The sequence below is a fragment of the Lepisma saccharinum genome, chromosome 11, assembly GCF_977018435.1.
Source record: "Lepisma saccharinum chromosome 11, izLepSacc3.1, whole genome shotgun sequence".
In the NCBI taxonomy this organism is placed as follows: Eukaryota; Metazoa; Arthropoda; class Insecta; order Zygentoma; family Lepismatidae; genus Lepisma; species Lepisma saccharinum.
The window spans coordinates 81,738,787-81,862,957 of record NC_139239.1 but is presented as its reverse complement, the minus strand read 5'-3'; the positions used below and the strand labels follow the sequence as shown (position 1 = coordinate 81,862,957).

The 124,171-nt window shown below is 37.7% G+C and overlaps 1 protein-coding gene across 1 annotated transcript; it reads right to left on the bottom strand.

Annotated features, from left to right (window-relative positions):
* Positions 1–34,979: 34,979 nt before the first annotated feature.
* Positions 34,980–105,030, bottom strand: LOC145995332 (uncharacterized). Its single transcript, XM_083131940.1, has 10 exons — positions 104,919–105,030; positions 102,601–102,625; positions 99,175–99,266; positions 95,218–95,314; positions 91,228–91,316; positions 89,996–90,031; positions 89,591–89,735; positions 88,475–88,545; positions 69,501–69,531; positions 34,980–35,155 (listed from the first exon to the last, which is right to left on the bottom strand). The coding sequence occupies exons 1-10, from the start codon at positions 104,967–104,969 to the stop codon at positions 35,106–35,108; spliced, it is 687 nt and encodes a 228-aa protein (XP_082988066.1). The 5' UTR covers positions 104,970–105,030; the 3' UTR covers positions 34,980–35,105.
* Between the last annotated feature and the right edge of the window lie 19,141 nt (positions 105,031–124,171).

Sequence of the window (124,171 nt, the reverse complement as noted above, 5' to 3'; positions counted from 1 at the left end):
CCTCTTTTTTAAAAAAAATTTCTGAGTGCTCTGGACTTCACAGCACTGCCTAATTTTCTTTAAATGGCAAGATTAGGACGCTTCTGAACTTCTAGTTCTGCCTTATTCTATTTTGAATCAATTACAGTTTTGGCAATAGCAGCACTGTTACCAGATAAACTCCCCACTGCCCCTAAAGCCGCCAGGATAGCTGGAATGCTGAATATGAATCCACCACTATGTGTTTTTTTTCTTGTATTTTGCAAACGTTTTAATTGTGGTGTACTAAGTAATGATTTCATCCAATTTCCTTTGGCTATACATTGCCTCTTCTTCTCCTGTTGTTTTTTTAGTTAAAATTGCATTAATGTTTAAATTTTTAAGATCATGATATGGAATTTGGTATATAATTCCTTTAAGTTTCATGTTTTTTCTATTATTATTTTTTCAGGGTATTTATATTTATATATTTATATTACAGACCCTATCCTAATTTTTGTTTTGTGTTCATAGCAATGGTTGTACCCAATGCTGTTTTTCGTTCACCCAAAGAAGCATCTCTGCTAGTTAATCTTCCAAATGCAGTCTCTTCCAATTTTTGATCAGCCACATGACGAACATCCAGATCTTTGTGTGTGTTGTATGCAATGTCATTTTCTTTACAAGCTGCATCGAGAGGATTGATCCCCCTGTCCCCTCTTTTTAAACGTTTCTCAAGTTTTCTACCAGGACCACAGTATTGGTAACCAGGTACATGTAGCTCGAATGGGAGCTTATTAGTAATATCATTTACCAAATCTCGACCCTCTTCTTCATTCAGGCATTTAGGGGGTTGAGTATTGATAATTTTAATTAAGTAACCTATACCTTTGGGACCATTTACAATAAAATGAGTTAGTTTATTGCTAATCATGTTTACAATACCCATTTTTTCGTTGTAAAAGTTGTTGTTTCCAGCATTTTCCTCCCCTGCTATAACCAGCAATCTATCTATGAGTTTTCTCACATCATCTACCCACACAAATTCTTTAGGTAAAGTATTGTATTGTTTGAAACCACTACCGGTTTTGAGTTGGTTCCAGATAGGTTTAATAAGATTCTTGTATTTGTCCCCACTGCTCAATTTAACTCTATTCTGACTGTCATCGTTTTTTTGATATAAGGCATCAGATAGTATCAAAATATATGAGTAACTCTGATAATCTTCTTCTGTAAAATTTTTTGGTTGTTTCTTGGTGATGAGCTCCCATAATCCAGGAGTATCAGGATATCTGGACCAGCTGCTTTTCCCCCAAATTGATTTTTATGTTGTCCCCTTCGAATGTTACTCTAGATTTCCCAATTTTCCAAACCATACCCTCGTTTTACTCCATGGTCGAATACAATCCAAACACTTCATCTTTTTCCAAATTTTCCAGTGCTCAGGTAATCTCTTGCCAAGGGACCCAACTCGATTTTCTCTGGTTCTTCTGTAGCTACTTTAGGTGCTTCCTTGAGTATTAAAGGTGTGTGAATGCTGGATAAATAATTAGGTAGAATATCTGCATAGTTTTTAGCAGTAAGAGGAAACAAATCATTTATGAGATTCTTATTTTGTTCTGTGACACCCTTAATCTCTTGACCGAGACCATTGATCACATCGATAATTGGTTGGTCTTAACGTTTGTGTTGTTCATAGAATCCTCGGTTCTCAGATTTCCAGCCTTTGAAACGTTTGGTTAGGTAATCACGTAATTTCAAATTATCTTCAATTTTATGTTTTGACATATTTATTTTTGATTAGAGGTTATTTTATATCGTTTCAACGTTCAAAAATTCCTTGATTTTATTTCTAAATTTTCCATTGTTAGGTTTTCTAGTCATGTCGATGGTAACAAATCCAAAATCATCACTGTTCCAACAGGATGAACAGAATTTTGAAATTGGTTATAATTTAAGTTACCCCCATGTAATCTTCATATACATGTTTCAAATTAGTATGATCTTGACGAAACAAACAAATTAGGTTTGTATTATCTCGAAGTAATTGTTTAGGAATTTTGGAATAGGTTTGTGCTAAATAAAAGCAGTCTATTTCTTTGTGACGACCCTGTGTAAAGAAATTTCGGATTTCATTTTGATTTTCCAGAATGACGTCATCAAAACTACAAACAATCATTGAGAGGTTTTATTTTTGATGCAAATGTAGCTATGTTAAGTCCCTCGTACAACTTCATGAGTTGTTGATATTCCGATTGTTCTAAATAGAGAATACATACAGCTATCTATTTTCCGAATCTAGCCAATTAGGGGCGAGCAGGAAATTATCTACCAGCAGAGTGGTTTTTCCACAACCAGAGGGACCTACAATGAGGCACCTTATATTAACAGGTAACAACTCCCCATTTTTTTTACTAGTTTCCACTAAATCTGGTAAACTCTGTACCACATTCCATGTTGGTGTCACTTGGTTTGCATCTACCCAACTTCTTTCTGGCAATCCTAGTCATTTAACATACAATTTATTATTTTTCTCACGTAATATTTTCTCAATTAAATATGTATCTGGATATTTTGTTTTACTAAGTTTCTCTTCATAGAATCTTCCTTTCAATATTTTATTATAATTGACATTTATGATATATGTATTTCTATCCCTGGTAAATCTTGAAAGTAGAGAGATAAGATCTCTTCAAAGTAATACTTGGTACGAGGCCTATTATTTTTATTAATTTAACCACAATGGTAAACCTATTTTGATTATGTTTTGTCGATTTTATACTATTGCAAATCTGTGATTTTTCATCTCGTACTTCGTACGAGTGTCATAATTTCTTTCGAGTTAAAGTACGTAACATTGTGATGACTCATATTAAGCTCTCTTTTATTGTATATTTTATAAGGGTAAATTATTGCATCATGTTATGCAACAAGTTATTACGCAACATTGCGATGGCTGGTAAGGGTAAATTATAGCATCAGGTTGCGCAACAAGTTATTACGCAATATTATGATACCCGTATCTAACGTGTTGTTTTCTGATTGGTTGGCTATGACGTAATGCGATGATGTGTTGTCTTTTGATTGGCTTACTGTTTCAGATGTTTTCAACGCGGTCCGCGCTTAGGTTACTTAAAGAGCTTTCGCATTAGAGAAAAAATCGTCGCTATCCCTTGATTTATGTCTATGATCAGCCCACGCCACACAATTTTGTTAGTGTGGTGACGGAAAAGCTGCATATCAATCCAAAAATCAGGATAACCAGGGATAGCATCCGCTTCCATTTAAATTCTAAGTCAGAATATGAACGACTCTGCGAACACTTGAAACAACAGCATATAAAACATGCCATTGCTCCAGAGAGAACCAATGACACAATAAAAGTCGTTCTCCGCCTTTTACCGATAGATTTATCTATTTCGGAAATTTGCGCTGCATTACATAAAGAAGGATATCAAGCGTGGACGGTCCAACAAATGACCCAACGAGCTGCAACATCAACACAGAGGAAGAAAATTCCATTATTTTTGGTGACACTTTTGAAATCGCCGGATGTATCCAGCATTTATGAACTGGACTCCATTGGCCGCTATAGCGTACAAGTAGAACCTTACCGTCCACCGTCGATTCTGCAATGTTTTGGATGCCAAAGACTTGGTCACACGCAGCGAAATTGTTTTACAACTCCACGTTGCGTAAAATGTGGGAAGGCCCATTTGGCAAAAGACTGCACCTTGCGTGAAGACCAACCCCCGAAGTGTGTCAACTGCGGGGGTGCTCATCCTGCAAATTATCGTGGATGTCTAGTGTTCACTGCTAGTCAATCTCGTTCAACTAATGCTGTCCAGTCAAGTTCAATTATCAATAGACCAGTGCATTCATCTACTTCAAGAACTGCCAACATTCCTACGTCTTCTGTAGGGTCTGCAAGTGCACCACCTGCTGATCAACTCCCATCAACATCGCAGCCTGCTTCTAGACCTTCAACAGCTTCCCAACCGTTGACGTATGCTAAATATGCAGATCTTCACAACAGACAAAGAAGAAAATCATATGTTCCACTCCCTACAACTACTGGAGATGGTTTTATTGCCCTTTTGGAAATGGCAAAAAATTGGAACCTAACACGAATCTGGCAACATCTTTCCAGAGGGCTTCAACAAATCTCACAGGCTACTACGGGAATGTCAGTCATCAGCATTGTTATTCAAGTATTATTGGACATGCAATCTGATGGCTGCTTTTCGTAAACGAAATCTGCTACGTCAATTACATGTGCTGTTTTACAACGCCAACGGCATAAAACAACAATCGCCTGAGTTATATCAGCAGATAAAAGAAAAGAGAGTGGACATTGCACTTATTAATGAAACCCATTTGAAGCCTAATATACATTGGAGTTTGCCAGACTATCGCTTGATTCGAGAAGACAGAATTGGTCGACCAAAAGGGGGTCTCCTTATTTTAGCTAGAAAAGGAATGAACGTGGCTCAAATAGCTCTCCCACAGCTAAAGTCTATCGAAGCCATAGGAATTCGCGTACATGCAGCTGACAAAGAACTTATAGTTGTTGCAGCCTACAGACCTCCTAGTTCTCCCTTACAAGAACAGGACATTCTTACCTTAAATTCTCTCGGATCTCATGTAGTGGTTGCTGGAGACCTAAATGCGAAACATCCTGAGTGGAATTCAAGAGTTTCCAATACAGCTGGTAATCTTCTTCGTCGGATCTTACCAACTACTTCATTTTCGATCTCTGCACCGAAGGACCCCACCTTCTACCCTACAGGCAGAGGTCTTCCAGACGTATTGGATATTCTCTTATGCAAAGGAATTGGAGTGCACATCGTTCCCTACGTGGTGGATGCCTTAACTTCGGATCACCTGCCAGTTTTTACAGCTCTTGCTCAGGGAGTCTATTGCTACCGTTTCCAGCCGCCGCAGGTGTTCGCAACAAATTGGGAACAATTCCAACGAACTACCCATCAAAAGCTTAACTTACAACTACGAATGGAAACTTCAGAAGAAATCGATACTGCTATTAGTCACTTTACATCAATTGTAGCCAAAACGTACAAACAAGCTACTACTGAACAACAGACTACTAGAAAGATTAATTCATCACCAATACTAACGATTCTTCTACAACTCACTCGTTGGGCCAGACGTAGATGGCAAAGAACACTTGCTTTCCACCACAGATATGAGTGGAAATTTATTGCAAATCAATTACACAAATATCTAGAACGGGACAGGATTACCCAGTGGGACGAACGTCTGCAAAATCTAACCGTCCAAGATCCTTCATTCTGGAAACTGGCAAGGCACCTAAATGCCAGGGATTCCGGAACACCAACTGCCCTCACCGATGATAATCGAACGGTATTGGCTCCAGAAGGCAAAGCCGAACTTCTAGCTCGCCAATTCTATAACAACTTTCAATTAAATGAAGATTTAATAGACCTGGAAACTGAACAAATAACAATGCAGAGCTACTTGCATTTACAGCAATTACCAACTGGATTGGATGCCTCTCACATTTCTCCAAGAGAAATTAGTAATATTACAAAGACATTAAAAGTAACTTCTGCGCCAGGGTCAGATGGCATCCCTACTTCTGCTTTACAAAATCTTACGAGAAAAGGATTTGTATTTCTCTCCAAACTGTTTACCGCTATTTTGAAAAGCAGTTATTTCCCGACCATCTGGAAGACAGCGAAAGTTATTGCCATTCCGAAGCCAGGCAAAAACCCGAAAGAGGCTGCCAATTATAGACCTATCAGTCTACTTTCTCATGTCAGCAAGCTGCTCGAACGAGTACTTAGAAACCGAATGACCAAGATAGTAGAAGACAATCATCTTCTCCCTAACCATCAATTTGGTTTTCGCCAAGGACATGGGACCACGGAACAACTTCTTCGAGTTATAGATTACTCTGCATCCCACCTCAACAGAAAACATCGAGCTTTAGGTCTATATATTGATGTCCATAAAGCTTTCGATCGCGTTTGGCATCGAGGTTTACTACATAAATTGGCACAATTACCAATGCCAACATGCTACAAGAAGTTCTTTCTGTCCTATTTATCGAATCGCCAATTCCGGGTATCGGTACAAGGTTCATCTTCAAATGCTTACGCCATAGCTGCAGGTGTCCCGCAGGGTTCTGCGTTGTCTCCCATGCTGTATGCTCTTTACACGGCTGATATTCCGGAAATACCAAATGGACTTACCGCAACATATGCAGATGATACTGCCTTTTTCGTCCATGGACGAAAACTTTCCACTTGCGAAGACCGAATGAAGAAGTTCTTGCCACTATTAGAAAGATGGGCCAGCAAATGGAAAATTAAATTAAATCCGGAAAAATGCAACAGTATGGTTTTTGGTTATGGAAGTTTCAATCAGAACCAAGCACATCTCTCATTATTTGGCACCGCTATACCAGCCGCAAGAACAGTACGATATTTGGGGGTTCAGATAGACTCTCTTCTCACTTTCGGCCCCCATATCGATGCAGTCTGCACACGAGCGAAGAAACGGATAGGCTACCTAACTCCAATGTTGCGATCTCCAGTTTTGGCCATCTCTTCAAAATTACATTTATATGCAATGATGGTTCGTCCCATTTTAACATATGCAGGTGCCGTATGGATGCAGGCCGCACATACGCACCTGAACAAAATCCAGCGAATTCAAAATGGTGTACTTCGTTCAATAGGGGGTTATCCTCGGTTAACTACTATTGTGCAGTTACATGAAGATCTAGATATGTTATATATCAACGATGTACTTAGTTACCATCGATCTAAATTATGGGACAAATTAGCTACACATCCCAATCCTTTGATTCAACAAATTGGGAATATCAAAACTAAATACAATAGGATCGCACTTCCTTATTTATAATAGCTAATCTGACTGGCTTCTCAGAACCAGTGGTAATAGTTACCACCTTTATGTATGTATTGTCTTGTATTGTTAAAAATTGTATGTATTGGGAAATTTTTGGGGAACAGTTGAAAATGTAACCTCTAGCGACAGATGCAGAGGAATGGTTATTGTTGATTGTTAAATTTTATTGTTGTTGTAATTCAAATAAATAATCGACACCTGTAAATGAATCAAATAAACAAGAAGCAGGTTCCCCACATGTGATGACCCCCCGACCGCTTTTGGTCATAAAAAAAAAAAAAAAAAAAAAAAAGAGATCAGTTAGTATCGTGAGAGTATTTGAAGAGTACGGATGAGTTGTTGCAGTGCTCCTCATAATTATTTTGTTAAAAGTTATTTAATTTATTTTAAAGCTACATACTATTTATTATTTTAAGTTTTAAAAGTGTATCAAGTGATTTTTTTTCATAGTAATTTCGATGAGATTGAGTTTTGATGGGATCAGATGTTACTTGTTGTCTCCGGAAATTCTGTATAAATAACATAGCTGAAAATTTTATCGTAATAGCTACAATTATTTTACTTTGAAGGTGGTTCAAGTCATTTTTCACACAGATTGAATTTGTATGAATTTGTATTTGTATTGAATTTTGTATTTTTTCCTGAGAAAATTTATATATAAATACCAGAGCTGAAAAAAAATATAATTATAACTATTGTTTTTTTTAGTTGCATTCTATAAATTATCGTAAGTTTAAAAGTGTTTTTTTTCTAGTAAATAGAATCTTATTGAATTTTGAGTTGATTGTGCGTCTTATTGTTATTTACTTAAAGCAAATTTTATAAAATGTCATCTACCAATTTCATCGAATGTGTTATTTGTGGGAAATTAATCTCCAAAACTAATATTAGCAAGCATAGGGCAAGATGTAACGAAACAGGTTCGAAAATAAATCGCTTGTTACCTACTAAGCCTTGTACTCAATGTGGAAAAATAATTAGCATTGCTAATTTAAGTAAACACATGAAATTTGCAAGGCATCAACCGGACATGGAACATTGAAAAGAAAAATTGATCATCCTGAAGCTGAAGCTTCTACTTCCAAACAAATTAAGATGTCTAATGACCACAAGCTGGATTTTCTTTTTACTTCGAAACCAGGCTGTGATATTTCTAGTTTTTTGAGTGAAATTAAAACATCTATCATAAATATTTTGAAAAATAAACTGCAAAACAACTCCATAAAAGTATATGTTGATCTAATCTGTAAATATGAGAAAACCAATTTTACAAGAAATATTTTTTTTTCACAAGACGAAGAACCAAGTTCTTTATTTGGCAGACATTAATAATTTGAACGTTTTTTTATTCTAATCTTACCAGTGAATTGATTAGGAAACACGATGAATTCGAGGCTAAGGGATCAGGTTGGTCTTTATGTGGAAGTCCTCACAGATTAATCGCTTATGTAAACAAATTTACACCTTTTTCTGCTTCGAGCTACGTTCCACTTCCGGTAGAAATTCAACATTAGAGAGCCGTGCTGAATATTCATAACACTGACAATAAGTGTTTTATGTGGTGCATTTTAGCGGCGCTTCACCCGGTTCATTGGATAGATAATCCGGGACAGGTTAGTCACTATAAGAAATATATCGATGAGATTGATTATGCTATGACAGGCATCGAATACCCTGTTGCTATTTCTGACATAACAAAATTTGAAAACAGAGCACGAAATGGAGAAGGAAAACGATTAGCTATAAATGTATATTCGTATACTTCAGTTAAGCATTTTGTGCATCCTGTTAGGATAACTAATATTGTTGATGACGAAGACGTGGAAATCAATCTGCTTCTTATTGCTGACGATGATGTTCATCATTACATGCTAATTCGTTCACTCTCCCGCTTGGTCAGAAGCCAAACAACCAAGCTTTGTGCACACATCGAAGTTTGTCCAAGATGTTTAACCGTATTCGACGATCTTGACCAACGTAATTACCAACATTTCAAAAATCAAGAAATTGCCAAACAAAAACTTGCTGAACATAAAGTCTACTGTGAAGTTAACAGACCGGCTCGCATGTTGATGCCCAAAGCAAATGAATTCGAAGAATTTAAAATGTACAAGGCCTTGTTGGAACATCCGGCCATTATCATCGCAGACTTTGAGGCTTTTCTCAAGCCATTGTCCTATTGCGATCCGGATCCCGAATTTTCTTCCACAACACCGTACCAGCTTCATGATCCAAATAGTTTTGGATATGTTGTTGTTTGGAAGGATAGAATAGATATACCATATATATATCGCGGACCGAATGTTATTGAACTCTTTTTTAAAAAGATGGTGGAGGAGGTTAAGAACATTGGCAGCCTCTTATGCCAATCGAAATCAATGCTTCCATTATCTAGTGATGAACTTCAATCTTACAATAACATTGAAACGTGTCCAGTGTGTGATCAACATTTTACGGATGAGAATCGGAAAGTATTTCACCATAACCATTTCACCGGAAACTACTTTAGTGGAATCTGTAACACCTGCAACCTCAAAATCCAGAAGCCTAAATTCGTCCAATATTTTTTCACAATGGATCCAATTACAACTTCCATTTTTTAATTAGGAATCTTGGATACGATACGCAAAGAATAGATATTCTTGCTCAAAACGAAGAACGTTATATTTCTATATGTAAGAAAGTTAAAATTCCAGGAACGAATTAAATCATAGAGATGAGGTTTCTAGATTCGTTTAGATTCCTATCGGCAAGTCTCCATGCTTTAGCGATCGTGAATTTGGTTCATTGAGGTGGACATTGAATTTCCAAATAATTTGCATGATTCTTTTTACGATTTTTACGATTAAATGTCCACCTGATTCTAATCAAAGCAAGCTTTTGTTAACTCTGGAGAGAAAAGAGAGATATGTCGTCCACTACAAGAATCTCCAGTTTTTGATTGGGAAGGGTGTTCAGGTAGTAAATGTGAGAAGAATTCTCAAGTTCAAACACTCTCCATGGTTAAAATCTTATATCGAGACCAACACACAAGACACAGAACAGCTGCGATTTCAGAATTAGATAAAGATTTTTATAAACTAATGAATAATGCCGTTTATGGAAAAACGACGGAGAACGTCAGAAAGCGTATAAACATAAAATTGGTTTCGGATAACAATAAATGTAGAAAATTGGTATCTGATCCTAGATTCAAATCGCGAAAAATTTACAACGGGAATTTAACACTTTTTAATCTAGATATAAAATTAATAAAATTCAGAAAACCTATTTACGTTGGTGCAACAGTTCCCGACTTGTCGAAACTGTACATCTTCGAATTTCATTATAATATTATGAAACCCTTCTATAATGATAAGCTGTCAATTTTGTACATAGACACCGATAGTTTTATTTATGACATACAAACACCTAACCTCTACGAAGATTTTAAACATCCTTCCATGCTTGGTTATTTCGACACTTCTTCCTACCCTCAACCTAACAGATTTGGAATTCCTTCCCGCAACAAGAAGGTTCTCGGTAAGTTCAAAGATGAATGTAACGGTGATATTATTGTTGAGTTCACAGGTTTGCGTTCGAAGATGTATACATTCAGAACAGAGAGCAGCGTCACGGAGAAAGCAAAAGGAGTGTACAAAGATACCGTGGAAAACAAACTAACATTCCAGGATTATATTTATTGCCTTTCTTCACAGTCAAGGATACTTCGAGAGGATAATAGAATACAAAGCTCAAACCATGAGATTACAACAAATAAAATTAAAAAGTATCCCTGGATCCACACGACGACAAGAAGTGTATCCTCGAGTGTGGAATCCATACTTTGCCTTGGGGGCACTTTAGTTTAGAAGTTAATAATAATTGCACTCAACACATGTGAAAAAAAAATAAACCTAACATCAAACCAAAATTTTGAAAATAACAAAAAAAATCTACACGTAGTCTAATTTTTTATATATTATTCTCTCCTATTAAAATTTTTCTATCACACTCTCATTCTTCAAATCATAAACATAAGACTTCTGTACTATTAAAATTGCACTGCATATTGTATTTTCAGGTAGAGTTTCATGAAGTTGACATACCAATTTTATATTAGTTCGATCATTTATAACTACCAATTTTCTTTTTGACGCATTTATTAAAATCATTGATCTGTGAATTATAAACTCATCTGGATTATAATACATATCTATGTTACCTTCAGTTACTCTTTTAAATGCACTATAAGCTTCATATAACTTCAAATAATCTTGTTCTGCAATGTTTAAATTGTAATTTTCGCGAGGAAATACTACATTTCTGCCAATCTTCAGATACACATTTCTAACTTTACAATTATCAAACTGGCTGCTATCCTTTTCCTGATTGTCATCTCTCCCTGTTTGAAACAGCACAGCTACAAACTCTCGCATGTCATATTGCAAAGATTGGAACTGATTAGTAAGGTCAAATTCAAACAATTTACCCTCCACAGGCTTCTGAATGCATTGATAAGTATAAAATTAAATCGGAATTTGAGGATTTTTCAAAATGTTGGCTTTGTATTTGAGAGCATAATTGGACTCATATTCAACTATAGGCATTCGCAACTCCATAGACTGGATCACACATTTCGCAGCTTCGGGTAAACTAGCCTCATTAGCTGTTCCATCTGCATTCAAAGTTTTGTATCTCATGATGGCATTATGATCATTGGGTTCTCTGCGAAATATGACACTCAAACCACCTTTACATATACTTTCTTTATAATCAGAGAAAAATCCAAATAGCAATCTCATGGGGAACAGTACTGTGTGACTTTTTGCTTGAATTTTTGTTCCAGCTTCGAACCCACCAATTTTATAATATGTACTCTATGATTTGGACAGTTTCAATGTCCCTACTGTAGTGGATGTAATTCCAGTACAATCAGTCCTGTCAATCACTGTACCATGCTTTCTGACTTCAATTTTAGAAAATAAGAATGGAACAAAATTATCTACAAGTTTTATATTAGCCCCAGGGAGAGGATATTCTTCACCATTACCTTGTTTTACAATATCAAATTTAATATACAGATCAGATCTATGTGGATGAATAAACCCATCCCCCACCCTAATATCATACTGTATCTCTTTATTGGGCTGATTCAAATTTTCAAATGTCCTCCTGTTTGGAGGGAAGGACTGTAATTCATAACTCTCAATATTTTCCATCTTGGTATTTATTTATATATTTTAAATATTAGTTTCTATTATCGCAGTGCTATTAGCACCAGCAAAATCGATGATTTCATTTTTCTCATTCGTAATTGTTATTTCTATGTAATTAATTTTATCAATAGAAACAGGGATATAGACTGGTGAGATTGGGGAATAGAAGATAGGTTCCATAAATTCCGTAATCGGTTTAAATGTAGCAATAATACCTGTCTCCTTGTGACTGCCAATCGAAATTTCTTCTGCTTTGGCAATGTTACAGTGAATATTCAATGCCTCAATAGCTAAGAATATTGGTATAAATTAGCTAAGAATATTGGTATAAATTTACCTATGTGCCTAATACCTGGTTCTAATTTGCTATTGTTCTCAAATCCTAAAAGTTCTCCCATGGTAGATAAGTCCATTGTTTCATTGGTAGTTACAATCTCTGCTCTGTGTGTTACAGAATTTTGAGAAAGCAAGACAGTGGTTGGAAGTTCAAATTGTAAAGTAGATAAGTTATACTGTCCAGGAGGAATAATTATTTTTTTCATTACTTATTAATATAGTATCGTTGTAGGTAGTTACATTCGGTATCAGATACATACTGTAGAATGCTCTTAGAGCTATGGATTTTGGATAGATAATATCATCGTGAAGATGTAGTTTCAAAACCGAAGTCTCGCTGGAGAGATAAAAAATTCCCATATTTAATATATAATACAGCTTTTTGAAAATCTTTTAATTTGATGTTTGGTATTTTATTTAAAATTCTGAGCATCGTAATGCAAACATGACCACATATAAGTTGATCAAAATCTTGAATACGATCGTCGTTGTAATAAATTTTAACATGTTTCAAGTAACGAATTAATTCTGTAAGGGGTACCCCTCCGAAAGAATCGAAAATAAAAGCATTGTCATTTTGTTTATAATAGCATATCCAGTGAGTACCAACGTTTTCAGACTTATCCAAATTGACTACACCACATTCTCGAGAGTGAGGACTACCTTTAGGGAGAGAATCAGACATGAAAACTCCCCTGAAGTGTTTAATTTTAAATATTTTAATTAAAGATTCAATGTCTTGGTTGGTAAGAGCTTCTTCTTTTTTTTAATTTTCTGAGTACCCTAGACTTCACACCTTTGCCAATTTTTTTCCATGGCAAGATTATGACGCTTTTGCTCTTCTAGTTCTGCCTTATTTTTTTTCGAATCAATTACAGTCTTGGCACTACCCCCAGCTAAACTGCCAACTGCCACCAATGCAGCCAGGATAGCTGGAATGCTGAATATGAATCCTCCACTGTATGTTTTCTTTCTTGTATTTTGCAACCGTTTTAATTGTGGCGTACTGAGTAATAATTTCATTCCATTTCCTTTGGCTATACATTGCCTCTTCTTTTCTTGTTTTTTAGTTAAAATCGAATTAAGTTTTAAATTTTTATGATCATGATATGGTATTTGGTATACAACTCCTTTTGGTTTCATGTTGTTTTATTATTATTATTATTATTTTCAGGGTATTTATATTACAAACCCCACCCTAATTTTTGTTTTGTATTCATAGCAATGGTTGTACCCAACACTGTTATTTTTTCAAGCAATGATGCATCTCTGTTTGTTAATCTTCCAAAAGCTGCCTCTTCCAGTTTTTGATTAGCCACATGACGATCATTCAGATCTTTGTGTGTGTTGTAAGGAATATCATGTTCTTTACAAGCTGCATCCAGAGGATTAATACCCCTGTCCCCTCTTTCTATTCGTTTCTCAAGTTTTGTACCAGGACCACAATATTGGTAACCAGGTACGTGTAACTCGAACGGAAGTTTATTAATAATATCATTTACTAAACCTCGACCCTCTGATATATTCCAGAATTTAGGAGGTAAAGTATTGATAATTTTAATTAAGTAACCTATACCTTTAGGATCGTTTACAATAAAATTAGCTAATTTGTCATTAATCGTGTTTACAATAGCCATTTTCTCATTATGGAAATTATTGTTCCTCCCCTGCTATAACCAGCAACCTATCTATAAGATTTCTCACATCGTTTACCCATACAAATTCCTTAGGTAAAGTATTGTATTGTGTTATACCACTACCGGTTTTAATTTGATTCCAGATAGGTTTAATCAGATTTTTGTATTTTTTCCCGCTGCTCGATTTCACACGCTTTTGACTGGCATCGTTATTTTGGTACAAAGGATCAGAGAGTGTCAAAATTTCAGAGTAACTTTGATAATCATCTTCTGTAAAATGATTTGGTTGTTTTTTTGGCAATAAGCTCTCATAGCCCTACGGTACCAGGATATCTGGAACAGCTGTTTCTCCTACCCAAATTAATTTTTATGTTATCCCCTTCGAATGTAACTTTAGATTTGCCAATTTTCCATACTACACCTTCATTAGCCTCTATAGTTGGATACAAACCAAATACATCATCTTTTTCGAATTTTCCAGTACTCAAATACTAGATAATGGCGCAGGAGGGAAATCTGCATAATTTTTAGCAGTAAGAGGTACCAATTCATTGATGAGGTTTTTATTTTGTTCCGTCACACCCTTAATCTCTTTACCAAGACCACTGATTGCATCGATAATAGGTTGGTGTTGACGCTTGTGTTGTTCGTAAAAACCTCGATTCTCTGATTTCCAACCTTTGAAAAGTTTGGACAAGTACTCTCGTAATTTCGAATTATCTTGAATTTTGTGTTTCGTCATATTTTTTTTTTTTGATTAATGGTTATTTTATATCGTTTGAACGTTTAAAAAGTCGTTGATTTTATTTCTAAACTTACCATTGTTAGGTTTCCGAGTCATGTCGATGGTGACAAACCCAAAATCGTCGCTGTTCCAACAAGATGAACAGAATTTTGAAAATTGATTGTAATTTAAGTCTCCTCCCACATAATCATCGTATGCATGTTTCAAATTAGTATGATCTTGACGAAACAAACAGATTAAGTTTGTATTATCTCGTAGTAATTGTTTGGGAATTTTTGAATAAGTTTGAGCTAAATAAAAGCAGTCTATTTCTTTGTGACGATCCTGTGTAAAAAGAAATTCTAATTTCATTCTGATTTTCCAAAATAACATCATCGAATACCACAACAGAATTTTTCAAACATTGGTCGAGATGTTTTATTATTGATGCAAATGTAGTTATGCCCAGTCCTTCGTACATCTTCATGAGTTGTTGGTATTTCGGTTGTTCTAAACTTTTAGAAAACACATACAGTGTCTATTTTTCCAATGTAGCCAATTGGGGGCAAACAAGAAATTATCAACAAGCAAAGTGGTTTTTCCACAACCTGATGGGCCTGCAATGAGGCATCTTATGTCATCAGGTAACAACTCTCCATTTTTTTTTTAGTTTCCACTACATCTGGTAAACGCTGTACCACATTCCATGTTGGTGTCAAAGAATCACCTGATTTGCTTCTATCCAACTTTTGTCTCGCAGACCTAACCATTTCACACAATTTATTATTTTTCTTCTTCAATATTTTCTTGATTAGATATGTACCTCGATATTTTTTCTTACTAAGTTCCTCTTCATAGAATCTCTCTTTCAATATTTTGTTATGATTATCTTTTATGATATATGTATTTCTATTCCCTGGTAAAACTTGAACCACTGAGAATAACTCCGTACTCCAATTTTTAGTGAATCCCATCTCGAAAAACTGTTTATATTTACTGACTCTTACCTGATCCCCTATTTTAAACTTTGGCTTCTTGCTAGTATATTTCTACTTTTTACAATAAACAGTAGAAATCAATCGTTGCTCATCAGATTTGGTTACCTCAGCAGGTTTCATGTGAATAGTACTGTGTACTGTATTGTTGTAATGATGAACTAGCTCGGGTAAAATTTGCACCCACTTATAATTGCCTTGTAGAGTAAATTGTCTTCACATGCGATTTTTTAATGTTCTGTTGAATCGTTCCACTATACTAGCTTTCAGATCACTGTATGTAGAATAATGTTTAATATTATGTTGTTGCATTAACTTAGCAAATGTAGAATTGTAAAATTCTTTCCCTCTATCTGTCTGTAAATATTTTGGTATCCTTCCCACACTAAATATCGACTTAAAAGCCTCGGTAACACAAGTACCAGTCTTGGATTTTAGGGGAACAGCCCATGCATATTTGCTAAAGGTATCAATAACTGTAAGCATATATTTGTAACCAAAATTTATCTTATCCAAATTTTTTAAAGTCCCCCTTGGAGGGGCCATCTCAATCAGATCACCCTGAAACAAATCATCTACACCTTTTGTAACCTCACTCAATCGTTTGTAGTTGCGACGAGCTGGTCTGTGTAATTCATTAACTATATCTTATCTTACAATCGGGTACTATAAGAAAATATGACATAAAATGAATTTTCAGGGTATAATTGTTTCACTTCAAATAATAATTGGTCACCAGCTTACACATGAAAACTAGATAATTGTTCATCCTCATGTATTTTATATTTCTTTACAGATTCATCCCAATATGCAATAGGTATCTGAAGTGCTCTATACACACCATCTTTTCTCTGTATAGTGAAATTTGATACTTCTATATGTTTTCCCTTAAGAATTATTTACATAGCCAAAGTTTAAAAACCTAATATTACCATCAAGAAAAAATCATGAGACTGAGTGTAGGGATACAATTTGTAAACATTACCTGCATTAACATAAGTTCATTGCCCTCGTACATTTGCTACACTCTCAAGTCTAACTATCTCAACAGTGAAAAATTCACGTAATTCAAGATCGTCTAATCTGCTTAATACTGATTCTTGATATTCGTTTATGGTGCGCACCACTTCATTGTAGCCGGGTTTGATTTTCACATCGACATTCAATTGTTTAAATTGTTCTTTGAGATCATGAAGTTGTGAGGTGAAACTTGATAAAGCAGATTCTTGACTTGTTTCGAGGGTACTAATTTGTAGCTTAATGTTAGAAATAATCTCTTGTAAACTTTCTACAAGTTACAATTTGGTACTTTGGCTTGCAAGATCGTGTACCTGACTTCTGATTTCTTCGTTGACTATCTGGTTGGTAGGCAAAGTAGTGATGGTGTCTTGAACTACAGCAATTTCCGCTTGGATGTTCTTGATGTCCTCTGACTTGAGTATTCGACATACTGCTCTTTTTACAGATCTTAACTCCTGGGAAGTGGGTAAATTAGCTACAGTATTTTGAAGTGTGGTCAAAGCTTGTTTGACAGCATCCAACTCCGTAGCATCTGCAACATTGCTCAAAGCATTTTTAAGTTGTTGTATGTCATCTTGTGTAGGCGTAGATTGTTGCAGTGTTTCTAATTTGTTCTGTATGTCATCTATAAGATGATGAAAGTGGGATAGTTTAGATTCGGTATTCAGATTTTCTAATTTAGTAATTTGTTCTTGAATAATGTTTAAAGATTCGGTTATGCTTGGCAACTTAAATTCCAGAGTTTCCTGTACATTTGTCAATTCATTTCTCATGGTTGTCAAAGTGTCTTCAATATGAGCTTTGGTACCCTGTATCTTCCCGAAATCTTCATAAGTCTCCAACTGTAATTTGGTACTGGCAACATTGCGTGCGATGGCATTTAATTCGGAAGATGAAGGTAAATTATTGATAAAATTTTCCAAGGTTTGTAGTTTGGCTTGAACTTCTGTTATGGCCCTGTGTAACTCGTCAGTTTGCAATTCAATTTTAATATTTTCTAGTGTAGGAGTTTAGAAAGATAGAAATTGCTCACGTAATTCGAGAATAATAGCATTGACCTGTTCGTACTGCTCTTGCGTTTTGATATTTTGTATAATAGAAAGCAGTTCGGTACGAATAGTATTTGCTTGATTGTTTAATTCTTGTTTTAATTGCTCTGAAGTGGTTGTTTGGAGTTGTCGGAATTTATTAAGTTCATTATTCAACTTGGCTATGCTCTCTTCCAAGTATTGAACATTGTCAATTGAGGCTAAGTTGGTATATTTTTTGAGTAGGGATTTCAGTTCTTCATCGATTTTCACTATGGGTTTAATTAATTCAGTTTGGAGATTTTGTAATCTCAGCTTGTATATTTAAATTTAGTGAATTTTGTAAAATTAATAAATCTGATTTAAGTTTCTTAAGACGCTCGTCTAATCTGGCGATGTCGCTGGAATTATCTGGTATCTCTTGTCGCCTTCTATTTCCAAATATATCCATTGTTTTATTTATTTTTTTTTTTTTAAATTTGTTTTATTTTTGTTTGGTATTTTTATATATTCATAAGAGGATAGATTATTCTTATTTCGATGAAGAGAGGAATTAATTTAACATACTCCCAATTATTTCAGCATAGAGGAAATCACCTGCTTCCACATCGTAAGTTGTGTTGGGAATCATAGTATTGTGTTTAATTCTGTACAAATTTCGACCTATGTGTACAACTGCTGCCTTGGATGGAGAGATACTTATTTGAATTTTCCCTGTGAGGGGAATTTTATAAGACGATAAATTATTATTGAATACTAGCAATTGTTTACCTGTATCTTCATCCACTTGATACCAGATATTATTTAGATGGATGATAACCAGACCTCTTATTTTACGATGAATATCCCTAATGATATCCATGTTTACTGGAGTTCTTATTTCTACGGTTGAATATTCTTCTTGAAACCAAACACATTCATGGGCATTATTTCTTTATTCTGGTTATCCCTCTGTAACATTCAAGCATGTGCATGCTTTATGCCTGTTAACATAAAATTCTGAAAACAATTTAATAAATCTTTTTACACGTTGCACGTGTTACACACAGCTGTAAGTGCATCAATATCCACACACACACACACACACACACACACACACGTCTATCTGTGTATGTATATATATGTTTACAGCATTACAGCACATGCTGCGCTCCATGATTTCAAATTCTAGATCGCCTATGGATCTGTACCCCTTCAAAAAAAAATCCTCGTACGGCCTGCCCTGTGTTCATATATACTTAAGAGGAATCTGAAATCTAAGTATGCGAAGTTATTTTAGCCCTACTAGCTTTTACACTACGTAAACAAGTAAGCTATCCCAAGCTTTGTAACGTTCACATTTACGTATAGCACAAACATGAACATGCAAAACTATATTTTCCAACCTACCAAGAACCTGTGTACTTCACATCCACTTATCCCTTCTGCATTCTGTTGCAACCATCACAACTATTTAATTTGGTATGCTGCACCATGTTGCTTTCACTGACACTGGTGCCTGAGTAGTACGAAGAGAAAAAGAATTCCTCATCATGTCTGCTTCGCCAACTTATCTCAACTTCGACTACTTTTTTTTTAAATATTTATTTTCAGTTTACCTTAACCAATTTTAGTAACGAACGCCAGTAGCGGCGATTTGCTGCCAAAACTTAAGGGAGGCGGGCGGTCAAGGACAGTTGATTTTTTCTTCGTATTCAAGGTTTAGCATTAAGAGCTGTAGTATGGGGGGAAGAAAATAGATAAAAAGTGGGAGGGGCAACTGCCCTCCATGCTCCTCCCCCAATCGCAGCCATTGACTATTGGTAATAATTGTAATTTTCTGTTAACTACGTCTTTATACTCAATATTAGTGCAACAATACTAAGAATATGATGAGGTGAAAACAATTTTATTTTATTTTGTTGAGTTTATATTTAATCAATCTAAGAGTACAATACATGCATACAATGTTCATAATAAAATACTACACAAATGAAATCATAATCGAATATATATATAAAATGTGTGTGTGTATGTGTCTGTCTGTGTGTGTGTGTGTGTGTGTGTGTGTGTGTGTGTGTGTGTGTGTGTGTGTGTGTGTGTGTGTGTGTGTGTGTGTATGCGCGTGCAGTTAAGGGATAAATAGACACTAGCAAGGTTACTCCATCGAACTAGAAATTGGTTTGTGCATGATTTTATCTTTAGAAGAACATTTTCAGGCTGTATACTGGCCATTGCCACCATAACAGTCTCATAATCGATGTCAATTATGTAAATGCAAGTATATTACAATTAATCTACAATATTGGATATCTTCAGCTTTTAAAAGTGATTAATTCACAGAAAAGCGATCCCACACATAGCACATAACCACACAACAGCATATAGAATGCACTTTGAATGTGTCTTAATGATACGTCAACCTCTATTTCTAGATCGCAAAATTTTCGACAAGTACTCTTGAAACGTAGATCAAAAATAGAGTCGCTGTACCACTTTCCAGGAAGGCCGCTTTCCACTGCTCGACTGATGAGAACATTAAACCCTGAGGCATATGGACTACCTTTCTGAACTGCAAATCCAACCAATAGTAATCCGTAGGTTTCTTCAACAAAATGGTATGGTTGAATACATCCTGGACAGGAATACAATCTAGTTGCTTGGTATTGTAAATACAACCTTGAGTGCAGAACTGAGAAAGTACCACTTTCTACAGCAATTTTCACGCATTGTTCAAGGTCATTGTTGAGATGAAACTTATTCTGGAGGTTCTGAATCCTCTGTGTAGGACTATTTTCTAGTAATGTATGCATTCCATCGTCGCTTATTATTTTCAAACTGGATTCCACAAGCTCTTCAACACTCTTTATATCTGGGAAGTAATGTGGAATGGTAAGTGCACTAACCAAACGTCCTTGGTACAGTGAAGTTATCACCAGAGTGCACATTACCCAGGAAATTAAAACTAATCTTGTTGGATTTCCAAATGGAAGTTTAACAGATATTTGCAACAGAGCAGCAAATAATGTCAAAAAATCAATAACCTTCTTGCGTTTGAATAAAAATTGCTCAATGTGCTGAACAATAAATGTTCCTAGATATAAAAGTCCTAGCACCCCGAAAACTCCTAACCAACTTTCAATCCGCAAGAGAAAGTACAAAGACAACCAATGTGGTAGACATTTCGCCTTGGGTACTAGGAAAACAAAATCGTCAACGCTGACTATAGTTGTGAATTGTGCAGCTTCAAGCCTTTCAGGATGCATAAGAAGTCCTGGTAGAACAATGTCGACTTTCTCCGTGATGACATCGCCATCAGATGAGACCAAGTGCCGTTCGGTAGTCTCCTGCCACCACCAACAGCCTTATATTCCATGATTCTCCTCTCAGTAAAGTTCATATACTCCTTCAGGCATTCAAACGTTACTCCCTGGGATCCTTCATACCTAACTCTTCCATCTTGATCTTTTGCTAAGGCAAAGAAAGGTTGAAAATTGTCCGTTAGAACAGCGGTTAAAATAGGGTATAGATGTAAATTGGTTAAGTCAACCCGATGAAGCTTCATTAAGTTACAGTTACCGTCTATGTACGTGTCTCCAGTGCAAAGTTGAGTATGTACAATGTCAAAAAATGGATTATATGAGCTGATAGAGAAACCACAAGTATTTGTATCACTTAACGAACCATACATCAAGGAAATGATGAAGTAATTCATAATCTTCAGTTTCCAGAAGCTCCGAACCATGTGTTCTACATCAGCTTCATGAGGAGAAGAAACAACTATGTAGAATATATTTCCAGCAGAATTCTTTGAACGAAAATGGTTTCTTACGAAACTTAAAACACGACTGTTTTGAGTTTTTCTGTCAAGTAAGAAAATAATTGCTTTTACAAATTGCAAATCACAATTGCTATCATCCAAATCATTTTGTACTATAACTGCGTTTAATATCTTCTTATGTACACTGTTCAATAGTGATTCAATCAACCTTCCTTTTGATAAAGAAATTATGCAGATATTTCCATCGCCATGAAAATTCATAAAACTTATTAAAATTTGTGTATAACCGCTTTCCTCTGATGTAATATAATTAATTGGAATTGATAAGCTTTCGGAATCTGGTTGACTTCCAATAGTGAGAATCCATATAAGAAGGGAAAGTGACTCCAAACACAGTTTGATGGCCATGGTAGCTGCCAATGAATCTGCAGAAAATATAAAATAGATATAATTTTTTTGCTTTCTACTATGCACCAATTGAATTATGGCAAAATGAACATTAGGTTCTTGAAGATTATGAGAGAATTTTATAAATAGTTTGTAAAATGAAATTGAATATTGAAATATAATAAATATATTACAACTACTTGCGCATTGTGTATTGATGATATGTTGAAGGTGTTAAGGGGTGTTGGATTGTGTCAATAAAGCATTGATGGTCACACACTCTCATTTTGTATTCTTACAACGATATAAATTTAAGGTATGCAAAACTACAAATTTGGCTTTTTCATATTAAAGTTTGATCTCATTAATACTGTTAGGAATACAAGAGCATTTACTTTCTTATACAAGAGTGAAATACGCGAAACATCATCCTGCCTGTTCATGTAAATACTATGTGTACATTTAACAAGTATTTTTACTGCAACGTTTCTGCCGCCTTTGTGCATGCTTCTTATTTGAAAGATCAAAAACTTTTGGTGAGCATGCTTTGTTGGTCAACTTTAAATCTTAAATTTAACTGTTAGATCACTGAACAATAAAAAATGAAGTGAATAGAAAACATCGGTAAATAATTTACAATAATAATAATAATAATAATAATAATCAGCGGGTGGATTCGATCTCGTGTTATGAAACGAAATACACACCACGCACACTTTACCCACTGCACCCATTTCCCGCAGAAAAGATGAGTATGTGAAGATCGGATACAGGTGTCACTATGTCTCTAGTACGAGCTCGCCTAACGAATTATGCTAATCAAGTTGCTTAATTTCCCTGCTAATATGTACATTTGTTAAGCTAAAATTTCATTTGTTACTATTCTTGGTGTGACTGTCATTTATGCTCTCTTTTTCAGAAGTTTAAATTTATTAATAAATATATTTCTAAACTTGGCACTGTAGGCGCATTTTATTTTCACCTTTTGCACTTGTCTGTACACACCATGTTCTGTTACAGAAACAATATGATTGTTTACATGTAATATTGTTATAGTTTCTTTTCGATACTGTGAACCTGATTCTTCACATACCCTACGGGAAAGACAGGTAAAACACAAACATCTACATGTACACAAAAACATGCATGTTACTATTACACATAAAGTTTTACCCACATATCTGAAAGAAAGTGATATCTATGTTTTGCACCGAAAAAATCTTGACCTTGCAGCATTTAATACACGGACAAAGGAATATTATTCTGAAGCTTCTGTGCAGTTTGTTATTCCATTTAGTCATATTTAAAACCTTATTTTTGCTGTTCTGTTAGGTTAACCAAGGAAGATAAGATTACAAAGGGAGGTAAATATAAGCCAAGGACATGAAATGGGTTCAAGATTCCATCCTTAACGTTCACCTGGAACTACAGTGTTTCAAAAATCGAGCAACCGTAACACTGATTGCATTATAAAACGTCGTCTATTGACGCATTTTTAAATACCTTTGGTTGCCAGTTTACTACATACAAGAAATTCCAAACATTAATGAATTACTGAAGTCAGAGAGATTTTTCCAGAAAGAAATTATCTCAAGTTCACAATTCGAAGTTTTGTGACTGCCTCCATTATAATTTAGTTTTGTCACCAGTATGGGTAACATGTAACACTTCATGGATTTTAAAATAGCCAGAATGCAATTTGTAATTTTATCAGAGTGGATATGGACTTCGTGGGTTAACTATCTTAATAATATTGTAGGTGTTCCCCACAAAACTATTTAATAATAGGTTTCATTAATTTAAAACTTACATTCAGTATCTTCCTTAATATACAATATATTACGTAGGCTTTTAATTAGACGTTAATCGCTTAAAATTACAAATACAAATTAGCACCAATCTAATTTCAATTCTAAAATCGAACTAAAAGAAAATTCAAATTTTGGCTTACATTAAATCAGTACAATAGACGAGCTGAATGAGACTGTTCCTGCAAGTTCGATAGCTTGTCAAGTTACACTGTGTTGCTTAGCAGATACATTTCGTTCAAATTTATCTTCGTCTAAGAGATTAATTTATTGACAGGAAAAGCACGTATGAAAGTAAAATTCAAAACGATTTCTCTGATCAGTTAATGCTAGATTTATGACATTGAACCCGCTTTCACATTCAGCTGTACAATTTCGATTCCATTCACAAAGTTCTTTGAGTCATGTGTATTGGGTTTTTTTCTTTGTAGATGCAAAAATATATAACAAGTGACATGGACATGCTTTCTTCGCTTACATTAAAGTTTACCTTTTTGACACAAACGGGTGATTGACATGTCACCATTAACACACTTTCACACTCATCTGAAAGCCATGTATCTGATGAATATGGCTGCATCACAACAGAAATCAAATGTCTTCAAAACGGTCATAGAGTCACATTGACGGTAGTTAACATTAATATAATGTTTTAACTGACGTTAGTTTAATTTCAATATTGCTTATTTAAACATTACATAACCGACTTAAAATAAAGGTAAAGGTAAATTTTCTCGTGCATGTAGCACCGTGCCATGAAGGCACAATTAGGGAATGTGAGAGAGTAGAGTCCCACACATTCTTGATCTCGGCCGCTTTGGAGGTACTGTGATCAGCACCACGCTCCGGTAGCCTTTACCTCCCCCCCCCCCCCCAGGGTTGCCACAATTGCCCATTGACTTGAGGTTGGGTGATCCCCAGGACCGCTTTATGCGGGGACAAGGCCCCTACCCACTTCTTTTTTTTAACATTCCTCAGCGGTAGTGTCCCCAGTTATTCGCTTCTTTCTCAGTTTTCACTTGTATCAATTTTTACTAGGGCTGAGCCGATACCACTTTGAACCGATACCGATACCGATGCCGATACTCCCACCGATACCCACCGATACCGATACTTGTATAATTCCAAATTCAAAATAACAAAGGTTATATTATATATATACATATACATACGTATATATAAATTATATGTGTGTGCCTGTGTAATTATTATTATTACATTTTATACGTATGCATTTCTGACGAGAGGCTGAATAAATTAACGCACCAAACGATGCATCTCAACTTTACATTGTTTTTTTAAGTGACAATCGATCAGATGTTTAAAATATTAGAGAAATATTAAGTGAAGCTAAGAGCAAGATTAGGATGGGATCAGTGATCGGTTGGTTCGTATGAACTTTCCGGCCTGGTCATTACCAGCGCGTAATTAGAGATCGGTTAGTTCATTGAACTCTCCAGCCTAATTATTGCCTATTTTTGTGGGAGCAGAAAAAGGTTTATTATCCATTTTGCCTTGACTCACCTCACTCAACAGGTCGCTAGCTGCCATGTCTTGCCGCGAGTTGATAGCTTCCTTTAGATGAGGCCTTGCTCGAAGAAAGGTTTATTATTCTGAAGCTAAGAGCAAGGAAATCGTGTGGTCGTCGTCTTCCTCTCCCCCAATGGTGAAAAATGAGATCAAGCCTCTTCAACCTACTCTAAAACTAAAGGATCACTCTTCCCAAATTAACATTAAATCATCCGTGAACTCAAAACGAATTGGCGATTTACCAGCCCCGGACACGACGTCTAAAACTAACAGTCAAGCTGTAATGTGAAACCAATTTTGTCTCTTTTTTTGTCCGTTATTAAAAATAATAAAAAATAGTAAACGAAATTTAAGGAGAGAATGAAAACTTATCAGTCTCTTGCTTATATATCAGGCGATTGACTTCAGTACAGTGACTTTGCTTTCGATATACTTTCGGCAAATGATTTCTAAGAAAAATTAAATGCATAATTCTATCGCTTGGAGTGGAAGGAAATCCAAATCCATCACTACACTTTTCAGAAACTAACTGCTGTCATGTGTCGTTCAAAGAAAATTATTCCCCTGTCGCGTTCCTTGTGCCGTAACAAGCCTGCTGAAACCCAGTCAGGACAAACAAAAGTGTAAAGTTGGAAAGGAAAAGGGGGATTAGCCCAGGTATTTGAATTTCCAGGAAAATGTACTATGTCTGAGACACGTCCACCACTTTCATGGGCAATGACCTTTTTGACTGGGAGAGGTCACTAAAGAGAGAGATGTCCTCAAGCACCAAAGGAAGTGGAAGGATTACCAACAGGTACATCGTTGGATTTCGGGACCTCATTTTGGGGTTATTGTCTTTATCTTACCTTCTTCTTTCTTTCTTCATTCCTCTTCCTTCTTCTCTCCTCTTTCACACTTGTCCTTTCCAGCCTTTCTAAAACCTTTTTGCATTCTTTGTTTAACTTCAGTCCACCATTCCAGTTCATTGTGTCTTCTTCTCCTTTCTTCTCTATTTCCTTGGCCTCCTTCCAAAGACAGGTTGAAACAACATAGGGATGATGTACGACTTAAAAGAGAGAAAAATGCGATATTTAAACACACGAGAGAAACAGGATGGTGGACTGAAGATAAACAAAGAATGGAAGAAGGTGTTAGAAAGAGTGGAAAGGACAAGAGCGAAAGAGGAGAGAAGATGGAAGAGGAATGAAGAAAGAAAGAAGAAAGTGAGATAAAGAGTCCAACCACTTTCCGAATAAAGGAAATGTTTATCCAAATCGCCTGTCAGGTGAAAGTACAGTTGACAAGGGAAGGCCACCTGCTGGAATATTCTAGAGAGAAAACAACTTTCTAATAATCTTGTGTCTGGAGGGGAGTGATTTCTGTGTGTATATATATCCTACTGTTTTGTACCTTGTTTCATTTGTACTGGGTACAAAGTCTGAAGAAGACCTTGCTAGTAGGTTGAAACGTTACGTTTAGTTTATGTTTTAAAATAAAATAAATTTTCTGCCTTGGTCCTCATATTGAGTTGTTCATATTTCCTAATGTAAGAACAAAGTGCTAACAAACTCTTCACGTGTTTCTTATTGTTAGGTATTGGAAAATTCTTGATTGAATTAATGATTTTTGTCAGAAATTTTCATCCCTTTCGCTGAAAGAAGATGTCCCAAAACGATGGTTTCTGAAAATGCGAACCTACATTTCTTTATTCCAACTGTCATGTTTGCTTTCCTAATCCTATTAAATATTTGTTGAATTAGGGAGAAATCCTCTTCAAAAGTGGAAGTTGCTATGCACAAATCATCTAAATAGGTGGCTACTTGATTGTCGGGAAGACCACTAAATACAATGTCCATTAGTCTATTCATAAAACTACTGGATGTCTTCATACCCATAGGTAAACATTGATAACGGAATGAACCACAACCTGGAATTGCGAAGCTGGTAACTGGACGTGATTATTCTGATATTGGAATTTGAAATAAGCTTGAGCCATGTCCAGTATAGTGTAAAAAAAATTACCCGCAAGACGTGCTAAAATGTCATTGTGTATTACTTTATTAATTTCTGAAAAGTCTGAAACTAGCCTGTAGGTTCCATTTGGTTTCTTAACTAAGAATATGCGATCACGAAATGGTGAGTTTTCTCAAGGTTTAATGATCTGTTGTTCTTGAAGTCTTGTTATTTCATTTTTCATTTTTTCCTTTAAATTTAAGGGTATGTTAATTTGCCTAGCAAATGGAGGAACACATTCAGCAACATCTATGTGTGCTTCCATTGCGTTTGTTTTAGAAAAGCACTCAGGATTCCAATACATGATATCTGCATAAGAGTAAATTAAATTTTAAATTTTGAGCTTTTGGTCCTCTGTTACTTCTGGATTTATATCAATTTGTTTAACGTCATAAAATTTTCTATGTTTAGTTAGTCGTTTTAAGGTTTCCTGGTCTAAATTTTCGTCACCTTGTTCGAATGACCAATATTTACATTCGCATTGACGTTTGTGTCATAAATTTCAGAAATTATTTGGTTACTTCCTGCTGAACCAATTGGAGTGTTTTTCTGTATTACTAACGGATGATTTTTTGTGTTTGTTAGCAAAATGTGAGGTTCTTCTTCATTAACTAATGCATAAGGTGCTAACACATCTAATGAGTCCAACAATTCTTTATTCGGTTCAAATGTGTTATATTTAGTCCCAATCTGGATGTTTTCTAGCCGTAGTTTTACATATATTGAGGATTTCGGTTTTAATGTTATTTTATATTTTATTACAAATGTTGAACTTTGATTTAAATCTAACATTTGAAATATTTGATCATGAATGGTGTGTACTTTGATTTCGTCACTAGAAAATTGCCATTTTGGTGAACATCCTAATCTCTGCAATGAGATCGTATTATCTCCTAACGATATGTTGGCTTCATGTTGATTTAAAAAAATCTGTGCCCAAAATTGCATAATGGAATTTTGTATTAGCTGAACGGGTGACAGTAAAATTTCACACCGATTCGAGACAGTATGAAGGCTATTTGTCTGACAGTTATGGAATTTCACTTATTCCTGCTATGGTTGAATTTATGTTTATTCTTTTTGCATTTGTTGGAACCAAGTTGTCATTTATCATACTACAATTTGCACCTATGTCTACAAGTACTTTACAAAGTTTCCTATTTACTGTTGCTTCTAGAAAACTAAGATTATTCTGTTTAATTATGGGAACTGTTTGCGAACTTTTCCCCTAACGACCGTTCCCACGATGAACCAGTGTGATTGTAATATACTTTTTGATTATATTTCTGGGCTGTATTTGGTTCACGTTGAGGGCAACAGTTTTGACAGGGTTACCATCTCGGAGCTTGTTGAGAGGGTTGTCTCTGGAATGACCTATAACCTCCTCTATGGTAATTTGAACGTCCCCTGTTCCCACTTTGGTACCATTGTTTGAATTATTTGATCTATAAAAATTGTTATTTCTTTGTGAATGTGAACTATCCCTACCGTTATATCGTTGGCGTGCAGGAAATCTATTATTAGTTCTAGTAGGCTGTGATCTATTTCTGAACGTTTGTGCACTATTCTGAAAATGATTAATTTGGAGTTCATTCATTTTATTTTCCAAATCTTTTAATTGATCTTGTGTTACAAAGTTTTTTTCTGTTTGCGGTTGACTGTTTATTTCCTTTTGATTATTTGAGCTTGAGGTTCTTTAATGGGAGGTTGGGTTATTATATTTTTCAATCCTATCTGATTAGTTGATGCAACTAGACCTTGGGTATATTTAAGCTCCGCTAATTTCCTATCTTCTCTGTACGCTTGCTCTTTCAAAAGGGTTTGCTTTCTTTGTAAGTTGTTGATGAACCGTAGAAGTTCATCCACCGAATTAAAATTCTTGTCGGAAGCTACTTGAAGGTACTGCGTACGTAGTCCCCTCACAATGTAATAAATTACATGCTCCATTGATGCTTGGGGGAGATATTTCTGAATCAAGGCATGCTTACGCAAGATGTAAGCTTGCGGAGTTTCCGGAATTTATTGTATTTGTTCCTTTAAGAAATCTTCAACCAGGAGAGGTTGACCAATGTCCCTAAAAGTGTTGTTAATTTCCGTTTTTAGCGATTAATACTCCTTCTTTGCATAATCTGGTTGAGATTTTATTCCCGTTATTAAATTGAAAGGGATTCCAGCAGTGGCGGTCCCTCCATGGAACAGAGGGAACAGGCTGTTCCCTCCTACTTACTGCGCTTTTGGGCTATTTAAATTATTTATATTAACATAATAAGAACACTTCTTTCTCCCGAAATCAACGTTTCCAAAAGTAACACTGAAGAAAATCTTTCACCGTGGCTGGACGTTTTTTGACGTCATCAACCCCCAACGCATCATGGTTCTCACCCCATGCTCTACCATGGTCTCTTAGTATCATGCCCTCTACTGTCTGAAGCGCGAAGGTAAACGATTCCCACGGCACCACGGAAGCTGAACACTCTAGCTGTTCCCTCAGAGAGATATTGCGGATTCGCTTTTCTTCCAGTTTTTGCTATGTGCTGAAGTTTAATCGCGTCATAAGTGATACTTTTGAGTGTAGAAAGTCCATAACTTCCTAATCTCGTTGAGAACTTGCGTCTGACATTCATAACGAACTGAAAAAATCTTCTACAGTCTAAACGTCTGCTAAATGCCTTGGCTAAACGCTGCGAAATAGCTTCCGAGGGAACAGCTCACATCCACCTGTTCCACCAACCCCAAGACCAAAGTTCCAAGGCACGCAGCTGCAGGATAAGAAAGCGAATGTTGCGAGTGTTGTATGATCGACCGGCTGAGTACGAAAGCCTGTAGTTCATTGAACTTTGCAGAAAATACAACAAACCAACACACATCCTAACTGAATTAAAAACTAAAACGAAATCATACACAAGGCATTTTCAAACGAGTTACTACAACTCTGTAAAATGATTAACTGGATATTCTTCCAGTGGCAAATTATATTGTTGTCCTTGTTTAATCATGAGAAGGGAGTCTGGAACAGGTCGGGTTTTGTCACATTAACAACTTCTACTAACAGGGTGGCTACTCACCGGGAATTTCTTGAATTCCGGGAATTATGCGTGAATTATTGGCTCCGGGAATTGTGCGTGAATTCTGCTTGAAACTTTCTCTGTAGACATGAAAAATTGCAACTTTTTAAAATCCCAATTCCATTGAATTTATACATATTTATTAATGACCTGAAACAAGTTTTTCACAGTTTAGATTTTACTTTTATCAAGAAAAGAAAGCTGCGTGGAAAATAAAACATTATTCTCTCAATCCGTTTGCTTTGTTAGTGTTCTTTGCGGAACAATCCATCTGATGGACGGAAGATTATTGCAAGATAAAATATCTTGAAGTTGATTAGGTAAATTTAAAATTCTTATAGAATTAACAATTTTTCGTAGATTACTATTTCCCGTAACATTTGTGACTTGTGTTTGTAGATGTATTTATGGTCCCGAATAGCAGTGGCGTGCCCAGGATTTTTGTAAGGGAGGGGTTACCTATACTTTTTCTTGCTAGTCCGCCCTCATTTTGTCATATTTTCCTACCATTGATGTTCTTTTTTTACATATTGGGCCAAAGGGGGGGTATAGCCCCTCCTTGGGCACGCCACTGCCTATTAGCTATGTGAAATGACAAATGTAAACTCCGCGCGTTAAATTATATATATGTACCGTCAAAGTGGATTAGAATTATTGGATTCATTGGAATCGCACAAACCATATATTGTTAATATAAGTATTTGTTGGTGTGTATGTGTGTGGGTGGTGAGAGACGGTAAAACCTTAGTTTGAAATAGATAAAACATCTGCTTGAATTTTTGTAAAGTTCGCCTTGAAAACCGGGAATTATACTTGAATTTTATTTTGGTCCTACAGTAACCACCCTGACTAATCTAGCGAACGTCATGAAAAAAACTCGACCATCTGTGTGCCATTATTGCATTGAGGACGTTTGAATTACAAGAATACTCAACTCTATGAAAAACGTCAACTTAATCTACGAATAAAGAGATGAAACAGGTCACGACAAAATATTACTTTCTTTCTCTGATGACTCATAAATTTATATTATCAATTTTTTCTTTGTTGCGCCTCAACAATTTTATTTTTAATGTTTTCTTTATATTATATCACATTTGCTTTAAAATTATTATTGTCATATAATTTTAACGTGCCTCATGTTTGTCACTTCTGACATTTCAATAAGGGTTGAATTTTACTTGATCTATTGTATTATATTAAGACACCCATGCGAAGGGGAACAAGTGCAGGTGACCTGTTCCCCTGCCTGATTTATCACCGCACGCCACTGGATTCCAGTGAGGAATAAAGGCAAGAAATCTTTTCTTTTTGCAGTGGTCCAAGTTAATGCATCCGCCATATTTTCAAAAGTTGTGAAAAATTTATCAACTTCTAAGGGTTTTGCCCCTGAAAACTTTTCAGGTTGAATAAAATTTGGTATGTGCAATGCCATGACTTCAGTATAGTTGACAACGGTGTAAGGAATAATGGTAACGCAGTGCGTGGAATGTGCAGTGTTAGTGGAAAACTGCTGTATGTATCGCCACCTTGCCCTGGTGGCTGGACGAGACGGCGAAATCGGAACTGTTTGTTCCGCCAGCTGTTGAATCCTCGTTAAAGATACGTCTAATTCGTGTTCATTTTTCTTTAGTATTCCTAACTCTCGTTCTGAAGCACATATTTCCTATAAGGAACTCGCAGGTACAACTAAAAGTTTTTTTTTAAAAAAAAATGTGCCTCTAACCATGTTTCCTCTTTCCCTTATTTGTTATTTTTATTTACCGGGATATATGTGTAAGTATAAAAGGTGAAGAAAAGGGGCTAGCGAGAGGTTGTGTAAATAGGCTCAGACCTTTATAAGTTCGGAGTGACGCCTCCGTCCTCCAGGTACATACCTGCGCCCTTTCTTCCACGATGTTGACTAACTCAAACCAAACCCAAAACTGTTCTCGAAATTTCCTTCCGATCTTCTCAGATCGGTTCAGTTGCTTCGCTATACAAAGTCGATTCAGATCCAGCTGGTACCTTTCCACGGATGAGGCAAGTAATGGAATTTGTAACGTCTGCATTCCAAACCGACGAGAACATCCTGTCTCCGTAATGTTTCGTTTTCCACTACACCTTCTAATTTTTACCTACAAGTAACAATATGGTAAACGGGTGCATAATGTATGCCCGGGTGCGGCCAATCTCAGACTCCGCGGGCTGCAGGCAACTTCCACAGCGTTGCTGCTTCGCTGCACTTCGCCGTCGAGAATCGCGCAAGTGCGTTCCGTCTAGAAGATCAAAAGTATTGTCGCAGCATAAAATAATGAATGAAATATTTCTCATATTGCAAATGGAATACTGCTGTACTGCAGTTTTTTTGGGGAGGGGATTTCTTCTAGCTGTTAACTTCATATGAACATCGTCTCCTTCGATACCCGGTGGAGGTACATAGTGGTTCGGATCCCACTTTAAACTGTAAGTTCAGTCCCGATTAGCCTACTTGTGCATAAAGTGAACTTAAAGAAAGAGAAAACAACTCCACTCAGATTTATATGACCGTAATTTTCCCAGTATTATTTTATGTCGCACATTGAAATAGATACAATAATAACGCACCTGCTGTGTACAGCGATTTCATAAGCAAGGGAAACAGAGTAAGGTGCGTACTAGGGATAGCAACGAATAAAAATTATATTTAAAAAATGCGCATTTAAGGCTCGGCTGAACCTTTGGCATGCGAATGGGCGTTTTTTTCCTTCAAATTTTCATCTCAGTTTTAAAAGCCTCTTGGATATTTCAAAATATGAAAAATTACATACGCTTAGAATTCCTTCTAGACCATTGACTTGAATTTTCGTGTAGTTTTCTTTCACTGTTGTCCAGATATTATCAATAGTTTCGTGATTACGTAAGTCTATTAATCCACCTCTCGCCTAGTGAACATTTCAGAGTGGAAACATTTCTACCAGTGATTGATCAAATCACTCAATCACTCGCAGACAGGATTTTCCCCTATGAAACTGTCGCAAAGAGGTTCAGTATTCTAGATGAACTTGCAGTAGGAACTCCATCACAGCTCGCGAGCATCTACGAGGAGGATCTGGAACCCTCGCTAGAGAATGAGCTGATACAGTTTGCACACCTAGTAAGCAGTAGGAATGTCAAACATCAGGAAGGCATCCCAATGGAACTGTCTATGTATAATATTGTATGTAAGGACCCGTTCCGTAGTACATTTCTCAATGTCGAAATTCTATTTAGAATATATTTGGTCTTAATGGTAACAAACTGCAGCGGAGAAAAATCTTACTCAAAAATGAAATTATAGTGAAAAACAGGTTTCGTGCTGCCATGGGACAGGATCGCTTATCCAATTTTTGTTTATTAAGCATTGAACATGAACTTGTTCGTGAATTGAACTTCGATGATATAGTAGATGAATTCTCGGCGAAAAAGGCAAGAAAAGTGGGTCTACTATAAGTGTTAAGCCTTTGGGAATTTTCTTGAAGAAAGTGTAGTTACTACAATTTCCACAATGAACCTGTCGGTAGTTGTCCAGTAGATAGACCGTGCATATGTAGTGACATATTTACTCTTAATTGTAAATAATATCATTTATAATAAATTATGTACGTAAGTACAGTCTACTGCTCAGTTCTCTGTTTCCGTCTGAACCCCCTTAGTATTTACTATATATTGAAGTTACTGTATTCAATCTTCATTATATACTGTAGACATTTAGACGCAGAATTTTACTGCTGCTATAGCGCTACAATTTTCGTCCTGTAACATTATTTTACTGCGCTATTCTCCCTGCAAACCTATCTGCGATATGTTCGATTGTGAATGACAAATGATTCTAAAATCAGGTCTACCATTTCAACTGCTGAAAATTGATGGTTAACATATTGAGCTAATAAAGCGCCTAGTAAAAGGTAATAAAAAATGGGGACCCCCACAAAACATTTTGCTCAGGGGCCTCCACAAACCTTGATACGGCCCTGCCATGATAACTATGACGTCACTGCTTATGCTGAGAGCTTTGAGTGGCAGGCAAACCAACCTACTGCACTTACCTTGGAGGAGTTGAACTGAGTGCGCCCCTCAGTCGATTATAAACCAGCCGTTCTTTCTTCTTAAATACTGGATGACTTCCTCAGTATGTAGCATGTAAATAAACCCCTGAAGCTGTTTATGAAGCTGCCTAGTTGTTCTGTTTTCTGTTTTCATTCGGAAGACTTCCATCAAAAACCACTGCCCTTAAAGCCAAAAGACATTTTGTAAAACAAAACGATCTTCTGATTTAGGAGTAAAATCATCAATGTAAGTTCAACTTGGAAAAGACACACGCTCGGTAGCAGAAGTGTTCCTCCATCAGGATCAAGGTTAACAGTGCCTTCGTGTTGTAGTAAGTACGACGAATATGTTTTTTTTACCTCCAGTATTTTCTTTGACACTAATTTATTCGGATCAACAGTGTTACTTGAATTCAAAACCCTCAGAGACGAAATTGTGAATTGAACACAAAGTACGCGGTTATCGAAACAACTGTAAGCCTAATTGAATGACAACTTTCTATCATGTATGATTAGTATTTTATTATTATACATTGGTATTAGAAAGAAATATTCTAGAAAGAAAATATAAAGAATGTAACAAACAGAAGGAAAAATTTATTATGGGTCTTTACAATATCTTCTTTTTATAATTTTTAATCTTTACATCATCCTAAAGCCATCCTTTCACATGTAGACCCGTTTCATGGTTAACATTTAAATATTAGACTGTAGTTTTAGTCTGGTAGTCTGCACATCGCGCGTTTTCCTCATCTGAAAAATGAATTGAGTAATAGGTCAAACAACACACTGATAACTTATATTGCTGCAAACTGTCTGAAATATGTAGAACAATTTGTACTATTACATTAGAACAATAATGTTGTTCATCGACATGTGTTGAAGATAATAAGGGCACGTTAGTATTTTATTCGAGAGTGGTTCATGTATTCCATCGTGGTAGCAGCATAGAATCATATCTATTCGATGTACTTCCACTGCAATAAGAGAAATTGTACTTCCTAATTGCTTTTCCTATATTTAATTATTTATTTAAGTATTTGAATTATACTGCTAAAAAACAGCATACACGCCACATACTGAAGTCCAATAAATAACAGAAAAATTACACAATATAATTACTGAATGCTAAAACATACTAAGAATACAAATTACATTGGAATAATAAAACCATATTATTAATAAAATCCATTAAAAATTACAATACCATCAGTTATATTAAGACTCATGTTAAGTTGTAAAATTACGCATGTTACACATTTTGAATTCATATCAGCCAAAAAGATATTTCAATGCTCCAAGCGTATGCAATGACAGGGTGGCAGATGTAGACAGATTCTGAAGCTCTTCTTGGATCTACTGTTCTGTTGCTGCAGTTGTTAATTGTTGAAGAAGGAAAAACTTCAGCACATTTTTTTAAAAAAAATCGATCAGTTCTTCAACGTAAGGTGTCATTTAAACCATTAGAAATTGCAATATTTTCCTTAGTTTACACTGTGATGTTCAAAATATGAGCAAATGAACCAATCCAGTATCAAAATAAAATTGACAGTGTTGAAGGCTGACTTCATGATCTTTGTGTTGTGTCATTTGATCCTGTTTCTATCTTGAATTTGATTGAGATTTGTTTGTAAGGTATGAATAAGAAGGCTAATCGGGATTGGACCTACAGTTTAAAGTGGAATCCGAACCACAAAGTGCCTTCAACCTGTAGTATTGAATACGGGTATTTCTATCTTGAGTATGAAAAGATGATGGACAAATATAACGTCACAGAATTCAGCGTTCTTAAAATTGTAATCAAAATCAAACCATATAGAGAACCTTAGAGAAATTTTTTTTTTCATGGCATTCCTGATTGATTAGATTACTAATGTAATATCGGGAACAAATATTCCCCATTACCAATCAAATTCTGCACATGTTTGGTGGCGATCATTTGCATGTGTCTTCACTTCGTCCATTCTTATAAGGTTATAAGGGCAAGGCAGCCAGCAGGATTTTTCTCTGGGGAGCAGCAGTGCCTCAAAGTGGGAGAAAGTTAATAGAATTCTCATAAATTATGTCTAGGATATGTTTGCATAGGCATTTAATCTGCTGTCTTTCACGGCACCCCTTGTCCATGTTTTCACGTTACAATTTCAAAATGTGAATTATATGAAGTCTTTCCAGAAATCTCAAGGGGAGGGGGGAGGGGGTAAGTACACCCTGCATATTGCAGACTAATGAGACTCTGAGTCCCCTCTGTGTGCTGTCCATATGTATTTGTGATTGTCCCTTCATCAGTTTCATATTACCACCATTCATCCTCAGATTCACAATTAGCCAAAAGTGGTAGAAAAACGAAGTAAAATAGAGCAAATCAATCCATTCATGCACTCATTCGTCGACCTGTCATAAATAAACCCCCTTATACCGCACTAAATGACAAATTTCAAGTGTGATTCGTGTGTCATGTAATTGTACGTACATTTTTTGTTCAGTAAACTTATTGTGCAGGAAAATGAATTGTCAATAGTGATCTTTGCAAAAGTTCTTTGAACTACTGAACAAAGGAGTTCTTTCAAGAATAAATGGTTTGGGTTGATTGATTGACTGATTGAAATTCGAATTACAGGTGCGTCAAGACTAAGGCTATTTTTCATCCGTCACATTATACGGGGATCAGCACGTTATCGTAGTAAGAATCAATCCTCTCTCTGAGGATTAGAATCTTCTTACCAAGTTAAAAGCTAAGGCTGTAAAAGTGCACTCCGTAAATATAATTACCATGCACAGGGCAACACAGCCCTACAGATAATTATACTGGCCTTAGGTCCAGACGCCAGAGCTTCGTTGGCCTTCAAATAGCAGTTATCGAAAGCTACGTGGAAGTGCGTTAAAGATTTTGGTGCCTTTCCAGAAGGTCACCCTTTACAGCAAGAATCAAAGGACATGGTGAAAGAAAGATAAAGAGAGAAAAAGAGGGGATAGAGGGTGATAGAAAGAGACAGAAAGAGATTATAAAACAAGGGAGGATGAAAGATAGAATGGTAGAGAGAGAGGAAGAGAGAAAGAAAAGAAGTAAAGAATATAGAGAAACAGAGAATAGGAGGAAAAGAAAAATAGCGCTATAAAGAAACAAATGTACGGAAAAAAGAGAGAAAGAAATATAGGATAAAAGAGATAGAGAGGGGGAAGAAATAAATAAATAAAAATGTATAGAAAATAAAGAAAAGAAAGAGAAAAGGAATGAGATAAATAAATAAAGAGAATAAGAGAAAGCAAGAGGATTGTATATTCCATGGACACCTATGCAGAGTTCACCTCAAAATGTTTCTTCCTTCAGTTCATCCGAATGAAATTATCTTGTGATGCTAGTGACGCAGTCGCCACTCAATGTTTGCACTCCGTCCTGCCTTTCTGCCCCCTCCCCTACACACACACACACACACACACACAGATTTGTCTACCCTACCATGCGAGGACATGAGCAGATCACATACAATACGAGGACATGGCTCAACTGCAATTAGTAGCGCTCAAGAAAGACGTTTTATTGAGATGAAACACCACGCGCGTCGGCATACTAAATGGCTAAATAATAACGAAGATATGACAACTTTTCTCCTTACAGGCATGTAACAGACATTACGAGGACGGTCCTCTAACTGTTGGTCATCTGTATAACCAAATGTACACCTGTGTTTTGTGTGCACAGGTCCTCGCATCGCACATAATTCTATCAACGATGCGAGGACATTGATGTCCTCGAACTGTAGATTCTGCAACAAACGAAGTGAGGACCTGAGTGTATGTATGTTGCCACAGCTGGTGCACCACAGGGGGCAGGGAGAGGGTCGGATTAGGAGGGATGTGGCTATCGCGAAGGGAACTGTTCTAAATGAAAGCCATATGTTTCCTTCTTTGAAGTAAACCGTCTTGCGGTTAGCAAACTTACAACTTAAAAAGACTCCTGAGGGTCTGGGTTCCATTTTAGAAACAATGCCAGAAATGGAATTTCTGATCCAAGAAAAAAAGTTGTCCAGGTAGTTTCACTGAACCTGGTGAGTTGGTGTTTTAAGTCCACTTTATGCACAGTAAGGCCAATTGGGACTGGACCTACAGTTTAAAGTGTGATCCGACAGGAGAGATAGGAATGATAGCCAAGAGGCTTTTCAACAGGTGACGGACGACATCGATTACTTTTGCAATCTATCAAAATATCGCACTTGTGCAACTACTACGACAGATAAGGAGTCATCGAGCAATGTGGGCATGTTTGGCGGAAAGAAAGAACTGTTGTACAATACTACTGCATATTGCTTTTCAGTTAGCCAACTATTCCTTTTTCTCAGTTTGGAATTAGCTGCAAACATAGTCAGTAGACTTAGTTACGTACTATTTAAACATTTAAAATAAGCGTGAGCCAGGATGGATCGAATTCGAAATCTGGATTCCATTCAAAATCCGGATTCCCTCCGAAATCCGGATTCTCCGTTTTTACTATACGGATACCGGATATATTTTTTTAACAAAAAAAAACGGATTTGGCCATCTGTACTTTCTACATATGTATGACTTTTCCAAAAATATTACATGGAAACTTTCTTAGAAATATTAGCGAAAGTAGAAATCTTCCTTTCTACTTGTATTCCATTCATTTGCACTGTATGGATATTTTATTTCGTACTGACGTGTATGAGACTTTACGATCATCAGAAAATACATTGTAGTGCAAGCCAGAAGAAAAATATATTTATTTCTAATTTATTTTTCTTATTAAACGTCGCCATTCTACCTTTTTGTTTAATCGCGACGATGATGATGAATGATGAAATTGTTATTTGAAAGGGTTTATCAAATTACCGAAATCCGATAAAGTTAAAGATAAAACAACATAAATTTCATGAATAAAATTGTCCTTCATTGACATCTGACAAAATACAATTATGCCAGATATTAGCTCATCAGGTGTTTCGAGTGGATTGATTGATTGATTGTTTGCTTGCTTTATTTTACTTCGCCTTTAGTACCACTTTTGCCTAATTTTCAAAGATGAGGATGAGTGATGATATGATGAAATTGATGAATGGACACTCACAAACATCCACGCCCAGGCCGGGATTTGAATCAGGGACGCCTAGGGTCGTAGCTCAATGTGCTAACCACTCCGCCACGGGGGCCGGCTGTTTCGAGTAGAGAAATGCACGAAGTTTATAATCATAACATTAATAATAATATATAAAAGTAATGGTTTCATTGCAAATGATGTATTTAGGGGGGGCAGGGGGTCTTTTTCCCCAAAGTTCATGGTATTATTTAAAACACCATCCCAGTTGTATTATTAAGACACAGAATGTCAACATGATTCTGATTCCGAAGCTTTTGGATATATTCATACAGTAGTTCCCAACCTTTTTCTACTGACCACAACCTTCACCAAACCCCTGCAATCACGACACACGTTCATTTGAATTTCTAATTATTATTTTTATTATTATTACATACAATTATATGTGGTATCAGATATTTAACTGAAATGAAGTACGCCCTGGTAGCCGAGCGCTTTGAGTATACTGATAAACAAACACTGTAAATTCACCTTACAGGGGTGACTTTGGTTTGTAACAAATAGACGTCCACAAAAGGCAAGTTTCCTCGTTCTAAACAAAGGTGAGTTTTCCTTCATGAACTTGGGAAGCGCATTTACCCGCCCTCGAAATGAGGGGTTTTTATACTCACCCGAGCTTAGGGGGTGCATTTGCACTGTATGCAGATGAAAGGGTGTAAATACACTCCCCCCCTCCATGTAGGACTGCCTTGACGGGGCGAGGGGGCTTAGTAGGGAGGTCAATTTCATCTCATCATTTCACCCATTCTTCATATCCATATCTCACGTTTTTCACCATTCCATCACGTCATTCATCTCCATATCTTTGACCTCCCTATTAAGTAAGGTAGGGAGGTCATTTTCATCTCACCATTTCACTCATTCTTCACATCCATATCTCACGTTTTCACCATTCCATCACGTCATTCATCTCCATATCTTTGACCTCCCTATAACTAAGGGTCCTGCTAGAGGAGACAACCTCGATAAAAAAACCCTATCCCAAGGTGTGAGTTGCACGTGCCGATGGGACAGTGTTGGCTGCAGGGGTAGGTGCAGTCGCGAACGTGGCCTCGGGGATTTCGGTTTGGTCCTCGAGTAGCCTCCATTTTTGGGGGTAGGCCTTCCTCGGCATAGAGGGCATGTCGAGGCGACAATTTATGGACCCTCCACAATAAAACACTTTTGTATATGGGTACAAAAAACAACTCAAACGGGGGGAAACCCCCAAAACGAGCGCGGCCTTCCAGCCCGCTTCAATTAGTGGAAAAGACAAGTAACGTGCCACGTTATCTTGTGATTAGTATAGTGCAGAAGACCGATAGTAACGATGAATCTGGAACAACCAAGAAACATACAGTTGCTACATTAAAGGACTTGTCACCATTCCTGATCAAGAAGCAGCTAGACTACGCCGCTGGTTCAGATGTACCAGAAATAAAAAAGCTGAGAAACGGGAGTCTACTGATCCAGACCAGCACAGATCGCCAGACAAACAACCTTTTAAAGCTAAGATCTTTGGGCGACTTCCCTGTTAATGTTGAACCTCACCGTCAACTTAACAGTAGTAGAGGTGTGATTCGCCACTGGGATCTGCTAAATGCTGAGGAGGAAGAGATTCTTGAAGCACTCTCAGACCAACATGTGACCGCAGTGCAGCGAATAAAGACGCGTAAGTCCGGAGAACTAGTACCAACTGCTTCACTCATAGTGACGTTTCAAACGACCACTCTCCCAGATATTGTACGGGCAGGATATTTGAGACTCAAAGTCCGTCCGTACATTCCTAACCCGATGCGGTGTTTCAAATGCCAGCACTTTGGGCACACTCAGCCTTCCTGCAAGGCCACTACCGCCCTTTGTGGTAAGTGTAGTCTGCCTGATCATGGGACCGAACCTTGTTCTTCAGGTCCCAAATGCATTAACTGCCAAGGCGAGCACCCAGTCTGGCATCGTGACTGCCCCTCTTTCCAGCAAGAGAAGAAAATCCGAGAGTTGGTCGTCACAGAGAAAATCTCTGCGGGTGAAGCCAAACAACGTCTCCGCGAAAGTATACGCACCACTTTACCTGTGCCATTCGCTACAGTTGCTGCAGCTGCTCTTACCCGTCGCAGTGTAGGTGTACAAACCAGCGACGTGTCAACCCAAACGACAACGCTTCCCGTAGTAGCTCGCCCTGCTTCGAGGAAACCAGCAACCACTCCTCGCTCCACTGAAAAGAAGTTCAAGCAGGTACACACAAAAGAATATTTTCTGAAGTCCAGTAGCTCTCCAGTCAGGGCGGCATCGACCACCCTGAGACTTAAAGCGCAGCTGAAAGCTGCCAGGCGGGCGCTAAAAGCACCCGCCCCCACTCCCCCTTCTTCATCCCCTTCGCCCTCTGTGTCCTTACCCGAGGACATGATACAGGACGAAGCCGCGGATGAAGAATTTATCAAGGTGACAGGGCCTAGAAACAAAGTACGCCTCAAAAGGTAACTATAATACCTCCAGCTATGGCTTATTGTCTCCAATGGAACCTTAACGGTTTCCGTACTCATCTCGAGGAACTGCAAATCTTAATATCTGAATTTGACCCTGCCATTATATGTCTCCAAGAGACACATTTTCGTCCAAATGAATCAGTGATTCTAAACGGATACACGCTTTACCGCACCGACAAGCTTCCTGAGGGTCGTCGTGCACACGGTGGTGTTGCAATCGGTGTTCGAGATAACATCCACTCAACACCAATCTTTCTCACCACCCCCCTCCAAGCTGTCGCCGTGCGGGTCCATCTACCACAGCCAATATCTGTGTGCTGTGTCTACATCACAAGGGAAGAGCGATTCTCACTTGAGGACCTCCATTGTATTTTCGAACAACTTCCGTCTCCTGTAGTTCTTTTGGGCGATTTTAATTCCTACCATCGTTTGTGGGGCTCCGTTCGTACAGAGCCCCGGGGTCAAATTATAGATCAATTCCGTGAGGCGTCAGGTTTAACGTTGCTGAATGATGGGACTCCCACATATTTCAGTCCTTCCTCAGGCACACACTCTGCGTTGGACTTGTCCTTCTGCAGTCCCAGCCTTGCTCCTACCACATCTTGGAGCGTTCACCCTGATCTCTGTGGGAGTGATCACTTCCCTCTCATTCTTACCTTCGAACATCTTCAGCACTCACGTGAACAACTCCCTCACTGGCATCTCAGTCGGGCCGACTGGGGTGCCTTCGAGCGTGCAGTGGACATTGAAGTCGATCTAGCGTCGACTTTACCAGCCATCGACGCCTTAGATATATTTGTGTCAAGAGTGCATGATGCTGCACGCACCTCCATTCCACATCCCAGTGGACCTGCGAGGCGACGCCCAGTCCCCTGGTGGACTGCGGAGATCAGTGCAGCCATCAAGGACCGCAATCATGCCCTAGATCGATTCAATAGGAACCACACTGCCGCAAACCTCGAGCAGTTCCGCATTAAGCGTGCCCGTGCCCGTCGGCTTATTCGAGCCAGTAAGAAGGCGTGCTGGGTCCAATACGTGTCTTCTCTGACGAAGCAGGCTTCGTCGAAAGCCGTTTGGACCAAAGTACGTCGCATCCAGGGGGGTGCATCTACTCCTCTGAGCGCTCTGGAGCACGATGGGACGTTGTACACTGATTCTGGAGACATAGCTAATATCTTGGCCACGCAGTTTTCTGATGCGTCTAGCTCTGAAAATTATGAACCACGTTTCCGCCGTGAGAAGGATCGTCAGGAACGACGCCCTCTAATTTTTCGAAGTCATAACACCGAGCCATACAACTCTCCATTCACTGAACGGGAGTTCGATCAGGCGCTTCGAGATTCTAAGAATACAGCTCCTGGAGTGGACAAGATCCACTATGAGATGCTTCGTCATCTGCCCATTGGAGCCAAACATTTCCTTTTGGCGGTATTCAACAGGCTTTGGTTGGAGGACTCTTTCCCCACTTCCTGGAAAGAAGCTATTATTGTTCCCATCCTGAAACCAGGTAAACAACGCACCGCAGCCTCGAGTTATAGGCCTATTGCCTTAACTAGCTGTGTGTGCAAGTTGATGGAACGCATGATCAACAAGCGTCTCACCTGGTTTTTGGAGGAAAACTCATTGATAAGTAATTTTCAATGTGGTTTTCGCTCCAACCGTTCCACACTGGACCATCTGGTTCAGCTGGAAACACATATTCAGGATGCATTCCTCAACAAGGAACATTTAGTTGCAGTTTTCTTTGACCTCCAAAAGGCATATGATACAACGTGGCGCTTTGGCATCCTAAAGCAGCTCCATTCTTGGGGCGTGCGTGGCCATATGGCGTACTTTATTGAAAATTTTTTATCAGATCGCTTTTTCCGCGTACGTGTTGGGAACTCCTTTTCGGATCTTCACGAACAAGAGAACGGTGTCCCGCAGGGCAGCGTACTTAGTGTGACTCTGTTTGCCATAGCAGTAAACAGTGTTATGGCAAACATTCTTTCCCCTGTACATGGCCTCCTCTATGTCGACGACCTCACGATCTTTTGTCGCTCACGGAATCTCGCGTCAGCTTCTCGTCAACTCCAACTGACGATAAACCGTTTGGTTGAGTGGTCCTCCCAAACAGGTTTCACCTTCTCATCCGAGAAATCCGTTTGTGTTCACTTTTGTCGTCAGCGTACATGTCATTTAGATCCTGACCTGTACATGGGAAAGTCTCCCCTGTGCTTCGTGAATGAGGTCCGCTTCCTGGGCCTCATTTTCGATAAGAAATTAACATGGCTACCTCACCTTCGCCAGTTAAAGTTCTCTTGTCTTCGAGTTCTCAACCTTTTACGCGTTTTATCTCATACTTCTTGGGGTGCTGATAGGACGGTATTGCTTCGATTGTATCGTGCGCTCATCAGGTCGAAGCTAGATTATGGATGTGTTGTGTATTCTTCTGCTCGCCCATCTAGACTTCGCATCCTAGACACTGTCCACCATGCTGGTATACGTGTGTGCACTGGTGCCTTTCGGACCAGTCCAGTCATAAGTTTGTACGTAGAGGCATCTGAGCCGTCGCTGTCTCTGCGAAGACAGCGGCTGCTAGTGAACTACTTCCTCCATCTTCGCTCGATGCCTTCACATCCTTCATTCCACACCATCTCAGACGAGGGTAGGCTGGCAAGGTATCGGCTCCACCCTAGTGTCACTAGACCATTTGGTGTTCGTGCAGACGAGATCCTCTCAGCACTTGGTGTTGACAGTGATCTTCCTGGCGTCTCTCCACTCATTTCGCCTCTCCCTACCTGGGAGTTTCCTGCACCTTCTATCGATTTTTCTCTGACTGCTCTTCCAAAGTCAGAGACACCAATGGTTGTATACCAGCAACGGTTTTTAGAACTTCGTGCCAAGTACCCCAATTTTAATGTGTTTTACACGGATGGGTCCAAGACATTCGAATCAGTTGGTTGCGCCTTCGTCCTAGACTCTCAAAGTTCCAGTTACTTGCTACATCCTGCCTGTTCCATCTATACAGCAGAGTTGTACGCCATTCTAAAGGCACTGGACTTTGCAGACGTCAATGGTCTGAAGAAAGTCCTTGTGTGCTGTGATTCGACCAGCGTGTTGCAGTCTCTGGATTCGCCGTATTCCCGGCATCCAGTAGCGCAACGCATATTCAGACGGCTTGTGTCCTTATCTGCCAGCACAGATGTACACTTCTGTTGGGTCCCTAGCCACGTGGGCATCCAGGGGAACGAAGCAGCTGATGCTGCCGCCAAGTCTGCTGATGCAGATGGCGATGTTCTCGTCCACCTTTTGCCAGCTAGCGACCTGCAGAATGTGTTCCGTTCTCGCCTTCTTGACACTTGGCAGACCGAGTGGGATGTGGAAACGGGGAACAAGCTTCACGCTGTTAAGCCCACCATAGGTGTTTGCCGTTCCTCGTCTCGTCCCTCTCGGCGAGAAGACGTTATTCTTACCCGCCTGCGTATAGGACACAGCCGTCTCACGCATGGTCACCTACTACAAGGGCTGGACCCTCCGTTGTGTCGTACTTGTAATGCTATTTTAAGCATCCGACACATTCTCGTTGAATGTGTCGATCTTGCTTACCTCCGGCAGACTTTTAACCTTTCCGGCTGTTTGTCATCCCTCTTGGGTGATGACAGCAGTATTTTATCACATGTTTTTAGTTTTTTGCGAAGAGCTGGACTCTTCCACCGTCTGTAAGGAGGTTTTTAGTTTATTCTGACTTTTTAATGTGTTGTGTTTGTCTCGTGCAGGTCTTTTTACAACCTTGCACTTTTAGTTTTTCCCAAGGGGCTTTCTACACCCCTTTTTTAAAATTAAGTCAGAATTTTAGATAAGGGGACATTTCCCCGTATACATGGAAGGGTGCGAAATGGCCTTAAGTGCCGACGCACCCAGAAATTTTAACTCAATATCAATAAATACACTCCTTTAACCAGGGCAAGCATGTTCACCACATACATTTGCTAGAGGAATAATTACAAAGCCTAGACTAGTGTGAGAAAACTCACCCGTGCTTAGAAATTGGAAACTGGCTCTTTGGGGACTCCTATTTGTGACAAAACTCGCCTCAAAAGTCGTAAACTACTGACTCTTCATGCAGTTCATCAGATGATCATTCATCTTCATCGTCGCGATTAGTTAAAATTGGTAGAAAATCGGCGTAAAAAAAATCAAGTCCAAATTGAAATTAAGCACTTTGGTAAAATAGTTGCACTGCTAGCACACGCATATGCCGAGTATAAACTGACTATTACAATCGCACGATAGCAGCAAGCAGGAAAATTAAACTTATCATTGCTACCGGTGTTGACCGTTCGGTATAGATATTCTCAAAATAAAACGACGTATTATAGGGTAGGTAGCAAATAGTAGAAAAGCAGTATGGAATATGGAACCATTCCAAATGAAATTATATGTATTTCGCCATACACTTACTGGGGTTTCTACACTTTTTTTAATGTCGTGTTGTCAGACCCCTAGCTAGGGATGGGCGAGGGTGGCTTAGCCTAACCTGGACCGATACCCCCTTTCATCGTATTTCACAATGTCCTTCCATGCTTCTTCTTCACATGCATGTCAGAAAGAATTTATAAGTTTATTGATATCTAATAAATTTGCATCTCTTATATCGCAAACGGGAACATTTACTAGGGGCAAGTGAGACGGAACAATGCATTCCCTTCAATTTCAAAATTTTAGCTAATAATTCAATTTAAATTATCGATTTCTTTTCAAAGAAAAAATAGTAATTTGTTCTTGCTCAATACGCTATCACCACGTTGATTTGTATATTAGTCATATCAACTTCATACTTATTACTATGAAAATTAGCCGTCTCACCGGTAAAATTAATATTGTTGTTCATTTTTAAAAAAATAGAAAGAAGAGTAAAAATCTTCTCACTTGCTCTCCTCGCAATGAAAGTGCTCTTGAAACCACCACAACAGCTTTTCTCAAAAGTAATACAATTCTGATAGAAGAATTTAGTTATATGTATGAATTCAAGAAGCACCGAATTCTATTCTAACTTTGAACAAAAAAGAAATAAAAAACATCTCTAGTTGCAGTTCATGTTTCATTTCTGTTTAACTATTGAAACTAAAAGTATCATGTTTTACATGTTTGAAACAAGCTCACCCCCACTCACCAATAACCCTTGAACGTCTCCTCAAGAGATCACTCCAAGCTACAGGCCTGCGTGTTGTCAGAGTTTGGCATCTACTTTACCAGAAACACGACCGAAGACACAATTTCCGTTTGCATATTCATATTGGTCTGAAAGAACTCTTTCACGATAATTTAAAAACGTCAGAAGGAAATATTCTGAACGTGCGAATTGAAAAAAAAAAAGACTAAATAAAAATAGAAATGAAAGCTAAGCAATTTGGAACAAGTAACATATGCACTGGAATATATAAAAACATGAATATTTTCAGTGGTGGTTGTTCAAGAGAATACTCACCCTTCAGTACGTATGATTCTTCCGTCCTCTGAACACTGCAATGTGTGAGCAAATACTGGTCAGTTTAAATAAATTCAGGCAAGAACTTTAGAAACTCAAGTGCAGTTTAGAGTCATGCGATTGGTCAGTGTAGGGACACTGAAGACAGACCTTTCAGCCTTATATTGTTTTTAGTGAAAAGCGTGGAACTACGGGGGAAAAAGGGTGCGACTCAACCGAAATGCGTTAGGGGTCAATCAAGTAATTTTCGAAAACTCACTAAAGATGTGGAAAGCTGTCATAAATTACCGATCTTTCGAACCAGAATGTCCAACCCTTCTGGTAAAATTGATGAGGCTGTGATGGGGATGAAGAAGTTTAAAACATTTAAGAGAGAAGGGTCGGCAGAGAAAGCATGCAGAGGGATGGGGAACAACAGGGGTGTTGCACATAAACTCGCAAAAACACAATAAAAGGAGCCTGCCTTTAAGAATTGGCCTCAATGAGAGAAACATCCCTCAGATGGTTAAGGGGTTACATAACGGCACGTGTGGAGTTAGCAGGCTGGGGCGCAAGAAGAGAAAGTGAAGAGATCTCCCTTTCAGAAAGTGAAAACCGTCACTCTCTTCGCATTTATTGTACTTCCCTTGTTAGTTCTAACACTTTCCCTTCTTGGAGTAAGCACTCTACGAACAAAGGCGGTACCAACTTTACCCTGTGGGTGTATCACTTCGTGGGGCTTCTTTTAAGATATTCAACAATGTTCGAAGGGCCACAAAGATTATAGATTATATTGATATTGACGGTATTTATGTGCAACGTGATTATCTTTAAGGATACAATCTAAATGTTGAATTGCATGATTTATTTATATTTCTGGCTATTTTACATCAACGTTTACAGGTTTCGCTTGACCATGAGAAAGAAAGATGTAGTAATAAATTACGGAAGTGCAATTACCGGAATTTATTTGACGGCACAGAGAACGTCACTGGCATGAAATTTTAAGGGCCTTTGTTGGGTCACTTGCAGCAGAACATATAGTACGAGATTGCGACTATTTTAATCTACTTTATTTACTTGCTTTTCGATCGTTAGGGGTGAAATTTGAAAAGTCAATGAGGCAACGAACGAAATGATGAGTCTGAACCACTGTGCAACGTTCCTCCATCGGGATCAAACTCGATAATCCTTGATTTAAAAGTCACAATGTTAGGTTCTACATTAACATCGAGATCCATCGTGTACCTCCGTGTCAACCATAGCTTCTGAGACACTCATAAGTGAGTATCTCAGAAACTACAACAGCCAGAGAGAGAAAATTTGGGGATTGTTAAATTTAACACACAGCTAAAACACCACCACTAGACCCTGTGAAAGTTCGGCCCCCCAATCCCTGGTATAACTCCGGCCCTCGGGATTACTTCCCTTCCCTTGCATTTTCCTTTCAATCTCTCCTTCCACCTCACCTTGCGTGCCAAGCCAGCAGATTATATTTGCGCCGGAATTACGAAGGGGGGGGGGGTTCACATAACATTTATATTTTTAGTCCCTGGTTCGTTACACATGTACAGAAAGTGAAAAAAATATTTTGTTAAAAATGGACAGTAACTGTAGTTCTTGGAGTTACTTCAGCAAATCATAACATTTCTAGTAGGATTATATGGATTTATTATACGTTGCTATTATTTACATATTTACAAAGCGTTTCCATACTTATGTGCATTTACATAATCAATCAATTTCCTTAATTCAAGCAAAGGTGTATCTATGGCCTAACCATTGGTACTTTCATTAACACAGAGGTAGCCTAACTATCTTTGTAGCCTACACTCGACTTACTTGATATTCCGACTAGTCTTGCGTTTCCTTACGCAGCATCCTCATTCAGCCCGCTAGGCATTATGATGCGACTCGGCAATATCGTACAAATGCAAATCTTTTGTAATTGGGAATCTTGTGGTTTTTCAAACAGGGGTTAGCTTTACCAAATGCTACATATATTTTCCATCATTAGTTTAGCCACCATAAGTGAATTAAACTTTCGAAGTAGGTTCCTTGGCCAAATGATACATTAATTTCAGTCACCAGTCTAGCCACCATAAGTGGACTAAGACTCTCGAAGCTGTTCATTTGCCAAGTATTACATTTTCTTCTCAATCATTCAGTCTAGCCACCCTGAGTGGACAAGACTTTCGAAGGGTCTTCGTCGTTGTGAAGGTAGTGAAGAACTGTTTTTTTTTTCCTAAAGCCCAACTGGCCCTTTTTCATAGTCGGGGTAAACGTCCGTGAACGTGAACCCCGTAGCTTCCCCCAAACCGGGAAGCTAAAAAACAGTGGAATCTAATATCCAGCAAAAATCACAATTCATTAAGCACATACACTTACATGTAATAATATCATAGAAGTACACACATGGAAAACATATTACTTAACACTACACCTTGTAGCTGGCCGGCAATTAATTAATACAATAATACAAAACTAGTAATGGTCAACCCGACCATTACAACTCCTACTTCTTAATTTCTGTCTAGCTTGGGTATTACTTGACCTTTTATTTGAAAGATTGAGGGGCTCCCCGATTTCGCAGTGGTAGTGTCGTCTCCTTGTAATCAAGGGGTCTCGTGTTCGATACCCGATGGAGGCTCATAGTGGTTCGGATCCCACTTTAAATTGTAGGTCCAGTCCCGATTAGCTTTACAGTGCATAAAGTGGACTTAAAACACCAAATCAATCAATCAATCTTCAAGGATATTCGAATTTCGAAGATTGCACCTGACAAGTTGGATTGTGGCACGTAATAATAATAAAATGTAACATTGACGAGTATGAAGCGGAACTCTAGAAGCTGTGAAAAACATCTGAATTTTTCAATCACATGTGATTACAAACGCATTTCAATGAGTGTACGTAACTATTAAAGGCCGTACCAAAGATGTGAAAAATACTATGCGGCAGTAGGACGGACTGGCTATTGGGACAAGCATGCATTTCTTCCCTTGCCCCAACACAATAATCGTCCCTTGTACTTGGCATCAGTCAAAAGAAGAGAAACGTAAACAAGGGGTCTCGTGTTCGATACCCGATGGAGGCACATAGTGGTTCGGATCCCACTATAAAACCAGTCCCAATTAGCCTTACTGTGCATAAAGTGGACTTAAGACACCAACTCAATCAAAACTCAAAAGAAGTGAAACGGAATTACTAAAACAAATGGGTTCTAAATCAAAATCTAATGTCCGTGTGCAAAGGCAACAGTTGTCGCTGAGGTTGTATTAACATGTTGCTAGAAAAATTCTGGATTCCTCCCTACTTACACGTTATTTTTTTCTTTAAAAAAAACTGGTCACCGCACCACAATCCAAAGAAAACGAAGCGCATCTGGAGTACGCCATTATGCTTGCAAGGTAAAGCACCCGAAAATATAAATTTGTGTCTGATATTTTTAAATTCCTTTGAAACAATGGCCATGATTATGACAAAAATAAATTGATTTTTTTGCAGGAACAATATTAAGATGATGGAAATAACCTAAACCTGCTTTCCAAGACCTATTTGAGATTACTTGATACTAGGTTATTTACGTCGCTTTTCTGGCACTTTTGGCTAATCAAGACGGTGAGTATGAGTGATGATTTATGAAATTGATGAAGGGACACTCACAAAGAACAATCAACACCAGGCAGGGATCCGAATTCAGGACCCCTGGCATCGTAGCGTACTCTGAAAACCACTACGCAAGGAAGTCCGCTCCTATGCCTACCTGAATTGATATTGGTTTATTTTGGGAATCTCTCACACAGTATGTTGTTACAAGTACAGACTTTTACAAGAAAGTTCTGTTCTCTTTGGTATAATGATACAGCATCTTTTACAAACATACTGTCATCGCATGAATTCCAAAAAAATATATAGTGGCGTGCAAAAATGGGGGCTGGAGTTATCCCCCTTTGGCCCAGTAAAAAGAATGTCAAAGCAGAAAAAGGTGGCGAAATGATGACTGACTATTGTATAAATGTATAAGTGCCCCCATTTCGTAAATCCTTGTTACGTCACTGTATCTAGAGTTTTGTCTTTAAACCCAGTTTATGCACAAGATGGCTAATCGGGACTGGGGATTTGCAATTTAAAGTGGAATCCGGACCACTTCTACCTCCACCCTGCATAAAACCCGGGGCCCTTTAATTGCAAGGAGGTGACATTACCACTACGTTATCCATCAAAGAAATAAAAGCTAAAACTATCCCACAACTTTTCAAGACATGGAGTGTTCCATTTGGAACAAAGAAATGGAGGAGAAATGGCCGTTCCACTTTCTGATAGGAGAGGAAGCGTGATAATTTACATTGACATTTCTTAACATTTTGAATTTTTTTTTTCTCGAAAATGGGACGAGCCCCAATGATTTTTTATTTCCATGTGTTAGTACATGTATTCAGCTATAAGATGGCATACCACGTTTTTTGCTACCCTTCCGCTGTTTTGAGATAAGCCTAAATCTAAAGTTCCCGATTTCGCAGTTTTTGAGTGTTTAAATCTGCGTCAATATCCAAGTAATGTGCTATATCAGGTAGCTTGGCCTAATAGTGAGTTTCCATGCCCAGTAAAAAAAAATGGGGTAGTGTTACTTAACCAAGATATTAAGGGCCGAAAACAGGCAAAAACTGCATTTTGAACCCTCTTTGTTGCCGCATAACAATGGAAAGCAACAATACCCCATCAAAACAATTGAATGTATACAAGCAGTCTTATACTAACAGTATATCAAAACAAAAGTTCGGGGTGTTGTTGCTTTCCAAAGATACAGCACTCCAAACGTACTCATGTTTCACTTTTCATGAATAGTGGACGGTTTGACCTTGAACTTTGACATTTTCTACAGGGTAGGGAAAATTTTTCCAGCGTCTGAAAATTACACAAAATTCATTTCTCATGACCTACTTCAACATATAAAAAAATCACGGAGAACAAAAAATACAACTATCCAAATATAACTTTTTGGTTCGAATTTCAAAGTAATTGCTCTTAAACACATTAAAAAACGTTATGTTCTTTCCTATTTCCCTTTGACAACAGACACATTGCAGACATAAAAGAACAATAGATAATGCATTTATGCATTCTCACTTTCATTCAGCTATAATTCTCTTAGGTCACCTTTCGTTACACTTTTCATTGTATTTTATCTCCCTTTTAAAAAAAATAAGTTCCCTGAGTAATTTTGCAGCTGACTTGCTAATTAAGAAAGTCATAAAAGTTTTCTTTACTAGTTCGCACTAGAAACGTTTCTCTAAAAATCCCATCCCGACACCCTTCCTTCAAATACACTACTGTCAAGAGGAACTAATAAATCTTGTTTATCTTCCTAGACAGAAATTGAATAGTTTATTTCAGAAACCCCCCATTTCCACAAATATCGTTTGTGAGAAAACAAAAAAAATGCTATTGTCCCATATAATATTTGAGCGCAGTAAAATAAATTGGTCAAAATTAAGTCCCATTGTCCAAAGACATTTACATGGTTTTTGAATGTTTCCGATATTAAGTAGTGGGGGAATAATTATTTTTCCAATTTCACAGTTTTTTTTTTCAGTGAACCACTTCTGTACATTTATTTTGCGCCATTATCAGCGAGATTTTATAATGCTCATTTATTATTATTTTTTGTTTATGGAGGGAGAAAATCGCAACGAATCACAATAAGACTTTATTTGATTCATGAAATAAATGAGCGTGAAGAAAAATGAAAAAGGTTGAAAACACAAATGTATTGTTTTCTTCATAATAATCATTAGCTATTCAAATTATTTGAGCTAAACTTAAGGGGAACAAAAGAAAAAAATCTTCTACGTAATCAGTTAAAAAATTCACATTTTCAGAGAACAAAATAGGTAGTAATCTAACGTACCTAATCTTTCTCCTAGACCAGTGGCGTAGCGCAGTTCTCTGCCCCCCCCCCTGCAAGTAAAATATTGGGGCCCCCTCAGTGGAAAAGAATGAACATCGAGATGATGCCAGAGTGGGACAGACCAAGCCCGTAGCCAGGCAGGGGCCAGGGGGGCTCAGCCCCCCTAACAGGGTCGCCACCCCCCCCCCCTTGGCACTGCCGCCAGTCCCTTGACATTAGGTAAAACTATTTTGTATTCTAATTTGAGGTGAAGAGCGAAAGTTTAGACAGAATATATTATTTTGTTCACAACTTCGTTCGTTCATCTTGTTTATGAGCAGAAGTCTAAGCAGCGGCAAGTGTTTAGAAGATTCTCAAGACTTTAGAATGTTCTTTCATAAGGAGCCTTCTTTATCTGTACCTTCCTTGCCCCTGTTGCAGCCTCTCGTTTAACAGAAATCTGTGACTTTGATGTCATTATCCACATTCCTTCCGCATCTACGTCAAATGTCAACAGATCCCAAGTTTTATTGCTTTGGGTGGGGGTGGAATGTACGGTAGGCACTATGATTGAAGTGAATATTGTACATTTTAACATATGATAAATATATTTGTATCATGAAAAATAGTATGGAGAGTGTGTTAAGGGATGGTGTCAGTGGCAGTCATTAGCACTTCAAGAGATGTTTAGAAGATATATAGAAAAAACTGTAGTATTCGTATGATATTTCTAAATTTTATATTTTAATTTAACTTAATGACCCCAGCACACATAATCTACCTTCATTTAATACTATTGAACTTTTGAAAAATGGACTTGGTTCACAAAGCCCCACCTGATACCCATAAGCCCCCCCTGGAGGTCAGTTCTAGCTACGGGCCTGGGACAGACGCACAATAGTTACCCCCCCCCCCAAAGTTGTAAAATGAATTAACCCTTCCTTCCAATTTTTCGACATCAACTTAGGCTATATATCAGTTTAGTAATTTGTCGAAACTAAATCAGGGTTGTCTGAATCTCTCATAAATAACTGGATGAAGAAATTAGAAATATTTTCTCTTGCTTCAACGCGGTGGCAAGGCCAAGATTCTTTTTTTTAAGGAGGGTGGAGGCTTCACATAGCCAACTATTTTGTTCGTGATCCTTTGTATTTTTTGTTCGAAGCTTTTTTTCTTTAATGTAGGTTACATATAATGCACATATATTTAAAAAAATACTTTTTGGGTAAATTGTTTAAAGGATAGTAAACACTCCTTTTTTGGACTTAGAGGTGGATGCACCTTCAGCCCAAAAAGCCATCCTCTGGCTATGTCAGGCCAAGATTCAACGTAAGAGCCTTCACATTACGCTTCTAATACTAATAGTCAGTTATATACTCAAGCAAACTTATCATTTCAGTTACGGGGATTGAACTGGACCTCTACATTGTCAATGGTGACCTAATATCTTCGGGTCAATTGCAATCTGCTGCTAAGAAATAGAGGCGGACTCAAGTCTTGAGAGATAGAAAATTAAGCAGCGACTGGACTTATTCACTGAAAATTTGTCACTCAATGAAATACCTATTGGAGCGATTGGAGCACTTCGAGTACTGCATACGTTGTATACCCTGCGTGGCGGAATTGGGGCTATTGGACCTAAGGACAAAGGGAAAATTGCCCCTGGGCTCAACATCCCGAGTTTTTGGGCCCCTTTGAAGTAAAATGTAATAGGTGTGGACAATGTAGGAAATTTATCTTATTTCAATCTCATACTGAGGCTTGGGGGGCTTGAAAATATTTGGTGGGAAGTTACATTTTAAATATCACGTAATATTACTGGTAATAAAAATGTCATAAATTATCAAGTTTGCTTGTTTAGGTATTGTGTAACAATAAGACATCAACCGGTTGAGCAACTGAATCTTTCTACTCGATTCACAACTGTACTACACTACACTACGCTACTATTACGAAAACCACGTAGGTATAAAGGTATGAGATGAGATAATATTCCTACCGATTGCCATCTATGAGCAAGTAACTTAATTCTGATTTTCGGAAGAGACCCATAATGTCAAGTTGCCCGAGCCCCTCTGCTTATTATCGCATATGTCGTCATATGATATGTTACTGGGAACCAACTTTCTGTTTCGTAAATCCATTTTTTAAATAAGCGACAGTAACTGCTGAATTTCCGGGATTATATAGTGGGACCCCTATAACTCGCCCCCCCCCCCCCCAGCATTGCGGGGTTTTTGCGGGGGCGGCTGCTACGCCACTGTCCTAGACCAAGTTGAAGCATTCAGCATGTGTTGTTGGCCACAGCAGAATGTTGTAGTAGAAGTTGTCATATTCTCGTGTGTAATCCAGCAACTTGCGAATATCGTCCAGTTTCTTCCTGATTATGGGACCTTTCCTGTTGGCTTTTGGTGAATTTAGCTGAAGATAAACTTTGTCAGGCAACAATTCACGCAGTGGCGTGCTCAGGATTTTCTATATACATTTGTTTAGTTGCCAGCCTTCATTTTGCCATCTTTTCCTGCTTTTGATGTTCTTTTATTCTTGAATGCTGGGCCAAAAGGGGTGGGCATGACCTCCACCAACCCCCCCTTCCCCTTGGGCACGCCACTGAATTCACTACAATGTTAAACACACCACTCCACAGGAGAACACTTGTTCTTGGATACAATGTACGTAGTATTGCCAACTGTACGGAACGTACGATTGAATCAGTTGGTACCAACTGAGTTACATCTTTACTCTAGAAACCCTCTATGTTGCGGCGCCTGAGGGGTTTCTGCAGTAAACGGATATTTCAAGGCCACTTGCCTTCGTTACGGATGCGGTTATATGAGCGGTTTCTACATCAAATGATGCATCTTGGTAAGGGCTAAATGAAACTGTAAAAATGTCGTTTTGGCCAAAAGTGGTCGATAGGCGGTTTCTTAAATAAACGATTCAATTGTGTACTGAATGAGCTTTCAAATTGTTTTTTCTTTATATAATATTATGATATATTGCAAATGCAGGAAATCAGGTTGATGATTGATGACCATGACAGCAAGCGCACGCAGGAAACAGCAAAGGTGTTGTATATAGTATTTCGGCAATGGAAACCTGGGGCTGACGCGACCCTCATAAAACTGTCATCACTAAACTTGTCCCTTTGCCAACCATTCCCCCCGAAAGACATCTCGTCTGTCCTTCCACTGCCTTTGTCGCCCGCTTCAAGCGAAAAAGGACTGGGATAATCGCAAGCTGAGGATGAATGATGAAGCGATGAAAAACATCATTAAATAGACACAAATCCAATACCTCCCCCAGGATTCCAACATGACAGAGAACCTCTGGCGTCGAAGCCTGCTACACTCATGACATCGTAACGGAGGCGGAAAAATAATCAACCTGTTCAAATTTTATATTATAATTTTCAATGTATGTTGTATATTGTTTTGATCATTTAGAAACAATGCAAATTATTTTTTAAAAAATAACACACGGACTTCAGACGTTTGTGAAGCAATGGAACTACAGTACTTTTGTCTTATTCGAAGTTTAGCATGTTGCTTGGAATATAAATTAGTAACAAACTTTGAGACGAAAATGCGTAGTTTAGAAGAGTAGAGAGGTAAACCCCAATTTTGTAACAACGAATGGTTTAAATGTACTGTAAGCACTGGCGTACGCAGGATTTTTTTTTCGGGAGGGGCTGGAAATTAATAACTGGATGCTTTCAGTGGCGCAAACTTGTAGGGATAATTTGTCGTGTTATTACTATTATATTTGTTATTATGTATTTGCGTATTGAAATCAGTAAATAACAGATTGAAAATAGCGAGTATGATGCATTAATATCATAATACATGGAAAGGAGAATTTCAGATATTTTCTTAACTTAGAACCCAATGTTATAAAGAATGGCAACTGCGGGTCATTTTATGGGGCTTGCATAGAAAGTGTGAGGCGTTACCCCCACACCCCCTATACGCCTTCATGGCATAGTGCTATGCACAGGGGAACACTTTACCTTTACCCTTTTTTTTTATGCATTTACCACTCCGGCTTTTTCCGAGTATTTACAGGGTGTCTACCAGTCAACAATGTCAAGAAAAAGTCAAGAAATCAACAAGTAGGTCAAGAAAGTCCAGAAGAAATTATTCTTGTAGTCAAGAATTGTTGTCTATCACTAAGGACGAGAGGGCCTCACAATGGCGCAGTGGTAGCGTCCTCGCCTTGTAATCAAGGGGTCCCGGGTTAGATATCCGGTGGAGGCACGTAGTGGTTTGGATCCTACTTTAAACTGTAGGTCCAGTCCAGATTAGCCTTACTGTGCAAAAAGTGGACTTAAAACACCAAATCAATCCAATCCAAGTAGCCTTATAATCAAGACGTCCCGGGTTCGATACCCACTGGAGGCACATAGTGGTTCGGATCCTACTTTAAACTGTAGGTCCAGTCCCGATTAACCTTACTGTGTATAAAGTGAACTTAAAAAAGACCAACCCAGTCAATCAGTCAACTAAGGTCGAGAAAGGTCTAGTACTAAAGTGTGGAAGAAAAGTTTCAGAGTGAAGAGTAATGTGCCTAATGTGTTGCTGAGAATTATGCTGTGCAGCCTGGTACGACGCTCATCGGAAATGGTGTTACCTCGGGACCGAAGTCCCTTTCTTTTATCTTGTTTCTTCCGAACCAGTGATGGATAATTTTGGATGAAATGCTCTGGTATTTTATTTACTTTTGGAGAAACGTTCCTTGTGCAATTTGTGATGTAAAATTGCACTTCTTAACTGTATTTGCTACTTTGCTGGTGCATGAACGATGCGTAATGATAGCATGTTAAGTATGTGTATTCTCGGTGAGCGATAAGTGTATTTGGGAGGGGTGGCGTAGTGTTCATATCAGCGGCAACGCCAAGGGGTGGCCAGGGTTGGCCACAAACCGCCAGACACACGTCTACCTCCTCTCCCCACCCCCACCCCCACCCCACTTTTCCTGACTCAAAACTCGCAGCGTAGATCAAAGTAACTTTAAGAAAACCGTGGATGTAATTGCTACCATAGATTGGAAGCTCGGTATTTCATGTAGATATGATAGCAGATCAGTAATGTACTCTAAATTCAGCAAATTTGCTTGTGCTTACTCCTCTCGCAATACAAACCTTTGTGAGGGAACCTCCTATTACTTTGAAAGTATTAGTACAGCAATACATTAATATTGTTGTCTCTTTGCTCGCTGCTCTCACAATACAAATGTTTCTGACTCATATCAACTTAATATGCATTACTTGCCCTATTATTGCTGAAACAAAGAATACCGTTATTTATTTATTTGTTCGTGCACGTACAATAATAATGATGGTGATCCTTAACCGGAGTATGTTTTTATGTATTATTTGCCTTGAACTACCTGGAAATCAAAATAGATCGGCTAATATGTCTGATTGCAACGTTTCACTCCCATGAAAAAAATATATTCAGACACCCTTCCCTCCCCTCCCGTCTATCGTTCGCATCAGTAAACTTTCGGTCCACCTAATGGATATGCAGCTCCTCCCAAATGAAGTAAAAGTAGCTAGTTTGAAGTGGATGTCATGTTGTTGTTGCACTAAAAACAGCGGAAGCATATTAAATACAATTGTGAAAATATGGAAAGATTAAATTCAAATAAATAATAAATTCTATGGAGCAAAAATGTCCACTGTGGCAATGGCCGAGAATATGTGGAGCCCTATCCTCTGTCTCATGTGCGTCTGGGGCACGTTTCAATGCACCGGGGATGTATTTACACATATCCCACAGTCCTGCATGAAGGTAGAGAAGCCAAAAAAAATAGACTTTTTACTATATTTTTTGTGCCCCCTCCCCTTCACTTGCCGTTCTGGTCCTCTCTTGGCCGCTCTGGTAATTTATTCCTGACTTAGCCACTGGTTCATGTGGTTTGAAAACTGTTACACCTCTTTACAATTTTAATGTTTAACTACCAAAATTTAATTGAACCTTTCTCTTAGTCACTTTAATTACCTTGGTGGCTTGTTACAATCCAACCATAACATTCATATCGATCACCCTTGGAGTCTCAGATACTCAAACAGGTATCTTCTTTCCTTGTATTATTTGAATTACCCTTAATACAATAAATGGTTACATTGTCTTAGACACCTTACATCATATTATCTTAATATGCTTCCGAATATTTGATTACATGACATTATGCCTTCTGGCATCGATCCTGTTATTGATTTAAGAATTGGGGAGCGAGTGGGGGGAGGACTTCGTAAGCTGATGCAACTAGCATCACAGTGTTTGCAATAGTTACTACAACTTTGGAAAATAGAATTGACATTGTCGTATCATTGGAGATGAATAGCGGACAATCAATGTGTAGAGGCTATAGGTAATAGGAAATTACTTTCTCTTAGCGTAATCCACTTTCAAGAAGACAGAATGAGAGTGTAAAATCTAAAATCAAGTCTTAATTTAAGATCTGTCATTGGTTCTTAGACGAGGGTCCATAAGAAGGGATTTTCTTCTCATCGGACACCTTGAGGAAAAGTAAAAAATAAAAAAATAAAAAAAGTAAAGTGCTCCCCTGTGCTTTGCACCGCGCCATAAAGGCGTATAGGGTGTGTGGAGAACAGAGCTTCAAGGAGAGATCTTTCAAGGAAAAGTAATGGCAGACATTTTTATATTCGGAAAAATACAAGTTCTGAATTCAATGAATTTTCGTGCCATTACAAGTAGATCATGTAAGATATATTATTGTCCCTTATGGACAGACGATGGAAGCTACAAGTCTTTCATATCCCAACGGACTACTAATTTGTTAGTAAATCAGTTTACCGTTGCCTATTTAGTTTTCCTGCTTATGTTGATTAGAGAAACGATTCAAAATCTATACTTGTGCAAGAAGAAGAAAATAGAAAACTTCCCTCGCAACATCCTTTGTAGGTAAAAATAAAATAAAACAAAACCATATCCGCTGGAATTATATTCAGCCATGTTTTTGCCTTCTTCCGACCGTTCATTATGCGTGGTATGGCCGTTGGCATGGGTGACATACTTCTTGAATCAACATGGATGGGTGGTCCACAGACCCTGGAATACTAGGCTCGTTCGGAATACTCTTCTGGTAACCTTGAGCGCAATTGTTGTGGGAAGCCCCCATCGTAAAGCCAGGCCAATGTGTGTTGCTCTTGGGATTTCACCCTTGTCGAGGGTAACACATTGTTTGCTTCGACAGGGATGGAGAGGGTGAGGCCAGAGGCGAATCCACGAACAAAAGAGGAAAGAAACTTTCACTCACATCAACCATGTCAAATTCAGTTTGTAAGTAGGGCCGCATATCTTGGAGGTTGGCCCAGGCGGGAGGATTCTAGTGATTACTGTTCCAGCATCCGTATATTATATAAAATATATAGAGAGCCCCCACCCTCAGGTGCTAAAAATTAGCAACCGGAGGAGGACGCAACAACCAGAAGAAAAAATTCCCCCTTAACCCCTTCACAAATAACCCTGATTAGAACTGAATGACTCCATAATTACGCACGTATGTAATTGTAAAGGAAAATATTTTAATTTTAGTTCTTATATAAAAAGTAAAAAAAGTAAAGTGCTCCCCCATGCTAGGAAGGCGTATAGGAGGTGTGGGGTTATATATTTTATTGAAATAAAATCAAACTGAAGTATATTTTGGCAGTTAGTGAAAGTATTTTTTATGTTTGTTTCAAGCGTACATCGGTTACAATTGCTGAAAACATCAAAAAAATAAAAAATAAAAAAAAGAGATGGACAATTCTAGTTTCATGTCCCACAGATTGGACACTTTGTTTTAGAAACCAGATTCTCAATGTCCCAATGTCCGTACTATTTTTATTTTTTTTTGTGAGTGGAAAATTCTTAATGCATGCAACAAATGTGTATTAGTCATTGTTGATCGTTGGGCTCTTTCATTTATCTTCATAATGGAGAACAGGTGTTCACAAAGGAAAATGCTTCCAACATCACTAAAATTCCAGCATCAAAATGACTTATTCGAGGATGCTGCTCTGGGAGATATAAGAAAAATTAGAAACGCTAACCTTGTAATGATATTTCTCTCTCAATGCGGAGTTGCGTTGTATTTAAAAAAGTTCCATTTCAAGGTCGGAACTTGCACACGCACCATCAAAGGAAAAGGAATTAGCGAATAAGAAAATTCCCCTTTGAAGCCTTGAACCCTGTTTTCAAATTCATCAATGCCGATATCGGTGACAGAGTGGTTAGCACAGCGCGCTACGACGCTGGGAGTCCTGTGTTCGAATCTCGGCCTGGGCATCAATGTTTTTGTGAGAGTCCCTTTCATCATATCATCGCTCATCCCCATCTTCGTGTTTAACCAAAAGCAAAAAGCGAAGTAAAATAAAGAAATCAATAAACAATCAAATTAATCAAGTTTTAAGTTACTTATAACTTGTATGTGTAAATTGTAAAATATATATGTTACTAACTTAGATAAAGGAATACTGTATCTTTGCTAAATGATCTCTACGTCAATGAAAATATTTCTGTTGTGTCACGGAGGGAAATCATGACAAGCAGTTATTCTGTCACACTGAGATGAGACTCGCATCCACGAGTAAATACAGCTAACTGAGCAAGCCCACAGACGTTCATACTTTCATCTATTTGAAGAAAAAAAACAACTTAAAATTATGATTTCAATTTTTCGTTTTGACATAGCTTGTTAAGTGACCAATCCTCTCCTCATCTGTAATTCTGATACTTTAGCCTTTGATTTTATTTCGATTTTTGTTATCTAGCATCGCTTTTGTGTCACTTTTGTCTAACGGCGACGGCGATGATGCGTGACAATATGATGAAATGGAAGAAAGGGCACTCACAAAGAACACACACATATCCAGGCCGGGATTCGAACTTGGGAACCCTCGAGTCGAGTCGCACCGCGACACTGTGATAACATAACCACTCCACCAAGGCGGTCGACAACTTTATTTCGTAACAAAGAAATATTTTTGAGTGAATACACGTTATGAGGAAACAAAATATCAACACTTTTCACAACAAAAATATGCAATCTGCTATTTCGTTTGAAAAATTCTACATTCCTCTTCTATAGTAATTTTCTTACTACCCACAAGTATTACGCAGCGGCAAAGTTGTGTGAAACTTTTCCAGAAACTGAAATTTCTTCAAGGCAAAACCTTCGCAATTGTCTCGTTGGCGACAGAAAGTATCCATGCTCGTCTCCACCAGCCAGCAAGATATTTCTATACTTCAGAACCAACCTGTCAATAAACTTGCTTAATAGGCAGCTTCCTCCCCCTTTTAATGGAATGCAAGAATGTAGGGAAATAGGTTAATCTGGTGAAGTTTCGATGAGTCGACGCTTGCTTTATGAGGAAAAAAAACGGGGTAACTTCAATTGTACCGGTATATATAGTCCTCTATGCATGAAATGTAGGTAGCGCCAAGGCGAGACTCATCAAGAGATGCTGCGGGCCGCGAGCTTGACATGGCTGACTTACATCAGTGCCCGATGCCAGAGCCGTTGTTAGGAAGCACGAGGCCCTTATATTTTGAAAAATGAATATGTATACACCTTCAATTCTTCGTAAAATTATACACTAAAACTCACATAGTTATTAATAGGGTGCGGATATGTAGGCACTAGAAATAGCTCAAATAGGCAGAAAAATAGGCGCCCAAAAGGATCAAAATACACTTAAAAAGCACTGAAATAGGCACTTAAAAGGCATCCTAAAATTAAAAATTAAAAATTGCACTAAAATTGGCTAAAAATTCTGCCATTAAAAAATTGTCACTCTTTGTGAACCGTTATTTCATATGCTTCTTATCTTAAGTTGCTTTCCGCCATTTTACTGAATCGCGACGATGAGGATGGAGGATCATTAAATGAAATTGCTGAAATACCGAGTACAGGAATCGCACGCGGAACCTTGGGCCGCCTAGTCCTTTGGTATTTTGAAACCAAGGATATCTTCACAAATTTGAAGCGTAGCCACCTTATATCCTTTTACAAGCAGAACAAAACAAATGAGTACTGTGACTCCTACAAGCTTCCAGTTGAAATAAAACAGGGTTTTGTCGGAGTACGAGTCAACAACCTATTTCCAGTTTGCTTACCCTGATTAAGCGACATTTGGAATTTTCAAAGATCTGACATTCCCTCAAATCTGTCGAATATCAGATTTCAGTCAGTTCAATTTAAACAAAGGCTTGCCTTCTTCAATGCAGGGTAAGTCAAAGGGGGGGGGGAAGCCGAAGTAAGCAGAAATTGCAGAATAGGCATTTCAGGCACGGTTAAGCAAAATAGGCACTAGCCCAAAAAATAGGCAATTATAGGCAGGATGAAAATGCGTTCTTGAACTAGAAACGCCATGAAACGAACTTAAAACAATGAAGCCTACGTTATGTTATAGAAGAATAGAAAAGGCAAATGGGCAAAAATCTGCACACTAGTTATTAATATTGCGTAATTATTACCCCCTTTCAATTTCCCTTCAACCATCAACGAAATTTGGCTGCGTGTAGAGGATATCAAGACAACAATTTTCCGTAATAACTATTGCTACTTTAGGACCTATTTCAGATCCACCAGCCCTCGAAAAACATAATATTCTTATCTTGTGTATATGTAACCATGCACTGCAGATTCATTCATCTATGCCAACATACTAAAGACATGAAGCGGGATCATAGGCCAGTCAACAAGGGATGATTTTGGGGTCCAATAAGGAAAGAAATCAGGGAAAACTGGAACAAATTTTATTGCTTTCCTGAAAGGGTTCTTAACAACACATTAATTTTGCACGCCTCTACAACCCAAATTTGGCAGCCATCTTGGAAAAATGGCGCCCAAAATAGTTTTTTTTTTTTGCAAATATCTCACTTGGAAAGCATTGCATAGCAAAAGAGGTTATGAGAAAAATTAATCTACATAAAATTCTCTACAAAAAGGTTCTGTGCATTTTTCTTCTAGGATGCGCCTTTTGGGTGCTAAATGAGCGAGAAATTTTACTTTTTTTTTCCTCACTCCACTTTGCAAGAGAGAAAGACAAGGAAACGTTTTTGCACTGTAACTTGCATAGGTACTAAAATACCTATTCTAAATGTTCTAAGGACTTTCTTGAAAATGTATTTTCAAGTGGTAATATATGTATATTAATCACTCGTAAACAATAATTTTATAGTATTTAATACAAAACAAATGAATATAATGTCTGTATTTCTTGCTACTGTTAGAAACCAAACCATCCCTTGTCTTTTACCAGCAAGAATTCTTGTAATAAATATGAAAAATATCATCACAGTTGTCGTGAGCTTTCACATCGAAGCAAAAGTTACAGACCATAATCTACCCAGGGATTTCAAACCGAAGTGATGATGACATGTCTACCGTTAGTCTATAATAAAACATTCCCCGTGCAAGCGCGAACAACAGACGTGCTACGATGCACGGTATTGAGAACACGGCGCAGTTGGAGCGACACGTGCAGCTTGCTTCGAAAAGTTGCATTTATCTCTTAAGATTAGCTTCCGTCTCTTCTATACTCTGTCCCGGGAATCTATGGAGCCAGCGAATGAAAACAAGTCTCTGCGCAAGTAGTAACTCGAGAGGGCTCGACGAATGAACACGTGAGAGGAAACGGGGTTGCGTGGCGTGGGAAAATAACTGAAAGGATTAGCCGTTTACAGGAACGTGTACTGCTTCGCTCCGCCCACTCGCTTTCTTCCCTACTCTACTGTAATACACGACCTTGCTCCAGAGATTCCCAGGACAGAGGATAGAACAGTGTCGGATTTTGAACACATGAATATATTGCAATGTTCACAGATCATTGAACACTTTAGCCCAATTTTCCTACAGCTACAAGGCCCCTTTTAAGGCTTTTACAGAATATAACGGGAAGAAGCTCAGACTGTGCAGTTTCTTGTCTGTTGTGATACTTTCAGAGAGTGCTACACAGAGATCATAAAGATAAGACTTCTTCGTTTTCCACATCCTTACCTCATCAGCTATAAGGGGTACGGGGCAAGTTTGTACTTAAAGTTTTCTCTGAATTGATCTTGATTTTTTAGTAAAATATTATTGAAATTAAAACTGGATACAACGCATCTCTGATTTTTACTTCAGAAGTGATCGCTTCTGTGAATCTCTCTCATTTTGTTCAAACTTGACATTTGCCAAATGCTCAACATTGAAGACATTCCAACATCATGAGCATTGGAAGGATTGGTTTTCTTATTCCCTATTAATCTTGTAACTATTGGCTTTATACAATCAAAAGCAGGGATCCCCGATGGCGTAGTGGTAATGTTGTCGCCTTGTAATCAAGGGGTCCCCGGTTCGATACCCAGTGGAGGCACATACCTGTAGTTGTTCGAATCCCACTTTAATCCAGTCCCGATTAGCCATATTGTGTATAAAGTGGACTTAAAACTCAAATGCAATCAAAACAATCAATCAAAAGCAGGGAATGGTGGCTAAGATGAGAATCACTGACAAAAGAACTGAGAGTCTTGTTTATCTCTTTATGTACGAGACTTTCGTGCATCGACATGCAGCTCATCCATTTTATCTGTGAACTGGTAACTAACTAACTAACTAACTCTCTAGCCTTCTTAAACCCGAAGGTTTATGGCTGCAGCAACACAAGCCTTCTATCTGTCTCTATCCTGGGCAAGATCAATCTTTCCCATCCTTACCGATTTCCTTTAGGTCCATCGCAACGTTATCCCTCCATCTTCGTCTTGGCCTTCCTACTGGTCTCTTACCATCAGGTTTCCCAAACAGTTTCCCAATTGCCTATCTGTGAACTAGTAGACATGCCAAAAATCCACTTAGTTAGTATTGAGTTGATCATTCCTCTGCCATCCCCACAACTGTTCTTGGAGCGCATCACGGACGGCTCCATCGTCATATCTGACAAGATCCCAGACCAAACCTTTTCTGATCGTGTTATTGTGGTTTGAATTGTTGTTTTAAGTTTACTTTATGCACAGATAGACAATCGGGACTGGACCTACAGTTTATAGTGGGCTCCAAACCACTGAGAAATGTGCCTCCACCGGGCATTGAATACAGAACCCCTTGATTACAAGGGCGTTTTATTTTGAAATAACCTTTTCGGACCAAGTCAATATGTTCCTTTGAATTTATCTTCTATTTTTGACAAAATATATTATCTCCTGTACTCAGGGACGCTAAACTATATCCTGTAAGTACTGCATGCAGTGATAAAAGCAATTGAACCCATAAATGACATTCTATGAGAAAGAACAAATGTAAATAATCTAGTATTATAGAAGAGAATTACCACAAAACTTCATGTTAAACATGTTTCCACGAGCTCCGCACTTCCAAATCGGGGCGGAAAAAAATACTTAAAATTTCTAGCTCATCTAGCACCCAAACAGCGCATCCTAGAAGAAAAATGCACAGAACCTTTTTCTAGAGAATTGTATGTAGATTAATTTTTGTTATAACCTCTTTTGCTCTAAATGCTTTCCAAGTTAGATATTTGGAAAAAAAACTTATTTTGAGGGCCAATTTCCAAGATGGCGGCCAAATCTGGGGTGGTACAGGCGTGCAAAATTAATATATTGTTAAGAACAATTTTATGAAGATAATACAATTTCTTCCAGCTTTTCCTGTTTTTTTCCTTATTGGACCCCCTTGTTGACTGTTGGTAGCAGAGAATCTGACAGAACGACATTGCTGATTTTAAATTTCGTTCAATTCACGTACGTTGCTTAACGTGTTTGATACCTTTACGTTACATATTTTATAAGTTTTATTAAGAGATATTCATATCCTGGAGGCTATCCTTCCTTGTCTGTCAGTAGCGTATTAAACATTTTGTCGTTTTACAATAGAAAAAATGTTAGTGGCATCGGCATGTGATTCATGGCTGTAAGCATACAGGATAAAAGTGGTATATTTTGAGGGCTCGTACTGTCAAAATAAGACCTCAACGAACAAAATGTTATCGAAAAATTTCGTTCACATTGATGTCGTTTACATGCTGTGGAAGGATGTCGGTGTTTCACAACGACACCCTGTGTTAGTGTATATCCATATACGTATATAAATATAAATGTGTTTGCTATTATATCTTTACCAATGCTCTAAGTGTATTTGGGGAGTTGTATTCCCCTCCTCAATAGAATATTTTATGCAAAGAATACCCCCAAGGCTAGAACAACTTCTCTCACCTAACAATTTTCCAGTACGAGCGCTGATCTTTACACATGGTATCGAACAAATATGAATATTTCAGTTAGTATGGTATAGTTGCGTATTTGTAGAACACAATGTAGCTTAGCTCTCCTATAACATTTCTCTCTCACCTTTCTCGCTCACCAAGGCCGATGACGCCCCCCCCCCCCCCGAAAATAAACAACTGTTATTTTTAACGTTTGAATATCGCGGAAACTATTAGTTTTCTGATTTTGAAATTTAGAATACTGAAACACCTCCTGAACACGAACATGATGCATTATATATTCGTATATTCTCGATTGACCCTTGATAATCTTCATTAGATAACATGTCCTCGTTGGCACGCCCGATCCTTCTTTCAGGTAAATAACGGAATCAATTACAGATACAGAGATAACATTCTATGAACTAAAAATAGTATCACTTTCTACAATAGGATATAATATATCGACCTGCTCGTCTGTCTATCTGAAATGAGAGTTAAATATTGATATTTCCGATTGATAAAGGCCTGTGGAGTATCGCGTTCACCTTGTAAATGCTGATGCAACTTGTTTAGCATCTACTGTCACAGTAGGGCGTAATTTTTAGAATTACTAAAAATATATGCTTTTGGCTTCCTGATTTGTCGGCAGAATAGTAAGAACAATTAAATCCTAAACACGAAAACGATATAGAACACGAAGAAATGGAAGTGTACAGTGTACGAGTTACAGAGGCTTAACTACAAACTTAGAGACCCCTGCCAATGTTTCAAGATAGGTCCCCAATTGATTTGTACAAATTGTTCGCAAATTGAAAGATCGTTGAATTTTCAACACTTACGTGCAAAAGAGATGTTCTGAATTGATTTCTATGCCACGCATATGAAAAATACATTACTGAAAATATAATATATCCAAAAATAGATTATATTAATTAATTTCAATTTTCCGGAAAACTGGATGTAGGAAAGTGATTTTCCTCTGTAAGATATTAGAACTCATGCGCTATGTATTTAATTGAATGGTTAAAAATGGTTTATTGGAAGGAAGGGAGGGAAGAAAGAAACATAAATAGCGAGAGAAAAGCGGGTTGGCTCACTTCATATCACGACCCCTGACTCTTGTCATTCCATCCATCCTGCAGTTACGCCCCTAATGAGCTACGAATCAAGCGTTGAAACCACTGGTAAGTTATGAATGTTTTTGTCCTCTTTGGTGTGTCATCCAATTGAATAATTCATATGCGTCTGAGTGAAAAGCAAAGAAGGGTATAAAAGGGAAAATGATTTTAAAAATCATGGTACAGATTACAAAGAGAAGTAAAACTGGAAAATTGTCATTCTTAGTGGTTTCGTCGACATGACCAAAAGGCAAGCGTGAAAGGGCATGGACTCGGTGGAAGCTTTCTTTCCAGAAGCGAGGGAAAATTATAGTAAACACATGTCCACGGTGCACCCTGGGAGGTCTTTGTCCCCTGCGTGGAGAGGAGGTGGGGGCGGTAGAGAAGTACTGTGACGAGCACGAGACATTCAGTCCGAGGACTTCACACCCTCTCGCCCCGGACCCTTGGCGGGCTTTCGTGACCTTGAGGAGAGCCGAGTGTGAAATCCGAGATGTGTTACTTATGCCTACAGACCGTTAATATAGGGACATTTGTGTGAGTGTGTATATCGCTACAGGCACCAGACCTACGTTCCGAGCCACGCCTGGGAAAAGGACCACAGACTGAGAAAGCATTGGGATGCTTGAATATATTGTCGAGACGATCCGAGGACGTCCTCGCATCTACGGTCGGCAAAAAATGTCCTCGGACTGCTGATGTGTTAACACATGGAAGTCCTCGTTTACACGGGTAAACCAACGCACACACACACACACACACACACACACTTACAAGAATATTTTGGTGAGGCTACGGTAAAAATTACAACTTTTATAGCATAACCTAAGAAATCATTTTAAAACTTGATACTTTACCATACGCAGTTCGATATTCAGTAGGGCATTCCTGCAAAAACAAAGGTTTATAATATTACATACACGTATATGATTACATATATATTGAATTGAAATGTATTTATTTAAGTGTTGTGAACAGGTTTACACATTTGTAAAACACCGTGTATGGCCTCCCCGATGGCGGAGTGGTAGCCGTCGACTTGTAAGAGGTGGACCCGGTGGAGGCTCATAGTGATTTGGATCCCACTTTAAACTGTAGGTCCAGTCCCGATTAGCCTTAATGTGCATAGAGTGGACTTATAACACCAACTCAATCAATCAACAACACCGTGTATTTAACATACATGTATAAAGCTATTTTTACAGAGTAAGGTTAACTACATAAAAGAGGCTTTTGTATACATTCAATACATCAGTCAGAAATTTACAAAGAAATATAAATAAAAGTTAAAACATAATTGTTCTTAAAGTAGCCTACATTATTGTTAAATTTCATTTCTATACATTGGGACATTTACCCCACCAGCGTTTGCAATTTTCCATCCAAGAGTTAGATTTCAAGACTGTAGTTGCAATTAGATTATGATGTCTCCTGGTGTTATAATGAGACACTTTCACGCATAATTTTTCAAGATCTGTTTTACTATCTATTACACCTGCTAAGATATTTTCTATGAACTGATGATAGAATATATTTCTTCTACATTCAAGGTTACATAATAGTCCAGGGGCATATGTCGATATTTCATAGTCCGTGGGTTCTTGAATGAAGGGAATATATGACTACCGGTGATACGTTGCTAGTGTGGTACACATACCAGATGTTTTTTTTTTCGCAATTGTGGCATATGGCCTCTGTGACGCCATAAATTCAAGATGGCTGCCGCTTCACTCACTAACAAATAAAATCGATCATAACTCTTTAAGGGTATGCGAGACAGTCTCCGCCCGGCTTTTCCCTCCTTGTCAGTGTTGCCAACTTAGCTCCATTGGAGCCAGATCTGGTTCTTTCGTGCACTCGTTTGAACTGGGGCGCTCGCCCCCGTGCCTCACTATGATACCATCATTGGTTGCGGCCCACATAGACCAACTTTTGCACGTGACGTGATATTGTTATATTGGCTGCGTCGCCCAATCCCCTCTTATATCCCCAGCTACTTTTTTATAGCGCAGTGTTGACGTTAAATTGGCATAATATTGTTATTAGGGAATTCTTTATTTTCGATTTCGTACGACCTTGAGATGGGTGATGCCGACGGATCTAGATGGTGAAAACTAAGAATAAATTGTCATAAATTGAGAGTTAACGGTATAACAGCGCTCCACCCCTTTGACAACTAACATTACTCTAGGAAGCACTTCGTAAATCTAGCTATTTGAAAGTCAGTTTAACTCCATTTAAGGTGAAATTTAGCTCTTTTATGGGCACGAAGTTTGGCAACACTGCCAGGGGGCAAGGAGAAATTCATTGGGCATTTGGGAGTATTTTTTGATTCGTTATCTTGAGAATATCAAACTTTCGATGGAATAGAAAATGATATCAACGGGAAGAGGCCAGTTTGAAGAAGTGATTGCCCAGCAGAAAAGTCGAAACTTCCATTTGATTAGCCGTAACTTGATGTTGAAGTTGATGCCCCATAAGGAATACATGGGATACCGAAAATTCTTATTCGACATATTTTTGCAGGTCGTATCTAGCTTAATCATCAACTTGAAAAACGCTTTGACCTGCCACATGTGGAGAAATTCATACTCTCTTGTAACCCCCCCCCCCCTCCGTTTTTCTTCAGTAGCATTGCTCATTCCGACGATATTCAAATAAATGTACACATGGTGCGTAACTGTATCTCCTCGCCTTAAGAGTGGTTTTTGACAATTTTTTATAGACATGTTTTGTTCCGAATTGAGAAAGGAACAACATTGATTCTTATAGTTTTTCATATCTTGCACTGTTATGGAGATATATCTATTGTAACTATTTCGTGCCCTTTTTTGCAAGGATTCAGAGCGTTATTGTAAACTTTACTTGACATTCTGGCATATAAAGCGGAGAAAAATTACTGCCTGTGATATTTTGTTGATGCCTACTATTGTGGCGTATGGCCAGTGTGACGTCATACATCCAAGATGGCTGCCTCTGCAGACATTAACAAAGAAAAACGACCATATATCCTTAACACCTTTAGGAGTAATTTTGACCCTTTGTAAGTTCATTGGTTTTGTTTCACGGAGGGAAGACATGTGTGGAGGATGCTCTCATTTGGAGGCACGCAATCATATATTACTAGGTATTTTGCTGGAAAATGTGTCAGAGAAAATGACGTCCGAAATCCAAGATGGCCGCCATGGAGGTTCTGTACATAAAATACTGTCCATATTCTGATTTAGAGTTCGCTTATCAGATTTTTCCAGAGGCATTTTCTGTTAATAAGTAAAAAGTTAAAAATATTATTACAAGTTTTATAACTACAGTAGTGTCCAAAAGATAAGCACGGCTAAGATATGAGAAAATCTTTTATTAAGTAAGTGTCAGAACTGCATAAAACATAGTGAAAATTAATAGCATCTTTAACTTCAGTCAAGTTAGGTTCTGGAACTAAAGGTTCTGCTGTGTGTACTTCATTTACTTCTGATTTATCTCCTACATGGACATTTAAAAGGTCATTAAAGAGTTTTTTATATTGTGTAGTAGTTGTGGTGTGTGTGTTTATATTGTGTAGTAGTTGTGATGTGTTTGTGTGTGTCTTGTGTAGTAGTTGTGATGTGTTTGTGTTTGTCTTGTGTAGTAGTTCCTCCATTCATATCGGGGGTTAGGCGTAGAGCTGACAACTCTGCACTGTAAAAAGACATGTCAAGAAACAGAAATATAAGGCCATGGATGTTCCCAAGGTAAAATATTCCGGAGGTAAAATAGTCCCCCGTTCGGATCTCCGGGTGGGGACTACTTTGGGAGGTCCCTGGACTAAGGATAAGATCTACGTTAGGAATAAGGATATTAAATTAGGCACCTGGAATGTTCTGAGCCTTTACCGGCCTGGGGCATTTCAGTGTACAGTTAATGAGATAGTCAAGTATAAATTAGATGTAGTAGCTGTCCAGGAAGTTAGGTGGCCAGGAGAAGGGAATTGTAAAACTAAAAATTATACTTTTTTCTATGGTGGTACTGAAAATCATAATTTTGGAACAGGCTTTTTCATAAATAATAGAATTATCTCGGCTCTTAAAACAGTAGAATTTATTAATGATAGGATATCATATGCAGTTTTACAGGGTAGGTGGTGTAAAATTATTTTAATAAACATACATGCACCAACGGAAGATAAAGATGATAATACTAAAGATGATTTTTATACAGAGTTAGAACAGGTCTTTGATAAATTTTCTCAGTATGATATGAAAATTCTGTTAGGTGACTGTAATGCACAGATTGGCAAAGAAGAGACATTTAAACCCACGATTGGTAAAGAAAGTATTCATGAATTAAGTAATGATAATGGTATAAGATTGATTACTTTTGCAACCTCAAAGAATTTAATTGTGAAAAGTACCACTTTTAAACATAAAGATATCCATAAATATACCTGGTCTTCTCCAGATGGTAAAACTCATAATCAGATAGATCATATTCTCATTGATAAGAGAAGGCATACTAGTATAATTGACGTTCGTACACATAGAGGTGCTGACTGTGCCAGTGACCATTATTTAGTAACTGCTAAATTAAGAGAAAGACTCTCAGTGATAAATCATAAGCAACAAAATCTGAAAGTTCTAAAATTTGATACAGGAAAGTTTGCTGATGAAAGAATTAAGAAAGATTACCAAATTAAACTGTCAAATAGATTTGAGGTTTTGCAGGATTTAAATGATGATGAAAATATAAATGAAACAGACGTAAATAAGAATTGGGAGCACATACGTAATGCAATAGAATCAGCAGCTAAAGAAACTATAGGATACCATAAACCAAGAAACAGTAAGCCATGGTTTGATAATGAATGTCATAATCTAATAGAAATAAGAAATCAGGCTAGACTTAGGTGGTTAAATAACTCTGATGATACAAATCTAAGCAATTATAATACAATAAAGCGAGAAGTTAACCGCACGTTTAGAAGTAAAAAAAGAGATTACTTGAAAAGCAAAATTAATGAAATTGAAACAAACAGCAAAAATAAAAATATCAGAGATTTATATAAAGGTGTAAATGAATTTAGAAAGGGGTGGCAACCTAAAGTAAACTTGATAAAAGATAAAGACGGTGATTTTCTAGCTGACCCAAGCGATATTCTCAATAGATGGAAGAACTACTTTAATGACCTTTTAAATGTCCATGTAGGAGATAAATCAGAAGTAAATGAAGTACACACAGCAGAACCTTTAGTTCCAGAACCTAACTTGACTGAAGTTAAAGATGCTATTAAAAGGCTTAAGAATAACAAAGCACCTGGCATTGATTTAATACCAGCTGAGTTAATTAAATATGGTGGAAATTCATTAATATGTCAAATTCATAAATTAATTTGTTTAATATGGAATAAAGAAGAAATCCCTCAACAGTGGAAAGAATCCATAATTGTTCCTGTGTTTAAAAAAGGTGATAAAATGAACTGCAATAATTACCGTGGAATTTCTCTACTCTCAACAACATACAAAATATTGTCTAACATTCTTTTAACAAGACTAACCCCATATGCTAATGAAATTATAGGTGATTATCAATGTGGATTTAAACGTAACAGATCAACTACAGATCAAATTTTTCACATCAGACAGACACTTGAAAAAAAGTGGGAATATAATCAAAATGTCCATCAGCTATTCATTGATTTCAAAAAAGCATATGATTCGGTCAAAAGAGATAAATTATATAATATATTAGTAGAGTTTGGAATACCTAAGAAGCTTGTTAGTATGATAAAAATATGCACCAGTGAAACAGAAAGTAAAATTCGTGTGGGTATTAATATGTCTGACAAATTTATAATTCATGATGGGTTAAAACAAGGAGATGCATTATCTCCATTGCTCTTTAATTTTGCCTTAGAATATGCTGTAAGGAAGGTAAAAGAAACTAAAGAAGGACTAAAATTAAATGGTGTGACTCAGTTGTTAGCATATGCAGATGATGTAGACTTACTGGGGGATGATATAAATACGATTAAGAATAATGCTAAAATATTTTTCAAAACTGCTAAAGAGATAGGTTTGGAAGTTAACAAAGAGAAAACTAAATATATGCTTACAGGCCGAAACCAAGTGTTAGGTAATAATCAAAATCTAATTATTGATAACAACTCGTTTGAACCAGTTTCCAAATTCAAATACTTAGGAGTAATATTAACAAATGAAAATTATATTAAAGAGGAAATAAAAAGTAGGCTTAATTCAGGAAATGCATGTTACTTCTCTCTTCATAAACTTTTGTCTTCTCGTTTAATATCTAAGAAACTAAAAGTTAAAATATACAAAACAGTAATTTTGCCTGTAGTATTATATGGGTGTGAAACTTGGTCCCTTACATTAAAAGAGGAACATAAATTGAGAGTATTTGAAAATAAGATCCTTAGGAAAATCTTTGGACCTAAAAGGGATGAGGAGACAGGTGAGTGGAGAAGGTTACATAATTTAGAACTACATAATTTGTATTCATGTCCAGATATTATTAGAATAATTAAATCAAGAAGACTTAGGTGGGCAGGCCATGTGGCACGAATGGGAGAGGAAAGAGGAGTTTACAGGATTCTTGTTGGGAAACCAGATGGTAAGAGACCTGTAGGAAGGCCAAGACGAAGATGGAGGGACAACGTTGAGATGGACCTAAAGGAAATCGGTAGGGATGGGAAAGAGTATATAGATCTTGCTCAAGATAGGGACAGATGGAAGGCCTGTGTTGCTGCAGCCATGAACCTTCGGGTTTAAGAAGGCTAGAGAGTTAGTTAGTTAGTTAGAAAATTAAATAAAACTTTATATGAAATACAATAGAATAGAGTAGAATGAATGAAATTAACAACTGTTTTTTAGTGCAGACACACATGTAAAAAATAATAAAATAAAAGATCACTTTCTTAACGAAAGAAAAAGGTTTGTATGAGGTGAAGATACCCCTAACAGCGACACAACCTTGCAGCGACAAGTAGGTTCAGGAGCTCTACGGGCAGCTGGTTCAATTCCACACGATGATCGGTGCGGAGCTCTGGAAATGTCCTTAGTGGAGGATCGCGTACTAACTCGTCTCCTTAAGACACTACACGATTTATGTTTGGGGACCTCGTTGGAAATTCCATGCGGTGGATTTCTTAAACCTTCAAGAAAGTCATCCACCAATTAGGTTCGATGCGCACATGTATTGTCTATCATCTTATCATCCTTGAAGATGAAGTCTGGACCGACTGCGCCTCTGAAAAGTTGCACATGTTGTTGGGAGTACCTCGTTTCTGTGTCTCTGGGCAGTAAGAGTAGCTCCAGCAGAGATGCGTCCATTGAGCATGATGTCTTCCCATACCAGTACTCCACCTCTATCAAATAGATCCCTTTCCATGATAGTCCTTGGATTAAATCTTGATCGAGGTTCTCTCCAGATTAATATGCAGCGGAAAACATTTTGCAAACTGAATCTGGACTGATCCATTCGTTCAGGGTTAAGTTTCGATGATGCTGACTCCACTGTAAGCGGGCCCTTCTGTGCACTGGATCAAGTGGGACACACACCACTGGACACCTGGCATAGAGACCAGCTGTCCTGAGTCTCCAGTACACAGTTTGGCGAGAGAAACTCTAACTCCTCCTGAGGCAAGCTTTGAGGACAGTTGTCCTGCAGGCATCGTCCGGTTTCGTCGTGCAGTTAAAACCAGATATCGGCCCTGCCGTGGTGTTGTTACTCGTTGACAAACTTGTTCTGGACTACCATGAACATCTTGGAACCTTCGTCAAAGATTAGAAATGACTGTGGCACAGTATTCTCCTGTAAATTCAGTCTATGTTTGACCTGCTTTCAGACATCCAATCATTTTTCGCTGACGTCTTTGTGCCATGTTCTTATTGTACATTGCACACTTTACCAAGATATTGTCCTCCGATGACAATAAACGTTCGATACAGAATGAGGCACTCTTGTTCTGATATGTTGTGTTTTGTTTACCTTTCTATCACGGGCCTACTTGACACTAGCAGTACTGTTGCCTATGCGTGGAAGGTGAGTTACACTCCTTGATAAAAATTTATGGTGATTGTGCAAATCTCCCCCTTCCATTTTTCTACTTTTTGGACACTACCGTATTACGATAAAGGAGTAATGACGTCGCCTGTGACTTACTCATTCAACATTCTCTGGAGCTCTAGGCAGTGTCAATATGACAGGAATGATCTTCTTGTCAATTACATTTTCTTTTTCTCCCCATCAACAGCCTATTGGGCTGGGTATATTTGGATGTTCCTTTTCTAGTTTTATTTAACTCCAATACTTGGAAATAACTCCTCCTGATAAACGGTGTGAGGGGCACTTTAGTTGGAGCAAGACGTGAGCCTTGAACATACTTTTTTCGCGAACAGTACCATCGTAGTTTGCCGAAACATTTTACTTTGGTGTCAGGTATGTATACTACGAGGGTTGCTGGAAAAGTTTCTGCAAACTACCACCAACAGTGGCGCTAGTGTTCCGCTATTATAAAAATCGGAAGAATAGACCTTTTTCATGTTTAAATTATCTTTGATTGTTTATTTAAGCCTATTCGTTTATTTTCACAGCAGTTTGAAGAAGTAGTTTCGTTTCGTGTGAGAAATGGAAATTTCTCGTGAACACTTTCGGGCAATGTTTTTTTTTATGATTTCAAATGTAGTTTAACACCGAAACGATGCATCGAGCGACTTCATTTGGCTTTTGGGAATGAAGCACCATTCAATAGGACTGTGTACAATTTGTTTTCCGAATTCCATCGTGGTCGCACATTTCTCAGTGATGAATTTCGTGAAGGTCGTCCATCCACTTCTGTTGTTGCCAGTAATGTTGACGCTGTGCGTGAAATGATTGAGAGAGATCGGCATGTGACATACCGTGAGATTCAGGCATCCTTGAACATTAACATGAAAGCAATACGTATGATTTTGCATGGTCATCTGAACGTACGGAAACTTTCAAGCCGTTGGATCCCACACAACTTGACCGAAGCTCAAAAACAGGCTCGTGTAAATTGGTGTAAAGAAATGCTCAAAAAATTCAAACGAGGCAAGTCAAATTTGGTGTATTACATCTTTACAGAGGACGAAACTTGGATCTATTCATACGAACCCGAAACTAAACAGCAATCCACTGTTTGGGTGTTTCAAAGTGAGCTGAGACCAACAAAAGTTGTTCGTTCGAGGAGTGCTGCCAAGCAAATGATTGCTTGTTTCTTCGGTTATCCCTGACATGTGGCAACAATAGCTTTAGAAGATCGAAGGACTGTAAATGCTGAGTGATATAAACCAATTTGTTTGCCAGAGGTCATCAATGAATTGCGTAAAACAAACCCAAATCGTCGCGTTCTTCTTCACCACGACAATGCCAGTTCCCACTCAGCACACCAAACTGTTGATTTTTGTCCAGAAAAAATGTCGCATTAGTGACTCATTGTCCGTACTCACCTGATTTATCACCTAATGACTTATTTTTGTTCCCACACATGAAAAATAAGATGCATGGTGAGCGATTTGTGTCACATGAAGCAGCTGTTGACGCATTCCTAACAGTGGTTTCTGAGGTATCCTCTTCAGAGTGGAAAAAATGCTTTCAAAATTGGTTTGAGCGTATACAAAAGTGTATCAATCTTAAGGGTGAATACTTTGAAAAACAATAAAGCCATTCCCAGAATTTCACGTGTCTTTTTCATATTGATTGCAGAAACTTTTCCAGCAGCCCTCGTATATGATAGAATTTCTTTAAAATCTTGTTATCATATTCGGTTGTAAGAGACACCCAAATGTCAACCTCACTTCCAAGTAGTACACCCTTGACTCCATTTTGCAGACTAACAATGCTCTGGCGTAGGGCCTCCCCGATGGAGCAGTGGTAGCTTCGTCGGCTTGTAATCAAGGGGTCACAGGTTCGGTACCCGGTGGAGGCACACATAGTAGTTCGGATCCCACTTTGAACTGTGGTCCAGTGCATAAAGTGTACTTACACCAACTCCAACAATCAATGTTCTGGCACCTAGATCCATGGGACTTGAGTTGTGTACAGTTCATATGTGTTTGTGATTGTCCTTTCATCTATCGCATCTAATCATCATTCATTATCATCTTTGAAATTAGCCGAAAGTAACAAAAGCGAGAAGTAAAATATATCAGTTCATTCTTTCATTCTGTCATCTTGTTCATCGAATCCGGAAGAACCCAGATTTGCAAGAGATTCAATCAAGTACATCATCTTCTGTGCCATCAAATACGTTCAACAACCACTTCTTTGCCTTCTTTGCAAATACAAACACAAACTAGGATAACATTATTAGTTAGTGAGAACGCTGCCGCCAAAGTAACCTCACACTTTTTACCAGGAGAAGTAAGTTCCAAGTACTGGAGTGAAATAACAGCAGAAAAGGAACATCCAAATTTGCCCAGCCCAATAGGCTGTTGAAGGGAAAAAGGAGAAAATGAGGATGACAACAAGATCATTCTTGTCATATTCACACTACGTAGAGATTCAGAGAATATTACAGTTAACAGGTTGTGGTTGCGGAAAGAGGAAATGTTCATGCATATACCGGGATCAATCCCTGCGACGTACCGAACTATGTCTTTGTGGTGCAGATGAAGAAAAGAGTGCAAACAATGACTTACAGGACAGAGACTCAGATGAGAGTGACGAGTGACTGTATAGATGACATGATTTTTCCCAAGTGATTACAACCACTCTTAACAGGCGATGTTATTACTCCTTTGCCATAATAGTTATAATAATAGGAATAATAATAATAATAATAATAATAATAATAATAATAATGAATATCTTTTAACTTTTTACTTATTAACAGAAAATGCCCCTGGAAAATCTGATAAACGAACTCTAAATCAGGATATGGACAGTATTTTATGTGCAGAACCTCCATGGCGGCCATCTTGGATTTCGGACGTCATGTATGATCTCTGACACATTTTCCAGCAAAATATTTTCCAGTAATATATAATTGCGTGCCTCCAAATGAAAGCATCCTCCATACACATGTCTTCCCTCCGTGAAAGAAAACCAATGAACTTACAAAGGGTCAAAATTACTCCTAAAGGTGTTAAGGATATATGGTCGTTTTTCTTCGTTAATGTCTGCAGAGGCAGCCATCTTGGATGTATGACGTCACATAGGCCATACGCCACAATAGTAGGCATCAACAAAATATCACAGGCAGTAATTTTTCTCCGCTTTATATGCCAGAATGTCAAGTAAAGTGTACAATGACGCTTAGAATCCTTGCAGAAAAGGGCACGAAATAGTTTCAATAGATATATCTCCATAACAGTGCAAGATATGAAAAACTATAAGAATCAATGTTGTTCCTTTTTCAATTCGAAGCAAAACATGTCTCTATGAAAATTTGTCAAAAACCACTCTTAAAGGAGCTATGATTGATTTTCTGTTTTAGTGCATGAAGCGGCAGCCATCTTGGATTTATGGCGTTACAGAGGCCATATACCACAATTGCGGGCAAAACACCTGGTAGTACGACACTAGCAACGTATCACCGGTAGTCATATATTCCCTTCATTCAAAAACCCACGGGATTACAAATGCCCCTGGCTGGACTATAATTTAAGTTTCTTACTTAGGTTACTGTATTCATAATAGACATGATACATTTTAAAATGATTATACATAAATGTACAAAAAGTGCGTTTAACATTTTCAATTAGCATTGTATTCCTTTTGAAATTTAACGAATACCATATTTGATAAGCACTGGCGAAGCGTCCTAAGAGGCCCGGAGGCAGGGCCTACCCTAATATATTTGTCTATTACGGATTATTTTATTACTTATAATTTCATTCAACGACGCTTAATAAGAAAACTGAAAATCTAGGTCTTCCGATAATTACCGCAAGTTTCCAACCCTGCCTGGAACGCTATCTGCACATTCAACGAGGCCCACCTGAGCGTGCCTCAGCTGGTCCTATAACAACCTAAGTTATTCGTGCTGGAAAACATAAATTCAGGGGCGCGTTCGCCTGTAACGTAAACGGTGAGGCCGGCCTCCGACTTCATCCGAAGAGTGCCGATCGTGTACGAACGCGTGACGAAGCAGGCAGTGAACGCACAGAGCTTGTTGAAGCAGCGTTTCCATGGAAGAATCAGAGCTGTTCCGGGAGCGGGGCTCACCCAGCTGCTAACACGTTACGAAAATGTGTTGCTAACACCTCTAAACCTGGCCTCCTACCCTATCAACGTAGGCATTATTAGAATTCTAACTGCAAATAATGCCTGTTTGTTGGTTTTCCGGTGTTAAGTTTGATGCTTTCAGCGTTTTTGAGAAACTCCTTTTCTCGAAGTGTTAGCTGCTGGATGTGCCCCACACCAATCTCGATTCAGAGAGGAAAAATATTTTATTTCTTTAAGGAAAGGGATATTTAGTACAGTGCAAACGTATTGAGAAAATGCATGTTTCTGAATTTTCTGGTCGGTGTGTTGCACAGAAAGGTTTCCGTGTTCTCATTTAGCATTTCATCATTTTCTAAAAAAAAATACGCGTGTTGAAGAAGCATTATATGCATAATATAGTTAAAGAGAAATAATTGATTGATAGATTTAGTTTATTTCACTTGGCTTTCTGCCATTTTTGACTAATTGGGAAGATGAGAATGAGCGATAATATGATGACATTGACGAAGGGACACTCACAAAGAACACCTATGCCCAGGCGGGGATTCGAACCTGAGGCTCTGTCGTAGCACGCTGTTATAACCAATCCGCCGCGGAGGTCAGCATTAAAAAGAAATAAATACTAAGTGACGATGAGGTGATCCATTTCTTTAATGCGAGAAGCATTTACAATACTCTTATTGAAGTAGCAAATAATTTTTACAAGCAGTTTTAATATAACAAATGTAAGAGGGCTAGGGCCTGACAGAACGGTTCTTTCATTGGGTGACACGTGTTCAGTCCCATCGTCACTGTTTTCGAGACTGAAGCGCCTTTATTCTCAGATATCTAATCGAGACTAGATTAAAGTAGAATCTGAACCAATGCCTCCAGAGGGAATCGAACCTTCTACTTCTTGATTATAAGACTAGAGCGTTAATCACTACATTATCCTTTACAATCCCCATCCAGACTTTATCGAACAGCAGTAGATGAGATTCAGGCAATATGTTATATTTTATTTTCTAGGGGCATATTTTAACATACTACTTTTTAAAAAATCCACAGCCCCCCCGCCCCCCAATCCCTGCTCCGTCCTGTGCCTACCCTTCCAGAGACAGCACGCTTCGCCACTGTTGACAAGCATATTCTAAGGACCGTCTAACCCACTAACCCAGGCCCGTGCCCAGGATTTTTTTCAGGGGGATCCAGACGCATAGGCAAATTTCAAATAAATTTTCTCCCATATTATACACTATATATATATATATATATATATATATATATATATATATATATATATATATATATATATATATATATATATATATATACAGCGTGTTTGAAAAAGAACTCCCTAGTTTTAATGTGTCCTAGAATCTGTACAAAGTGACATACAGTATTCTAGTTTGTGGTGGTTTGGCACCCTTGCAGTTGGTAGGTCTGCTTGACCTTGAGACGGCACCAGTGCTGTGTTTTTTCCTTTGTTCCCTCAGTTCAGTTCCGGCGTTCGTGTAGTGCAGAGCAACTCAGCAACAATGTGTACTCCGCAACAGAAAGCGCAGTGTGTTATTTGGTTTGTGAAAACTGAGTCAGTTATAACAGTGCAACGTAATTTTAGACGTCAGTATGGTGGTGAACCACCTACTACAAAAACTATCCGTCATTGGCTAAAGTCTTTCCAGGAAACCGGTAGTGTTTTAAAAGGTAAATCACCAGGTAGACCGAGAACTTACGAAGATGTTGTTGAACAGATCTGTGTTTCGTGTGTTCGGAGCCCGAAGAAATCATTGGCCAGACGTAGTCTACAATTAGGAGTGCCTAAAGGTACAATGTATGATGTTGTTCGTAAAAGACTAAAGTTGCGCGCCTACAAATTGCAACTGTTACATGAAGTGAAACCTCCTGATAAAATCCAAAGGTATGAGTTTGCTGTTGACTTTCTACACAGAATTGATGATGATGACAATTTTTTACCAAACATTCTCTTTCCTGACGAGGCTACATTTCATGTCAGTGGAACAGTTAATCGTCATAATTGTAGAATTTGGGAGGCAGAGCATCCACATGAAGTTATTCAGCATCAACATGACTCTCCCAAACTTAATGTCTGGTGCGGTTTGATGGAAGATCGTGTGGTTTGTCCTTTCATTTTTGTAGAAAAAACAATAAACGGGGACGTTTACCATGACATGTTGACAGAGTATACGTCTTTCCCCAAATGGACGATATTGAGGCGGAAAAGCGGCTTGTGTTTTTCCAACAAGATGGCGCCCCACCTCATTACAGTAAACAGGTGCGTGTGGTTCTTAACACTCGCTTTCCAGGAAGGTGGATAGGCAGGGCTGGCCCAATACCTTGGCCACCACGAAGCCCAGACTTAACCCCACTGGACTTTTTCTTTTGGGGCCACATAAAAAATGTTGTGTACAGTGCTAGGATCAGAGACATCAATCATTTACGGGAAAGAATCGTCGCTGCGGTTGGGACAGTTACACCTGAAATGTTGGTGAATACGTGGCGAGAAGTGGAATATCGTCTCGACGTGTGCAGGGCAACAAATGGATCCCACGTTGAGGTGTACTAACATTGAACAAAACTTGAAGGAATCCTCTTTCATGATATGTACTCATTGATGTAAGTTTTCATTACTTTCCCTATTAAATTTATACTTAAAACTAGGGAGTTCATTTTCAAACACCCTGTATATATATATATATATATATATATATATATATATATATATATATATATATATATATATACAAAGTTGAAGTGTAACTCTTATTTTTAGCATGTTAAATCATTACACAGTTATGTAAAATACGTGGAAAAGTCAGGGACTTTGCAAAGTGGGTGTGAACCCTCATCTATCAACCCTACACACATACACATATGTTGCTTTTCGTAGGCTATTTGAATTGTTTACATTATATGCACACTTGTAGTCTACCCATATCATACACTTTCTTTCGCTCTCTGACAGAAACAAATGTCAGTGTCAACTGCAAATATTTGTCACGTGGTTGCATACATATATGTTAGAAAATGCTGTTCTTCAACATTTCGTAAAAATGAGAAAATTTCTCTACCCACCCTCTCCTATACACACACATATATACATGCTTAACCTTTCCTGCCCCATTGAAGACCGCAGCTCTCCTTTGACTATTCCCAACTTTGAGAAGCTCCGTTCGCCGGAGGCATTGGACACCATCATGCACAGATAGATGCGCAACGCAATCTCGACGTTTGGAAATGTCTGAGAAAGATTCAACGATGACAGAAGCCTGTACATGGTAAGCTCTGCTGATACGTTCACGGTCACCGGTATCTGAGTGCGCATAAATGTAGCAAACTATACCAGCTCAGCCGTCAGTGTGTCTTCCAAGTCATCATACGAGGAAACGAGATGCTTTGCTTTGTTCTCGATCTGATCAATGCTCAATGACGTTAGCTCCGAGAGAAATTCGAATGTTTTACAAATATCGTCATATGCCTATACGATGAAATGCCTCGTATACGAAACACCTGTCGTGTCAGCCGAGGATATCGTTGCACGCATTAATGTCGCCGAAGCGACGATAGCAGACACCGCGGGGTTGTTTGCTCGCACTAGACAAGCGTTGTCATCTCTGCGTGGAAGTTAATGGCAGACAGTTTGAACATCGTCTGTGATGTGGTTCCCTCGGCACCTCCACTCTGCACACAGTGAACATGTCGACATATATGCAACCTAGCGCAGCACCACCACCATCTTTGTTTTTCTACGTAATGGTGATGTCCACTACGGATATTCGTTTACTTCTTAGTTGTCAGTCTCCACATATCATTTCAACAGATCCATTCGCTTCCTTTGGTGAATCCCTTGCGCATCAACTTCACACATCTGCCATGTGCTTTTTTGAATAGAGCATGCCGCATTTCTTTGTGGAACGCCCTTCGCCGCGGTCATATGGTTGCCGTTGTGCCACTATTTCCTTGTAAACATAATTTTCCCACATTTTCCCACTTCAATAACTCCGAATGGGTGCCGTTTTCGGCATTTCGTCACATGAACTTTTGTGTTTATTTTCACTTGTAGAATCACCTAAGCGTTGGAAACGAGGTGCTTCAAAAAAATAAAGTATTGAATTTCTTTCTTCTCACTCTTCCATTTTTTGACAATATACATATACATTATTTATTCAAAATTTCAGCTCAATCGAATAATATTTAGGGGTCGCGCAACGTCATCGAATTTATATTGAAAATTGGCAGAATGAACAAATGAAGGATAAAGCATAATGCTTTACCTAATGTATAGTGCTATTATCCTAAATATGAATAAAGTCAAAGGTGTATAATGTTAAAAGTTTAACATCTCTGCAAGTTAAACCGTGTATGGTCAGTTAAGGGAATAAGATTTTCTCGCTTGTCCGGCTTTCTCAGAACCTGTGTATCATGAGTGCAATCGCGAGGTGGCGCTCCACGTGCAGTTGAGCTTATCGTGCACTGCAAGGTTCTAGGCAGCTTTTCCCAATCTTCCCTGCGTAGAACGGTCAACTGCGCCGTTGTGAGCTGTGCTGTGTGTGTTTATCCGGCCTACTATTATGTTGAGCCGCGGTGATCTACTCGGCGGTAGGGTGTCTGACTGCCACACGGGAGACGCGGGTTCGATTCACGGGGTGGGTGATCTAAGGTTGAAATTGCTCCGGCCTTGTTCCAGCATAAAGCGGCTCTGGGGCTCACCAGCCTCAAATCAATGGGTGCCTGGGGTTAACCCTGGTAGGTTAAAGCGGCCGGAGCGTGATGCTGATCACACCTCCAAAATGACCGAGATCGAGATGTGCGTGGCCCTACCCTCACATCACCTAAATGTGCTTTCATGGATCGGTGCTATACGCACGGGGAACTTTACCTCTACATATTATGCTACTTTAGTGTTTTCAGACTGTGGTTGAAGATAACCGTTCCCTCACACCGTGTACCAAGACGCAATACGACAATTTATCTGTTAAGTAAGAGTAAAATTATAGGGAGTAAACTCCCATCTGATCGGCAATCCTAAGTACTTCTTTACCACATAAAACACTGAACTATGTACTAGTAGACTATTCCAGAGAGTTCACGAGTTTTGATAAGATAAGTGCATCATTTTAGTCAAAGGCTCCAACTCCCACTCATGATGAACAAAACTCCATTGCCAAGCTGGGCAAGCTTTTCGGTACGTGAAGCCGACTGAAGAAAAGTAGCGAACCAAAGAATGAGACTCAGTGAATGAACCAGCATTTGTTGATAAATTAGATAACTTATTCGATATTGCTCGTGCTGATGACATGAGCATAATTAAAATCAACGAGGATAGAGAATTCCTTATTGGAGAAGGAGATAAAGGTCGACAGAGCTGTACGACGAAAGTAGACAGAACCTTTACTAAAGAAGAATTGAGAGGTGAAAAGAGGAGGAAGGCAGAGATGCCCAGAATCGAAAGAGAAGGGCAGGTTACGTTCGGCAGTGCTAATACGAGTGTGAGTACGTGTGTTGGAAAATAATTCAGCGGAGAATGTAACCAGTGACGAAGCTGTTGAAGATAGTAGTGATAGTGAAGAGTATGTTCACTGTTAAGGCTCTTCTGAAATAGGCAAAGCAGAGAAAGGAAAAAAAGGAGCAGAAGTACAATTATACCTGTGGTTATCAGCAAAACTAGCTTCCACTGTAAATAGAGCCAATATAAGTGACAGAAAAACACCATTGAATTGATTGGATATTTTGTTACAGTAAAACCTCGTTAATCCGGACCCCGATAAGCCAGACTTCGCTTAATCCGGACAGGCAAAAGGCAAAGAAAAAAAGCAGAATGGAACGTTTTAAATGTGGCTAGAACTCAACAAGAGAACTTCCCAAAGAAAAGGCAGTCAACCACTGATGAAATTCTGTTTCCCGCAGACTTTGTACTGTACTGTATAGTGTATTTAGGCCTATGCCCTTTAAATACACCATAATAAACGTGTTTTGTTGCTATAAACGGAGTTTTAATGCACTCTCTAAAGTTCTTTTAGGTTATTTCAGTCAATCTGGTCTTTCGTTAAACCGGTCAACTTATCCACACCATTAGTCCGGATTAACGAGGTTTCATTGTTTTTAGAATCATTTTTCTGCCACTTTTGGTTAATCGGGAAAATGAGGATGATGATGATGATGATATGAGGAAATTGATTAAGGGACACTCACAAAGAACACCCGGGGACATACTCCGAGCCCCTAATGTCGTATCGCGCTGTGCTAACCACTCTGCCACGGAGGTCGACAAAAAGAGCAACCTTTCAACAAAGTGCAAAATTTTAGTCGAAATGTGGGAAATTTTACACTTAGTCACTCGTCCATAAGATGTTAAAGGCAAACTATCAGCTCCAATCTAGAGACGGGCATGCAAAAAGCCTTTAAATCTAAGGCTACGGCAACCTTGGGGAGGGGGGTGCGGCACTGGGACGGAAAACTGGTGCAAGATGTATCTGGAAAAGATAAGGAAAATTCCTGCCACTGATAGTATCAGGACCAAACATTGATGATCAACTATTGCCAGGAGAGCCTCAAAAAATAATTTCAGAACTGAGGAGTGAGGTGCTATGTATTTTATGTACGTGATTTGTACTTCATATTATTGCTGTAATAAATATAAATATTTTGTTTTTGTAGATATAAAGAATATGTAAAATAACTATATCATTAATTACACATCCTTGCACATTTTCGTACATATTACGAAATTTCAATGCGGCCTCTACATATAAACCTATTTTACCGAAAATATACACAAATTATCTTTATATACTGTATCAGGTAAAAAATTAGTGCAATAAGAGAGCAATCTTCCTCCTCCGTGGCCGTGAGGTCTAAGGCTTTGAGTTCCGACTACGCACTGTTAGAAGTTACCGTAAAATTTTCGATATTCTACCGTTAAAAATTTAACAGCCTGCCTGTTAATTTATAAAAACGGTACACAACCGTTTTCATGTAATTTTGAATATTTTATCATGAATTAAGATAAATAATGATTATAAATTACACTTGCTCATGCCATAAATATAGTGTTTAAAACTAAATAATTCAAATTACATTAATTAACACAATTATCATAACCGTTGCTGCTCTAAAAAATGGTCAAGATCCTAATTTGAACAGTTGTTGGATGGCAGCAAAAATTGAAATTTTTTCAGTCAACTTTTTACAGGGCGGAACGGCATGGGTTCGAGTCCGCCTGGGTTCAGTCTCTGGGTTTTCGGACTGTGTATAGGACAGGTGGCAACCCACCATCGTGAGGAAATTGGAGAGCTTCGAGTGAGTAGCGTAACCCGGTCTGTGAAATCTGTTATAACGGCTGAAGGTTCGATGTGCTGACCCCACGTCACCCCATATCTCCACACCTCTAGGTAGGATTGTGGGAGGGAGACTGGTAGTCGGGAGATAGACCAAGGCTCTTCGAGGGCTGCCGAGCTTTGTGTTATTATTATAATTATTATTAATAATAATAATAATTATTATTATTATTATTATTTAGTATATTATAACAGAGCGGTCACTGGCAATTATATAACAATCTTCTTGTTTCACTATTACCTCAATCTATATCGGATTATATACAAGGATTTAAACTTCCATGGGTACTTACTATATGTTTGAAATAACTAACCTTTCTCATTTTACCTACTGCACAAAACATCATTTCAGAGGCTACAACGCATGTGTCGATTTTCGTCATATCTGAAAGAAAACATATTTTTAACACATAAAACTTAAAAATATAACTTGTTTTGATATTTGATAGGCTGTTAAGTAGAAACACCCTTTTACCTGCCTAGACTGTGATTTTTAAATCCATGGTCTTCTGGTGATAAATTGTGACACGTCACTTCCTTATTTATTGTATTCTTTTTTGTAAACCTTGTTTGTTCTTTGTGTAATCTCACAGGTCAGTATGTAAATAAAATTTAAGTGTGTCAATATATTTATCTACCTATAAAAGTAACATTATGATACTTTCTTTACAATTTCTGTTGCATTTATTGGCGTGAAAGAACAAAACATATCACTAGGCCATTTTGGGTACTTAATACCCAATATGGTCTAACGTTACTAAATCTTCACTGCACCCATGTTACTGTTTAGAGCTGGTTCTAATTATCAGTAAATATACAGAAGTGTTCTTTCTTTTGAATCTTGCCATTACTTTTACCTTTCTGATTTTGTTCACCATTGGAAACAGTCGTAACTCTTAGGTACGTTATATTGAGTTCAGGTACCTCAAAATACAACTTATTAATTTCTTCAATGAAGAAATTTTGTCATTTTCTCAGTAAGTTACATTTAAACTTTCATTACAATCCTAACTGAAAAAAATTGCATATTTACATTTGTAATTTTAAAAAAGCTGTCTAAAGGTGACTAATTCTTTTAAATTATGTATCATGCGTAGAACACATACTTCACAGGCAGTATATACCGAAACAGAAACCTGTGTACATAGTATCCCCTCACTACTGTGCTTCAAAACTCTGCTACCGTTTTGACTGCATTGACGGGGAACAAATTTCAGTTGTTTCTTACTACTTCAAGCTATAGGTCTAGTTTCAATTTGCCTATCAGGAAATGAAGTGATTTAAAATCAAAACTATTTTCCCAAATTTCCATCACTCTCCAGCTCACAATTTCACATACTAATTATACTTATTATTTCTATTGTTACTAATAAATGTATTGTGGCATTTAGATATGCCATAGTAACAAAAAATAATGAAAGCAAGCCTACCTTGTGCTTTAAGGACATCTTGCATTTCGTCAAAGCACGAGCTCACAGCTTTGTCCGTTGCCTGGAACCACGCTTTGTTATTGTCGATGATTTCTTTTATGAACGCCATCATTTTTTCCTTTATTGGAAAACCTTTCTTGTTAAGCTGCAAAAAATTTAGCATTGTTTTTTTTTATCGCGACAGATTGTACTCATTGTTTTTTAAAATTACCCGTCCATAAATTTGTCACCAAACTAATAATAAAATCTTTGCTTTCCTAGTAACTGTAATTGGTAGCAATCCAAAATAGCTATTATTACTTTCTTAGAAACCAACTGGAAGGAATTCAAAAAGCTCAATATTTATATGTTATTAGTTACATGCAACGGTATATTACTAAATGAGTCCTAAATAAATTTACTCACCACACGAAAGTTCTCCAGGAAACACTTTTGGCGACACTGAAATGTGGAACGTAATACGTTAAACATGTCTTCAGTCATACATACGCGTACATAAGAAGTATTCAATATTAAGCCCAGCACTGAAAAGAGAACTGAATTACCTGCTGGTAATACACCACAAAGCCGACAGTTTCAAATTGTAATTACAATAGTAGCCTCCATGTTGACTGTTTTAAATGTTAACAAATGACTGTTTTGGCCACTTGATATTATTTATTCATGCACTTCTTTCTTTGCTTTGAAATATAATCAGTACATAAAGATCAGTTCATTTTTTTTTAAATTTGCACCAACAGGATGTATTTATGAATTTATAACAGGATAGTCCGATTAGAAGAAGTGAGTTGTAGTTGAGACGAACCTCCAAAAACGTGGATGTCCTGTCACTGACAAGGTGCCTCCCCGATGGCGCATTGGCAGTGTCGTCACCTTTTACACAAAGGCTCCCAGGTTCGATACATCCATGAAAACATTCCAACCCTCCTCTGACACCCTACTCAATTTTTTCTGGCCATGTCGCTAATAATGGGCATACTTTATAATTTACAACAATTCTTTGTTATATTTTCAGTTCTAAGGCCTTATTGTTTTATTTGGGGGGTACAAATGCCTACACCTTTCTTTCCAGAAGTAGAAAACTGAGCTCTAAGAAGGAATACGTAATCACAATATGCTTAAGGATGCTTGCATGTTTTGTTAATCATATAAGTGATCAAATACTGTTTTAAAACCTTGAGAACTAAACAAAATCACAATATGTAAGACAGATTCATATCAGGCAGCTCACCAAGACACAAGTAAAGTTTAAATAATAAGTCCATGAAGCACTTCGAAGGTTTTATGGGGAAATTTTATGCGATACATTCGAATGGACGATTCTTTTATTGTATTTTGCAGACAAAATTGTATCGTTTGGACAGGATAGTGTAGAACATTGTTTCGTGCCAGAAAGAAATACTTCTAACGTTGATGTCTAATATAGTTCTTTTCATAAAGGGTGTTCACACCGCATTTACGCGATCTAACATTGTCCTACATACAGCGAAATATACGTACACATGTTTCGTACATAATACACGCAATGAATTAAGAAAAAATAATATATATATATACGAAAGTAATTTATTTATTCATAGACATGCATTGAAAAATTCACTTTGTTGATGTAAATATATATTATAAAGAAGTCTTACCAAGTAGTACCTCTCAGTCTCGCTCACTCCTGAAATGTCAGGGTATTGAAACTTATATTCCTCCTGCGCGATTACTGGAATTTCTATACCTACAAAAAAAATATTGTCAAAATATTTACTTGTTACAATAAAAGTTACTACTTAATATGCTTTGTTCTTTAAAAAATGAGATTTCATTTGTGTTGTGATCACAAAAGGAGTTATATCTGAGGTGTGTCTGAATATATCTACACAAAATTTGCAAGAGTGAACTGAATAAAGGGCGAGTTGAAATCATAAACGCACCATTTTTTTTAAACGAAGATTGAACTCCTGGAAAACAAATTCAGTATAATTATAATTTAAAAGCTGAAGCTTCTTACTATCATATACACGCTCTACACAAAGTGTCTGACACATTTCAATTATTAATAAATTAGAAACTAATGAAGATAGAAATTAACTAGTGGCAATGACAGATAGATAAACTCAAAAAGTTTTATATCCTGTATCAGTACGGTTCTACATGTGCTCCTTTTGTCGAACAGAGAATGTCAAGATGATAATCGATTTCTTCCCACATTCGGGTCAGCATGTCGACATTCACAGTAGCTATCGCGTTGTTTATTCTGGCTTCCAGTTCATCAACGTTCATCACTTTTGTAAGGTTCGTCATCATTGTTCGTCGTGTTTTGAACGAATGCTTTCCGGGAAGATGGATTTGACTTGGTGGTCCGATTCCTTGGCCCCGAAGGACACCAGGTAAACCCCATTGGATTTTTTATTCTGTGGAGATATGTGGTAGACATTTGTTTTAGGCAAAAGTGGGGCAAGAGGAGGACGTATAGAAGAGTACTGATACAGGAGATAAAACTTTTCGAGTTTATCTATCTACCATTGTCACCAGTTTATTTGTATCTTCATTAGCTTCTAATTTATTAATAATTAAAATGAGTCATACACTTTGTGTACACCCTGTACTATTGTATTTACTATATAACCGCACTATATTCCTAGGAGACTAATCAGAACATTGGCATATAGCCAGGTTTTTTGGTTGTATACCTAGGTATATTTTTAATCAATTGCTAATGAGAATCAGCACAAGTAATTAACATTACATAAAATTTTATATTTCTACCATTCATACTTTTCTAGATAGATAACTAACATTCTTTTCCAAAATTATTATCTTGTTGATATCGTGACCAAAATATGTACACCAATTTCAACTTAGGCCATATTTCTTACGGAAAAGTGCCGATTGACAGACAGACTGATCGAGATATTAAATATCCCATTATACTAGCAACAGAACTCCCGCGGAGAAGCACAGTTATCGCTCTCATTTCCTTCAGTTCACGAAATTATACCTTTGTATCAACCTCCGAGTAATCAACAGATATTGAATTGTGGAATTGTTGACATGAACAGACAAGCAGAGAGATGAGTCGTGAACATTTTATAGAATTTAAGTATTATGATCAATAACACTACCGCATATTTTTACTCAAAATGGTCGAAGCATGATCTTAAAATTCTGAAAAGATTAAAATCTGAAATTTTACTGAATCAGTATGGCACCGTTTACAGAATCTGTGAGAAACGTATAGCAGTAGAGAATTTGTTGTAGATACTGTATATCCATAGAAAGACTAATAACGCTGGTCGACATTGGTTCCGATGTTTTTGATCTGAGTGTGTTTTATTATAGTCCCTTGTCCATGCTGGAACAGCGTTTAGTTTCTTTTACCACCATCTGTTTTCGAGAAATTCAGGTTTTTAATTTTCTAGCTTTTCAATTTACCCAGTAAGTGACAGGATGCAACCTTTCGATTAATTTGTCTCTGCAGTGCTATTCTTTACTTGTTTGTTTTGTTCTCGAAAACGAAAGTGACCAGAATGTCTGGTTGAAAGTACAAGTGGGGTTTCACACTGAAGCAACACGTGTCGCTTGAAGATTTCACTAATCGAACGCAGGCTTTTGCGGCTTGCAATGCCGATACGGTCTGAAGCATTCCTGTTGATTGACTCGTTCCCAAGCGACATGTGTCGCGTGTCACTTGTCGCTTTGGTATGAAATCCTACAATGAATTCTCTGGCCTTTTTTATTTTATTTGTGGCAGATGTTTGGTTTTATAGGGAAAGAATGAACATTAGCAAATTTGTGAAAGATGCGTACCAAGCGTATTTTGGTACAAATGGTGCCACGCCAGACGTGTTCACACAGAAACACCTCGAATGAAGTACGTAGGTACTACTACTATGGAAATTAAATTTACCAAAGGAAGTGCTCAACATTTTTGGTTTCCTGATGAGTGTAAGAAACCTGGTTTCAGCTGGCACGAACTATTCATGGTATAGACATAGCGAAAAGGAGGTGCTCCCATATTTCGGTGAGAATCAATCTGTGGTGTACTGAGACAACATTAGAAAATGGGTTGAATTTTACGGGGAAGTTTATAATGCAACGAAGACAAACTTGAAATGTGTACTACTACATAATGATAATGTGTTATCGCTGTCAATATATTATTCAGTTTCACAGAAGGAATCCTATGAAAGCATAAAGATGATGCTGAATTAAGTGACATATAAAGAATATGGGTGGTAGTTGTGTGGTGATTTCGAAGTAATAGGGCTGCTGGGGGTAAAGTCTAGATGCACCATATATCGTTGCATTCTCTTTGAATGGGACTGCCAGGACAGAGCCCATCAATGGGAAATCAAAACTCAGCCACGTTGAGATATTCTGTCGACAAGTGTGAAAAAATGTCACGACAACAATTTCTTGATCAGTCTAAGTTCTTACTTCCACCTTTATAGAAATAATGAAACATTCCGTGAAAACACTGAGCAGAGAAAGCAAATGTTTTTGCATATTTCCAGGAAAGTCCCGAATTTGGATAAAACTAATTTGGATAAGCTTAAGGATTGTATTTGCCAACAAATCAGAAAATTGATAACCGACAGCCAATTTGAAAATACAATACGACACAAAGTGAAAAATCCCCATGCATAAGTTTTAAAGACGTAGTTGCACACTTTCTGGGAAACCATAAAGAAGAACAGCACTAAGAGTATGTGCAGAACAGTGTGGACAACTTCGGTAAGCATAGTTGTAAAATGAGTATAAAATTATATATTCTGTCCACACACCTCGATTTTTTTCCAAGTTATCTTGATGACTTCAATCAGGAACAAGGCAAGCAATTCCACAAAGACATTAAAAAACGGAAAGTAGATACCAGGAGAGTGGAATGCAAGTATGACGACAGATTACTGCTGCTGCTGCTTTGAAAGGTACCAGAGGCAGAAGGTCGAGGAGAATGGAATTTCATTCATAGTAAGAAGTACTATTAAATTGTTAGTAGCACCTAACCATTTCTTTCTTACAAGCGCTTAGCATTTGCCAGAAAATGCTCTTCAAGCCTCCATGAAAGGCTAAATTACTGATATGATTGGATTAAATTCAACACGTAGCCAATCTACCTCCATGTGCGTAATGTAACTGTATCACGTAAAAAATGTATTGTTTGTGTGTGTATGTGTGTGTGTGTGTGTGTGAGAGAGAGAGAGAGAGAGAGATAGGTGGAGGGAGGGAGAGAATGTGTGTGTGTGTTTGCATGTGGTTTAATTTGTTTTTGATAGTAATTATATGGTTCATTTGCGCCAGTAGTACATGCCATAACCACAACCAATAAATTGTAGTACATGTCGGGAAAAAGTGACGTCTGGTAGCCTTATGGACGTACAGTCACCGGCAATAAATATGACACCTAGATCTTGAACTACTCGTTTCCCTGCAAGACGTTCTGTGTGTTGCTTAACTCTACGGGAATAAGCGGATTTTAATAGCAAATTTTCAATTGTAACTTCTACCACTGATGTAGAATTAGGCAACACACTTAACGACTTGCAGGGAAACTGGTAAATATTTCAGGATCTAGGTGTCTCATTTTTACTGACGGTGACTGTACATTATAGAGTTTTTGCGAGATATCTGCTTACCTGCGTTTAAACTTTGAAGCGTCCCTACCGTCTCATTGAAGCAACGAGCGACCACTTCAGCAGTCTTGTTGGAGGACGAAGGAACAAAGCAGCAGAACTTGAAAACATAAAATCGACGGTCAGTAAATAAGGTATATTATTTGCTGTTGCATAAATTAAGTTTCGATAAGTTGCAACATTGATTTGAATCAATCATTCATTCTTGCTATTCAACTACAACTATGTCGAAATCCAATTAGGAATTTCGTAACAATCCTCAAATATTGGAAACATATTAAATTAAAACAGCTCCAAATCCCAGACAGGAGCTATCATTTTCCAGACAGGAACTTGACAATCAGGAATTCACTGTCAAACATTACCTAAGCTCTTCGTGGTTACCAACGGCGTAAACATGTAAACAGGTGGAACCAGGAAGAGGATACATTTGCTTAGTAAAATCATGCGTCATAAATATCTGGGAGGAGAGTGGTCATTAGTCAGTTTTAGAGCGAACATTAAGAGGGGCAGAACGAGGATTGAGCGAGGAAACGTTAGAGCGAGTCGCAAGACAAACTCTCCTCTATCGTACAGTCACGATCATAATTACTCACCGTGGGAAGTCCATCTCCAGGCAGAAACTGTTATACTTTTCCATTTACCATGCTGATCCAATCTTAGGGTGTACAAAACTCAAGTGTTGTGTTTTGCCATTCATGTGTGTACGTTTACCACCTCTCGCACCTTACCATCAAGCTAACCATGAACAGCGAGTATGCCAGTAGTCAGGATGAATGATGAATGAGCTACATCCACTAGTTTCGATCCCACATACCGAAGGGTATGTTACGATTTATCATAGCAAGGTGCCCAACTGTATTTCTAGATATGTGAAGAAACTGAAATATCTAGTAAATTCATAAAATGCAAGGATAGTGGAGAGTGATACAAAGTTAAATTATAAACCTGTACTGTAGAATAAAAATCATGTTGAGATCCGTACAATCAAAATTAAATGTAGTTGATAGAAGGAATGCCTTTATATGTCTCTCTATGATAGTGTTTGTGCAATACGTTTAGGCTCAACACCCATATTTCATAGGGTGACCATAACTCCCGTTTTGACCGGGACAGTCCCGTTTCAGAGGCGTGCCCCGGTCGTCCCGCCGACATTATTACAAAACTCTACTTTTTCCGTTTTATAAAAGTCTAAAATCAAAGTCTAAAATTGAAATATTTCATGCTAAAAAAAAAAAGTTGGTAGAATTTTTAAACTAGTGTCCTAGCAACATTGGCAAAGCTGCTGGACTGCGTTTCAAGCACTTCATATCAATCTAAATGTTCAATTTTTGTGGAGAAAGTTTGAGGAGACAGCAGCATCCCGGGTTGTATTGTGTGTGTTCCGTTATGTGTAGACTAATGACCAAGAAGCGTATATGTGGTTTCAATATGGGCGTGCAACAAGAATTTATATTCCTTCGTCTGAAAGACAAATCTCGGCTTGTGTGTCAGAATTGTGGAGAGTTTTATGAACGGTTGGTGAAAGATAAAGCTGATCTCAAGGAGATTGGTTCTCCTGATAAATGCTTCCTCAACTACAGAAAAGTACTAGCATCAAAGGTTGATCAGAATGTACCAGAAACATTATCTAAGTCACACCGAGATTATAATAATGAATACTGTTTGATAACTGGAGATCATATTTCATTTATTGTTAATGATGTACCATTTATGTGATCCACACTTTAATAAATAATAATGCGATAAGAGAAATAATTATAGGTCTATAATTAGGCCTAAACAATTTTCCAGGAAAAGGGACCTTAGAATGTCCCGTCTAATATTTCATCATAAAATACGTAGAGAGTGGAGTGGGGTGGGTTGGGGTAAGAGTACGCGACGGGTAAAAGTTCGCAGTTCAAATATCCGTATTGCATTGGAAGTTAGGCTGGCAACAATGAGTCAGCCAGAAATGTTTCATGGCGGAACGTAATCAGATGTAGTTACGGGCATCTGGAACAAAGAACTTTGAAACCATGAGGCAAGTTTCATTTTCGTCTTCCTAATTAAATATTCTGATTTTTTGCAAACTGTGTTTCATAACAAGAAATGGACTTCAGCAAATCATTAACCACGTGTTTGGAGAAGGCACTTGTGTGTCTCATTAAATGTTTCAATTTAATTTTCACAAAATACACCATCTCCTGGTAACGAAAAATCTGTTTTGTGGGATAAAAGTTCGCATATTACAGTGGGGCAAAAGTTGGGGAAAAGAACTGTGCAAATTGCTTTAGCATCTGAATGTGTGCAACATTTTCCAGATTCTGATTCAGATTCTATGCCTGATTCATCTACTAGAGCATCAAAATCAGTTATCCCTGCCAAAATAATCCCATTTCCCAAAAGGCTGATTTCTCAGAAGAAAAGTAGAAAAGGCCAAGCGTTTGAAATCATAACCAGTTAACCTTTAAGAATATAATATTCCATAGTCAATTCTACTTAATTTTAAATTACATACTATTTGAAATAATTTCAGTACAAATTTTAAACCGATTTGCAGTCTAACATAAGTAGGGAAACCCTGAAAGAGCCCGCCTGCACCCGCATACATTCAGGAGTATGTGCTTGATGCCCTGCGGCCTATACATACATCCCAGGACGTTAGTTTCCTCCGAATTTTTGTTTCTTCGTTTATTATTAAATTTATTTAAATATTAGTTACAATATAATAGAATGAAATATTTACAATAATACAGTGATATAATATGTAAACATAATATAATCTATGTGGTATGAGATGTTAAAATTCCATAACTACGTTTTTTGTTCAGGTATCCAGAACATACCATGAGATGATAACATATATACGTTCGACATATTCTGGTATCCAGAAGAAACCTTTATTGAAATTCGGAAGTTAAGTTAATTATATTATTATTTTAAGGTGGGTGTTTCGCTTATTACTAGTTATGAGTTGGTTAGAGCTTTTTCTTAGTGTAAGTTAATACTTGGGCTAATTCTCTAAATACAATGTTTATATTTTTATTTTATTTATGATTAACAATGCAGTCTAATATTCTTTTAAATTCTATCCTACATGCGAACTATTACCCTGCCGCATGAGAACTTTTGCCCCACTAGGCAGCAAAACTACGTGCTCGCCATCCGTTACAAAAATATACGAGATTACAACAAATAATTCAAAATGGTAATCTGAGGTATAGAGAAACTGAAAGAATAATATATGAAGTTTGTCAGGTATAGATTTTAGGATTCTGACTGCTTTGTTCGCTTGGATACATGGAAATAAAAATTAAGTGCGCACTCTTACCTCGCTGAACTCCAACTTAAAATTTACTTAATTTTACAGTTTAGAAAAGATTTAATTTTAGTAAATTAACTTGCTGAGTTATCTTGTATTTCACTTATTTTTATTTTAATGTTAGTAATAACCAGACTTTATCGTAAGGGCACAATGTGCACGATTTCGTACTTATGTGTGACACGTTCTTTTCTAAAACAAAGAATATTATTATTAATAATAATAATAATCATTATAATATGTTGACATGAGGACCCCAGCAATCATTATATCCCTCTCATGGTATGGGTAATACTTCTTCGTTCGTTGCTTAAGATAAAAGATAAATTACTTACATGTGTAATTGCAATTGTTTCTGTCAAATTGTATCATCTTACAATTCAGCTTAACAATTTTTTACAACTCCACCTTATTAAAGACAAAACAAAAATAAAACACACTTTATAATCCCTATGAAACGAGTTTTACAAGATGTACGACACATACAGGCAACTCCCTATTCAGTGTCATCATCAGTTATAGGCCAAATTATTGAATAAGCACAGCAATAACTCACCAAATTACAGAGATTGAAAACAATAGCAGTAAATATTAGTCCAAGAGGAAAGGGCGTGTCATGTGGTAGAGAACACTTGAAAAAGAACATGAAATCTTACCGTTTGACTGGTATCGGACTCCCTGAGTTTTGTTCCGGTGTCAACAGCCGATGCCCCAGATACAACCATTGTCTCTGAATAAATGATGGTGTCTGAAGAAAAAAGGAAATATTTTTATGCAGTCTGATGAAAAAAATTAAACGTCCAAGCAACGTTTAGATTTTATCTGGACATTTGGTGGAGTGAGTATTTCATTGACATTATTCTATACACAATTTTTGTTTTAAAAAGTAACTAAAGGCCGAATCACACGGAACTGGCATTCCAGTAAAAATGTCCTAGTTGGCACTAGACTGGGCTGGAAATGATGGCTGCCAGGCTGGCTGCTGGACTGGTTTTGATGACTAGACCGTGTTCCAGTTGCAAATAGCTTTCTCTGCTAGATTCTGTGTAACAGCCAATCAGAGTGAAAGTTTGGTAAAGTGAATATAATCTGTGAGTTTTGCAAGGAATTTTTTTTGTTTGTGGATTCCAAGTATTAGTTGTATTTGTTCACTACGCGATGAATGAAAAAGGAATATAGAAGATGTGCATTCGTGTTCATTAATATTTAGGAATTTATCCAAAGAGATGAGATTTGTACACAACAAATTAGGCGATAATAAATAAAACTTATATTTTTGTGAATAAATCCTGCGAAACTCATACATACATATCCGAGTTCATTAGAAAGCTTGTGAGCACATATTGATTACCATAATCGAGCCAATTTACTGTCACGAGCCGGCATTAAATGCTAAATCAGCAAACACCAGCCAACTCCCCGGTGACGAGAGGTCGCCGGGACAGTCGGAAGTTAGTGGCCACTTAGTTGGCACGGCCCAAACCTCCACGCGGGCCGCAACTTCGCAAACTCTACGTAGCGAATCATTTTCTGCCCTCTTATTGGCTACCGTAGTAGTGACGTCACACCTAGGAAGACGTGGGTGTGCGTATTGTTCTCGGCTCGCACGTCTGTGCAGGAGACTGTGCCTAGCCTACGTTACGAAATATTATGGATTATTTTCTTTCAAGACATTTTTTCGTAAAACAGACAAATGATGAATGAAATTAATTATATGGAAGCGGTAACATTAGCGTGTGCCTCTGAGATACGGATATTTCGTACCGGGTAGGAATGAAAATGTATTTCTTTGCTCGAGATGCTTGAGCCTGTTGAGGACAAAGCCACAGCTCCTCCGGCTGAACTGCAGTCGCACCGAGCGCAAGCAAAAAGTTTATTGCATTCCTTGAAAACAGTTTTTATACATAATTGTTCATAATACAAGATACCAAGTAATGAATAATAATAATAGCATGCCTAAATGAGTTTGAAAATTAGGAAAAAGTGATAATATGAAGTATTACGAGACACAAAAAAGTTCTCAATATTAATTAATAATATTAGTATATTACACAATATTTCGAAGTGAGTTACATTTAAAGCTCACAGTCAGCCTCCGTGGAGGAGTGGTAAACGCACCGCGCTACGACGCCAAGAGATCCTGGGACTGGGTTCGAATCAGGCGTGGGCACGAGTGTTTTTTTGTGAGTGTCCCTTCACCAATTTCATCATATCATCCCTCATTCTCATCTTCGCGACGTCGTCGCCTTGTAATCAAGGGGTCAAGGGTTCGATACCCGGTGGGGGTACAAAGTGGTTCGGCTCCCACTCTAAACCATACGTCCAGTACCTATTAGCTTTACTGTGCATAAAATGGACTTCAAACACCAACACAATCAATCAATCATCTTCGCGATTAGCCAAAGGTGACAGAAAAGCGAGGTATAATAAACCAAATTAGTCAATTAAAGCACACATACTTTTTTTAATATTAATATTTCCCTTTATAAATGTCACTCACTGTTTCCTGTAACCCATAATATTTACACTCAACATACTCCATATATAGAAACATTGTAAATTACCCAGAGAAAAGGGAAAGAAATAATATATCAAGCACGGAAAGCGTCCAAGTCTAGTTTCGCTCTGACCCAGAGAATTCCACGGCTATGACTGAGGGCAGTCACCCAAATTAATTTATGTACTGCAAAAAGATATCAGTATTTCCTGTCATTCCGTAATGCTGTGTAGAGAATGGAAAACATATTTTTACGTAAATAGTGATATGTGGTCCATTGTTATTATTTAGCAGAAATTATTAATAATTTTACACATGGTAATGCCTACTTTTTTAAATGCACATTTGATTTTCGAACAACTTAGGAAACAAAATTTAATCATTACATTCATATTGTAGGGTATTGACAAATGCGACAAGGGTTAGGTGGCAGAACAGTCCTAGACTGAACCTCGCCCGCTTAATAAAGAAAATTTATTATTACTACATGTCCCCTCATATTGCTATCATAAATTATTTAGAAAAGAATAACTCTAAACACTAGTAACAAAAATTTCAAACGTATTTATAAGAACCTCCTACAATCAATGTTGACCATACTATGACGAAATAACATTAATATTAACTATTACACCAGAAAAGCATAAATACTATTCTCCAATGTGCCAATGCGACCTCTCACGCTTATTTATAAGATGGCGTTTCCTACCGTCTTCTAACGCGTAGGCCAGTGTAAAAATTCTGCTGAAATAGGATGCAAGGTGACCACTCTTATCGACATTGATCACGTGGTTCCAGGAGTTCTGTCATACTGAGTGACGTCATGTCGTAGTCAGCCAATAACGGCAATGGAATAAGGCGACTTGTGCTTCGCTATGTAGAGTTTGCGAAGTTGCGCTCGGGCCCACTCTACGGTGCACACACTGAGGCTACTAGCTTCCGACCCTCTCGGCCACTAACTTCTGACTGTCTCGGCGAACTCTTGTCACCGGGGAGTTTGCTAGTGTTTGCTGATTTAGCATTTAATGTCGGCTCGTGACATTACAGCCCATAGTTTTTTTTAAAAAAAAATCTTTTAATTTTAATTTTTAATAACAGCAATATGTATTCTCCTACAACGTTCTTCATATCACTCGTCCATCTTTTTGGCTTGTCTGCTCTGCGCAATGTCTTATGGGAACAAAAGTATACCGACAAGTACGGTAACAAGTATTATGCGAGACGAAAACTAGCAGGTTTTCAGGCCAAAGTTGCCGAGTACTGGTTTTATTAACTTTGATCTTGTTCCAAGCACAGAAATCTGTGCGCTATTCACTTTCCTCAAAAAATTATATTCTCCATTGTCACTTTTTCAGAATACGAAACATCGAAAAACGAAATTTTCTATCCTGTTAGTACGTAACCATACATCACAGATCCACGGGAGCCACAACTTTAATATTCTACTAAAAGGTTGTGGAGTTTTTAGATATAAACATGTCTGATCTATTGATAGGTATCCTTAGCGAGATATTTCAAAAACTAAATCTACCACATGCACTACTAAAAAATTGCGAGATTTTTATTCTGTAGGTAAATTACTTACCTGTCCGTATGGTTAATGCAGGAACCTGAAAGCAAAAATATATGACATGATAGAAATGGACAATTACTGCTGTAGGCAGTGATAGAATTCATATCTAGACATATTTCTGTTGAAGATTTTCGTCACAGCGTCTTTCTGAGTCGGCACGACTAGATTCGAAATTCGATACTACCATAGTAACAAGCCACGTAATAAACCCGCTGCCATTGACAGCAACAACAATTGTTGAAACTCATATTCTAACAGAGTAGTTTGTAACCAGGGTAAATACAATATATTGATATAAGAGTTACATGCAACTTGGTGTACTGTTTTGAAATTTATTAAAATCAAAATACAACTAACAGTAATAATTGACGTACATTATAAATACAAACGACGAAATAAGGAATAAAATACAAATGTCTTTGCCTGAGTGGTCTATTTTGTTAATAAATGTTTTACGAGTACACTTGAAGACTTCTCAAAGGTCTACTTCCGGATAAAAGCGATTGACACATCCGAAGAATAACATTCCTTAGGATTTTCTTAATTTGATCGAGTTGGTCCACTTTTATGCACAGTAAGGCTAATAGGGACTGGACCTACAGTTTAAAGTGGGATCCGCACTCCTATGTGCCTCCACCGGGTACTGAACTCGGAACCCATTGAGTACAAGGTGAAGACGCTTTCTTAATTTGAGAATAATAATTCTGTTACAGTGCATTACTACAACACTGCTATTGTTATTATAGTAACAAGAGTCGGAAATGAGGTACAGTGGGTGATTTTATCCTTTCCAGTTTTAGAAATATTTTAGAGGAGGACAGGGGTGTTATAATGCTGCCTTAGAATGAAAATATCTAGAGTCTTGTTCAAACAAACGTGTTAAGTATTAAAACTCGAGCATCACATTTTATTTATTTTAAGGAAAAATAAAATTGTGCTCGAATATGTAACAAATATTTCACAGTTGCATTCAATGGCATTCTACTCTTTAAAATCTGTTATAGGGAAGACATAACCCGGGAATATTTTGTGTGGTGTTCAGTTATTATACTGACTGGACTACACCATCGTCCTTTCTCAAATTCTTATATGCTTCTTTATACTTGTTTTGAAGCCACATTAAACGATTTTATCTGCTATTCACACGAAGAATTTCTTATTGTTGTCATTTGCACATTGCAATCAAATTGGTTTCTTTTAAAATTAGAAAACATTAAGTTTTTTATTAACTCTACATATTGAAAACGAGCGAATCTATGATTCTACATACAGAAGGCTGCGAACTGTGCATGTGCAGATTTACAGTTGGCAAGCAACGTGATAGCTGCCTGAGGGCACAATTACAGTCAACGCGAAGGTAATATGAGTAATCCTTAGTTTATTTGAGTGGCGTGCCCACGATTTTGTAAAGATAGATGAACAAAATGAAAATTTTCTGAACAGTTAGTCTGATATTTTATATTCAGCTGGTTCATTGATTGATTGATTGATTTGCTTTATTTTACTTCACTTTTTTGCCACCACTGGCTAATTTGCGAAGATGGGGATGAGTGATGATATGATGAAATTGATGAATGGGCACTCACAAGCATCCTTGCCCAGGCCGGGATTCGAACCCGGAACCCCTGGCGTCGTAGCGCGATGTGACATTCAGCTGGCATTCTTGCAATAAAACACTGGGCTTCACAGAGTTAGGATTTTCGTTAATATGAAGCTACATGCAAAAGCCAAATCAAAGTAACATCAACGAGTATTAGATATACGAAAATAATAGTCTCCATATTTTTCCTCAAATAAATGTCAACAATACATTAATTTTACAGCATTCACCCCAAACGAAATAAAGAAATAGTAGGAGTAGGTTCCACAAGAGATTCGAACATGCGATTTTCAGACAACTGGGCCGACTCTTTAAGCCATTTCCCCACTTTCTTAATCGAATAAGCTTAGTTGAAATTTTGTCTTAGGAGTTGTTAGCAATTTTCCAAACTCTATTAACTTAACTGCTGTGTCTCACTAGTTAGTTTTACAAAAACTGGAATAGACTTTGAGATCTGTAACTCATTATTAAACTTATTGGCAACATATCCTCACCAGACTATTCTAATGTAGCTTATCTAATACGCTGCAAATGCAAAGTTCATTGTTACATGTTCCTAACGATTTCGCATTCCTGAGTCTTAGGCCTAGATTTGCCCATAGCCATCCAGCATTTACATTCTGGACATAAAAGGTGTTGTTCCTTCGAAGAGCAGTAATATAAATTTCTATACAGTAGCTATTGAAGTGGTATACGGGATGGGGGCGAAAACTGCAAAAAACAAACTCACCTTCACAATTTGAAAAACTATCACACTAAAAATTATTCCAATTATTTCCATTTTGGAAGTAAGGACAGAAAACCACAACTGACGTGTTAAATGTCGACTGTGGAATAGGAATTTCGCGTGCAGGATGTTTCCATGGCCACATATAACAAAAATTCTATAGAGTGTTGTGAAACAGGAAATTGGTGACAATGGATAACCGCATGAGTGATCAATGTTGCCAAGAGTTTCTGCGTGAAATACATATTTAGCTCCAAGTTCAGTTAATATGAATTTCGTGTATTGGACGTACTTTGCATCGAAATATGCTTTTTCACTTACAGGGCAGGAAAATTAACTTGCTGATTTTATTGTCTTTTGAAGTCTGAAGTTTACACAAGCTTCTGCGTTTGTATTAATTTTGTAGAGAATTTACTTGTTACAGTATGTCTTTATATATGTGATATTATTAGTACATTTAGTTTATTTCAGATTTTAAAAAGCAAAAATATATGAGCCAGAGACGTCGACTATTGGGTGAAAGATGAATGATAAAGATAGAGTGAGAAAAGAGACAGCGTGTGGTGGTGGGTGTTTGGAATATCGCTGGATTTGCTTGACACTCTTCCCGGCTGGTGCCGATGGACCCGCTGACCATAGGCGTAGTTTCGTTCATCCATTTTGGGGGGGGGGGCTAACTGGGGCTAACATCATGCATGGTTTTATCCATTTCGAGAATCATTATGGCCATTCTCCTTGGGAAACAGGTGTCCCCACATCATCTTATCCAAAAGAAATGGAATTGTGTTTACGTCGAGTGTTACTTTTATGAAAGGAATAACTATATAAATGCTTGCAAATTATTAAAGAACACATTTCTTCTTTAGGATAGAGAAGGTATAATTTTAGTGTGCTATTATTGGGTAATCCATTGATCATGGTAGTGAACAAAATTTTAAGGCTGCAAGGCAAAGCACTGAGAAGCACTTGCTATTATTTTCGTGAAAAAAAAAACTATTACACAAATTGATTTATTTGCTTTATCTTACTTTTTTGTACCACTTTTAGCTAATTTGCGAAGAAGGGGATCAGTGATGATATGATGAAATTGATGAATGGACACACACAAGCATCCATGCCCAGACCGGGATTCGTAGCGCGATGTGCTAACAACTCCGCCATGGGGACCGGCATTTCACACATTATATAATTGTCTTATGTAAGTGCTCTTTTTCTCTCTCTCTCTTCTGTATAAATTACTAAAGAATTCCATGCAATCCGCTACAATTTCCGTTTCTATGTTCAATAATGTCCTGCCTCATGGTTGACCTTAGCCATATTTTCATTGCAGAAATGAACCGTTCAGCTGTAGCCGAATACACTATGCAGTGTTCAACATTTTGTGCAATTGAAAATGAATCTCTACTCAGGGTGCAATTTTTGCCCCCACCCCCTTACCCCCGCAAACTTACGCCATTACTTTCGGATCTTAAGAAAATGTACACTGAAGAAATGAATTAGGGAATCAAAGAATTCCAGACTATTGCAAAATCGAGAACCTTGTAAGTTATTGAATTATTCGCAACAGGTGTGAGCGATATTCTTGGTCTCTATGTAGGCTTAAAGATAAATTTGATATTTTATTAAGAGAATTATCATAGGTGCCTGACGAAAAGTTCTGACCTAAACAAAATATAAAAAAATCATACTTGTACTGAACATGCACTAATAATAATAATTGATTGCGTGAATGATAGAGAAGGGCTCCCGGGTTCGGTTCCCGGTGGGAGATCCAAAAATTTCGGCATTGACCCAGCGTCGTGAGGATAATTTGGAAGGTACTTGAAAATAAGAAGTAGCGGTTCCGGTCAAGAAAGCCAGAAACAGCGGCGATGGGACCCAATACGCTGACCACGCGTCACCCAATGGCAGGCCCTGGCCATTCGGGGGCTGTTGCGCCTCTGAGTTTAGTTTTAGAAGGGTATAGAAAGTTGCAATTTAGGTTATATATTATTCAATTATCTTCTAAAACTAGACTTTTTATTGATTGATTTGTTTTATTTCACTTCGCTCTTCTGCCACCTTTGGCTTATCGCGAAGATTTTTTTAAAATGAGAATTCTCAAACAAACAATTTTTATATAAGCCTGACCAGGTGACTTCAAAAGGACACCAAGCGTGACATTCAAAGTATGTTTTATAGGATCATTTTGAATATGCATCCTTTAATGGTCTAGTTCTGTTCGCTCGAGACCTTACTTTTACTATTAACAAGCTCTTTAATCAAAAGGTGTGATCATTTTGTCATCTTGTGACTTACTTTCACAAATAGTGTGAGCAATTTCAAATAATATCCAATAATAGTGTGAGCAATTTCAAAGAATATCCAATCTCCAAAAGATGATTAACATTTCTTGCTCTTATATCGTAATAATCCATAAATAATGGAAATACATTAATATAAAAAACTTTCAAATCCCAGACAGTAGTTATCATTTTCCAGAGGAACTTGACAATCAGGAATGCAGTGTCAGATATTACCTAAGCTTCACTGGGTCACAAATGGTGTAAACATGTAAACAGGTGAAACCCAGGAAGAGGCTACAAGTGAGTGACTCGGCATTACTTAATAAAATCCATCGCAATAAATATCTGGGACAATGGGAGTCATTGGTCAGTCTTGAGCTATGAGTCAGAGGGTGCAGAATTACGATCAAGAAGTCAATCAGGAGGAGAGAGAAGTCTGGGCATTCAACAGCATCATAAACGGACTCTTCGTTTATTAACCAATCCGAGGTTCGACACCTCGAGGAAGCACTTCCATACAGTGAAAGACAGGTATTTCCATTCACCATGCTGGTCCAGTCTTTGAGCGTATGAAACTCAAGTGTTGTGTTTTGCCATTCATATGTGTATTTATCACCTCTCGCACGTTACCATTAAGCTATCCATGAATTGCTAGTACGGCATTGTTGAGGATGAATGAGCTACACCACCCAGATTCGATCCCAGTTCCTTCAGGAACGTTACGATATAACCAGCATAAGCACGTATTATTCCACAATAATTAGACCAGTCATTTTAGTTGAAAACATCAAACTAATTGTAAAAGAAATAAAGTAAGGTTTTTTAAACTTTGAATAATATCCCAACAACGTATCAAAAGTCTAGAAAAATCTAAGTATGGGAAAGCCGCCATATTGGCCGCCATATTGGCCGCCATATTGGCCGCCATCTTGGATTTACTCTCGAAATCTGTATAATGCATATATTGCTGCAATTAACTTCAAATATATACCAAATACAAAGTTTTTTGAACCAGGAACGTTATTTTAAGCCATTTAAAAACATTTTTACCAGTTATACGCTTGAGAAAGGCATTTGATATGTTTGTTGAGGTCCTTTTCTTCATCATAAACCATGCAGTTTCTTTCTAATTGTTACCGTTCTTAACGTTAATTTTTGTTTCAGGTGCTGATTATTGTGAGCTGATGTAATTATATCATGGATGAGGATGTAGTTGAGAAATGTGTCCTTTGTGACAAGAACTTATCTGATGCACAAAGAGTGACATTACGAAGCAAAGTAAGTCATGGAATAAACAAAGCAAGTGAATCAAGAGGAAGTGATATACGAACTCAAGAAGGACAGTCTGTTCATTCTAAATGTAGGAAAACATGGTGTAATCCAAACAACATTGAAGCATTTAAAAGGACAAAACCAGCTGCTAGTACTAGTAATGAACCTGTGCTTCGATCAAAAGTGGGAAAATTTCAATTCAATAAGCATTGCTTTTTTGTGGGCAGGAAGTCAAATTCGATGATAGAAAGAGAGGGTGTGATGTTTTCCCAGTTCGAACTCATGCACCAGTAGGGACGATGGATGGAGTAAACAAGTACTGGCAAGAGTTGTATTTGCTGAGGACCTTCCAGCCGTAGATGCAGTTGACCATCAATGTAACGTAAACTTCAGAAATGGAACAGCAGTTCCAACAATGTATGTACCACAAAATGAAGCAACAAATAAAAAGCTGCAACTAAAAGGCCGACCACAGCAGGACGAAAGAACAAATAGTTTTCTTGCTGTTATACAATACCTCAAAAATGGTTATATACGACTTAGTGAAAAGAATGGAAGTAAATCTGTAGTCTTCTGGTTCAGAATGTCATGCATATTCTGAACATTATATGAAACAGAAAGTTACAGAATTATTAGGTGATGATGTAATATTTACAAATATGAAAGGACGAATAAATGTTGTAACATTTCGAGCAAGTGCTTCTTCAATTCTTCATCAATACTACAATACTCCAAAAGGAGACTGAAGAGGCAGAAAAACAAAGAATAATTGAAACAGCTGCAAAATTGATTAGGAACGATGTGAAATCGCTTCAAACCTATAATGATTATTATCCACTGACTGCAGATATGGCTTCTGTAGACAAAGCAATGAACCTGTTGCCGGACAGTCTTCAAGTGTTTATGAAGACTGTAATTGGAGTAAAAAATTATAAGAAATCAGCTTCTATAAGTCAAGCAATTATGCAAGCAATAAAACCACGATTCTTTGTAGCACCTCTTCAATTGGGACTGGCAGTGCAAATGAATCACCATTTTGGTTCAAGGTTTTTGATCGATTCTTTACACCAGCATGCTTTCTGTTCCTCCTATAGCGAAGAAAGGAGTGCATCAACAACATCAAACCTTGATGTATTGATAGATTCGCATCAGTTCATTCAATATGTTGCAGACAACATAGACCACAACATTAACACACTTGATGGACATGGCTCCTTCCTTCCACGGTATGGGTTCCATAGCGGAAGTAACTCCAGGCAAGATCATATCTAGAGCTATTCCCAAGAAGGTAATCACAACACACGATCTTATTACTGCAGGAAGAATAAACAGTATATATAATACAGTATCAGACACCCAAATCACTTAAAAGAACTCAAGTTCAAAGAGTTAGAATGCATGAGGTCTTTGGAAGAGCCTCTGAAACTACAGACTGACACCCTCTGAAAAATAGCACCATTTGTATAATATCGAAGGCCAGGATGGATTCATAAAGGTCACCAGTACTCAGGCAAGTCATCTGTTATATTCCTGCCCCGTATTGATCTAGAACCATCAAATATGTCTTGCATATACTCTACTCTTCTCTTTCTGAATGATCAAGCAAATAAAAACAAAAAAGTTTTGTCCTACTAAGCTTGATATTTAGTTGTTATATTTCATGTCGTCATACCAAAGAGGAGTTTTAGGAGGATGTAAAAATATGAGAAGAAAAGAGTGGTAGCAAGAGGAAGAAAGAAAGATAGATTGATTGAGTTGGTGTTTTAAGTCCATTTTATGCACAGGAAGGCTAATCGGGACTGGACGTACAGTTTAAAGTGGGATCCGAACCACTATGTGGCTCCACCGGGAATCGAACCCGGGACCGAAGAAAGGAAGAATAACAAAAATTGAAAGAGAGAGAGAACGTGTTTATATTTTTATATAGCGTCCTTTTCCTTCAACTTTTGGCTATTCTCGAAGATGAGGATGAGTGATGAAGTTGATGATGTGACAATATGATGAAATTGATGATGGGACACTCACAAAGAAGACCCATATCCACGGCGAGATTCGAACTGGGGAACCTTTTGTGCTAACCGCTCCACCACAGAGATCAACAAGTAAAAGAAAGGAAAGAGCCGCGAGCGAGAGGGAGAGATACAATTAAATGTAAGTGAAGAAGGGAAATAGACAGAACGAGACATTAGGAAGCAAGACAAAGAAATAAGGAAAAGGAGATGAAAGATCGGATAAAGAGAGAGAAACAGAGAGAAGGAGAACAAGAAAATGAGACAGACAACAGATAGAAAAATATAAAAAATGAAATGATAGTGAAGAAAGAACAAATATAGGAAGAAAGCTAGAAAGAGAATACAATAAAAGAACAGGGTAGATATAAATGAAAGCAGTAGAGATTTTTTCCTTATTTCAAGGAGAGGAGAGGTAAATGACTCCCTTGCCCTTGGGGCACCATTTAACAGTTGCAATATACGTGTTTTTGTGGGTGTATACTTCAAATAAAGTATTTTGAAAGTAATTAACCCTACCTTGCTTTTTATAAATACGTATTTCGTGTCTTAATTATGTTGAGGGACTCTTAAAAGCAAAAGTGAAAATGTCCCCCACCCCCAGTTTTGGCACCTTACCCCTCCATTTTTGGAACCCAATCGCGCCTGTCCATATCCATTTACATGTGAAAATTAAATCGATGTATGGCAGTGGCTACTAAAAGTACTCAGTAAATGGCACCCTTAGTGACAGTGGCTTGCCCATGGGAGGGTTGGTGAGAGTCATATCCTCCTCCATGTGGACTGGCTTTCCTAAAAAGAGAACGTCAAATGGATGCAGTAACAATAGAAATAGAAAATTGCTGTTTAAATAACTGGAAATAAGCAGACAAACCCAAATTACTTTACATATGACACGCAGCATGGAATGTTTCCAGCAATTGTGTAGTTTGCCATTATTTTATGTACTAGCATTTCTGAATGACATTCCTAGATCTTTTGCAACTAAACATTTAAATAATGGAAGATCGAATAACCTCGCTTTAACGTTTTTGCTGTGGTGATAAACTACCATTGGCGAGCATTACAGTTGTAACGATTGAGAAATTTTGGTAAATTTCTTTATTATTCAAATTACTTTTCGATAGCCCTCGTATAAATTCTTTTGTAGTCTAATCTTTTTGAATGAATATTTTATCTTTGTTAAAATTTGTAACGCAGTTTCTGCCAAGCGAAAATGAACGCAAAGCAAGTTGAAGCTTGCATTCTTTTTCTTTCTTAACAACAATGGGTTCTTTTTCGTTCGGCGCTGCGCGGTTCTGTAAGTAAATTTTGCTGCATTGTGTTTCTTGATATGCCTTTTTCGAAGGGGTAATTGTTGAAAGCTAAAAATGACTTTCCATATGTCCAAATCTTTTGTTCAGGGAATAGAATTGCGCAATCCCGCGAGTATAAATACCAGCCGTTTCGCTGGCAAAATAATCAGTAGATTCCGGAATCTTTAGGTGATTAAATCGCTTGTTGAGGTCAAGGGCTGGGAGAATACGGGCTTTGTGTGGGGAATGGCTGGTCAACTCTCCCTTCCACAATGTCCGAGGTTTTCCGTAAGCCACCTTTCAGGATTTGTGCTGGTCAGCATGATCCTTAAAGGGGATTTTGGCAGGCTTATAAATAATTAATTCATATATAAATATTTAATCTTAATAATTTAAACTTTGAAATTATTCATACATTTTAAATTCTGTCGAAGTTGGCACTGGTCAGTGTGGCTCCGATGTAAATTCAAATTAAATAAATTAGGCTCATCAAAGATATACATCCTTCTCGTCAATTAAATTTTTATGCTAAATCATTCTGAATTCTCCTGGTCAGGAGGTTCAATTAAATAAATTTGATTCTTTTTTAATTTAATCCGAGAGCATACCTCTGGTCAGAGTGTGTCTTTTTAAACCTGATAGCTTATATAGTTTACATGTCCGTTTTGAAGTCTGAGTATCCGGAACGTTAAGGAAAGTTTATTGGTTTCTCTTATTTAGGTTTATATTAGATGTAATTAGTGTTGCCCACGAGACGAGACTTTGGCCTGTCTCGTCTCGAAAATATTCGTTTGTCTTATGGCACATGGTCAATCTAGTCTCGTCTCGAATTTTTAAAAGCCTGTCCCGTCTCGTCCCGTGGGCAACACTAGATGTAATTTTGAAACAGCTATAATAGGTGACCGGTCGAGTATATGTTTTTATAGAAATTCATGGAATGTAAAAGTCTATTGTTTTGCTTTTGCAATGTGAGTAGCCAAAAAGGGTAGACATAGAGTCCCCTATTATGTTAAGGAATTTCACGTGGACATTTGTAATTTGTGGCCGAGATATGGCTTTGATATTGGGTAGAGAAAGGCTCCCCTTATATTTTGTTATGAATGTTTTTGGAGGTTGACCCTGAAGATGGTAGTTTACCTCATGAGTTCTAGAGAACATAATGCAGATGTGAAAATATGACAGAAGCACGAATAGAAATTTACGGAAAGATGTTATGCAAATTTTTCTTTGGTTTTGGTTAATAGTAATTTTGTCGACCTTTAGTTAATAATTTGTCACCCGTTATTTGAAACCAAGTTAAATCTGTTTTAGTTCTATGATGGGATATGGACATGTTATATAAGAGAGTGCTCTCTGGGTTTTATGTTTACTCTATAGCAAGTTCCAGTCTATGTTACGGAAGTCGTTTTTGATCTAAATTTTATCTTGGCATTGTTGTAGTTCTCCTTTTGATCAGAAGTTTTTATTTTTCTTTTAACTTAGCTATGTTTGGATTTGTAAATAAACTTGTAGTCGTTAATGGGTATTTCCTTATAGTAAATTTGGTTCATAAGTACAAATTAACTGGCATCCTTTTGGTTTGGTGAGGTGTCACTGGTCAGTGAGGCGGAGGCTTTATCAACCCATAAGATGTCAGTTTAGATTATGCTGACTTCGCTCGCGACTCGCATGCATATCCTCACTGGTCAGTGAGATGCGGGTGCGATCACGATGGAAGTTTAAGCGTAAGGAAGGTTACCTACTTTAGAGTTAAGGTTCTTGGTTAAGTAAACATAAGTTTTTTTTTATTCAAAAGCAGACCCTTACCCGAACTTTGGGATGCGGGCTCTCATGCCCCGCAGGAACTGAGAATTAGTCGTGGCATATATATTATAACAGAAAGAGAAATTGTAGGCAGCGACGCCCCCGTCTTAGAATTACGAGGGGACCGAGTCGGTGCGTCGTGTGCCTTGGCAACGGGCTGACGGCCCGGTTTGTTGCACAGTCATAGTGTAAAATAAATCTTTAAGTACATATCCTTTCTGTACGGAGGCTTCATTTTAGAAGACATCATTTGCCAATATTTTCTTGAATAGATAATACATTGGAATTACGTGCGTATGTGCAAATATTTGTTTTGTGTGTATATACGTAGGGGAGAGTTGACGAAATTGAACCAATTGGTACTTTTTTGCTTCTGCATCAAAAACCAGACAAAGAAAAAGAACGAAATTGTAGGTATGAGAAGCACAAACTATTAGCTTTCACTTCATATATGTATTTCAACAAAAAATGCAGGAACCAATATAATAGGGTACATAAACAAAAGTAGTGACATCGGTCCATTATAAGCAACTGGTTTCCTAACTTGGATCATAGGTTGCTTAGGTTTGACCGCTCACAAAAGGCATATACATACATATGTATGTCTACGGTATCTAGATACTCGTCTATAGGCAAAAACAAAGGAGGGCCAACTTAGGCAACGGTCCAATTTCGGCAACTCTCCCCTATATGTGAGAGGCTAAAATATTGCCTTCCATAAAACTAGCGGATATACGTGTATGGCACAGTGAAGGAATGGATGATTTTGTATTCTGCTACTTTTGTTAGGTTAAACTACTGAATTTCATGCTTTTAGAAGTTTTACGAATTTATGTTTGAGTGTTGTAGTTTCATTCTTGTACTTTATAAGAGTAACTTTAAAGCTTAGCGTATGATACCTTATCTACACAACTTTTTTTTTATTTTGCCGGCCCCCGTGGCGGAGTGGTTGGCACATCGCGCTACGACGGCAGGGGTCCCGGGTTTGAATCCCGGTCGTTTGTGGATGTTTGTGAGTGTCCATTCATTAATTTTATCATGTCATCGCTCATACCCATTTTCGCAAAAAGCGAAGTAAAATAAATCAAAGCAATCAATGTACACAACTTTTCTCAGCATGGAATTTTCTTCTTGCATAAATATGTTTCAAATTAGTCTGCCTCTATGTCATGGTTATTGCTTTTGGTCGTCTCTGATTTATTTTGCACATGATAATTAAAACTCTTAATTACAACATTATTGAATGTTTATTAAATTTGATGATTAACCACATGTGAGAACTACGGAAAGCTCCTTCGTAAAATGCTGGTGTGTGGCTCAGAAAATTAAATGTATATTTAACAACTTAAAAATATACTGCTTTACTTTAATGAAAAATAACCTTGAATCCATCAGCGAATGGAATATGGGCGAATGACATGATTACGGGATGAATAGGTTACAGAAAATAATTATTTTTCTGCATATCTACTTCAATTTTCTAATGTTTCTCCCGAGTAACATAGGCCGACTGATGTGACGTAATACATGGTTGCTAATTGAGGACTACGGCCTCCCTTGGCATAAAGATGGTTAGCCCCGGACATGAAAAGATGTAGTATGGAATGTGAATTAATCAGTTGTAATTCTTTGTTCATAATGTTTTTTTTGGAATCACTGATTTACAGACATGACATTACTTCTGCATTACATTATTTTCATTGGAAAATGCAGCAAACTCAGATTTGTTGCTGTGCAACATATTTTCTTAATGATTTGAGCTTTACGTTGGACAAGTTTTACCTATAAAAATTATCTCATATCGAAAAATTTTACAAAACGTTTTGACGCTTGGGCACTTGGGTCTGGCAGTAATTGTAAATAGTCAGGGGAGGGATGCTCTGGTTTTACTACTAATGTAACACAAGCACAATCCAGAAGATCTTCACAGAAAATGAAGTTGTTACAGCGGTATTTTTACACACATGTGAAAGTTGAGTGCTTTTGAAATATAACTGTGTGAGAAAATGAATGAATTGTTACGTATTTTTGTAATATTATTACAAGGTTTACATGTACTTATTGCCAGTGCTTTTTATGGGAGAGAAAGATTCCGGTACTCTTCAAGTTGTTTTTTTCTTGTTTTCATGATAAGTCCTACTCAAGGCATTGTGGTAAATAACCGCCTATATAATAAAAGTACCGGTATCGCGTACTGTTGAGTACCATCAGAAAAGAGCACTGCTTATTGCTAATAATAATATGCATGTAACATTTACTCTAAACAGAGACTGGAGATATATAAATAGCTGAATGCAGCAACATAGCATCTTTACCAGAGGTAAAAAAATAATTCCCACACATGAATGTGATTGATTTTTTATCGCTTTAGAGAGCGTTAACCTCTTTACCGATATTTTGATGTTCTATATTCCAGGTGGAATATATTTGCCACGAAGATTCCGGGTTCAAGTCCCGGCCGGGAGAGTTGTTCTTTGTGAGTGTCCCATCATAAATTTCATCTAACCATCATTCAACCTCGTCTTCGCGATTAGCCAAAAGTGGCAGAAAGACGGCGTTTAATAAGCAATTTTACTTACGTTATTTGTCGACATGTTGTGAATGTTTCTGCATCCTGGCTTGGAATGAAGACCAAAAAGTCCTTCCGCTTCGTCGACCGTATTTCTACCATTCTTCATTACAATCCTAACCTGATGATACAATCTGTTCGCATATTTTTAACTCAGTTAACGTTCCTTTCTATTCAACTGGTGTAATCCAAAAACCAAATTTGTCAAATAATATTACCGCACTTAGCTAACTGTAGAAACCTTATTTCATGACATTGGTTTCGTTTTGTTTCTATGGCTACCCATATCCATTGTAGCTAGCTTGTGTTTCCCAATAATACAGGGTGTCGCAAAACTCTTTCAACAACGCTTGGGTACTGGTAGATATTATAAAAACAAGTAACTTTTCCCCATAAAGTTTACATCGAAAGCGCTTAGTTTCTGCGCTATAAGCGCTTAAAATCTATCCTCTACGTATGCAACCCTACACAGCAAAGGCTTGCTCTGGCATAACTACCAGGGGCGTGTGGCAGGGTTGCCACTAGTGTTCCTCGTTACGAGAGACTGCTTGAAAACAAAAACTTGGAAGTCTTTCCTGAGCAAAATCCAAAACATTAATACTTGCGATGTTGTAAGAAGCATTGACAGTATTTATAAACTGACCAAGACAAATAGTGGACAGACTGAAATTCAAGATTTCTCATTCTAAAATATCTCCATAATTGATTGATTGATTTGGTTTATTTTAATTCGCTTTTCTGCCACCTTTGGCTAATCGCGAAGATTAGGATGATATGATGAAATAACAAATTACACCAATATCTAGACCAGGATTTAAACCCGAGACACCTGGCGCCGTAGCGAGCTGTGCTAACCACATCCCCACGGAGTGTTTCGTGTGTCATGCAATTCAACAATTGCAAGGGACACGTGAAATAGGGAAATCCATGAACAAATGTAAATAATACGCAAATGTGCAATACGAGTGCCCTTTACAGTTCAGCGCTTGATATAAGTATGCATTTCTTTGCTTTGATTTTTAATAAGCACTAGTTTTAATGTGTGAATTTATTCATGTCTAAACGATGTTTATCAGTAAATTGAAAGTCGGCCCCCGTGGCGGAGTGGTTAGAACATCGCTACTCATAGACGCATGATAAGAGGAAGAAGAAGAATTTGTATTCTATAGCATGTTATTGATTGGTTGTTATAGTAACATTGTGTAAGATGTAAGTGAATGGCTTCCAGGCATTAAAGTTATGTTGTTAATTTGAACCTACGTATTTTGTATGTCTTGTACATGTATATATTTAAGAAACCACACACACACACAACAAAGCTTACATCTATGGTGCAGTCGGACAGGATATTCTTGGTAATTCTTCGTAAGAAGAAGTATGGATGAAGACGTCACGAAGAGCACGCCACGATCATCATTCCAGCATAGGTTTATGCAAGGAGAAATTGTGTCGGCTTGATCAATTTCTACGGTAAGAACCAAGATTACACGGTTTGTGTATTATTTACAATAATTGTACAAGGCAAATTCAAATCAGTGTGATAAGGATTGTGTTTACGATATTGTGATATTTACTTGACCACAATTATGAATATGTTCGGTTTGAATTTATTCTCTGAGTTCCGGCCAGATTCGGAAGAAATAGAAGATTATTTAACGAGGTTTGAACAGTCTTGCTTGGCTCATGATGTTAATGAAGCCAGGAAGGTACCCATACTGATTACAGTTATAGGGTCTGAAGCTTTCAAAGTGTTGAAGACTATACTTGCACCTGAACCAGTCAATCGTCAGACGTATTCGATCCTCAAGGACAACCTGCTTAAACATTATGGCCAGAAAATAAACAAATATGTGGAACGTTTCAAGTTCAGGCAATGCACGCAGGAAAAATGGTGAGAATGCAACCCGATTTATGGTTTTGGCCATTACTTACAGGAAGCCATTGTAGAGCAAATAATTGTAGGCGTTCGGTCTGACGCCATTAAAAAGAAATTACTGTCTGAACCTACATTAACACCAGCAAAATGTCAAGATATTGTGCTTCAAATGGAATTAATTGAACGGGAAACACAAATGTTCGCACATCGTGAAAAGGAATGCAGTTCTAATGTAGTTGCATTTGCTGGGACACAGAAATTTAAACCATGTTTCTAGTCCTCGCAAGCACACAAAAAGAACTTTGTTAATCCTCAGAATAGAAGTTATAAAAGCACTAAAGAATGTGAAAGATGCTCCAGAAGGCATGATCTTGGACATTGTCCAGCAAAATATTCGATATGTTCATTTTGCAAAAAGAAAGGTCATTGGCATGTAAAATGCAAGTTTAGGAAAAATAATGGTGGAGTTGCGACTAAGACAGTTACAAGTGATCAATTATCTACGTCCAATATTAAACCTTTAGACGCTATTGTTGAACAAAACAAACATAACGAATTTTATGGTTTGTCTTTATTGCACGTTGAGGTTAGTGATTCTCATCCGCCAGAAGATAATACTTGCACTATTTCATCAAGCACAGACAATTCACAAGTGGAAGATGATGCAACACTCACTTGTTCAAAAGCAAGGAGTGTTAGTTTCAAGCCACGAGCACAAGCTATAGATGGCACTAATGTTCTTGTGTCGGCAGAACCGTGCGTAGTTGATTTGTGTATTGATAAGCGAATTGTACAATGTGAAGTAGATACTGTATCTACGGTTACTCTGTTTAATAACAAGTCTTTCAAACAATTGTTTCCACATCGGCGAACACATTGTACTTCACTAACGTTACGAGGCGTGAATAATGATAAGTTTAAGTTGAAAGGTCAAACCTTGGTTGATGTATCATTGAATGATGTATTGTATAAATTGCCGGTTATATTGTGTGAAGAAGAACTGCGTTATCCGTTGATTGGACGTTCATGGCTGGACAGTATTCATCCGGGTTGGAGAAAACTGTTAGCACAATGTAACACATTGTTCACAAATACGGGGTCCGAACGAAATGATAACGCAGATATTAATACTAAAATACCGGAAAGTGAAGGTTTGAGGGCACAGCTGGAGAAGAAAGAAGAGCATCTGAGGCAGTTGGCTCAGAAGGCGAGAGAAGAGAGAGCTGGAATTCGAACACAGGCAATGAGAGATAAGGGTGTTGAATCAAGGGAAAGTGACCAACTGCGATACAAGAGACATAAATATATGACTGAACGGGAAAGGCGAGTGGATCGCCCACCATTTCTTGGATCACGGCGGGGCCGAGTAGAGAGGAAGAGACTTGACAAAACTTATCTTGCATATCTTCCGAATGATCCAGTCTGGGTGCAGACCCCGAAGGTAAATTCTCCGAAGCATGTACCAGGAATGGTATTGTCTAGATTTCAACAGCCTAATATATAAAGTGCAGTTTGTGACGGTTGATATACTTTACATAAATATCATCCCGCCACAGTCACTCTCTTCTCCTAATATACGAGAGTGAGATACGTCACGCGCCGAAACAAGTCATGGATCGTTACGTAATCTATAAAGTTACGCAGTTTTTTCTCGACAGAGGCCGTTTGTTGCCTCGCCTCGTCAAGCGCGCATGCGTAATCTAGACTCGTCGTTTGACCACCGGTGGGAGCTGAGAGAACGAACAGTCACAATACAGATCTCTTACACGCCTTACCCAGGACACATCAGAATCACACACCAGCCGGAGCGGAGAGACGACAGGTAAATTTTGTGCTTCGCAAAAAAGGTGCCCGACCTTTTACCTCCCCCTTTGTTGCGTATTTGGCATGGCTTTAAGCTAACGTTATACGTTTGAGCTGCCGTAAGGTCCAGTCATCAGGATCTTTGCCATGTTGCATAACGGGGAAGAAGGAAGGTCAATACGGGCTTTTGTCAAATTCATTTTTGTAGTTCGCGTACAAGACTTGTTTGATAACAGATTATTCCTTCTAATTTGATGAGGCACTAGTATTGAATTGGTTATTACGAATGAAATCAAGTAGTATTAAATCATTGATTTTTGTCTCTCCACTCCGTAACCGGCTGGAATTATTGCGTGTATATTTTTTGATAACCTGATCAGTGACTTGTTTCGGCAACATCGTAAATACTCTTTCCACAATTATTGGGACGTATTTCAAGATTGGGTGTAGGTATTTATATTTAATTGTTTTAATATTTGATGAAGATTTGGGAAGGGATTAAAATGCGTGTATATACAAACTATATTTTTGGGGAGAGATCACTGTTGTTTATTATAAGTTGTTTAAAAAGGGAACTATAGACAAGAAAGGGTAAAGTAAGGTATAAATGAACGTAAAAGAAGTACTTGGAGGTCCGCTTTATTCTAAATTGTATATATTATAGACTCCGAGGATTTTCATTGGATTGTTACATTTTGCATAATTTAAAACATTGAATCTATTGTATTAACCAAGTCACTGTTACCCTTTTTACAAAAACCGATCTGTTTATGAATAAAAGTTTGTTTAAACGGACTATAAATTTTGATCAATTCAAGAATAGATTAAGTGATTATTCTTTTTGGAAAAGGAGTGGACGTAGGTTGATCTACCGGATTAGAGAGAATTTATCTGGGTTGTTCACGGGCGTACGTAATTTTCTTGGGAGGGGGAACTAGACGATTCCCCCACTTCTCAAGAGGTTTACGTTAACCCAGATTGCATGCACTCGGCGATTTAAGTTGTTTTTTGTGTTCTGGAGGATTTCAGAAACAAATCGATCCACGAGGTTCAGGATTCTATTCTGGCCCGGGCGAATTAATAACATCACTGTAACCGCTTCTATATATTGTACGTTTCAATATTGCATTCTGAGAATTTTTGCCTATCGGGTACCACTCTACATGCAAAATTGAAGCGTAACTAAATAAATAAATAGTATTCGCCACAAGTTGTTCGACGGATCGACACGAACGGTACACGTCAGGTGGCTACGAAAACGAGAGTGTGAACCAAACCCCTCATCAACAGATCTACCTGATCCAAACCATGAATCGATACCAGAAGGACAGCCGGAGGATGCAGAGGGAAGAGATAACCAAAATCAATCATATGCAGACGCTGGGCACACACCAATCAGAAGATCGAATAGACTTAGGAGACCTCCTGATAGATACGGCGAGACCAGCACTTAAAACAAAAAAAAAGAGACTCCAGGAGGAGATGATAGACGCATGATAAGAGGAAGAAGAAGAATTTGTATTCTATAGCATGTTATTGATTGGTTGTTATAGTAATATTGTGTAAGTTGTATGTGAATGGCTTCCAGGCATTAAAGTTATGTTGTTAATTTGAACCTACGTATTTTGTATGTCTTGTATATGTATAGATAAGAAACCACACACAAACACACACAACAAGGCTTACAGCTATGATGCCAGGCGTCTTGGGTTCGAATCCCGGCATGAGTATGGATCTTCGCAAATTAGCCAAAAGTGGCAGAAAAAGCGAAGTAAAATAAAGCAAATCAATCAATCAAGAGCCTTGCAATTATTTACTTATGAGACGAACATGATTAGCAATAACGCCAGCACAGATATGAATAATTTTCAAATAAATTGTAATAACATTACAATCTGTATGTTCGAAACAAGGCAGTAAACATATCATGTTTACATTTGTTTGTTCGTGGATTCCCCTATCTCACGTGTCCCTTGCAATTGTTGATACTCGTATTGCATGACACACAAAACACTCCGTGGTGATGTGGTTAGCACAGCTCGCTACGGCGCCAGGTGTCTCGGGTTTAAATCCTGGTCTAGATATTGGTGTAATTTGTTATTTCATTATATCATCCTAAACATCGCGATTAGCCAAAGGTGGCAGAAAAGCGAATTAAAATAAATCAAATCAATCAATCAATTATGGAGATATTTTAGAATGAGTAATCATCACTACGCTAATTTAATTCGTATTTGGAGTTACATAGTGCAAAAATTCAACTTTGCTTGTAAAGAAATATTTCTGTTATTACTGACAGTGTTCTAGTGTTTGACTAATAAGTGGAATATTTTCTAGGAGTGTATATTGGTCCATTTATTAAAGAAATAAAGTCTGTCAAAGATATAGTCCATTTCACTCTTGTAGTTTATTTACTAGGAAAATAAACGTCGTAAAGTAACAAGTAACCACGTTGAAACATGAAAAGTACTGTAATGTACAGAAAGGAACAACGTTTAAAAGCTACTTTACAGTCAGACTTCTACTAAGTGAAAAGTTTGTATTGGTTAAAAAGTTTAATACTGCTTTTAAAGAAGTTCAAACATAGAGTTTGGAAACTTTCAAAGGCCTACGCGATTGAGCCATTTATCAATAACGTGATTGTGACATTTCAATGTAACGTCCAAAAATTTATAGTATTTTAGGGACGTTTCAGCCAACGGTAATATGCATTTTCTTGTTCAGACTCTTATCGTTGTCCTTACCGTAGTGATAGAAAATTCGATGTTTTAAATATCGCCTCCTGAAGAGCAATTATCATTTTTCATGTAAGTTTCATCCATTACTAGTATATTTTAACACAGTAGCTAAATATTTAGTTTCGTTCATAGGTAATGGTTAAAAGCAGTTCGTAATTGATATGAAGTAATGTTCTAAACATTTTAATGTTCAATAGGTGTTTACAAACGGGTCATTCCATGCCAAATCATCACAAAAAAATGTAGTTTTCAACCCGACCATTTCAGATTATCATAAAATTTGGTAGGATGTAAAATGTTAACCTTCTGTGATACATTGTGTTCGTACAGCAGGGTTGCCAACTTCATAAAAAGTGTCAAATTTATGCTTACAAGGTCAACAAAAAAATTCATAACTTTTCTTCTAATTATGGTATAACTTTCATCTTGGACTTATTTTTGAAGCTAAGGGAACATAGTTTTCATAAGAAATAGTCTCAGACTATATGACCTTTGACCTTGAATACCTAAAAAAATGTATCTTCAATTTTTGTAGAAATAAGGTACAGGTAAGATAATCTTTGTTTGGTGCAAGTTTCACTTTGGGAATAGAAACCATGAGCTATGAATTTGGTCCAGTGACATTAGGACGTAAATCACTTAGTTTGTTACATATTTGCTGTTATTAATGTCAGAAACCAACTTTTATGTCAATTCTAAAAAATAAGTAAATAATTGGAGCTTTCTAATTCAAGAGAGCTCCATCAAACAAAAACCATAGTTTAGCAAATTTTCTGCTCTATCATTTCTGTTATCTTCACTTTTTGTGTACAATTAACCGTTTCTGAGATGATATGATATTTGCTTTAAAATTTTCAAGGTGAATTTTGGCGCCATTTCTTCAAAATGGCGGAGATCCTACAGGTTAGGATTCTTCACATTTTTTTACTATAGATGCAGTTGGTTTCATTTCTGTTGCAATTAGTTCCCAATACGACATTACTTTAATAGTAAGGTGTTCACTGTATCATATACTACTGTCAGATTTTTTTATTCCTATTCCCAAAGCCATTCCAAAATGAAACTTGCACCAAACAAAGATTACATTTAACCGTATAACATACCTTATTTCCACAAAAATTGAAGATACATTTTTTAGGTATTCAAGGTCAAAGATCACATTCTGTTTCTTTGAAATGAAAATTTCAATATTTTCATATGAAACTATTTTTTATGAAACCTATGTTCCCTTAGCTTCAAAATAAGTTCAAGATGAAAGTTATACCATAATTAAAAGAAAAGTTATATATTTTTTTCTTGACCTTGTAAGCATAAGTTTGACATGTTTTATGAAGTTGGCAACCCTGCTGTACGAACACCATGTTACACTGAGGGCTAAAATTTTACACATGTAAATTATTTCAAGTCATCTACCATCCTACCAAATTTCATGAAAATCTGAGATCGTCGGGTTGGGAGCTGTGATGATTTGGCATGGAATGATTCAAACACATTGTTCTGAACAGGTAAGATAGCTGGTTAAGGTGACCGATTTATTGGGGAAGATCAAGGAACGTGACCGATTTGGAAGTTGATTCCATCTGCAGAATCGTCTTACCGTTACAGT

Excerpts from the sequence above, each read along its gene's own strand:
- LOC145995332 (XM_083131940.1), bottom strand. The coding sequence starts at position 104,969 with ATGGAAATAATTGGAATAATTTTTAGTGTGATAGTTTTTCAAATTGTG. Across the intron at positions 99,267-102,600 it reads TGCATTAACCATACGGACAG|ACACCATCATTTATTCAGAG; the intron begins GTAAGTAATTTA and ends TTTTTTCTTCAG. Across the intron at positions 35,156-69,500 it reads TGAATATCGAACTGCGTATG|ATGAGGAAAACGCGCGATGT; the intron begins GTAAAGTATCAA and ends TTCATTTTTCAG.